The sequence below is a fragment of the Carcharhinus amblyrhynchos genome, chromosome 14 (assembly GCF_965287045.1).
Source record: "Carcharhinus amblyrhynchos chromosome 14, sCarAmb.v2.hapA, whole genome shotgun sequence".
NCBI lineage: Eukaryota > Metazoa > Chordata > Chondrichthyes > Carcharhiniformes > Carcharhinidae > Carcharhinus > Carcharhinus amblyrhynchos.
In genome coordinates, this window is record NC_137337.1 from 29,428,054 (window position 1) to 29,554,825 (window position 126,772).

At 42.7% G+C, this 126,772-nt stretch overlaps 2 protein-coding genes and 1 non-coding gene across 3 annotated transcripts; 2 read left to right on the forward strand and 1 right to left on the reverse strand.

Annotated features, from left to right (window-relative positions):
* Positions 1-23,004: 23,004 nt before the first annotated feature.
* yy1a (YY1 transcription factor a) lies at positions 23,005-47,675 on the reverse strand. The gene is made up of 5 exons (XM_080202518.1): positions 46,988-47,675; positions 35,932-36,097; positions 31,211-31,271; positions 26,190-26,348; positions 23,005-25,384 (listed from the first exon to the last, which is right to left on the reverse strand). The coding sequence occupies exons 1-5, from the start codon at positions 47,487-47,489 to the stop codon at positions 25,202-25,204; spliced, it is 1,071 nt and encodes a 356-aa protein (XP_080058644.1). The 5' UTR covers positions 47,490-47,675; the 3' UTR covers positions 23,005-25,201.
* Positions 47,676-50,302: 2,627 nt separating this feature from the next.
* degs2 (delta(4)-desaturase, sphingolipid 2) lies at positions 50,303-107,965 on the forward strand. Its single transcript, XM_080202519.1, has 3 exons — positions 50,303-50,479; positions 69,077-69,819; positions 105,772-107,965. Exons 1-3 carry the CDS (start codon positions 50,398-50,400, stop codon positions 105,913-105,915), a joined length of 969 nt encoding a protein of 322 aa, XP_080058645.1. The 5' UTR covers positions 50,303-50,397; the 3' UTR covers positions 105,916-107,965.
* LOC145352824 (U2 spliceosomal RNA) lies at positions 71,764-71,962 on the forward strand. The gene has a single exon (XR_013888596.1). It is a non-coding gene; the product is annotated as a U2 spliceosomal RNA (small nuclear RNA).
* Positions 107,966-126,772: the final 18,807 nt, after the last annotated feature.

A 126,772-nucleotide genomic window follows, 5' to 3' on the forward strand; every position in this document is an offset into this window, starting at 1 on the left:
TACATTCTTCAGTTCCTACCTGATATTGTTGTAATTAGCCTTCCCCCAAGTTAGCACCTTAAATTGAGATCAACACTTATCTTTATCCATCAGTATCTTAAAGCTTACTGAATTGTGGTCATTGTTCCCGAACTGCTCCCCTACTGAAATGTCAACCACCTGGTCAGGCTCATTCCCTGATACCAACTCCAGTACATCTCCTTCCCTAGTTGGAATATCTACATACTGTTTTAAAAAGCCCTCCTGGATGTTCCTTACAAACTTTGCCCCATCTACACCCCGGCACTAAGTGAGTCCCAGTCAATATAGGGAAGTTAAAATCTCCCCCACAACAACACTGTTACTTTTACATCTTGCCAAAATCTGCCTCCATATCTGTTCCTCTATCTCCCGCTGGCTGTTGGGTGGCTTATTGTAAACCCCCAACATTGTGGCTACACCCTTCCTATTTCTGAGCTCTACCAATATTGCCTCATTGTATAAGCCCTCTGAGGTGTCCTCCTGCAGTGCAGCTGTGATATTCTCCTTAACTGTGAGGGAGTGATTATCAGGCAGTTGTGGCCCATCAGCTTTAATTATCAAGTGTCCACATGGTGAAGCCTTACATTGTTTGCTGGAGCAGACGAGGAAGGAGCATCAGAGAGAAAGCTAAGACTTTACCTGTTAAAAACCTGTTTAAAATAAGTTTAAACCACTTTGTTCTTTGTAGAACTGTTTAAAGCATTTACTTATTGTATTTACTGCTTTAAGAATTGTGAGGGAGTGATTATCAGGCAGTTGTGGCCCATCAGCTTTAAATCAGCGCCAAGTTTAAAAGGAGGCCTGGTGTAGATAGCGGGCAGCGTCGGAGTGGGCAGCGGAGTGAGAGGGAAGCAGAGTGAGCTATCAGGGCTTAATATCAAAAAGGGCTTGAAGGTAAAAAGGCCAGGTTGAAAGAACAAGGAAAAAAAAAATTTTTTTTTTCAAAACTACTACAGCAAGAAACAAGGAAAAAATTTTTTCCCACAACAAATTATATTGAATAATGGAGGGGCATGTGATGTGCGGTTCCTGTATGATGTGGGAACTGGTGGACCCCAGGGTCCTTCCCAGAGACCATGTCTGCAGTAAGTGCAGGTTGCTGGAGGAGCTCCAGCTCAAGGTGGATGAGCTGGCCTCTGAGCTACAGACACTGAGGCTCATCAGGGGGAGAGAGGGTGCCATTGTCAATGGGGTGCAAGTGACATCCACCCCCTCTAGACTGTCTAAATCTAAGGGTCAGGAACAAAAGGGGGCTGCTGGGAGGAGGAAGGGGGGTGAGGAGCGGAGGCCTCAGCCTCTTAATCTGCATAACAGGTTTGAGGTTCTTGCTTCCACTCTGGAAGAGGACGAGGCAGGTGAGGTTGGTGAGCAAACTGCACACGGTACAGTGATGCAGCAGGACATAGGCAAAGAGAAGGGGAAAAGGAACGTAGTAGTGATTGGGGATAGTGGGGTGAAGGGTATTGACACTGTCCTTTGTCACAATGACAAAGTGCACAGAAAGGTGTGTTGTCTGCCTGGTGCTCGGGTACAGGATGTCGCAGCTGGGCTGCAGAGGAATCTGGAGTGGGAGGGTGAGAACCCGGTTGTGGTCGTACATGTGGGTGCCGGCGACGTAGGCAAAGTGCGGACTGAGGATCTGGGGAGGGAGTATGAGAAGCTGGGAATGGAATTAAAAAGTAGAACCGACAAGGTGGTCTTCTCTGGGCTACTGCCTGAACCGAGTGCAGACGGGCGTAGGGTTGACAGGATAAAGGAAGTGAATGGGTGGCTCAGAGATTGGTGTGGGAGGAATGGGATCGAATTTATGGGGCATTGGCACCAGTATTGGGGTAGGTGGGACTTGTTCGGGCGGGATGGGGTTGGTCTGAATCGTGCTGGGACCAGAGTGCTGGCGAATCGAGTAAAGAGGACTGTAGACAGGGCTTTAAACTAATTAGGGGGGGGGAGGGTGCGAGGGTAGGTGATGTTAGGAGGTCTACAGTTAAGGATAGGGTACAGGTAAGGGAAGAGGCTGAGGATGTCCCAAGTGGTGGCGTTACGGCAAATAGGGTCCAGAAGAAGGCTGGGATGAAAGCGCTTTATCTGAATGCACGAAGCATTCGGAATAAAGTGAATGAGCTGGTGGCGCAGATCGGCACAAATGGATACGATCTGGTGGCCATTACAGAGACGTGGCTGCAAGGTGACAGGGACTGGGAGATGAATGTACAGGGCTATCAAGTGTTTAGGAAGGATAGGCAGGAGGAAAGAGGGGGTGGTGTAGCTCTGCTGATTAAGGACAGCATCAAGGTGGTAGCAAGGGATGATATCGGAGCCAAAGAGCAGAAAGTGGAATCGTTGTGGGTGGAGATTAGGAACAGCAAAGGGAGGAAGACGCTGGTGGGTGTCGTCTATAGGCCCCCGAATAATGATCTGGAGGTGGGGCGGGCTGTTAACGCGCAAATAAGTGCGGCGTGCAGGAATGGGACGGCAGTAGTTATGGGGGATTTCAATCTGCATATTGATTGGTCGACCCATGTTGGACGAGGTGGGCTCGAGGAGGAGTTCTTGGAATGCTGCCGGGATAGTTTCCTGGAACAGTGTGTGTTGGAGCCGACGAGGGAGCGAGCGAGCTATCTTGGATCTGGTGCTATGTAATGAGGCGGGTAGAATTAGGGACCTTGCGGTGAAGGATCCTCTTGGAGACAGTGATCATTGTATGGTGGAGTTTCTGTTGCAGATGGAGGAGGAGAAAGTGGGTTCCCGGACACGCGTCCTTTGTTTGAACAGAGGGGAGTACGGTAGGATGAGAGAAGAATTGGCGAATGTGGACTGGGGGAGCGCGTTGGAAGGTAGGTCTGCTGAGGAGCAGTGGAGGATCTTTAAGGAGATCTTTCTTGGTGCTCAGCAGAAATTTATTCCGATGGTTAAAAAGGACAGTAGGAGGAGAGGTAATAAGCCGTGGATAACGAAGGAGGTGAAGGAAAGTGTTAAATTAAAAGCGGAGGAATTTAGAGTAGCTAAGAGCAGTGGGCGAGAAGAGGATTGGGAAAGGTTTAAATGTCAACAAAGATTGACAAAAAAGTTGATAAAGGAGGGTAGAAGAAGCTATGAAGCTTGGCTAGCGCTTAATATAAAAAAGGATAGCAAGAGTTTTTATAAATATATAAAAAGGAAGAGGCTGGCTAGGGTGAATGTTGGTCCCTTAGAGGATGAGAAAGGGGACCTAGTGGTAGGGGATGGGGATATGGCTAAGGTCTTGAATAACTTTTTTGTTTCTGTCTTCACGGAGGAGGACGTGAATAATTTGCCGGGTGTTAGCGATGGAAAGGTGGCAGGACTGGAGGGTCTTAATGACATTACTGTTACTAGAGAGGTGGTGCGCGACAGACTGGAGGGGCTGATTGTGGACAAGTCCCCAGGACCGGATGGAATGCATCCGAGGGTTCTGAAAGAAATGGCGGAGGTTATAGTGGATGCCTTGGTGGTTATTTTCCAGACGTCGCTGGATTCCGGGGAAGTGCCGGAAGATTGGAAAACGGCTAATGTTACGCCGTTGTTTAAGAAGGGTGCCAGGCAAAAGGCGGGGAATTATAGGCCGGTTAGTTTAACGTCTGTGGTAGGTAAAATGTTAGAATCCGTCATCAAGGAGGAAATAGTGAGGCATCTTGAAGGGAATTGCTTGATAGGGCAGACGCAACATGGTTTCATTAAAGGGAAGTCGTGTCTGACAAATTTAATGGAGTTCTATAAGGATGTGTCTAGGGCGGTGGATAGAGGAGAGCCGGTGGATGTGGTCTTTCTTGATTTTCAGAAGGCGTTTGATAAGGTACCTCACAAGAGGTTACTGCAGAAGGTCAGAGGACATGGAGTTGGGGGTAGGGTGTTAGCGTGGATAGAGGATTGGTTGTCAAATAGGAGGCAGAGAGTGGGGGTCAATGGGTGCTATTCGGATTGGCGGTTGGTGACTAGTGGGGTGCCCCAGGGGTCGGTGCTGGGGCCTCAGCTATTTACCATTTATATAGATGATCTGGAGGAGGGAACCGAGTGTAGGGTGTCGAAATTTGCTGATGACACCAAGATTGGGGGAAAGGCAAATTGTGCGGAGGGTGTGGAGAGTCTGCAGAAGGATCTAGATAGGCTGGGCGAATGGGCCAGGAAATGGCAAATGGAATTTAATGTTGGCAAGTGTGAGGTGGTCCACTTTGGTAGGAAGAATGATAGGAAGGACTATTACTTACGTGGCGAAAAACTGCAGCAGGCGACGGTGCAGAGGGACCTCGGGGTCCTTGTGCATGAGTCACAAAAACCCAGCCTGCAGGTGCAGCAGGTGGTCAGGAAGGCGAATGGGATGCTGGCCTTCATAGCAAGGGGGATTGAATATAAAAGTGGGGAGGTCTTGCTGCAGCTGTACAGGGCATTGGTGAGGCCGCAGCTGGAGTACTGTGTGCAGTTTTGGGCGCCGCACCTGCGCAAGGATATTTTGGCCTTGGAGGGAGTGCAGAGGAGGTTTACTAGGCTGATACCGGAGTTGAGGGGGTTGAGCTATGAGGAGAGGCTGAATAAACTAGGCTTGTACTCGTTAGAGTTTAGAAGAATGAGGGGAGATCTCATTGAGACGTATAAGATGATGAATGGGATGGATAGGATAGAGGTGGAGAGACTCTTCCCGCTCAAAAAAGACAGTAGGACTAGGGGGCACAGCCTCAAGATAAAGGGGGGGGCGGTTTAGAACGGAGTTGAGGAGGAACTTCTTCACTCAAAGGGTGGTGAATCTCTGGAATTCTCTGCCCGTTGAAGTGGTGGAGGCTGCCTCGCTAAATATTTTTAAGAAGCGGGTTGATGGGTTTTTGATAAGAGAGGGGATTAAGGGTTATGGGGAGAGGGCGGGAAAGTGGAACTGAGCCACGACAGATCAGCCATGATCTTATTGAATGGCGGGGCAGGCTCGAAGGGCCAGATGGCCTACTCCTGCTCCTATTTCTTATGTTCTTATGTTAACTGATATTGCAACTCCCCCACCACTTTTACATCCCCATCTATCCTGCCTGAAACATCTGTATCCTGGAACGTTAAGCTGCCAATCCTGTCCTTCCCTTAACCAAGTCTCTCTAATAGAAATAATATCATAGTTCCAAGTACTAATCCAAGCCCTACATTTAACTGTTTTACCTGTAACACTTCTCGCATTGAAACAAATGCACTTCAATCCACCAGACCCTCTTTGATTAGCAACCACACCCTACCTGTTCTTTCTCTGAGTTTTACTGGCCCTAATCTCTGGTTCCCCTTCAAATAATTCACTAGCCCCCTGTCAAACTAGTTTAAATTCTCCCAGCCAGAATATTTATGCCCTTCCAGTTTAGATGCAATCCGTCCTTCTTGTACAGGTCCCACCTGCGCTGGAAGAGTTCCTTGACACCAGATCTTCTGCTTCCCATTTCTTAGTAGATGTTGCTGGGCCGACTTCTCCCAGAATACACCAGTGAAGTCCCTCAGCCACCTCCACTGTATGCTCTAACTCCTGTCTATCACCAGAGGGGTTCTTCCACTTCTTGCTGGGCAACTGTTTATTCACTTCGGACAACGCAACATCTCAACTTCAGAAATATCAGGCCTGCACTGAACATGGGCTAAACTGATCCATTTTATCTAAATATCATTGTACAGGTTCTTGGTGAGACCATATCTGGAATATTGTATGCAGTTCTCATTTCCATTTTTAAGGAACAATATACTTGCAGTGGAGCTAGTACATCAAATTTTCACCAAATTGGTCTCTGGGTTGTGAGGGTTGTCCTATGATGTGTGGTGATTGTCCGTTTAAGGGCAACACAGCAGAGTAAGAGTCACCTGGTCAGAGTGACCAATCGGGATTCAGAATGTGGAGTCATCCCATGAGACAGGCTCCTAGGCAAAGAGACATTTTGGGAGTTAGCTACACAGCACTTATCCAGGCATCTCTGGGATGAAGATGCTTACTAGGACTTGTGTGTGGTGACCTGATATTGACGCTGATATTGAGAAGCTGGTCAAGCATTGTCAACAAAAGTAGCCTGCTACGGCTCCACTGGATTTTGGGGATTGGCCAGGCCAGCCATGGATATGAATCCATATCAATTATATTAGTCCATTCCTGGGCACAATGATTGAAGATCCTGCCAGCATAGGGTACAGTCAGTGGGAAATCCCATTGACAGCTGTGGGACCAGAAGATCCTACCATCAGCAATAGTGCGCCACCTCCCACAATGAGAAACACAGTGTGAAGGCTGGAGAATTGACTCCTTGGTCCCCTTCACTTCCCAGCACCAGATCCAGCAATGCCTTAAACCCAGTTGGACCAAAAATGTACAGACTAAGGATGCTCTCCTGAATACATTTCAGAAATTCCTCCCACTCCTTCTCCTCTAACTTCACCCAGTTGATGTTTGGGTAATGAAAGTACCCCAAAATCCCACTTGGTAAATGTTAAATGCTTCTAATTTCCCTTTAAGTTGGCTCCTCTACATTGCTCTCACTACTTGGAGGGTTACAGAATACCCCCAATACTTCGATTTGATTTAATTAAAATTGACACATGTATTTGTTTACAGTGAAAAGTATTGCTTTTTGTGCACTCTGCAGACAAAGTATACCATACATAGATAAGGAAACGAGAAAGTGCAGAATGTAGTGTTACAGTCATAGCTAGGGTGTAGAGAAAAATCAACTTAGTGCGAGATACGTCCATTCAAAAGTCTGACAGCAGTAGGGAGGAACATAAGAAATAGGAGCAGGAGTAGGCCATCTAGCCCTTCGAGCCTGCCCCGCCATTCAATAAGATCATGGCTGATCTGTCGTGGCTCAGTTCCACATTCCTGCCCTCTCCCCATAACCCTTAATCCCCTCTCTTATCAAAAACCCATCAACCCGTGTCTTAAAATTATTTAGCGAGGTAGCCTCCACCACTTCAATGGGCAGAGAATTCCAGAGATTCACCACCCTTTGAGTGAAGAAGTTCTTCCTCAACTCCATTCTAAACCGCCCCCTCTTTATCTTGAGGCTGTGCCCCCTAGTCCTACTGTCCTTTCTGAGTGGGAAGAGTCTCTCCACCTCTATCCTATCCATGCCATTCATCATCTTATATGTCCCAATGAGATCTCCCCTCATTCTTCTAAACTCTAACGAGTACAAGCCTAGTTTATTCAGCCTCTCCTCATAGCTCAACCCCCTCAACTCCGGCATCAGCCTAGTGAACCTTCTCTGCACTCCCTCCAAGGCCAAAATATCCTTGCGTAAGTACGGCGCCCAAAACTGCACACAGTACTCCAGCTGCGGCCTCACCAATGCCCTATATAGCCGCAGCAAGACCTCCCTACTTTTATATTCAATCCCCCTCGCTATGAAGGCCAGCATCCCATTCGCCTTCCTGACCACATGCTGCACCTACAAGCTGGGTTTTTGCGACTCATGCACAAGGACCCCGAGGTCCCTCTGCACCGTCGCCTGCTGCAGTTTTTCTCCACGTAAGTAATAATCCTTCCTACCATTATTCCTACCAAAGTGGACCACCTCACACTTGCCAACATTAAATTCCATTTGCCAGTTCCTGGCCCATTCGCCCAGCCTATCTAGATCCTTCTGCAGACTCTCCACACCCTCCGCACAATTTGCCGTTCCACCAATCTTAGTGTCATCAGCAAATTTCGACACCATACACTCGGTTCCCTCCTCCAGATCATCTATATAAATGGTAAATAGCTGAGGCCCCAGCACCGACCCCTGCGGCACTCCACTCGCCACCAACCGCCAATCTGAATAGCACCCATTGACCCCCACTCTCTGCCTCCTATTTGACAACCAATCCTCTATCCACGCTAACACCCTACCCCCAACTCCATGCCCCCTTACCTTCTGCAATAACCTCTTGTGAGGTACCTTATCAAACGCCTTCTGAAAATCAAGAAAGACCACATCCACCGGCTCTCCTCTATCCACCGCCCTAGACACATCCTCATAGAACTCCAGTAAATTTGTCAGACACAACTTCCCCTTAACGAAACCGTGCTGCGTCTGCTCTATCAAGCAATTCCCCTCAAGATGCCTCGCTATTTCCTCCTTGATGACGGATTCTAACATTTTACCTACAACAGACGTCAAACTAACCTCTGTTCTTGAGTCTGTTCTTGAGTTGGTCAGTATGTGATCTCAAACTTCTGTATCTTTTTCCTGACGGAAGAAGGTGGACGAAAGTATATCCAAGGTGTATCTTGCTTATGCTGGCTGCTTTTCTGAGGCAGCAGGAAATGCAGACAGAGTCAATGGATGGGAGGCTGGTTTGAGTGATGGATTGGGCTACATTCATGACCTTTTGTAGTTTCCTGTGAAAGTGTGATCATCCCCTTTTTGCTTCTCAACATTAACCAAACGGAATCTGTCTTTGCCCCTTCCAGGACATCCTTTCTTTCCAATGCTACAGGAGAGCTCGTGTGAGCAGAGGTTTGGAAAATTGAAGAGAAAAGATAGGGCAATAATCAGGGTAATGGCATGGATAGTGGTGATCAGAGTGTAACAGGAAGGAAGAGAGTACATAAATGTGCGAGTGCAGTGGAAAATATGGTCAGAGTGAGAATCAAAGGCTTTAAACTAATAAAAGAGGAGAGTTCAGGTGAAGAGAGAATTAGAAACCAAAAGTTAAAAGTTGAGGCAGTAGGAAAGTAAATTGATGTGGACTAAAAGAAGCTGCGTTGTACAGGGAGGAACAGAGAATTTAATAATAATATTGCAACAGAGAGTAAGATCCATGCATAGAATCATATAGAAGTCAGCATGCAAGTACAGCAAGTAATTAGGAAGGCAAATGGAATGCTGGCCTTCATTGCAAAAGGAATGGAGCATTAAACTGAGAAGCTATAGAGCATAGAGGTTTACAGCATGGAAACAGGCCCTTCGGCCTAACTTGTCCATGCCATCCTTTTTTTTAAACCACTAAGCTAGTCTCAACTGCCGTGTTTGGCCTATATCCATCTCATCTTACCCATGTAACTGTCTAAATGCTTTTTAAATACAAAATTGTACCCACCTCTACTACTACCTCAGACACTTACCACCCTCTGTGTGAAGAGATTGCCCCTCTGGGCTCTTTTGTATCTCTCCCCTTAAACCTATGCCCTCCAGTTTTAGACTGCCCTACCTTTGGGAAAAGATGTTGACTACCTAGCTGATCTATGCTCCTCATTATTTTATAGACCTCTATAAGATCACCCTAAGCCTCCTACGCTCCAGAGAAAAATGTCCCAGTCTATCCAACCTCTCCTTATAACTCAAACCATCAAGTCCTGGTAGCAGCCAAGTAAATCTTTTCTGCACTAGTTTAGTAATATCCTCTCTATAATAGGGTGACAGTACTGTAGACAGTATTGCAAGTGTGGCCTTACTAACGTCTTGTACAACTACAACAACACATCCCAACTCCTGTATTCAATGTTCTGACCAATGAAACAAAGCATGCTGAATGCCTTCTTCACCACTCTGTTCACCTGTAACTCCACTTTCAAGAAGCAATGAACCTTTACCCCTACCTAGACCTCTCTGTTCTGTAACTCTCCCCAACCCCTCACAATTATTGGGCAGCCCGGTAGCATAGTGGTTAGCACTGCTGCTTCACAGCTCCAGGGTCCTGGGTCAATTCCCGGCTTGGGTCACTGACTGTGTGGAGTTTGCACATTCTCCTCGTGTTTGCGTGGGTTTCCTCCGGGTACTCCGGTTTCCTCCCACAGTCCAAAGATGTGCGGGTTAGGTTGATTGGCCATACTAAGAAATTGCCCCTTACTATCCAGGTATACGTAGGTTAGAGGGATTAGTGAGTATAATATGTAAGGATATGGAGGTAGAGCCTGGGTGGAATTGTGTTTGGTGCAGACTCGATGGGCCGAAGGGCCTCTTTCTGCACTGTAGGGTTCTATGATTAACTGAGTAGGTCCTGCCCTGATTTGTTCTACCAAAATGCATCACCTTGCATTTATCTAAATTAACCTCCATCTGCCATTTGTCAGCCCACTGGCCCAATTGATCAACATCCCGTTCTGATCTGAAATAGCCTTCCTCACTGTCCACTGTGCCACCAATCATGGTGTCATCTGCAAACTTACTAACCATGCCTCCTATATTCTCATCCAAATCATTAATATAAAATGACAAATAACAATGGACCCAGCACCGATCCATGAGGCACATCACTGGTCACAAGCCTCCAGTTTGAAAAACAACCCTCTACAACCACTCTTTGTCTTCTGTCATCAAACCAATTTTGTATCCATTTGGCTACCTCACCCTGGATCACATGAGATTTAACTTTATGCAACAACCTACCATGTGGTACCTTGTCAAAGGCTTTGCTAAAAGGCAATGTAGACAACATTGACTCCACTGCCCTCATCTACCTCCATGGTTACCCCTTCAAAAATCTCAATCAAATTTGTGAGATATGATTTTCCACTCAAAGCCCAAGCTGACTGTCCCTAATTAATCCTTGCCTCTCCAAATGCCAGTAGATCCTTTCTCTCAAAATATCTTCCAACAACTTAACCACCACAGAGGTGAGGCTACTACAGAGGTGAGGCTCACCGGCCTGTAGTTCCCATGCTTTCCTATGCAGTCCTTTTTAAACAGAGGCACAACATTTGCCACCCTCCAATCTTCAGGCACCTCACTTGTGGCTGTCAATGATTCAAATATCCCCACAATTTCCTCCCTGGCCTCTCACAACATCCTGGGGTACACTTCCATCAGGTCCCAAGGATTTATCTACCTTGATGTGCTTTAAGACTTCCAGTACCACCTTCTCTGTTATACGTATACTCCTCAAGACATCCCTAAGTTCCCTAACATCCATGCTTTTTTCAACAGTAAATACTGATGAGAAATATTCATTTAGGATCTCACTCATCTCTTGTGGATCTGCACATTGATGACCTTGTTGATCCTCAAGAGGGCCCTACTCTCTTCCTAGTTACTCTTTTGCCCTTTACGTATTTGTAGAACCTCTTTGGATTCTCCTTTGCCTTATCTCCAAATCAATCTCATGTCCTCTTTTTACCCTTCTGATTTCTCTCAACTCTACTCCTACATCTTCTACACACTTCAAGGGATCCATTTGATCCCAGCTGCCTATGGATATCATGTGCCTCCTTCTTCTTCTTGACCAGGGCCTCAATATCCTGAGTCATTCAGGGTTCCCTACTTCTACCAACCTTGTCCTTCACTCTCAGAGGCTTGTGCTTACCCTGGACCCTGGTTAATACGCTTTGACAGCAGTGGGACCAGAAGATCATACCACCGTAATAGTGCGCCACCTCCCACCATGAGAAATACAGTGAGGAGGCTGGAGAATTGTCTCCTTGGTCCCCTTCACTTCCCAGCACCAGATCCAGCAATGCCTTAAACCCAGTTGGGCCAAAAATGTACAGACCAAGGATATTCTCCTGAATACATCTCAGAAATTCCTCCCACTCTTTCCCCTTTACTCTAACTTCACCCAGCTGATGTTTGGGTAATGAAAGTACCCCAAAATCCCACTTGGTAAATTTTAAGTTTACTTTTGAAAGCCTCTTACTTACCAGATGTCCCTTTGCCTGCCACCAGACTCCCCCAATTAACTTTGAAAGTTCCTGTCTGATACCATCAAAATTGGCTTGCCATAATTTAGAAAGCCATGCTACAACTGGACAGGGCATTGGAGAGATCATATTTAAAGCACCGTGTACAGTTTTTATCTTATTACCTAAAAAATAATGTGGCAGCACAGTGACACAGTGGCTAGTACTGCTGCCTCACAGCACCAGGGACCTGGGTTCGATTCCCAGCTTGGGTTATGATCTGTGTGGAGTCTGCACATTTTCCCCATGTCTGTGTGGGTTTCTCTCTGGTGCTCTGGTTTCCTCCCTGGAAACGTGCTGGTTAGGTGCATTGGCCATGCTAAATTCTTCCTCAGGTGCCAGAGTGTGGCAACTAGGAGATTTTCACAGTAACTTCATTGCAGTGTTAATATAAGCCCACTTGTAACACTAAATACTAATACACTAAAATATAATTATATTAGAAGCAGTTCAGGGAAGGCTTCCTGGGATTAAGGGGTTATCTTATAAGGAAGGATTGAGCAGGTTGGGCCTATACCTGCTGGATCAAGACATGACCCACAGCAGTCAGAAGCAAGGACAGCTCAGATCGGCACTCAGAGGACTGCTGGAAACCAACCACCCACTCGGTCCCTGTCAGATGGTGAGACTCTGGGAGTGGCTGTCAGCTCATTGGAGGAGATGCAAAGACAGGCAGTGGAAAATCAGGCAGAGAGTCTCTCATTAGACTAGAGCAAACGATGGAGGAGTCCATTCACGTTCTAATGCCGTGGCTCTGAAGTGAGTGCCTCGAGGTCACCATGGGAAGGTTGGTACCGCTATGGAGACCCTCGCCCAGCAGATCTGGCCAGATCTGTGCTCGGCCTTGCACTCCATGGCTCAGACTCTGGATGGGCACCAACAGGGTGTAGGCAACATGGGGACGAGACAACGTGGTCCAGTCCAAGTGGCCCGCCTCCTACAGGAATCAGGCCAGGTCCCTCTGGCACCCATAGGAAGGATGAGCATCCACCAGACCCCCACGCAGGACACACCAAGGGTGTATAACTCCTTAGAGACCTCTCTGCCTCTGCCCACATCCACTCCAGCAGCAAGGGCCGCCAAGAAGAGTTCCGCCCCTGAGCAGGTGACCCTTTTTGGGCCAGGAATTCTCAGACCTCGAGCCATCGAAGGATGTCTGCCAAGGTCATCATAGACATCTGGATGAAGCAGGCTGCCTCCACCTCTGTTGCAGATGCTCTGGAGTTCTGATGAAGGGTCAACCAGTCTTAAAACATTGGCTCTATTCTCTCTCCACAGGTCCTGCTGGACTAACTGAGATTTTGCAGCATTTTCTGCTTTAGAGACAGAGAAGCCATGCAGGCTGAAGTGGAGGCTGGAGGGCAAAGTACCTGGCAGGTTCAAAATGGAAGGTTGCATGATTGGGTGACAGGGAGGACAAGAGAGATGAGGCAAACACCAGCAAGAGACTGAAAAGAGAAACGTATACTTCTCAAGCAGCTGTAATACAGTTAGGCACCTCAAGGTGGCAGTGTTACACTTATAACAAATGGATTGACTCCACAGTTGACATGTTGGAGACAAATTGGGTCTTGTGGCATTCTGAGGAAACTTTAAATAGGGCACCAGGAGAAATTTTAACTCTTATCACTGTGCATAAAGCAGGAACAAGCATATCAGAAACCCATTTACCCCTCATCTGATTTTCTTTTCCACTGATCATAAATTCCATCCCTGAAACACCTAGTCAGAGGAAGAGAAGATAAAAAGCTTTTTGAAATGTGTTGAGTGAATGCACTGTCAAGAATAGCAATCCTCCAGAGTAGCTTGCCTTTGTTAGGTGTATTAGGCTATTACCAATCAAGGTTTGCTTATTTCATGTTCTTTCACAGGATATGTGTGTCCCTAGTAAGGAGTCTCACAACACCAGGTTAAAGTCCAATAGGTTTATTTGGTAGCAAATGCCGCTAGCTTTCGGGGCTTTCAGGGCAAAGCTAGTGCCTTTCAGGGCAAAGCCCCGAAAGCTAGTGGCATTTGCTACCAAATAAACCTATTGGACTTTAACCTGGTGTTGTGAGACTTCTTATTGTGTTTACCCCGTCCAACACCTGCATCTTCACATTGTGTCCCTAGCAAGGCCAGCATTTGTTGCCTATCTCTAACTGCCCTCAAGAAGATGGCAGCCTTCTTGAACAGCTGCAGTCCTTGTGGTGTAGGTACAGCCACAGTGCTGGTAGGAAAGGATTTCAAAGGTTCTGACCTAACAACAGTGAAGGAACAGCGATACAGCTCCAAGTCAGGATGGTGTGTTGCTTAGAGGGGAATTTGGTGCTGTTCTCGTGGCATCAATGTCTACTGAGTTAGGAAGAAATAAATCACTAAATGGTGCTACTTTGATCACAGTCTAGTATCTTGCACTCGAAAATGGGTGCATGGAAAATCATGACAGCTGACAGAAATTTTCTACACGTATTTGCAAAGATTGGCCACTTTAGTGATGTCCCAGTGGCTACCAACATCCATGGCACTGTTAGTAACCACAGTCTAGATGAAACATTTTAAAATTAGGAACATGAAAATTGGTCTCGTTGATACCAAGTTATTTTCTCTGATGTGAGACATCATTTATTATGCATTTTGGTTTTGTTGCAAATGAAATACCAAGAAATAGAAACCACCACCAAATGAATTTGCAGATGGTTAATTCAGGTCCCATCAAAATGGCCACTGTAGTATTTCCAAAATAACTACCAAGTTGTGGGATCTGTCAGTAACATACTGAGGGAAAGCAGCAGTGCTTAAGGTTTGCTGAAATCCAATAATGGAGGAATTTGTGAAGCTTCATAACTGTGGCAAAGCTTTCATCGATGTATTTCATATCCCAATCAGAGATCAAGCACAATTTAATCAAATGCCCATTCCTGGGTGTTCTGCAGCCTATGACCTAAACCGTGACTTTGTTAATTTCAGACCTTACCCCAGCGTATTTACCACAAGGTGGTGTGGAGCAGGTCTGTTCAAATGTTGGACAATGTGAAGCACTTTTGCTTTTCAGGAGCAGACCTGTGTTGGAACACAGTTCTGGCTCTGATGTGCTGGCTCGTGTCTTTCCAGCATTATCAATTTTCAGTTCAACCTCTTACACCTGCAATTTTTTTACTTTCTATTCTTCCCCATTCTCCTGCTGTGCCCCTTTCCCATGCCATTTCACTCTTCGCTTTTGTTTTAATTCAGCACCTCAGTCAAATCTTCTTAGGCATCCAGATCACCAACAACCTGTCCTGGTCAGATCAGCCATGATCTTATTGAATGGCAGGGCAGGCTCGAAGGGCTGGGTAGCCTACTCCTGCTCCTATTTCTTATGTTCTTATGTCCCCGCATACAGTTGTTAAAGTTAAGAAAGCCCACCAACGCCTCTACTTTCTCAGAAGACTAAGGAGATTTGGCATGTCTCCTACGACTCTCACAACTTTTACAGATGAAATGCAGAAAGCATTCTTTCTGGTTGTATCACAGCTTGGTATGGCTCCTGCTCTGCCCAAGACCACAAGAAACTACACAAGTTGATCTTTCTCTACACTCTAGCTATGACTGTATCACTACATTCTGCATTCTTTCCTTTCCTTCTCTATGTACGGTATGCTTTTGATAAGCGAGGGGATTAAGGGTTATGGGGAGAGGGCGGGAATGTGGAACTGAGCCACGACAGATCAGCCATGATCTTATTGAATGGCGGGGCAGGCTCGAAGGGCTAGATGGCCTACTCCTGCTCCTATTTCTTATGTTCTTATGTTCTTTGTATAGTGTGCAAAAAACAATACTTTTCACTGCATACTAATATATGTGTCAATAATAAATCAAATCAAATCATATCATCCAAATCTCTGGCTATCCAACTGCTTATAGGTCATTAAATGCATTGACTTATCTGTGATTGGACTATATTCTTTATCAGAAACCCTTTGGGTTAATTGCGTTTTGGTATTCAGATATTTTTGGATGTGATATAGTTACCATATATATCCAGTAGATACTTTCTTATCTATTTACATTACAACAGTTCAAGCTATCATCTACAAATACTAGATTAATTTTTCATTTGCCAACTCGTTCAGGCCATATTTACCTGTTATTACATCTATAACATATGACATTGAATATAATGTATCACAGTCTTCCCAGCAAAAGGTCAGACCAGTCAGCACAGTTTGTGTTGGCTAGATCACAGACTTTCCACTGCAAAAGGTCAGTGAAGTTTGTGTTGGCTGACCTTAGGCTTGGTTCAGAAAAATGCTCGCATCTTGAATATGTTCAAATGAACTGGTGATAGATATTCGACTGCAATACAAATTTGGGTCTGCTGCACTTTATCAGCGGCATCTGACACTCTCTTTAACAGTCTGAAAATCTTATTTTATGGGAAATGTCTCACCGCTCTATAGCGACCTGAACAATAGCACAACTTCAATGGATGCAATGATAGCATCTCCTTGTGATCTGGACTGTACATGTACTTCTTTCACATTTAAGGCTCTTTAATTCTCACATATGTGAACTGAGTTAACATTAGATAATGCGGACTTTGGTTTGAGCTTTAAGTTACTTTGTCCCACAGAAAGTATAGAATAATGGGAATGATCAGTCGCTTAAGGTCAATTGACGCAGCTTATAATTGTGTAAAGGTACAAAAATATAGTGCACATCCTTACAGTGTACTATCCTTACAGAATAATCCCTCTGGATCCTATCCTACAGCACAGTATAGAACCACTCTCCCTGCCTGCAGTTCCATCTTTCACGGTTGCTTGGTGCCCACCAACCTGTGCAAATGCTTCAAAATGCAGAGAAAGCATCCCTTGATCTGTGTGCTAGTCTTAAGCGTCTCTCATTCAGCAGCAAAGAACAAAGAAAATTACAGCACAGGAACAGGCCCTTTGGCTCTCAAAGCCTGCACCGACCATGCTGTCCATCTGAACTAAAACCCCTACCCTTCTGGGGACCATATCACTCTATTTCCATCCTATTCATGTCATTGTCCAGGTGCCCCTTAAAAGCTGTATCTGCTTCCACTATCTTCCCCTGCAGTGAGTTCCAGGCACCCACCAACCTCAGTGTAAAAAAACTTCTCGTACGTCTCCTTTAAACCTTGCCTCAAACCTATGTCCCCTAGTAATGGACTTTTCCACCCTGGGAAAAAGCTTTTGACTATCCACTTTGTCCATGCCCTTCAGTCTTGTAGACTTCTATCAGGTCGCCTTTCAACCGCCACCATTGCAGTGAGAACAAACCAAGTTTCTCCAACCTCTTCTCAAAGCTAATGCCCTCTATACCAGGTGACATCCTGGTAAATCTTTTCTGTACCCTCTCCAAAGCCTCCACACCCTTCTGATAATGTGGCAGCCAGAATTGAACACTATATTCCAACTGCAGCCTAACTAAAGTTCTATAAAGCTGCAAGATGACTTGTCAATTTTTAATCTCAATGCCCCAGTCGATGAAGGCAAATATGCTGTATGCCTTCTTGAGTACCTTCCCCATCTGCATTGCTACTTTCAGTGACCTCTGCACCTGTACACCCAGATCCCTCTGCCTATCAATACTCTTAAAAGGTTCTGCCATTAGCAATGTAAATACACGGGGTTACGGGGATAGGGTCTGGCTGGAATAGTTGTTGGCGCAGGCTTGATAGACCAATTGGCCTCCTTCTGCACTGTAGGGATTCTACAATTCTACATACTTTCGAAATTTAAGATAAATAAAACTCGTTTATTTATACATATTAAATACTCATGTTCAATAATTAAAATTAAAAATTACAGTTCGAGTGATCCAATAACAGTAGTATTAACTACTTAAAAGTGGTAACAAAAAAAATAAATACATACCTTTTATAAGATTAGGGAATCCTTCAGTTTTCAATGCAAAACTGTCTTTTAGAACCTGGACCTCGATGAATGCTCCCAGTCTTGCTGCATCATAAGAAGGCATGGTTAGGATTCGCTGGCATCGCGCTGGGGCCTGGTGAGATGGCTGCACTGAGAGTTGGAGGCTGCTGCACCCATCGGGGGTTTCAGCAGAACTTCTCAGCAAATGTAACTGCGCATTTCTATTTTTGGCAGAACATACATTTCTGGTGATTAGAAGTTACAGGCCAATGAGATATGTCTTTCCTGATACTCAAACACATCATTAACTCGTTAGAGACTAGGAAAAATAAATTTTAATTAGTATATTAACTGCTTTTCATCTATTTTACTAAAAGTAAACCTCCAAAGTTAAAGTTAACCAATTTACAAATCTTTTCTGGGATATGGTCAAAATGATACTAATGCCTTACCTTTCCATTCACAAGATTTCCAGAAACTGGTAGGTAGTGAGGTAAATGTTCCAAGGTAAAAAGATCACAAAAGGAAAGACCTGGGTCTCTTTTGCTGTAATGATTTGGCTCAGAAATCTGGAAGGCCAACCAAAGATCAAAATATTTCTGTGTAAATCCAGTAAACGTCTTTTTTTCTAATTGGGGCAGCACCACGGTTAGCACCGCTGTCTCACATATCCAGGGACCCAGGTGAAATTCCTGGCTTGGGTCACTGTCTGTATGGAGTCTGCACATTCTCCCCATGTCTGCATGGGTTTTCTCTGGGTGTTCCGATTTCCTCCCACAGTCTGAAAGACGTCTGATTAGGTGCATTGGGTACACTGAGGGAGAATTTGGCATAGCCAAACAGGTGCCACAGTGTGGTGACCAGGGCTTTTCACAGTAACTTCATTGCGGTGTTAATTTAAGCGAAGCGTACTTGTGACTAATAAACAAACTTTCAAATGTTTTAATTTGATGCTATCTACTACAATGCCATTTGCATTGTCCTACATGATTCATTGTAGCATCTTCCATACCACCAAGAAGCAGATGCATGGGAAAACAACCACCTACAAGTTCCCGTCCAAGTTGCACATCGTCCTGACTTGGAAACATATCGCTGCCATTCCTTCACTGTCACTGGGTCAAAATCCTGTAAGTCTCTTGTTAACAGCACTGTGGTATACATACACAACCCTCTCAAGGTCAATTAGAGATGGGCAATAAATGCTGGCCCAGCCAGCAATGCCCACATCCCGCAAAAGAAATAAAAATGTTAAAAAAGGTAATTTTCTTGTTAATTTCCTGCATCAGTGCTTAAATCAACATTCTAGTTGTGTTGCTGATTGTTGCTACATCCCTTATCTTAAGTTCTCAATATATTGTAGCTTCTAACAATGGTACTAATAGAATGATTTGACTCAGTAATGATAAAGGCAATGCACGTGGAACCCACTTAATCATGCAGCAAGGGCAAATTGATGATTCACTCGTCGTAACTGATTACTGTGGTCATCGAAGACCTGGAAAACCTGTCACTTCAATTCCAGTCAGAAATTGGGAAGCTTGTCCACATTTATAATTTTGTCCATTTTCTACCATTATCAATTCAGTTCCTAATGTTTAACCTCCAAAACTACCATTCTGGTGAAATAGTATTCAAGGCTCAGATTTTGTTTTCATTAGTCATGAGTTCCAACTTTTCCACAATATTTCTCTTAAATTAAAACATTTGGTCTTTCTGTTCCACTGGTTCTTGTCCACTATAAAGTTCTATCTTCATCACCTGTGCATCCACCTGCCTGCTTCTTTCCTGCTCACTGCTTTGTCTGAGCTTTCCTGTAGCAAAAGTGAATTCTTGATTCTCTTATCACAATGACCTCCATTTCAAGGATGGGTTTGTGGTTTCTTCATCAAAGGCTGATCTTCACCACTCAGTGACAGCCCTCTTACCTCAGGGGTTAGAGATCATAGGTTCAGTCCCACTCCAGAGACTTGAGCACTTAATCCAGGTTACCACTTCATTGAGTGCAACACTGTTGGAGGTATGGACTGGTTAAAGTGCCAATGTAATTCAACTCAGAGAAGCATACAGTCAAATGAGACATAAGATTGCACAATAAATGGGAGGATACTGAAAGGTTCAGAGGGGTTAAGGGGCCGTGGAGTGAATGTCTACAGATCCAAAGTAGCAGGACTGGTTGATGATGTGGTTAAGAAAGCACGTGGAGTTCTTTCATTTATTCTCTGAAATATAGAATTCAAGGTCAGGGAGGCTTTGCTTGAGCTAGTTCGGTTACAACTTCAGTAGTGTGCCGAGCTGGGTCACCTCATTACAAAAAGATGTAATTACATCAGAAGGTACGTAGATTTACCAGGATGCTGTCAGGATTGGAAAATCTAGCTGGGGTTTTTCTTGTTCTTTGTTAATTCACAAAACAAAAGTGGGGGAAAATAGAGGGAGGAAAACAGCTGCTGGAAGAACAACAAATCACTGTAGTTTGTTTTAAAATGGGAGACAAGTTTAAAAGCTAAGAAATGCAAGCTATCAGCTCTGCAGCAATGCAAGTTAAAAAACACACCCAATGACATCCCAAAGCAGAACATTTGAAAGAGAGTCTGCAGAGGTAAAAAGGATCACCCAGTAGAGCACTGCAATCTTACGTGCCTGCCAAAACCTGAAGAGGAGACAAGGGAGCCTAGACAGCCAACGAGAGAGCGTAGAGAGGAGGTGACAAGAGAGCAGAGAGGAGGCGACGAGAGAGAGAACAAGCACAGAGAAGGTGACGATAGAGCCCAGAGCCAACGAGAGTGAGCACACAGACGACAAGAAAGGGCAGAGTGGAGGTGACGAGAGCACAGTTGAAACAGTTGTCCTCCAAGATCAAATGCAAAAGGAATGTGGGACAATTCCACAAAGAGAAAGACAATGAGCTTATCATCACTGTATAAACTCAACCCAGTTGGCAAAGGCTCAGCGATGTTTAGTATTCCATGAGGAAGCCAAAAGCTACAATAAATATAACTGGCCAACAGCGAAGCCAAAAGATTAACAGAAAGACATTTCTCCATTCAGAAGAATATAGACACATTTCTGCTGATACACTGAAAAATGAAACATTCTGACTTAAACCTCTCCAACATTCCTACTAAAGGGATGGCAACTACATATTTGCTTTGATCTGCTAAAAGTAAAACATAAGTTGTGCAAGATCAACAACACAACCAAGAGCAGCACAAAAAAAAAATCAAAGCCAAGAATTTTCTGTTCTGGACAAGGAGTTATAGTTTGTAATCATGCTACTGGAGCTAAATGAGTTCCTACTGCCATGATTTCTCAAGACAGGACAAGTTTCATACATAGTGCAGCGTATGATCTCACCATGCATGTTGACCAACTGCTGCCAAGTCAAGCACATCTAAGTATACACCTCTCACCACTTGCTGTGAGCCATCTCCAAGTCAAGGAATGTGAATTCCAGTCTCATGTCCTGAGTCTAGCTAAGTGAAGTCGAATCACCTTCACCTACATTAGACACAATTTTAGATTCTGCTTACAAGTCCTAAAGCATCAGACTCCAATGAACATTTTTGTAAAAGCACCAGAACTCATCCATAACGCACATCAGGAGAAAGGACCTCCTGAACATTTGAAGTATATTGGGGGGAGGCATGGATTCATCCCCAGCGTTTAGCAGTCAACCTCCTTTCCCTAATTCAGAAAATGTTTTGTTAAACCTAAATTCCCAAGGAAGGGATATGCTATATGTCTTGTTTAGCTTGTGTACTTTGCAAGCCAGGCCATTATGGGATCAGTGAATCCACACACAAAGTTAGTTTGGTTGCTGAGATAAAATAAACAAAGTTGTGATATCACATCTGTGCCTACGTATGTATTGATTAATCTTTTAAAAGTTAAACAGTACCAGTTATGTAACAATCACAACTCATTTAAAAAGTGTCTGGATATGCACCTCAAGTGCTATTTTTTAACCTGTGCAGCTACAATGGGTCCAGTGGTCTCTTTCTGTGCCATGAACCTTCTATGATTAAACAGGGTTTGAGTTTAAGGTGGACCTGGTATTGTTGTTTAAGACGTATTCCTGAAAATTAACTTCATTTTTTTGTCATGTTACTTTGAATCCATGTTTTTCATTTTGGAAATTTGCTCACCATACTCTGAGTGATTTTTGCTGAAGTGATATAATATTTTGTTACCCCTCAAAATTACCAGCTTGAAAGTGTTGGTATAATACTTAATTGCCAACCTCTCCATTATCCATTACACACTCCTGGAAATTTGAACTTAACTTTAGAAATTCTCAACACAATAACACATAATCTACCAAAGCTGTTCACAGCATCTGGTAATACATTAGCTTTCATAAATTGGCACATGTCCAGTTATCTAGTTTCCTCTCTTCTGCTTTTGTCCTTCAGTGACCTTCCACTCATTTAACCATAAATGCTGAATACATTCTACATTCCTCAACTTCCTGAGTATCACATTAATACAGCCATGAAAATATTTTAAAATTGTGTCCCACCCATGTCTAATAAACTGCTAACAACATTCTTGGCCTATTTTCTCTTGCATCCTCCTAAAGCTCTGGATTCCTTTCCCAACTCAGGTTTTATAAAGTTCTAATCTGTCTGGGACTTCATCACTGCTGCCATGCACCATCCATTGCTGGAGAGTACTTAAAAAAAAAAAGTCCTCTGTTGGGCACTTTATTTTCTGAGTCTACATGGTAGAAGCACTGGCAGTGTTTCTACTTCTACACCAACAGCTCCAGATCAAGTCCCACTGCAGCACTTGAAAGGTGTGTTCACAATGTGGCCCAACAGCTTAGTACTCCATAAATCTTTTCAAAATGCTGGATGGCAGATGGTAAGAGAGGGAGCATTTTTTGGTCAGCCATACTGGAGAAGGTTATTGCAAACCACTGCAGTACTTTGTCAGTCGTCAGCGTCGACTAATCCAATGGAAGTTTATGGTTACCAACACCCTCTTAGAGCATGGTATCAGAAAGGTACTTCGGAGGAGGAGATTGCAAATCCTAATTTTCCTAAATATCAAGGGGTTACAATTGCATGATTACTGTTAACTGTATCTTTCCTGTGGAGCAAAAACAGACTATATGAGCAAATCATCTTGAACACAGCAAATATACTAATCAGAAGACAAAGAGGAATAAAGCAGTTTTTAAAAAAAATTTATTTAAGGCAGATCAAATTGAAATATTTCTGAAGTAATTCTAAGAAGTGCTCACTACTAAAACTGTTTGTAACAGTGAACATAATCTAAATTAATGGGTGATTAACCTTACCACTACATTGAAATAGTTTGTTTAAAATGTCTGTGCCAAAGAAACCCAAGGCTGGAGTTCATGGAAATTCAGATTGTAGGACATGTGTATTTCTTCATGTACAACTCTTTCTTTTAACAATTGCTAGCTGGCCAGTTTGAAAAGCCACTGTACTCTTTACCAATATAAAATTCTTACAATCAAAACTTCTGTACTAGAGCAGAAATGGCAATTTATTTATTTTGTATTAAACAAAGTCATGGTGGAACATCTACATTTTTCTATATTAAGTGAAAGTAAAAAACACATACTATATACAAGCTGTTCTCTTACAGATACAGTTGGCAAAGAAAATCACAGAGACACAGTCAAGCATGAAAGAGGAGCAGCTCTTTATTTTTCTTTAAATGGCAGTTTTTGTAACATTTGGAATACATTACAAATATTTATGTTAACAATTGTTGCTCATATTAACAATTAAAGGAAGCAGTCCTATATTCAAACATGGACAGAGATTCTAAATGAAAATTCTGCAATAAATATATAATTAGACCTTTTTGACAACTGTTGCAAATGACTTAGTAAAGGAGGAAAGAAGAAATAATTTCTATTTCCTAACATGCTATTTATTTCTTGGCCTCTTCTGGACAGTAAAGAGCTGCTCCCCCAATGCAGAGATTTATTTAAAGCTAATTACTTACCCCCGTGCACAAGGAAAATGCTTATTTTCCAGTAATCAAAATACACCGTGCATCACCCCGAGATCTCAAACTTCTTTCCAAGGTTCTTTCAGAATATGTGCACTCCATCTCGTTTGAGACAAGTACAGCTGACCCACAATTAGCAATGCTACTGGAAATCTGCTAGTTACTTTTTAAAACAATTAACATTTTACTTCAAGATCTAGCAGCCAAAGAAATGTAAATATTGCATATGGATGCAATTTTTAAAAAAAAATGCAACAAAACCTCAAGACTGCTTATGAAGTTAAAAAATACTTAAGGTTAATCTTGAGCACACTGCCTGTTTTTCTAGATTACACCAAGCAGAATAAAAAAACTTAACATGACTAATAAAAAGATGTAAAGGCAATCAATATCTAATACGAAACTCTTGAGCAGTTAAAAACAGAAACAATTTATTTCGAAAGTTCAACCTACAGCACTTACAATTTAAACTGAACAAAGGTTATATAACCTGTTTCATCTGGGGTCATGTGTCCTTTTCCACCCTGAATATAGTTACCTGTGTTTGAGAATTCCAAAAAGATTCCACTTATTATTTGCAGCAAGGTGGAAAAGCTGAGCAAGATCACGATTGAGCTGCACAGGAAACCATAATCTCAGTTAGTGTTCTATGTATAAAATCTTACTGTAGGTATTTCCTGCTTATAACTTTCCTACGCATTGTTTAGTGAAAAACAACAGCTTCTCAGACTAGATTTAAAGCAGGTAGATGAATCACAATGCTCTGCAAATCACTTTCTAACAAGTGCTTGCTTCAGGACCACAACTTTATTGTTGGCCTTTATCTAGTACATGGGATGTACATATTAACAGGTGTTAATAATAGGTCAGTGCCTGCACAATACATCTAATAATGGAACCGAGCATTGCTTTTTTTTTGCATAACACAACTGAAACAGGCTCTAATAGAAATTACATTAGACTTTAGCAACCGGCAGTACATTTCAAAAAATAAACATTGTGACTAAAACGGGTTTAAGTTGATTAACACCATTGAATCACGGTACTATAATTTTTATACTACATGATTTCATTACAGTATACAATACAATTATACAAAATGTGTTAACATCAAAGAATACAACCAAATTAAGATAGCAAACAAAAAAATTCAAAACTTTATACAGGAAATAACTCTGAAATTTGCATGTAGTACAGTTACTGCCAATTCTATGATTTTGAAGAAACTATTACAAGCAAAAAATTCAAATTCCAAAAAAATCACATAGCATCTGCATTACTAGCATATCCAAATGAGTGTACAATATGCACACCTGGAAAATACAAAATTAAAAATGTGAACTGCTCTAAGCACTGGGAGAGTGTCATATTTATACGAATGCTGAAATAAGTCCAATTTTTTTTTATAGTACTGTTGGGTAGACTCTTATAAACGCAAGTTCGTCAGGGCTTTATATCCCCCAGGGTAATGTGTTGGTTAGAAAACACCAAGGTGTTATTGAAACAGGAACACAGGACAAAACAGGAAGAGCATCCTAGCATCATCTCCAACTTTTGACTACTTTATCAAAACAAGTCTTTTTTTGTTATGTAAGAGTTATTTAAAATTCTTCGCTAGAAATATACAAAGGGAAGGTCAACATTATGCCCAAATGTGGTCATATAATGCCCTGTTAAGGACTAGTTTCTTCCCTCCTGGAGAAATCTACTGGTTGTTTTTGGCCTTGGCATGTGTTAAGATGTGAGACTTCAGATTAGTCGATTGGGCAAACTTCTTATTACATCCATCGAAAGGACAAACATAGGGCCTGTCTCCAGTATGGATTCGCACATGAGTGCGCAAATTGAAGTCCAGTGAGAAGCGTTTTCCACATCCTTCAAATGTACACTGGTTCAAAACAAAACAAAAATATTTTATTGGCAAAAAATGCTTCACGTTAAAATAGTAGAAAACAAACACAACAAAACTTAAAAATAATTTCTACCTCCTGGACTTTATTCTTTTGAAGGAAATGGGAAAGGTTTGGGTCATCATTTCAGGAGCTGAATGCCCTCTATCCTCTGTTCCAAATGCCTTAACTTTATTTCATCAATATGGACACTTCCCACCCTCTTGAGACTTTTGGTTGTGAAGTAAGGGTACTGCACAAGTGAAGCCCCGTTTTGTGTTAAGCTTCCACATGTATTGTACTTACAAACTAATTAAAAGTGCCCAAACCAACTTCATTTAGGACTTGAGAGCTCAATCTTTCACAGGTCCAAGTTCAGGTAAAAGGACAATCCTCTTCAACCATTATGCAGCATGTCCTCAACTAAATTCCTAATATGTCGACTTTGCCATGAATTTAAAAATGGGTCAATGCAGGAAACAAGACAAAATATTGTCCACCTAACCTGTAGAAGCTACAAAAGAGAACTTATTTAGCAAAATCACCAATTAAACCACTCGAATTAAACTGGATTCACAAAATAATACCCTGTTACAGCAGTAAAAAAAAAATTGAGTATAACTGAACAAAATACTCATTGTTTAAACACGGAGTGTTGAATTACTTCGTTTTGTAATTATCAGAATAATACTTCTGCAAATCACTGAATTTCTAAACACCACACCTATCTGTATATAAAGTGAATATTAACAATTAAACCAGCAATACAAAAAAAGAGAGCAGGCATAAGTTAACAGTCTTTACCTGGAACGGTTTTTCTCCAGTATGAACAAGCTGATGTCGCTTCAGTTTTGAACTCTCCACAAAAGCTTTTCCACACTCAGCACAGACATGCACTCGTGGGCCGTGGGTATGCAAATGCTTTCTCATGGCAGAGTTATCTCTAAACATTTTAGTGCAACCCTGAAAAGTTAACACCTTTGTTAAGAAATCTTTGTAATATACAAACTAGATTCTGCACCAACACACAAACTTATGGAGATTAGCTTTCCAATAAATAGATTACTTGAATCTGTGATTGCTCACTGTAAAATTAATTTTCCCCTTTTAGCTTTTCCACATACAAATTTATACACAAGTCAAAGAGCTGGAATTATACCCTAAATCGTTTTAATCAGTCTGGGTAGAATTTTACCATACATGTCTGAAATAAAAATATTTAGAAACCAAAAAAACTGGTCAATATCTGATGTATGAAAACATAAACAAAACAGGAAGGTTTGTTCACTGGTAATAATCTCATTGACCAGCAACAAAACTTGACAATGCCCAAATGGTTACCCTCAAGATGCTGTGCAGTAAATAATTACTACATTTAATTAAATTCGTTGACCAAAGAGAGTAAATTAATGACTGTAAAAGTGCTACTGTGACTCAGTCCTACTTGCCATTGTTGGCAATTTCAGTGACCTTCTAAACTGTAATATAACATTTTCAATAGCAGAATACTGAAGCTCCAGCCAACAAAAAAAGCACCAACTGGTGGAAACTAAGGTGCATCCACATTTGACAATAATCCAGCCTTTTTTAAACTAATATAAAATGGAGACTTACACACACCTTTTCTGTCTCCAGAACATATCAAAACAATGTTGTTGTTTGCAGGCAGAAGGTCCAGAGCAGAACTAAGCTTGCTATAACAGAACTGCTGAAATTTATAACAGACTCTAAGAACTCTATGACCATGCAAACATGTTGTCCTTATTATTTATGTCCCAGGAAATAACCAGTTATCCTAATAAAGTGTTTGTACGTGCATCGAAGTTACAAGCAAGAAATTTTGTTTCTGACAAAGTTTTCAGCATAATCTTCACTGCATGCATCAACTAAATGGACATATTTGTAATTTATTAGGCGTTCCGCAATGCAGAACTACTGTTGCTGGACATATTACAAAGGAATCTTTGGCCATGTAGTTTACTTTTTAAATATATAGACAAAAATATCATAACTTGGTTTTGTGAAGCAATAATTTAAATTATTAACTAGAGATAAATTAATTCCCAAATATGACTGTCAAAGCTCACTGAATTTGGTTATTGAAGATAGCCAAGATAATTGTAGAGTAGTAAAATTGGAGTCAGGATTAATTCTTCAGTACTACATTGCAAAGCTATTAATCTGCTTTGGCTGCATTTAGTAAACAGATACTTCCTTGAACCAGCAGAAATATGCACCTATGAAATTGTACTCTGTTCATAAACTCTTGACATGGGGTTTTTACACCTATTGTGCTAAAAGGCAACAAAAACTAACTCAGTTTCATCTTTAGTGTAGCATTCTTGCCACTGAATCAGCTGGTTTTCTTTCCAATCTCACTCCAGGAACCCATGCCAATAAACCAAGCACACATTTTAATGCTATTGCAATTTAATGACTACTATTGGAGGCATCATTAAACAGATGCCTTGCCTGCCTTCTCAGGTGCAAATTAAATGGCCTATGGCACTATGAGAAAGCCCAGGGAAGTTCCTTTGTCATGACAGACGCTGTATTAATTTGGGTTTCTTCTTTATAGTTGTTGGTGTTCCTATCACTTTTAATAGGTGATAGTACATTACCTCCTACCATTGGTGGCGCTGGGGAACAAGCAATTAAGGGGTTCATCCACCAGTTGAAAGGCTCAAATTCATTATTACATAAACAATTTAAAATATATCAAATTATTTATTACTTTAGACGGCATTTTGTTGCAAACATAAATCAAAATCTTAAAAAGAAATATGAAACTGTCATTCAACTTCTCAAATCTCTCTTCATTGCTAATTTTTCATTCCTGGTAACCACCTAGTGAAGCTGCAGTAAGCCTTTTCTTGTTTTTACACCCTTCCTATCAATGGACTGCAACTGCAATCAGATTCAACATTAGTCAACCACTTTTGTATTTCATGACTCCAGACACAAAACAAAAGGGGCCAGTTTTCATTTGTATGGGCTTTTTAAAAAATATTGGCTGTGCATCAGCATACTAAGATTCATTTCAAAATGTTCTCATTTAAAGTTTTCTTTAGGGTTAAACCTCACTTTAGAGACTGGAGCAAAAAATCTAGGAGACACAGTGTTACACTGAGGCCCTGTCCACCTTCTCACGTGAATAAAGATCTTAAAAAGGAACAGCAAGATTACCTGGTCCCGCAGCTAATATTTACTGCTCAACTGACAATGAAAACAGATGACCCAGATGATCGTATTGTAATTTGCAGGATGTATTTTAAATTGTTTATGTAATAATGAATTTTATTAAAATATAAACCCCTTCAGTTGGTTAAATTGATGGACAGTCCCTTAATGGCTTGTGCCACAGCATCTGTGGGATCTCACCACATGCAAATTGGCCTCTGGGTCACATGATAGTACAATTCAACAAATAGTCAAATGACTAGAATGTGCATTGGGTCACCCTAAGGTCATGAAAGGCAATAATATTCTCTATCAGATTTTCTCAATTAACTGTAGTGGATGTTATTGCTGTTATTTAATAAACTATTGTCTGCTGCTTTGAACTGTTCAAACTGCATTCATTTTTGAATTCAGCACTTTCCAATATAACATATGGTTTTGTTACAAAATTGTGATTCATGATGCTCCCTGAATACTTCTGTTAAACAGCCTTGCAGCTCCCTTTTAAGCATGTCCTAAATTATTTTGCCAATATAGATATAGCTGTTAAGATGCAACAAATCAAGTTTAATAAGATTATTTCATTGTATGTATCAAAGCAAAGCCAAACTTCCCTTTAATTGTTCTGCGTATGATAATCAGAGGGGTGTAGGGAAGGAATTCCAAAGCATGGGACTGAGACAATTATAGGCACACTGCCAATGATGGAGCAATTATAATTAGGAATGCTGAAAGGCCAGAATTAGAACAGCACAAATATCTTAAGAGGATTGTGGTGCTAGAGCTTAGAGATTGGGAGGGGTGCATGGAGGGATTTGAAAAAAAATAAGGATGTTAAAATCCAAGTCATTGCTTGACCAGGAGCCAATATATGTCATTGAGCATGAGGGTGATAGGGGAACAGGACTTGTTGCAAGTTAAGACACAGGTAGCCAAGTTTTGGATGAGCTCAATTTTACAAGGGTAGAATTTAGGAGACCAGCAGGATGCAACAGAATAGTCAATTCTAAAAGGTAATAAAGGTTTGAACAGAACTTTGAGATAGAGTTAGACAGTTCCAGGGATGGCACAAATAAGATCGGAATGTCATCTTGGAGTCAATTGTAACAAAAATGCAAGTGGACTGGTACTTGAACTGTTGCCAGGATACCCAGGGAATGGAGTTTTGAGTGGGAACCAAAAAAAATGCCATTAGAGGAAATTTCTGCTCATCTAGCACTGGGTGTAGGATTACAATTTAGCAACAGTGTAATGGAGAGAGGTGGTGATGAGCTAGAGCTGGGAGCTGTTTGCATATATTTGAAAACTAATGCTGTACTTTTGGATGGCAGGCAACATGTAGATGAGAAATAGGAGGGTGCCGAAGATAGATCCTTGGAGGGTACAGGTTTCAATATGGGTGCCGGAGAAGCCACCAAAAGTGATTCATTTTTTGGCCACCATTAGGTAGATAAGAATGGAATCACGCAAGAGCAATCCCTGCACGATTCTGTTCATTGACGCTAAGGCGCATTTGAGCATGGCCAATCAACCTAACCTGCACATCTTTGCAAGAAACTGCAGCACCCGGAGGAAACCCACACAGACTAGGCGAAACTCCAGTTACCTGAGACCAGAACTGAACTCGCATTCCTGGCACTGTGAGGCAGCAGTGCTAATTACTGCGCCACCATGCCACACATTTGAATACATGATGCCAAGGGAGGACAGTGTGATCAACTATGCCAAACTCTGCAGACAGGTCAAGAAAGATGAGGAAGGAAAATTTAATTTTATCACAGCCACACAGGATGTCATTTAGGACTCTGATATGAGCCATTTCTGAATTGTAGCAGAGGCAGAATCTGATCAGAAGGATTCAACCAGGGGCTGTCAGGAAAGATGGGAATGGAACTGGGAAATGATAACTTGTCCAAGGACTTGGAATAGGAAGAGGAGGTTGAGATGGAACAGGAGTTTACAAGGGAAGGGGTCAAGAGTTGTTTTTTGGGAACGTAGATAAGATCAGAGAACCATGCACAATATTGGCTAAACTAATAAAGGTACACCTGAATTGGTTGGCACTCAACCTTTCGATACTTTGTAATCGAGTGCAACGATGACAAATATCACAGTAGAAAGGATTCCAAACAAGAAAAAAAATTAATGCCTGTCACATTAAAAAGCTGAACCTGCTAAAAATTCAAATTCATTGCCTCATTGAGAAAACCTGTGCAGAATTAATGGCCTGAGCAACCGATGTTGTAACAACCTACAATGAAGAATTAGATATAGTACATTCAATCAGCCTAGCTTTTGTAGTGATTTGCACACTAGCAATTACATTCTTGCTATACTTTGATGGTTTCTTCCAGCAGATGTCTTGACACATGAAGCAAAAGAGAACCCAAAGTGGTTGACGAATAATACAAGTAAAAACTCCATTCAGATAAAAGAGAATCCCATTATTTGGTTGCCACAACATACGGGCTGCAAGAGCTGTTAGCACTAAAATGGTCAGTACTAACTTCAAATGACAAATTACTAATGCAGAAAGCCCTCTTGTAAACCATCTGCCACTTCATCCATAACTTAATTAAGTAATGAGCCAAAAGTATTTTTGAAATTTAAAACTTATGATGCCACTATCTGCTTAATATACTCACTTTGTGAGGACATGCTATGGTTCTAGGTGCATCATCTTCTTTTTGCTTCCTTGGCTTCATCCTATATAGGATATGATAAAAATATCAGGACACATAAGAAATGGACACTTTTCACAATGATTCACGTAACCCATTTTACACTTGTTCACTCTTAGAGAATGACCAATTCATAAATACATTAACGATAGTTCACTTTGCCTTTCAATGTCCAGCAAGGACTGCTGAGAGGGTAGACATTTAATTACCTAGCATCACATACCCTGAAAAGTGTACCTTCTTCCTGATGTACAGACTGTCTGTCAAAGCTCCTGCCACTGAACCTCAATTTAACTAAAGTTCTACACAAATTAAAGTTCAATCAAAATAATTGAGGGAGTTAGAAAGAATATTTTATACAGCTGAATGTAAATTCTCAGTCAGCAATAAGTTGAAGACTTTTTGATTTAAGAATACTTGAAAAAATAACATGGATATGCAAGGAAGGGGTGCTGACTAAGCAGCTCACATGGAGATAAACTCAAAGTTTAGAGAGACAAATGACTTGTGCAGAAACAAACATTCTATAAACAGGTGATTATCCTGTTTGGACATAAAGGTGTGGTAGAGGAAGGGAGAGAAGAGAGATCAATGGTCTATCTGGGGTAAAGGGGATTTCAAGATAATTCAATATATTGACGAAGGAAGGGTGGTAGATGTGATTTATATGGACTTCAGCAAGGCGTTTGGTAAGATCCCTCATGCAAGACTTCTTGACAAAGCAAGAGGGCATGGGATCTAAGGGGCTGTTGCCTTGTGGATCCAGAACTGGTTTGCCCGCAGAAGGCAGAGAGTGGTTGTAGATGGGTCTTTTTCTGCATGGAGGTCGGTCACCAGTGGAGTGCCCCAGGGATCTGTTCTGGGACCCTTGCTGTTTGTAACTTTCATAAATGACCTGGATGAGGAAGTGGAGGGATGGGTTGGTAAATTTGCTGATGACATGAAGGTTGGTGGTGTAGATAGTTTGGAGGGATTTCAGAGGCTGCAGCGTGACAAAGATAGGATGCAAGGCTGGGCGGAGAAGTGGCAGATGGACTTCAACCCAGATAAATGTGTAGTGGTCCATTTTGGCAGGTCAAATGGGATGAAGGAGTATAATATCAAGGGTAAGACTCTTAGTAGTGTAGAGGATCAGAAGGATCTTGGGGTCCAGGTCCATAGGGCTCTTAAGTCAGCCTCGCAGGTAGAGGATGTGGTTAAGAAGGCCTATGGTGTACTGACCTTCATCAATTGAGGGACTGAGTTTAGGAATTGGGAGATAATGTTGCAGCTTTATAAGACCCCAGTAAGACCTCTCTTGGAATACTGTGCTCAGTTCTGGTCACCTCATTACAAGAAGGATGTGGAAGCTATTGAAACAGTGCAGAGGAGATTTACAAGGATGTTTCCTGGATTGGGTGGCATGCCTTATGAGGATAAGGTTGAGGGAGCTCGGTCTTTTCTCCTTAGAGAGATGAAGGATGAGAGGTGACCTGATAGAAGTGTATAAGATGTTAAGAGGTATAGATGGGGTGGATTCTCAGAGGTTTTTTCCCAAGGGCTGGAATGGGTGCTACAAGAGGACACAGGTTTAAGGTGCCGGGGAATAGGTACAGAGGAAATATCAGGGGTAAGTTTTTCACTCAGAGGATGGTGGGCGAGTGGAATATGCTGCCATCTGTGGTGCTGGACACAAATTCAATAGGGTCTTTCAAGAGACTTCTGGATGAGTACATGGAACTTAATAGAATTGAGGATTATAGCTAAGCCTAGTGGGTATGGATATGATCAGTGCAACTTGTGGGCTGAAGGGCCTGTTTGTGCTGTAGTTTTACTATGTTCTATAATACACCTAGATTAGTTTCTGAAAACCCACTTCCAAGATTCAGTAATTTGATATTTGAGTCAGGCCACTTAGCCGTGATTTGTCTACTTAGTGTGGCGCACCTGTACTTGCAGGCTTCAGGTAGTCAGTTCAGCTAGATTCCGAGGAGATAACTAATTATGCCTAGTGAAAAAGTAGGCAACTTAAAAAAATTAATTTGTGATGTGGGCATCACTGGCTAGGCCAACGTTTATTGCCCAGCCCTAGTTGTTGTTGGTGGTGGTGAGCCATCTTCTTGAACTGCTTGCAGTCCAAGGTGCAGGAACACCCACAACGCTCTTAGAGAGGGAGTTCCAGCAACAGTGAAGGACTGGCAATATATTTCCAAGTCAGGATGGTGAGTACCTTGGAAGGAAAACTCCAGATGATGGTGCTCCCAGGTATCTGTTGCCCATGACCTTCTAGATGATAGTGATCATGGGTTTCAAAGGTGCTGCCCAAGGAACCTTGGATGACCTCGAAGTGCAAAGTGTAGATGGTACAGGCTGCCACTATTTTTCAGTGGTGGAGACATTGAATGTTCTGGAGGGATAAGCAATCAAATGGGCAGCTTTGTCCTGGAACTATTGAACTTTGTTAGTGTTGTTGGAGTGCAGTCATTTCAGCAAACGGACAGTCTGGCATCACACTTGACTTGTGCTTTGTGGATGGGTGGACAGGCTTTGGGGAGTCAGAAGGGGAGTTACTTGCCACAGGATTTCTAGCCTTTGATTTGTTCTTGTAGCCACATGTAAACGGCTAGTCCAGTTCAGTTTCTATTCGACACTAACCTGCAGGATATTGATAATGAGGGATTCAGCAGGAGTAACGTCATTGTAAGTCACAGGATGATGGTTAAATCCTCTCTTGTCGGAGATGGGTCATTGTCTGGCACTTTTGTGACACGAATATTACCTGCCATTTGTCAGCCCAGCCTGGAGAGTGTTCCAGGCCTTGCAACATTTGGACATGGAGTGCTTCAGTACCTGAGGATTTGTGAATGGCACTGAACATTTGTGCAGTCAACAACAAACGTGCTCACTTCTGAACTTCTAATGGAAGGGAGGTTTTTGATGACGCAGCTGAAACTGGTTGGGTCTAGGACACTCACAAGAAACTTCCACAGTGATGGACAGGAGCAGAGATGATTGATCTCCACAACCATCTTCCTTTGTGCTAAGTATGACTCTAACCAGTGGAGGGCTTTCCTCCCGATTCCCAATGACTCCAGTTTTGCAAGGGCTTCTTGGTGCCACAAATGCTGCCTTGATGTCAAGGGCAGTCACACAACTCTAGAATTCAGCTCTTTTGTCCATATTTGAACCAAACCATATCTGAAATCCTCCTGTTTCTTATGTATTGGACGTGATCTGGGCAATTTTCCACATTGCCAGTTAAACGCCAATGTTGCAGCTACACTGGAATAGCTTGGTTAGGGGTGTGGAAAAATCTAGAACATGAGTCTTTGGAATTTTTGACAGAGCATTCGCAAGATACACAGCCTTCGCAGTACGCAGTGCCTTTGGCAATTTTTTGATATCATGTGGGGTGAACCAAATTGATTGAAGATTGCCATTTGAAGCTGTGGACCTCCCGATGAGGCAGTGATGGATCATTGACTTCTTCTGGCTGAAGGTTGTTGTGAATGCTTCAATCTTATCTTCTGCACTATGTGCTGGGCTCCTCCATCACTGAGATGGTGGGTATTTCAGGAGCCTCCTCCTCCAGTGAGTTGCTTAATTGTCTGCCACCATTCACAGCTAGCTGTGGTAGGACTGCTTGTCTTGTGTTATAGTTTCACCAGGTTGACACCATTTTTAAGTATGCCAGGTATTGCTCTCGGCATACCCTCTTGCATTCTTCACTAAGCCAAGGGCGATCCCTGGTGATAATGGTAGAATGGGGGATATGCCAGGCCATGAAGTTACAGATTGTGGTCAAGTACAATTCTGTTGCTGATGGCCCAGAGCACCTCATGGATGCCCAGTCCAGTTGCTAGATCATTTCAAAGTCTACCCCATTTAGCATAGTGGTAGTGCCAACAACACAATGGACGGTTTCCCCAAAATGAAGATGGGACTTTATGTCCACAAAGATGGTCACTCTTACCAATACTGTCATGGGCAGTTACATCGGCAACAGGCAGGTTAGGTGCCAGAGGGGGGTCCAGAGTCAATGTTGAGGACTTCCAGTACAATCCCTCCCATCCGTATACTATTGTGCCACCACCTCTGCTGAGTCTGCCCTGTCAGTAGGGCAGGACATATCTAGGAGTGGTGATGGTGGTACACGTAACAGGATGGTAAGTGTGATTTTTGTTGGTTCTTATTTGATTTTCTCACATCTGAGTCTGCAAACCACAGCCTTTTCAGCTTGTAGTGGATTTAGCCAAGTGGGGTTTATCCATCTGGGAAATGGAGCGTGTGCACTCCAGATCAAGCAGTGGTAAGCTCATTTGATTTGTTTTTCCTCATTAACTTGATTTCCAGGTTTCAACAAAATGATGCATTTCCATGTCAAACACCAGATCCACCTAAAAAGATTTTTCCCAAATCTCCCCATTAATGCAAAGTCCTAAAGTTGGAGACGTTGGGCTCACTAACTTTAATTAGTTAAACATTCAATGATTAGTACTTTGTTCTTCCTAAGTAGCTGAACATAGAAACAAATAGACAGTTCTTTTAAAAAAAAATCAATTGTCAAGAAAACTCAATCCACTTTGCATTTTTGTTGTTCTGGAGTACCGGCAGTCAGATTTTTTTAAAACATGATTTATAGCAATCGTTGTGCTTTTGGTGTTCTAGATATATGCGAGGGGACGGACAGATTAAACAATCCTTACCTTGCAAACTCTGCCAGCTGTTTTGGGTCAGAGAGATCAATACCAGGTATCCCACCAGGGGGAAGTTTCTTTCCAGTCATGTATTCAGAGTAGTCAGGTGGAGAGTTTTCTCCAATGATCTGTTCCTCCACCACCGTTTCATGGTCAATGTCAGTCTTTTTGTCATCTGAAAAATAGAATATTTGTGATCTAAAAACCTCAAAATTACTTCACATTCTAATTGGTCATGACAGATCATGGAACAGAGTTTTTTTTAACTGCCCGAGAGAGTGTGTGGTGCAATATTAGGTTTCAGTTTTGCAGACTTTTGAAATCATTTTTTAAAATGTAACAATCAAAAATGGCCACCTTGGCCAAGTTCCTCCTTGGAGAATAGTAAGCAAATTCGGGGCTCATGACATTGATTAATTTTCCATCTGAATGGAGAATTGACGAAATAGCGGTAATTGATATAAAAAATGTTCTGTCTGGGAAAATGTAAACAACTGCATTTTTAAAGACTTGGAAGAAAGGAGGACAAGAATGGCATTCCAAGATTTAGATGTTTCAGGCGAGATTGGGTGACAAAAGAGGTGGAGTGTTGTTTTACTGATTAGGGAGAATGTCACAGCTACACAGAGGGAAACCATCTTGGTGAGATCATGCAGTGAGGCCATTCAGATAGAACTCAGGAACAGTGCAATCACACTGCTGAGGTTGGTACTACCAATCACCCAAGAGCCAGCATGAAGCAATGGAACTGATATGTCAGCAAATAATGGGGAGATGTAAAAACAGGGTTGTTTGTGACGGGCAATTTTAACTTCCAACACAGGCTGGGATTCCTTTAGCGTTAGGAGCTTGGACAGAGTTTGTTCAGTGTGCCTAAGAGTGCTTCTTGAGGCAATATGTAAATGGCCCAACTCAAGAAGCGGCCATCTTAGACCTGGTTCCAGGAATCGAGCCTGGACAGATGATTGATGCCTCAGTGGGGGACTATTTTGGAAACAGTGATCACAATTCTATAAGTTTCAAGATACTTGTAGAAAAAGGACAGAAGTAATCCCAGGGTGAAAGTCTAAACTGGGGTGTGTGTGTGTGTGTGCGCGCGTGCGCGCTAACTACGTCAGCATTAGGAGCTAGGGAATGCTGTTTGAGGGCAAATCCACATCCAATACGTGGGAGTCTTTTAAAAAAGTCAGTTGTTAACAATTCAGGACAAACATGTCCCTGTAAAAATGAAGGATAAAAATGACAAAGTTTAACAAGAGAGCTTGTGAGCTTAGTGGAAAAGGAGGCATACATAAATTTAGGAAATTGAAAACAGATAAGGCTACAGGAGTACAAAGACAGCAGGAAAAAGAGCTGAAAGGAACTTAGGAGGGCAAAAAGAGACCATGTAATGTCCTTGACAGACAGGATTAAGGAGAATCCCATGGCCTTTTATGTGTCTATAAGAAGAATGTAGGTCCATTCAAGAACAGTGGAGGGAAATTGTGTGTGGAGTCAGATGAGATGTACGAGGTCCTTACCAGTACTTTGCATCAGTATTCACAAAGCAGAAGGATGCACTGGATGGTGAGTGCAGAAAGGAGGATGTTGACAGTTCAGGACATGTTGAGATTAAAACAAACGGAGATGATATTGGATGTTTTGAAAAACATTTTTTTGCATTTGTGTGACATAGGCATCACTGGCAAGACAGCACTTATTGCCCACCCCTAGTTGCCCTTGAAGTGGTAGTGATGAGCTGACTTCTTGAATTGCTGCAGTCCATTTCTGTGGGTTGACCCACAATGCCGTCAGGAAGGGAATTCCAGGACTTTGACCCAGCGACTTCAAATGAAGGGTGATATATTTGCACATCAGGATGGTGAACAGCTTGGAGGGAAACTTAGCAGTTGGTGTTCCCATTAATCTGCTGCCCTTGTCCTTCTAGATGGAAATGATCGTGGGTTTCGAAGGTGCTAAGGATCTTTGGTGAATTATGGTGGACAAGTTCCCAGGGACAGATAGGGTCTATCCAGAATGCTGAGAGAGGGAAGAAATTGCTGAGGTTTTGGCCAAAATCTTTGTATCTTCTTCAACCATGGGCAAGGTACCAGAGGATTGGCGAGTAACCAACATTGTTCCTCTGTTTAAGAGAGGCAGAAGAGATAATCTGGGAAATTACAGGCTTGTGAGCCTTACTTCAGTGGGAGGGGATTATTGGAAACGATTCTTAGGGACAAGATATACTCACATCTGAAACAGAATAGGCTCAGTAGTGATAGGCAGCATAGTTTTGTGAGGGGGGGGGTGGGGAGGAGGTCATGTTTCACAAACTTAATTGAGTTCTTTGAAGAAGTGACTAGAAAAATTGACCAGGGCAAGGCAGTGGATGTTGTATACATGGATTTTAGTAAAGCCTTCGATAAGGTTCTCATGGCAGGCTGATACAGAAAGTGAAGTCATGTGGGATCTGAGCTGAGCTGGTAAGATGGATACAAAACTGGCTCGGCATAAAAAGCAGAGAGTAGCTGTGGAAGGGTACTTTTCTAACTGGAGGTCTGTGACAAGTGGTGTTCCACAAGGATCAGTGCTGGGGCCTCTACTGTTTGTAATATATATAAATAAACGATTTGGAGGAAAATATAGGTCGTCTGATTAATAACTTTGCAGATGATACAAAAATGGGGGCAGCAGCAGATAGTGAGGAGGACTGTCAAAGGATATAAATTGTCTGGAGACCTGAGCCAAAAAATGGCAGATGGAATTTAACCCAGATAAATGGGTGATTTGGAAGCTCTACTGCAGAAGGAAAGTATACAATAAATGGTAGAGTCCTTAGAAATATTACCATGAGGGATCTAGGCATGCAGATCCACAGTTCCCTGAAGGTGGCAACTCAGGTGGACAAGGTGGTCAAGAAAGCATATGACATAGTACCTCAACTGATGAAGGCCAGTGAGTATAGGAATTGGAAAATCATGTTACAGCTGCATAAGACTTTAGTTAGGCCACATTTGGAGCATTATGTAGAATTCTAGTTGCCACACTACCAGGAAGGTGTGATTCATTGGAAAGGGTACAGAAGATATTTATCAGGACGTTGCCTGATTTGGAGGGTATGGACTATGAAGGGTGAACAAACCTTGGATTATTTTCATTTGCGCATTGGAGGGATTTGGTAGAGATTTACAAGATTATGACAGGCTTGGATGGAATGGGTAGAATCTTTTTCCCAGGGTCGAAGGGTCAATTACTCAGAGGCAGAGGTTGCATGCGAGAGGGGAAAATTCAAACAGATGCAAGGCGCAAGTTTTTCAGAGGATGGTGAATGCCTGGAACACATTGTGGGTGGTGGTAGAAGATTCTATAAGAACATGCAAGGTGCATCTGGATAGATACATGAATAGGTAGGGCATAGAGGGATATGGACCATATAGAGGCAAGAAAATATTTGAGGCATCTGTGTTGGTGGGCGGAAGGGGCTGTTCCTATGCTGTACTATTCTTTGTTCTAAAAGATACTTGCATGGTGGCCTGAAGTGATAAAATATTTTGGACAGAATAGACACCGCCCCCCTGCCATAGACAAACTCCAAGCACAGGGCTGAGAAGCCTAACCATTACGTAAATTGGCTGCAATGTCCCCATTGGATATTGCAGATAATGTGCAGCAAAATATTGAGGAAAAATACTGATTGCCTTTCTCAAGGGAAATAAGGGTTGGACAATAAGTGTTGGCATTGCCAGTGAAACTCATCCCATAAAAATTAATAACATGCACAATATATTCCCTAACTGCAGCCAATTACAACCTCTTTTGCAAGCATGAAAGGTTTGTATTTCAAAGCAGAGGTGAATGTAATTCCAAAGCAGCAACTGACAAAAATATAAATTAACCGCATTTACATGAAACATTTTCAATGGAAAAAGGTTATGGTGTTTGCCCCACGACATCACTACAGGAATCTCAAAGGAAGTGATCCAGATCCAACCACCTTTAGGTGCTTAATTAAATGATCATTCCACCACCATTAGCTAGGAATGGGCCTGTTTGCCAGCCATTTGACAGTGGTCAGCTCCTCCAATTAGAAATGGCTCATATCTGTTACAGCAAAGTCTGCACAATATCCAGGTTTGGGCCAACCAATAGCAGGCTAACATTTACATCCCAAGTACCACCCAATGTACATCTGACACTATCACCAATTCTCCATCAACAACATCTTGCTGAACTGGATTATCTACATTGATAACATGGCTACAAGGGCAAAACAGAAATTGGTTATTCTGGGAAGAGAAACTAACTTCCTGACTCACCATTAACAAACTTCAAGTTGGCAGTGAGATTGAAAATTCAGCTGGATGGGTGCAACTGCAACACCCAGGAAGCCCCACTCTATTTATAGAAGATTGCTGTGCACTATTATCTTACTGCGGCTTCAATAGGTACCAATTAGCACAGCAATTCTTCTGAGCTTTTCTTAATAGTATTTCTAAGTTCCAAAGTGTTATCATCGCATATGAACTGACTCAAGAACAGCTTCTTCCCTGCTGCCATCAGACTATCGAATGGACCTTTCTTAAATTAAGTTGATCTTCTCTACATCCTAGCTATAGCTGTAATACTAAATTCTGTATCCTCGTCTTCCTTCTCCCCATGTACTCTATGAACGGTACAGTTTGTCTGTATAGCACACAAGAAACAATACTTTTCACTGTACACAAATAAATATAATAAATCAAAAGGATATGGTAACAATATATTAGGCCTACCATCATCTACAAGATCTTGCCATGCGTCATTCTGATTTGAACATATACCATTGTTCTCTCATTACTGGGTAAACATCCTACAATTCCTAACAAAAGCCGTTGTGGGCACTTTCAACACAGAAACCACTATAGCTCAAGAAGACCTTTATCAAATTCTCAGGACTACTTAGGATCAAAAATGAATGATTCCTTCGCCCACTCCTCCCTCAATCCAATTTAAAACTGCAGACCTATGGATTGAGGCATTTCAGCTCATTGAAAAATTAATTTGTGGCCAATTGCCCCATAGCGCATGTTCTTTAGTAACTGCGCTTTGGGGCAATTGGCTGCAAATTAATTTTTTCACTTGTCCTTAAAAGCAGACTTGCAATTTCACCCAACAGCAAGCACCAATTGCTGACGCAATGGATCCTGCAACCACATGACTGCACAAAGAAACCGAATAATGTCAAGTATGACATCAAGGTTGCAAACACATCGTTTCTGCCTTAGATAGTTATTGGGAAGAGGGATCAAGTTGGTGACAAGAGAATGGACTGAACAAAAAAAAAGTTGGTCTTAATATTTAATTGGAGATATTTTCTGCTCATCCAATGCTGGATATCTGACAAACAATTCTGAGTTAATGGGGTGGTGAAGAGGATTGGTAGTGTGTAGCAGCTAAGTACCAGCAATATACATGGAGGTTTATGCTGTGTTTTTGAAGAGTGTCACCAAAAGTCAGTGTGTAGAAATAAGAGGGGATTGGGAACAGAGTGGTTTGCAATCCAACGGCGAATGAAGGATCATTATAGTTCTGGGGATAAATTGACACAAGTGAAAGATGTTTTAATGGGTCAGCATTTGAGAAAGTGATCAGCATATCATTATGGTTACTATATGGGAAATGGCAATCACCGGAAAAATACTCACCTGACAGATGGTGCATTTAGTGTGTTAAAAAGGGATCTGACCAGGGGATCAGGAAGAAAGATTAAAGATAAAATCATAAATGAGAAAGGAGGAAAGAGGAGTCTGTGTAAGCAGCATCTGAACTAGGAGTGGCAAAAGTGCATTCTAAACTAGAGCTCCCTGGGTAACTGAAGAATTGAAATTAAAATTGAACAGGAAAGGGAATCATGATAGATGTCCGGTATATAATTCAACAGAATCAGGCAGAATGCAGAAAGTGTAACAGAATTAAAGAAATTAACAGGTAACAAAGGGAAAAGTATTTTATAAACATACAAAGAGTAAAAAGGATAGCTAAAGCAATGGCACAGCTAATTAGAGAACAAAAAGTAGAGTACACGGCAAGGTAGTAAATAAGTACTTTGTTTCTCTTTTCATAAAAGAGAATGCTGCCATCATCATGGTGCAGTGTATAGGAATTGTACAGGATAAAAATTTAAAAACTTCAAAAGTAGAACAATCACCCAATCTGAAAGGGATGAATTCCAAGTTGATGATATACCACAAGGTTACATTTCAACTCTCCTTGAGCACAATAGTTAGTGATGCTAAGCGACTGCAGGATTATAAATGTGACACCCATTCAAAACAGAGATAAATCCAGTAACAACAGATGAGTTAGCACTACAGAAAAACTTCAACAGTCCATAATTCTAAACAAAGTTGTTACTTAGAAAAGGACAGGTTAATCACAACCAACACAAAATTTCTTAAAAGGCAAATCACACCTGCCAAACTTGACTGAAATAACAAGATTGATGTAGGTCATGCAGTTGTTGTTGTGTATCTGGAGTTTGATGAAGTGTCAAATGATGGACTTGCTAACAAAATTGATGCCCATGGGAGTAAAAGAGCAAAGCCATCATGGTAGTAAGTTGGCTTGAAAAGAAATCAGAAAGCAGTGACAAATAGTTGTTCAACAAACCACAGGGGATTTTATGGTGGTGTTCCACAAGGGCTGGTATTAGGATTACGACATTATGACCTAAACTTGGTTTGAGGACACATAATTTCAAAGTTTGTAGCTAAAACAAAACAAAATGGAATAAACATGGATGGAGAAGAGTAGCAAATTATAAGGCAAGACTATAGAAAAGGATGGACACATATTTAATACAGAGTATGAAGTACTGTATTTTGAAACAATGCTACAACTTTAAAGAGGGTACAGAACAGACACAACTTAGGGTTCACATTCATAAAATGTTTGAAGATGAAAGGACGACTTGATAAAGCTATTAAAAACAAAGTAGCTATAGATTTATAATTAAAGGTATATAGCACAAATGCAAAAATGTTATACTAAATCTATATAAAGTATTCGATAGGACTCAACTGCAGTACACTATCCAATACTATGTACCACACCTTAGGAAGGATATCAATCAAGGTCTTGGAGAGAACTCTAGCATTCACTGGAATGGAACAAAGATGAGGGACTTTTTTTTTTACAGTTTTGTGTATAAGCCAGAGAAGCTGAAATAAATGCCTTTACAGCAAAGATGGTTAAGGACAGATTTAGTAAAATATAGTCAAAATTATGAAGGGGTTTGACAGAGTAATCCAACTAGCAAGAGAAAACAGAGGCAAGAAGATACAGGTAAGGGATATAGTAAACTTGTAGCAACAACACAATTTAGTTCAACAGTAAAATTGAAATGGTGAAAGGAAAAATGCAAATTTCAAAAATTGGGCTTTGCCTAGATAAACTGAAAATTCAGCACAAATCCAATCAGACAACAATGGTATCTATGGTCCAGAACTAGAGATTTATCTACAGCAGTGTAAATGCCTCAAATTATACCCTTCATAAAACTATAATTGTTTGGATTTATGTTTTCAGACACATCAAAATTTTCCAGTGTGTATCATCTAGAGGGAATGGGGTATGTTATTCCTGACAATTAGGATGAAAAGTTATTTGCTGAGTGAAAATGATTAATGCAAGGAAAAAGGAACAGGAGAAAACCATACGGCCCATCAAGCCTGATTCATCATTTGATGATCTTGAGTGTCTACCTTCCCCATATCTATCAATTTCCTGAGAGATTAAATATATGTTTCAGCCTTAAATACTGTGTGTTCAATGATGCCACATCCACAATCCTCTGTGGTAGAGAATTCCAAAAATTCACAACCCTTTGAGCAAAGAAATTTCTCATCTCAGTCCTAAATGATCAGCTCCTTGTTCCACATCATGACTAGTTTCTCCAGCCAGCAGGGAAAAATTGCTGTCAACTCTATCAAGTCCCTTTAGAATTGTGTGTGTTTCAATGAGAACTTCTCATTCTTGAAAACACCAGAGAATTCAGATTCAATTTACTCAGCCTCTCACCAGAGACAACCCTCACCACATGGATTAATCTAATGAACCTTCACCGTACTGCCTCTCTTCTTTAAATTTGCAAACCTGCTTTTAGCAAACAGTATAAAAACAGTTTGGGCAAATCAGTTCGCATTTGGATCCAACTCTCAGACAATAGATTAGATGGAACGCAATCTTGGGTATACCATCAGCCATTCTTGTCCAGGTGGTTTTCACTCTGACAGATTTTGTGGTTACAGCAGAAAAATCTGCGCAGTGTAAATTTAATTCATGTACACAAGCCCATTACATAAACTATTTATGATTTCAAACAGAATTGGCAGATATGAGCAGGACAGAGCCATCAGTATAGGAAATATCAATCCAGCAGTTTGGAGCAGAGCATTTGTGCCAAAATTGGAGCAGAAAACCACACTGACGATTTTTGGCACCTCCATCTAACTAGCTACAGGACAGAGAAGCAATAAGCAGATTAGATATCTGCATTCTGCCTTATTTGTGATGCACAGCAATTAAAAGTATCCAGATAGAAAAATGAATCTTTTGTCCACACAATAAATACTTTAAAAAGTTCACATTTTCAAACTGAGCTGATGGGGTTGACATAAGCACAAACGTATAAGGGAGCTTTGCCAATTTACTATCTAAGTGGAAAACTGGCCAAATAATCTAAATAGTGCAAATATTTTCACCTTCCAACTTAACCCACTACCAAAAGAAATATGATAATTACTCCAAAGACTAAAGAAAAATGTATTTTTACATCAGAAGTAGAAAATAAAACTTTGCAGTATTTACTAATCAACTTACTGCTAGTTGTTCAAGCAGACAAAACAGCTGTAACAAATTTTTAAGCTGTAACTACATACTGGTAATAAAATTATATAGAATCATACAACACAGGAGAATGTTCACCCACAGTGCTTTAAAAGGTCTAGCCAATTAGCCCCACTCCCCTATTTCCCTGTTTTTCTTCTGGAACATCCAGAATTCAACTATACAGCAGCGAGGCCCGACCAGTCATTTCTGGTTCCCACAGCTCCTTAGAAATTTAATTATTTACATTCTCTCTCATGTTACTTTTACAGTTCCATGAGTTCCTCAGTCACATTTTAAAAAATATACTGTTTTGTAATTCATTTCATTTTAATTTAGTCATAACAGACTTGTCTGGGAAAGGGGAAAAGGGAAAAGGCAGCCTAATAGGAATGGGGGAGTCATTCAGACTAGTTTTACTGTCAAAAACATCGAATCTCATAATCCAAAGCACTTGCAGTTAACACAATGAACAGGAGTACCAATCATCAGCTGCATCTGTGTAAACTGGAATACTGTTCTAATTTCAAACAATTAGAGTTTTGTGAATCTAAATTTAATGATATGAATGCAGTAAAAATCCAACAAGTTGATGGAAATACAAAACTTAAGTAGGTCGAATTATTCTGAACCACTGGCCCATTTCAAAATGTCAGTATTATGAATAAATTGGCAACATCAACAACTTTATTTTCAAAGAATCATGAACATCTCCTGACGTTTTGGTTATATGTATATCTGATTCATGCGTAAAACTGCAATATGTTGAATCATACCCATCTGCTGTATCCCTTACTACAATGTTTTCAGTTACCTACTTGACTGTCAACACTTCAAAGATAAACAACCAGCAAAATCTAGAATTTGTACAATCTCCCACAATATATTCCTGGAGATCGGAGTTGAATTTTGACCAATGGTGCTGTCCGCAAATGCAGATTGCCCAAATCAGACTTTTATAAATTATAAAGCAACGCAGTGGGCGGAAAAGGAAACATACTTGCTGACCATATTAACTACACCGTAAACCTGAAGGACTGATGCACTTTAATTCGCCAAAGACACACCTTGCCATATTTACAACTAAACGCCTTCCGTCAAAAAAAAAACGAGTAAAGGGTTAGACACTGCTATTTCTGACATTTTATCAAATCTCACTTGGAATCAGAACAAAATTATATTCGCAAAACTTCAGATACAGAAGTCTTATTCTTTTAAAGGAGGAAAATTTCCTTGTACAACTAACTGCCTGACAACTCAAACCTTTAGGTGGGGGAGAATTATTTCTATTCTGACACTGCACTAAACACAACACGATTCAAAGGCACAGGACACACTGTTTTAACTTCAAAGCTTGATTCAGGACACACTGTCTTGAAAAATCACAATGTTTTATCTTCAAAGCTTGATTAGGAAAGACACTTCTTTAAAAAACAAAACAAAATACAGTAATGCCCAGACCTCCCTCCTTCTAATTAATGTAAAACACAAGAAAGGACGAACTTGATTCGACTCTTAACTGACAGGATCGGAGAGGGGGGGAAGCAGAAGTGACCAAGAATGAGCCGCCGAAATGGAGCCTCTCCGCTCCTGCTGCAATCACCAGCAAACTCCCCTCCCCCCAAACAACCACCACCGCACCGCTCCACCAAACATGATGGCAGCCTCCCCGCTCCCCCTGATTGGCCCTTCAGAGCAGATTCACCCGTCCCATTGGCTGGGGGCCGCTGTCCATCATCGCGCCCCGCCCCCTCCCAGCCCTCACGTCCCGACGTGCCCAGCAGGTTAGGCTGCGCGACCACTGAAAGTCGAACTACGCCATGCGGCCTAGCGCGAGTGGAGGAGCCTAACGGTCAGAGCGGCGCCAAAGGCCCCAACAGCAGCAGCGCACTCGCTCCGGCTCCGCCCGCCATCTTCAGCCGCCATCTTCCCCGTCGGGAAGCCATGTTTTCGGGGCGGCCATACTGACATGGCGGCGCCCATAACCTGGGGAAACATGGCTTCCCTTCAAAACAAAAACATTTGAGCGGCCGCTCGAGCTCCAACCGGGCGGCGGAAAGGACCGAAATTATCGCCACTTTACCGTCTCTCCCCTCCCCCCTGCCGCTGCGGCGGGACACGCCCTAGAGCTGAAGAGAAGGCGCGCACTTTGCTCCTTATTCCTCAGCCTCCCTTTCCTTTCGCACACACACCGAGGGTTTTGTTCGTTTTTTTCACTCACCCGAAGCCCACATTGTCACCGAAAATTCCCCCTCCAGGGTTTTGATCTGCACTTGCTTCTGCTCCCATTTCCTGCCGGTCCGGTCCAGCCCCCCGTCGTTCAGGTAACTCTTCTTGGTGGCCTTTTTGCCGGCCCCTTTCTTGATGCGGCTCTTGCCCGACACGGCCGTCACCAGGGTCTGTTCGATGAACTCCTCCTCGGCGCCCGCCGACGGCACCGGGATCAGGATCTGGTCCTCGTAGCCGTCCTCGGCCCTCAGCTCGGCGTCGTCGCCCACCACCTCTTCCCGCGTCTGCACCAGGATCACCTCCTGGTGGACCTGGCTCGGGTCGTCGCTGAGAGGCTGCAGGGCGATCATGGGCTGGTGCTCGTCGCCCTCCACCACCGTGGTCTCGATCGTCTCCACCGGGATCGTCTCCACTTCGATCTCGTGAAGCTCCACGATTTCGGCCGGCATCTCCGAGCCGTCCGCCGCGATGTACAAAGTGTCGCCCGATGCCATCTTTTCTTTGGGGAGGGGAAAATATTCCGGGGAGGGGGGACTCCCTCTTTTTCTTTCTCTTTTCCTCCTCTCCCCCTTTGCTTTATCTCCACAACAATTAACCAGAAAATATCAGCAGCAAATCTCGCCACACAAAAAAAACGGCAGCCACCATCCGCTCGGGCGCTGCGAGCAACTACCGCGAGACTTCATTCCACTTCCTGTCCTTCATGATTTGCCCTTGTTGCCATGTGCCAATAGATTTCCCTAATCCCCCCTCCCCAAAAACATCTTATAGATTTCCCTTTCCCCCCTCCCCAAAAACATTTTATAGATCTCCCTAATCCCCCTCCCCAAAAACATTTTTATAGATTTCCCTAATCCCCCTCCCCAAAAACATTTTATAGATCTCCCTAATCCCCCTCCCCAAAAACATTTTTATAGATTTCCCTAATCCCCTTCCCCAAAAATATTTTATAGATTTCCCTAATCCCCCCTACCCTAAAACATCTTATAGATTTTCCTAAACCCCCTCCCCAAAAACATCTTATAGATTTCCTGAATCCCTCCTCCCCAAAAACACCTTATAGATTTCCCTAATCCCCCCAAAACATAGATTTCCCTAATCCCCCTCCCCAAACACAACTTAGATTTCCTGAATCCCCCTCTCCAAAAACACCTTATAGATTTCCCTAATCCCCCCCAAAAATATAGATTTCACCAGTCCCCCTCCCAAAAACACCTTATAGATTTCCCTAACCCCCTTCCCAAAACACCTTATAGATTTCACTGACTCCCTTCCCCCAAAAAATACGCCCTCCCCAAAAACATCTTATAGATTTCCCTAATGCCCCCTCCCCAAAAACACCATATAGATTTCCCTGATCCAGCCTCCCCAAAAACATCTTATAGATTTCCCTAACCCCTCCTCAAAACACCTCAGATTTCACTAATCCCTCCTCCCCAAAAACATTGTACAGATTTCCCTAATTCCCCTGTCTAAAAATACCTTATGGATTTCAATAACCCCTCCCAAAAAAAGCCTGAAGATTTCACTAACCCCCTCCCCCAAAAAAACTTATGAATTTCACTAATCCCACTCCTCAAAACACTTATAGATGTCACTAAGCTCCCTCCCCAAAAAGACTTCATAGATTTCACTAATCCCCCCCTCAAAAAGCACCATATAGATTTCACTAATCCCCTCCAAAACACCCTATAGATTTCCATAATTCCACTCCCTAAAAATACCCTATTGATTTCACTTATTCCCTTTCTCAAAAATACCCTATAGGTTTCACTAATCCCCTCCAAAAACACCCTATAGATTTCATTAACCGGTCTCCCAAAAACCTCTTATAGATTTCACTAATGCCCCTCCCCAAAAAACACCTCATAGGTTTCACTAATTTCCCCTTTCCAAAAACATTGTATAGATTTCACTAGCCCCCTTTCTAAAACACCATATAGATTTCATGAATTCCCTCCTCAAAAAGCACCATATCGATTTCACTAATTTCCCCAAAACCCCCAATAGATTCCACTAATTCCTTCCCCAAAAACACCATATAGATGTCACTAATCCCCTTCAAGTATCATAGATTCCACTAATCCCCCCCAAAAAAAACCACCCGATAGATTTCACTAATTCCTCCAAACAACAAATAGATTTCACTAATCCCCTTCCCCAAAATACCTCATAGATTTCATTAATCCCCTCCCCAAAACACCTATCGATTACAGTAACTCCCTCAAAAACACTCCATATATTTCACTAATCCCCCTCCCCAAAAACACTGATTTAACTAATTCTGCAAAACACCCTATATATTTCATTAATTTCCCCCTTCCCAAAACATCTTATAGATTTCACTAATCCCCTCCCCAAAAATCCTTACACTCCAGAGTTACAATAACACCAATTTGTACACCCAGTACTCTCACTCCTGCCAACATATCCTGCAAAACCCAATTCTTTTCCCCCTCCAAAAAAATCCTTACATTTCAAAGCAACATTAAAACCAGTCTTTACACCCACTACCCCCGCTCTTGCCAACATATCCTGCAAAACCTCAACTGAGGATCCCCCCAAAAAAACATTTCAGGCAACATTAAAATCGATCTTTTCACCCAGTACTCATTCCTGCCAACATATCCTGCAAAGCCCAATACATTTTTACCCCTCCATAAAAATACCTTACTCTCCAGAGCAACACTAACACCAGTTTTACCATCCACTGCCCTCACTCCTGCCAACATAACCTCCAAAACTCAGCTCTGACGAAGGGTCATCCAACCTCGAAACGTTGACTCTTCTCTTCCCACAGATGCTATCAAGCTTGCTGAGGTTTTCCAGCAGCTTTTTTTGTTGCAAAACTCAATTGAGTATTCCCCCCCAAAAAAAAACTTACACTCCTGAGCTACATTAACACCAATCTTTGCACCCAGTTCCCTCACTCCTGCTAACATGTCCTGCAAAGCGCAACTGATTATTTCCCCCTATTCTATGGCATGTTAAAATAAGTCCAAGTGCAAATTCAGAAAATGTCTGTTCTATGGCATGTTAAAATAAGTTCAGACCTACATTAACTCACCCAATACTCTCACTCCTGCTAACATATGCAAAACTCAATTGATTCTCCCCCTCACCACCACCGCCCCCCGCCCCCCATTTTGCAGGTGGTAGTGAAGTTGGTCTTTAAGAAAAAAAACAAATTGCATCAAGTTCTCTGTCTTACTCACCTGCTTGGACCTTTGCCAATGTGTCAGTTACACCCCCATGGGTACGTCGCAAGAGGATTTTGTTGTTGTTGCTGCATTTAAGGTGAGGTGAATGAGCTGCCAGCGCTCATAAGCAGCAGCGCTGGCAGGAAAGGTTAGACACGCACACACAAGCACCACACACGTTAATTTTAAGCATCCGACAAGCATGGGCATCAAAATGAAACGGAATGATTTTGAGTGGGTCTATACGGATCAGCCTCACACGCAAAGAAGAAAAGAAATGTTGGGTATGTTTAATTGTCTTTCTTTTAAAAAAAATCAATAAAAACAAGTATAAGTTTGTGTACAAGCGTGATTTTCTTCTGTATGTTTCTCATCACGAAAATCCGGCTAATAATTGTTCCGCCTTTTTTCAACAATTTGCTTTGCTTCGCCACAGTTCGGAATTGTCTTTATAATTTGAAGTAAACGTTAGTGAATCTGAAGTTTTTTGTGTGTCCAACTATATGGGGATTATCGGAACGCTGGTACTTACAGAGGCGCCAGGATGAGCAACATACACCTTTTTAAAAAAATATTCCCACCCCAAATAATTGGATCGACGCGTATTTTACGGATCTGATTTCGAGATTTCTCTCCCCTCTCCATCGGCGCATTAAGTACTTTCTCATACAATGCATCACTATTGAGAAGGACACCTTTCCTCCTGTCTTACATTTGCCCCCTGTTTAACCTGTACTTAAAATTGCCAAGACACATCTGACCGTACTTAACCTTGCACAGACTTTCCTTTGGACTATCCTTTGGTGGTGGTAGTAGAACGCTTTTAAAAAGATTTGCGTAATTAATTTCAGCGTAGCAAATCCACAAAAGTCGTGGAACACGGTCTTCATACAGTTTGGGTGGGGCTGGACCATAGATCGTGTAGGTGTGGCAGTAAACTTTGTCTTGTCGGGTAGCTAAATGTCAGTGATACCTTTTGCAAACGTAAATGAAGTCCTTCACAGATTTAGTGCGAGTTTTTTTTGCACATAGTTAATGATTGTAAACTGCATGGCAAGCGATCAAATGATATGCTGAAACATTGTTTCTCAGACGCCTTATTACGTTAAAGCGGGTGTTGTCGTGGAATGATACTTGGGGAAAATAGTATTAAGTTTACCTGGAGTGATCTTTCTTTAACAGTTTGCGTTCCCTTTATTTCTTACTCATAAGCTGGATTTACCTGGTTTGCTTGCCCCCGGGTTGTGGGTGGGGAATGCCAAAACTGTCATCTCTCAGAAGGTGGGCATTCTTTCTGAACGACTCCAGGCTTCCCGTCAAGGTCTCCTCAAGCATGGTGAATCCCTGTGGGCAGTAGTTAATTTCCAGAATTTTGACCCAAGCACTGTTCAAAGGAAGGCGATAGATGTGTGATTGGAGGGGGTGTCATTGCCCTATGATCTAAAAGTGAAGTTTAGAATGTATTGTCCCAATCTGTCTTATGCAACCATTTCACTTGCCCGTTGTAAACCATGAACAGCCTAGAGTTTTCTGTCCAGCTGGTCACTGTGAAATATTGACAGAGGGAAGATTATTCCTTCAACTGCTTGGGTATATTGGGGACGGGGGGGAGGGTAATCTCGCGTTGGTGATTTCCAGCATTCATGATACCCGGGGTGGAATGTAGTTCAAGGCAGAATTCATCAGACGTCGCATAATGTCTTTTCCCCCCTAAGACTGGCTACCCTGCGATGGCGCACACTTACAGCAAAATAGAGGGAGCGATATTTTCATTCCCTTTTTCTCAAGGCGGCACCTGTTGAATTCTCACCCCGGATCCTTTGGAGTGCAAATTCAAAAAGCTGAGTATTTTTCCAAGTTAACGAACATTTCGGAGCTGGACGCATTTCAGAGGGCTTCGTCCGGGCGGAAAACTGGGATCCGCCAGCTTGGCGATCAGTGAAATTCGAGTTGATTGAATGTTTAGTTCATTTCATAGCCCTGCTCCGAAATTTCTGAACCACCTCCCCAAGTGCATCAAAATCTTTGAACCCCGTTATTAGGATTTAAGAGAGCCACAAATGTCGATTGGAAGTAATATTTAGAGTGTATGGAAGCCGCGCTGGTTTTCCAAAGAAAAATCTTATTTGAACTAATAAAATCCCACTTGACCCTTAAAGCATTAGTTTACTAATAAAACCGGAATTTTAACTCAGTGCAATTTATATAAAGCTGCATTGTTTAAATGGCTTTCATCATGGCTGGCAGGAATTGACCCAATAGGTTGGCGTGGGAGAAATTCATACTTGTAACATGAAACCTTTGCAAGTTTGGCCATCAGGATTTTTGCCCCTATCACTGCTTGAACGGCGATTTCTCATTTGCCTTTGTGCACCTAATGATGGGTCATAGAGCATTCAGAAACTAATTCAAAGTAAACAATTGTGTGCTCCTTCTGTTTCCTGAGTGTAAATAAGCAGTAAGATTGTATCCGATAGGTGGCTGCCCACCACTGATTCCCGACAAAATGGGTGTAATTTGAGCAACCATTGTAAACAAATTATGGGAATGTGTGAATGCAGAAAGCTGTAAATTATTGAAGACCTTTAATAACATGCAACACACTCCTGTTGCTGAATGAAAGTCATGATGTGGAGATGCCGGCGTTGGACTGAGGTAAAACGGAAAGAAATCCCACAACACCAGGCTAAAGTTCAAACAGGTTTATTTGTAGCAAAAGCCGTAAGCTTTTGGGACAGCCTGTTTCTTCCTCAGGTGGCTGCGAACTCTGACTGAAGATGATCCACCTGACAAGGGACAGGCTGTCCCGAAAGCTTTTGCGACAAATAAAACCTGTTTGAACTTTAAGCTGGAGTTGTGGGATTTCTTACTGAATAAGGCTATTAAAATATTCATTTAAATTTTGGGAGTTAAATATATAATTTAATATAAAAGGAGAACAAATGCTGCTTTTGATATAAATATAAATCTAAGTTAAATATTTTGCAAATGATTCATTATATAGTGTATGACACTTGTAACTGTTGTAGTGTTTTAAGCATGCCATTGACAATCTTTGTCCATGCCACCATACCAAATGGCTTTCACTAAAGTCACAATTATGATCCTGTATAATGGTAGCAGAAGTAAATAACCCATCACATCTAATCCTCCCTGATGTATTTGCAGCCTTTGATATGTTTGACCATGTCATCCTCCTCTGATACCTCTCCACTCTCATCCAGCTGGCTGGGATTGTACTTACCTGGTTCCATTCTCATCTATCCAGTCATAACCAGAGAATCATCTGCAATGGCCTCTCTTTCCAGTCCCGTACCCTTGCCTCTGGTGTCCACCAAGGATTTACCCTTGGGCCCTTGCTATTCCTCATCTACATGCTGCATCCCTCAGTGATATCACCCAACAAACAGAGCATCAGTTTCCACATGTGCAGCAATTGCACCCAACACCACCTTTCTGTGTCTCTGAATTGTTCAACAAGCAAGAATTTCCTGCAACTAAATATTGGAGAGACTAAAGCCATTGTCCTAGATCCCTGCATCACATCCCTGCAATCTGCTCAACAATTCCAATTTATTCTTGACTGGCCTCCAATGGCCTCCCTCTCTAAACTAGGCATCTAAAACTGCTGCCTGTGCCCTGTCTTGTATTGAGTACATTTTACCTATCACCCTTGTGGTGTGATGACAAGTTGTGACACAGATTAGGCAAGGCCTTGATTTTAAACTTCTCTTCCTTGTCTTGTAATCCCTTCATGATTTCACCACTGCCTATCCCTGTAATTTCCTTCAGTAAAACAAGCCGCTGAGATACCTTTAATTCCACCCACTTGAATACCCTGATTTTTAATCTCTCCAGTGGTTCCAGAAGCTGCCAAAGCCCTTACATGTGAAATTGCTTCGCTTTTTGTTCCATTATGAAATTCCTGAAAATTTTCTTTGACTAAACATTTCGTCATCAGCCCCAATATTTCCTTGTGTGGCTTAGTATCAAATTTTGTTTGGTGGTGTTCATGTGAAGCACTTTGGAACATTTTGCTATATTAAAGGCACCATACAAATGCTCCAGAGATTTAATCCAGTCTTACATTCCACAGGGACAATACCTCACCTTGGGAGGAATCTTCCTTCTGTAATAAGTTAGTTGCTGTGAATTTGTAGATCCAAAGTGTATTCCTGAAAGTTGTTCATCCCAGTTTATAGTTTACAGCAATTAGTTTGGAAAATCAAAACAAATTTGTCAGTTGACTGCAAACCAGTCAACTTGGGTGATGCCACAGAACTAGTAATCCAGAGGCCTAGGTTAATGATCAGGGGACAAGAGTTCAAATCCCATCATGGCAGCTGCAGAAATTTAAATTCAATTAATAAATCTGGAATATAAAGCTTGTCTCAGTAATGGTGACCATGAAACTATCAGCAATTACTGTATAGATCCAACTGATTTGATTTGATTTGTTATTGTCACACGTAATAGTATACAGTGAAAAGTATTGTTTCTTGCATGCTACAAAGACAAAGCATACCATACCAAGGGAAAAAAAGAAGGTAAAGAATGTAGTGTTACACTCATAGCTAGGGTGTTGCGCAAGATCAACTTAATATGAAATAAGTCCATTCAAAATGGCAGCAGGGAGGAAGCTGATCTTGAGTCAGTTGGTATGTGATCTCAGACTTTTACATCTTTTTCCTGATGGAAGAAGGTGGAAGAGAGTATGTCAGGTGTGCATGGGGTCGTTGGTTATGCTGGCTGCTCTTCCGAGGCAGTGGGAAATTTAGACAGAGTCAATGGATGGAAGGCTGGCTTGAGCGACAAACTGGGCTTCATTCATGACCCTTTATAATTTCTTGCGGTCTTGGACAGAGCAGGAGCCATACCAACCTGTGATTCAATCAGAAAGAATGCTTTCTTTGATGCATCTGTAAAAGCTAGTGAGAGTCGTAGTGGACATGCCAAATTTCCTTAGCCTCCTGAGAATGTAGAGGCATTGCTGGGCTTTCTTAACTATAGCGTGGGTGTGGAAGGACCAGGACAGTTGTTGGTGATCTGGGCACCTGAAAACTTGAAGCTCTTGACCATTTCCACTTTGTCTCTGTTGATGTAGTGAAACCTATAAGGTGTTTTTTGGGGAGGGGTGATTAGTGAAATCTATAAAGTGTTTTTAGGGAGGGGTTTGGTGAAATCTATATGGTGTTTTCTGGGGGTATTAATGAATGCTATAAGGTATTTTTGGGGAGGGGGAATTAGTGAAACCTATATTGTGTTTTTGGGGGGGTTTAGTGAAATCTATAAGGTGTTTCTTTGGGAAGAAGGATTAGTGAAATCTATTGAGTGCTTTCTGGGAGGGGGGAGTAATGAAATTGATAGTGTTTTTTGGGGAGGGGGATAGTAAAATCTATATATACAGTGTTTTTGGGGAGGAGGAAATTAGTGAAATATATAAGGTGTTTTTGGAGAGGGAGATTAGTGAAATCTATAAGGTGTTTTTGGAGAGGGAGATTAGTGAAATCTATAAGGTGTTTCTGTAGGAGGAGGATTCATGAAATCTATAAGGTTTTTTTTGGATCCAGACAACGTTATTTGAAAAGCTTACAAAGAAAGGGTCAAAGGGATACCACATTGTTCACTGAGAAAGATGATGAAGACTACAGATGTGGTGAGTAGAGGCACGAGCACCTCGGAAGTGATGGGCTCGGGGAGGGATTTTGGTTGAATCAATGAACATACTTCCTCTTGAGGCTGCTGGCCTTTTCTCTCTGGGTTGCTGACATCCTGTAGTCTGGTGAAAACAGTGGGCTGGAGAGAATGATCCGAGTATGCTGGACTGGTATTTAAATATGGCACTGGAAAGCTCAAGCTCATCAGCTGAAGGCAGGTGGACGAATCAGCTACTGGCCCACCAGGAGAGTCAGAAGGGAACTTGCTTGTACATAATTAATAAGTTTCCAAGCACAGAATCTGACACTGAAACCCACTATTATGATGGTGGAACAGGCACTGCCCTCACCACACTTAATCTCTAAATGGGAGAATTCAAAATGTAAACTACTGTTCATGGAAAAGAAAATTGATACTCCATGAATGGGGTTGAAATACTTAAGGTGAAGCTGAATAAGAGGAGTGAGCAATCCCTCAACATGTTCAATTTGTTCAGAGCTGCAAGCAAAGTGAATAGAATGTTGAAATATATAGCAAAAAAAAACAGGTTAAGGTAAAGTCATGGTCAAATTATGTGAAACCCTGGTCAGACTATACAACAGTGTCAATGAAACACAGGTGAATTCCAATCAGTGGAGCCCGTTCACAGGAAAACCTTCGCAATCTCAATACACTTAAGAACAAAGAAAATTACAGCACAGGAGCAGGCCCTTTGGCCCCCCCAAGCCTGCGCCGATCATGCTTCTCGACTTAACCAAAACCCCCTACTTTTCCAGGGACCGTATCCCTCTATTCTCATCCTATTCATGTACTTGTCAAGACGTCCCCTATAAGTCACTACCATATCCGCCTCCACTACCTCCCCCAGCAATGAGTTCCAGGCACCCACTACTCTCTGTGTAAAAAAATCTGCCTCGTACATCTCCTGTAAACCTTGCTCCTTGTACCTTCAATCTGTGGCCCTGAGTAATTGACTCTTCTACTCTGGGGAAAAGCTTCTGACTATCCATTCTGTCCATGCCTCTCATAATCTTGTAGACTTCTATCAGATCTCCCCTCAACCTCTGTTGCTCCAGTGAGAACAAACCAAGTTTCTCCAATCTCTCCTAATAGCTAATGCCCTCCATTCCAGGCAATATCGTGGTAAATCTTTTCTGTACTCTCTCCAAATCCCTTGCATCCTTCTGGTAGTGCAGCAACCAGAATTCAACGCTATATTCCAAGTGTAGCCTAACTAAGGCTCTATAAAGCTGCAACATGACTTGCCAATTTTTAAACTCAAAAACCTGGCCGATGAAGGCAAGCATGCTGTATGCCTTCTTGACTACCTTCTCCACCTGCATTGCCACTTTCAGTGATCTGTTTACCTGTACACCCAGATCCCTTTGCCTATCAATACTCTTAAGGTTTCTGCCATACCCTTAAGGGTTAAGCCTTAATCTTCATTATTCTGCAGTTTCTTTGCCATGCTTCTCCTAATTTGTTTGTTCCACAAAACTCAATTTTAGCCCTTAATTTTCTTGGTGACTCCTATACAAACTGCTATTATTGACATTCCTTTTGTTCGGGCGCCAGAACTCTCGCCAAAAGAAGTCTTCAATCTGTCTTTTCTTTCCAATTATCTTCCAATTTCTAATTACTCTTTTTCCTATGAAGTTCTTTACCACTGTTCTTAGGTTTCTCAAAATGCCCTGTTGGAATCCATCCAGTTCCATTATCTGAAGACTGGGTATTTGTAGAAGACATGTGTCAGTTGTGACTCTGTGACTCTTTTCTCTATGTCAGAAGATCATAGGTTCAAGTCCCACTCCAAAGATTTGGGATGCAATTTTCCCGTCCTGCCCGCCATGGGGGTTGTAGCATGCCGGACAGGACCATGCAGACGTCTGTTGACCTCGGGCGGATTTTCTGGTCTTGGGGTGAGCACGGCCGAAAAATCCCGCCCTTGAAACTCCACTGAGAGAATCACCTTGTGAGGTGCCAGCCATCTAGTAAAGGCTAAACCCAAGGCCCTGTGTTATCAGATGCTCTATTTTAAAGACATCAGGGAAGATTTTCTTCGTGTCCTGGGCTATATTTATCCTTTACTCAGTATGCCTAGAATTGGCCATTTAGTTATTATTACATTGATATTGGTGGGGTCTTGCTGTGTCCAGACTGTAGAATCACCTATATTGTTACAGTGACTATACTTCAAAAACACACTGGGGTGTCTGAGGTCATGAAAGATGCTGTGTAATTATAAATCTTTCTTAACTGTGTGAATTCCACTGAGCAAACTATGTTAACAACTTTGAGTCACATTATGTTAATTATAGTATATACTGATATAATGCATGTGTGGGTGTGTGTATGTGTAAACTGTAATATGGGGAGTGATCCTTGGGGTTGAGTATGAGAAATATCTCGTGCAGCTAATTTCAAAAAGAACGTGCATTTCCTGCTGGTTCTATCCCCTCTCTGCCAAATTACCTTGCCTTCACAGAGATTCAAAACCATCGTCACTCCCTCCTTAAATAAAACTCTCTTAATTTCTCCAACTATCTTTCAGTCACCAATCTCCCTTCAGTTCTTCAATGTATTGTTATCTTCCAATTCTATACCCAGCTGTCCCAGAATTCCTTGTTTGAATCTTTTTTGTCTGCCCATATCTACAAGACTGGACCAGTTAAAGTGACTGCAACCACAGTGCATTTTCCCACCTTGTTTTCCTGAGAAATTGGGTTCTTTGCTCTACAGCTAAGTTTTGTGAGACTGCCCTCTCTATGATTCGACTCTGACCTGTCCCAGAGCAAGCAATCTCAAAATCATCAGCACATCACCAACAATCATCTGTTGCTATGGTGACCTCCATAGTTCCCCAGTGATCCTTCCTTGACTCCCTTCCTATCTCAATTTAATACTGTTCCTCAATGAGATAATTTCTCAGCACAGGGTCAGTATATAGTGAGAACACACAGAGATGCTTGTGAATACTTCCCTTGATTTCATGGAATCCTACAGTGCAGAAGGAGGCCATTCGGCCCATCGGGTCTGCACCGACCACAATCCCATCCAGGCCTGATCCCCATAACCCCATGATTTACCCTAGCTAGTCCTCCTGATACAAAGGGGCAATTTAGCCTGGCCAATCAACCTGACCTGCACATCTATGGTTTGTGGGAGGAAACCATTGCACCCATAGGAAACCCACGCAGACACAGGGAGACCCAAAATGAGAATTGAACCACTGTGCCATCATGCCACCCCTTTCATTTTTATCTCTGCACTGTCCCCCTGACAATTTAGCATGGCCAATCAACCTGTCCCGCACATCTTTGGACTGTGGGAGGAAACCGGAGCCCTGGAGGAAACCCACGCAGACATGAGGAGAATGTGCAAACTCCACACAGACAGTGACCTGAAGCTGGGATTGAACCTAGGTCTCTGGCACTGTAAGGCAGCAGTGCATACTACTGTGCCACCATGCCACCCTATGATGTCCACAATGATGTTTCTGCCAATATCCTTTGGAATATGGCCAGCCAGAGTTGGTAACCATGCCCATGATTGGAAATATTCTCTCAAAATTTACACTATTAATCTTTTAGGCTTCAATAAGATCATCTCTCATGTATTTGGACCTCTTTTGGCCCCAGCACCTCTTACTGCTATGTCAACCTAGCAAGAAAGTCTCAACAACTTTCTAGATCAGGTCCATGGTTAAAGTAACAGTGAAGCCCAAGTAAAGTAATTGAATCCAATCTGCATAGTTAAAAAAGGCCCAGTTGGAAACTGACAAATGTCAGGAAAGCAGGTAAAAAATGTTGCTTGTGTGGGTCAGTGAATCAGATGGGCTTTTTTGTAACTGTACACCCATTCAGCTGGGCCAGCAGGGTTAAAATTGCCCACCTGGTTTTCACACTGCAGTCACAACCCTCCTTTTTCATCACCATCTTCATTCCGCTCTCTAACTGCTTATTTGCTGCATCAGGCTGTGCCCACATAGACATCCTGTTGAAGCCAAACTCTATCTTGTAGCACCCACCTCCAAAATATCATCAACCTCCTTGCCGACTCTGCCATCTTTTGGCTATAAACTTTTCCGCATCTCATTTCTCCCAGTGATGGCAAAGCTGTCGTCTTTATGCTACTCAGATATCCTAAAAACCCCTCTGCCTTGTTATCCCTCATCCCACCTTTAAGTGCTTTTAAAAGGCCACCTATTCAACCAGACTCCAAACTCTTACTTAGAAACCCATTGTCAATTCTCTCCTTCTCTGTTTTGAAATACCATCTGTGTTCCTATAGTCATGACAATATTATAAATCATCAAAACTGAATTTCAAAAGTTACCTTTTTTAAAAAATGGACTGATTCAAAATGGACTCTGAGGGAGTTACTCTGTTTTGTGGATTTAATCACAATTCAATCTCCTGTAGAGACAAAACAAATTTAACGATGTGAAAGATATTAGGAATTTGATGAGTGTTTGATAAACGTTAGTAGATGCCATTGACTCTGATAGTTGTCCTTCACACACAAAAACCTTAACTGATAAGAACTCTAAGGTGTGAAAAATCACCACAACGTAAAGGAGGACGACTCTGTTTGTGATTAAAGTTGTCTCCATGCCTGATTTGAAAGATGGCATTTGTTATAGGGTCGCATGATACAGTGGCTATCTTTACTCCCTGTTAAAATAGAAATCTACTGTGAGCGGATACTATGAGAACTCCATGATAGAATGTCACCACACAGTTAGAGAGGGACCAACAAGCACAGTCATGTGAACTGCTGTGATCAGCCAGTCTAAAAAAGACCAAACTACACTTCCTTGAAATAAAAAATACTTTCCCCTTCCCCCCATATGGTTCCATCTTGAAGTGTAGCTGAGAAAACCAATGTCCTTCAGAATGACAATGGGAGTCATTGCATCTGCTGTGACATCTGTGTAATTTCAAAGTCTTCACTTCTGACGACTTAACAATGCAATTAAGAAACAACAAGAGGCCTGCATTATTTAAACTTTAAAGTTTATTTATTAGTGTCACAAGTAGGCTTACATTAACAATGCAACAAAGTTACTGTGAAAATCCTCTAGTCACCACACTTCAGCACCTTTTCGAGTACATTGAGTGAGAATTCAGCATGGCCAATGCACCTAACCAGCACATCTTTTGGACTGTGTGAGGAAACTGGTGCACCCAAAGGAAATCCACACAGACACGGGAGAATGTGCAGGCTCCATACAGACAGTGACCTAAGCTGGGAATTGAACCCAGATCCCTGGCGCTGTGAGGCAGCAGTGCTAACTACTCTGCCATAAGAACATAAGAACATAAGAAATAGGAGCAGGAGTAGGCCATCTAGCCCTTCGAGCCTGCCCCGCCATTCAATAAGATCATGGCTGATCTGTCGCTGCTCAGTTCCACTTTCCCGCCCTCTCCCCATAACCCTTAATCCCCTCTCTTATCAAAAACCCATCAACCCGCGTCTTAAAAATATTTAGCGAGGCAGCCTCCACCACTTCAACGGGCAGAGAATTCCAGAGATTCACCACCCTTTGAGTGAAGAAGTTCCTCCTCAACTCCGTTCTAAACCGCCCCCCTTTTATCTTGAGGCTGTGCCCCCTAGTCCTACTGTCTTTTTTGAGCGGGAAGAGTCTCTCCACCTCTACCCTATCCATCCCATTCATCATCTTATACGTCTCAATGAGATCTCCCCTCATTCTTCTAAACTCTAACGAGTACAAGCCCAGTTTATTCAGCCTCTCCTCATAGCTCAACCCCCTCAACTCCGGTATCAGCCTAGTAAACCTCCTCTGCACTCCCTCCAAGGCCAAAATATCTTTGCGCAGGTGCGGCGCCCAAAACTGCACACAGTACTCCAGCTGTGGCCTCACCAATGCCCAATACAGCTGCAGCAAGACCTCCCTACTTTTATATTCAATCCCCCTCGCTATGAAGGCCAGCATCCCATTCGCCTTCCTGACCACCTGCTGCACCTGCAAGCTGGGTTTTTGCAACTCATGCACAAGGACCCCGAGGTCCCTCTGCACCGTCGCCTGCTGCAGTTTTTTGCCCCGTAAGTAATAGTCCTTCCTACCATTATTCCTACCAAAGTGGACCACCTCACACTTGCCATCGTGCCTCCCACTGCATTGAAACAGAGAGTGTGAACCATTACATTTTACAAGTATTGTTTTTAACTTCATTTTAGTACCTAGTTTTGGTGCATGTATGAGAGTGCAGTTTGAAGAGTGAATGAGACATTATTAACCTTCAGGGCAAGGGTGTGGAGAAATAAACCAGTTTTTTTGTTTACAAATGGCATGCTGCTGGGTTATTTAGAATTGACCTACACACTCCATGGGTTAGAAACACACACATTCATGTACAAATATCAATGATCATGGGCAATAAAAGGTAACACTGTAAAATTGTCTGTGACACAGGTATATAGAAGAAAAATATTGCGAGAAATGAGTTTGAGAAGTGAAATGAAAGAGTCTGATACCACAAACTGCCAAAATGGAATTTTGAGCAACTTCTAACTGGAAGAGCAGATATGAAGTTGAGAAATCAATCTCATTTATCAGTTATTCATTGATCCATCAATGGCTCAAATCTTTGATGAGCTTGATACAGCTTCTGTGCTAACAGAAGCAGTGTGAGTTCCATGCCCCTGCTGCCGAATGCCATTCAAGAGTACCAGGGTTTTGGGGAATAGTTAGGAAAGTGGATTTGGATCAAGATCAGATCCTTGATCTTATTGTATGGGGTGTGGAGAGTGGGGTGGAGGGGGTTAGTTGGCCTATTTCTCTGCCTGTTTCTTATGTTCATAAGAGATGCTAAAGTTAAGAAAGCCCACCAACACCTCTACTTTCTCAGGAGGCAAAAAAAAATTGGCATGGCTGCTACAACTCTCACCAACTTTCACAGATGTACCACAGCTTGGTATGACTCCTGCTCTGTCCAAGAAACTGCAAAGGATCGTGAACTAGTTTTTAACTTCATTAAGTTAATGAACTTAGTCCAGTCCATCGCACAAACCAGCCTCTCATCTGTTGACACTGTCTACACTTCCCATTGCCTTGGAAAAGCAGCCAGCATAAACAAGGACTCCACACATGCCAGACGTGCTCTCTTCCATCATCTTCCATTGGGAAAAAGACATAGAAATCTGAGATCACAAAATCAACTGACTCCAGAACAGCTTCTTCTCTGCTGCCATCAGACTTATGAATGAATGCACCTCATTTTAAGTTGATCTTTCTCTACACCCTAGCTATGACTGTAATACTGTACATAACACTGCATTCTCTCCCTTCCTTCTCTATGTACGGTATGCTTCATTTGTATAGTGCGCAGGAAACAATAATTTTCTTTGTAAATTAGTACATGTGACAATAATAAAGCAAATCAAATGAAATCAAAAAAGAATTCCCCACCGCCACATTGTTATCAATTATTATCGCTCTGAATGGGATGTTAAGAGAAACAGCAATGGCTTCTCATTATTTTTATGTTTGATTTAGAAAGCAGAAGTGAACCTCATGATATAATAATTCTGATGATGATATCAGATTGGAAGGTTGAATACATGGAGAAAGTTCTAGATATAATCACTGGCTAGAATTTTGCACAAATTCAAATATAGCCATCTTCTCTTACAGGAGAAGTGTGGAGAGAAGGGGTTGGGTTTCCCCCTTGTGATTAGGAATCGGGAATTGTGACTGATCCCATGTCGCATTCCCATCTTTGTCTCTAGCCAGCTGGGAAAAACAATTTTCACTGGATTGGCGTCTTAATGACCCTCGGGACAGGTGTGCTGCCCAATTAGTGGCCACGAACATACACCAGGGGAGTTACTCAAAATGTCGTTCTTGCAATTTCTGATATCAGACCCTATAATTTAATTCCCAGCGCAAGCTCATTCCATTGAATCGTTGCATTATATAACACATATCAGGAACGTGGAAAATATTCCAAGACAGAGAAAGAGAGAAGCGGCAATGAGCCTTTGAACATGATTCTGATTGAATAGATGGCCTTTCAAAAGCCCTTAAAGGTGGGATGAGGGACAACAAGGCAAAGGATTTTAAGATAGGGGTTCTGAGCAGGACAAAGATAATCAACGTTTTGTCATCGGTGGGAGAAATGAGATGCATAGAAGGTTATAGTTAAATAGTTATAGTTAAGTATAGTTGTTTTCGTTAGAGAGAATTAGGTTAAGAGGTGACCTAATTGAGGCATACAAGATGATCAGAGGATTAGATAGGGTGACCAATGAGAGCCTTTTTCCTCAGATGGTGATGGCTAACACGAGGGGACATAGCTTTAAATTGATGGGTGGTAATTATAGGACGGATGTCAGAGGTAGGTTCTTTACTCAGAGGGTAGTAAGGGCGTGGAATGCCCTGCCTGCAGCAGCTGTGGACTCGCCAACTTTAAGGGTGTTCAAATGGTCTGTGGATAGGCATATGGATAGCATTGGAATAGTTTAGGTTAGAGGGTCATTAGATTGGTTCCACTGGTTGGCACAACATCGAGGGCCGAAGGGCCTGTACTGCGCTGTAATATTCTATATTCTATGTTCTAAAAGATGGGATAGGAGAGGAAACAGTTACCTAGTTAGGGTAGAGTAGTTTTGTGGAGTAACTTGAACTATTTGAGGTTGTGGATTTTGAATTTAATAGATTGGAAATCATGGAGTTCAATGATAAAAGGAGAGAAGGGCGAGGAGGGTTTAGAGTGGGTAACATTGCAGGCAGTGGAAGTTTGAGTAATTTATGGTCACCAGAGGGAGACTTTTGAGAAATCAAGTTGAGAGGGGGGCTAAAGCTTGCATAGACGTTGTTGTAGCTGCTATCTGTGCGTGGTCTTAAAAAAAAGAGATTTTTATCTTCAAAGTGGCCAGGTAAATGGAAAACTGGGAATGATAGGGGAAGATTGGTGATGAAAATTGCATTGCTACTTAATCATCTCTTTTTTCCCTCCAAATTTTCACTTCTTTGCATTCAATAAAACTTTTTCAATGCTGCTGACCCCCTTTCTTTCCAAGCTGCAGCTAGCTGGCTTCAGAGGGTTTCTAATGGTCTCCCAGCGCCATGTACATCTCGGGAAGTCAGAAGGCCACTCTCTTAATGGAGCTTCCTAATGACCATTACACACCCAGTTAAAGGGGCGGGTGATTTCACCTTTCCCCCGGCCCCAATCCCCCCCTGCCCTTGGGAAAGTTATGATGTGGAGATGCCGGCGTTGGACTGGGGTAAACACAGTAAGAAGTCTCAAAAGTTAACAGAGTTGGGAACAGAGGTGGCTGACCAGTGCACAGGCCATCAGTGTCATTTCTATGACGTCCTGCTCTGTTCTGCCTGATTTGGGATGGGGAAATCTCACTTAAGTTCTTAAATACACCTCTGAGAATGAGCTCTTTTTGCCTGTCAGTATGAACAAGAAGCAGGAGTAAACCATTTGGTCCCTCTCTGAGCCTGCTGTATCATTTAATAAGATTATAGTTGATCTGATAGTAACCTAAATTTACACCCTGCCCACCCGAATAACCTATCACTCTCTTGTTTACCAAGAATCTATCCACATTTACCTTAAAAAGATTCAAAGTCTCTGCTTCCACTGCCTTTTCAGGAAGAAAATTCCAAAGACTCACAACTGTCTGTATGAAAAAAATTCATCCCATCTCCATTTTAAATGGATAACTCCTTATTTTTAAACAGTGACCCCCACCCCCCCCCATTCTAGAGTTTCTGACAAGAGGAAACATCTTCTCTACATCCATCCTGTCAGGACTTCTTGTATGTTTCATTCAAGTTGCCTCTTACTCTTCCAAACTCCAGTGTCTGCAGCTCAGCCTCCACCCCCTAAACTCTGAGCCAAACCTGCTCAAACTGCAAACACTTCCTGCAGATGTGTTTGTTTTGGATCAAACTGGCATCCAGGAGCTCCCACGTGCTGCAGCTGTGACACATCACCTGCCCTGCCATCCTTAATGTTCTTAAGTTCATAAGATAGAGGAGCAAAATTAAACCATTCGGCCCATCGAGCTCACCCCACCATTCGATCATGGCTGATATGCTCCTCATCCCCATTTTCCTGCCTTCTCCCCATAACCCTGCAACCCATTATCAAGTCAAAATCTGCCTAACTCCTTCTTAAATTTACTCACCTTCCCAGCATCCACCACACTTTGGGGTAGTAAATTCCACAGATTCACAATCCTTTGGGAGTAGTAGTTTCTCCTCAACTCTGTTTTAAATTTGCTGCCCGTTATTCCAAGACTATGACCTTTTGTCTAGAGTGCCACATCAGTGGAAGCATCTGTTCCACATCTACTTTATCCATACCTTTTATCATCTTGAATCCCTCAATTTGATCTCCCCCTTATTCTTATAAATTCCAGAGAATATAGATCTAAAACTGTTCAATCTCTCTAATGTGCTCTAATTAGATGTGTCATTATTTTATTTATACATTTTCTACTTTTTTATAAATTTTATTTGTGTTTTTATATGTTTTATGATCCTTACCTTATCAGTTACTAGTCTATTTTGAACCTCAGGAAGGGAAAAAAACTTCATTCATTTACCAGATACTTGCCAAATAACTAGCTTCTTCTCCTGCAGCAGTGAAAAATTGCTTGCTTGTAGGTTGAGGAAGTTAGAAAGCAAAAAGCGTACGAGCTTCTCTTTCCCTTCCTTCCCTAACCCACTTAATCACCCAACTCCTAGCGCTCTATTCTAAGTCGTACCTCTTGCAGTAAAACTAACTTAAAGCACCTCTTTCCTCCTGCGAATTCTCACTTTGAACATAATTCCTGAATATACTTTCATGGCCTCTGTCTCATGCAGGGCAAAGTCTCCACTCACTGACCAAATGCTTTCAGTGGGAGTATTGATACTGGAAAGGCAGAAAACTCTTTCACCCAACTACCTCTTTTGGAAACAGTGACCCATGAAACAAGATTACCTTGTTTTCTTTGTCTTCAGACTGGACAGTACTTGTTTAAAAGCATTTTAGATTTCTTCCATGGGCGCATGAGCATGATCTTATTGAATGGAGCAAGCTTGAGGGGCCAAATATCCTGCTCCTGCTACTAATTTGTATGTTTCTATCTTCCAATACATGTGACATAATGACATAATTTGATTGGGATAATTGAATGTTGCATTATGAGATGTTGGTATGTTTTATACTCATGATCTGTTCACTTATTTTCTTTGTGGATCCTTAAAAGTCAATTGAAATTATCAAGGCTTGCTGTATAAAGAATACCATTCGCTAAAATCAATTAAAAATATTGAGGAAGAATCAAGTGTTTTACAATTCTCTGTAACTATTTTATACCTGAAATCACCATGCTAGGGGTGATCTTCAGGTCAGCCAGGTCTAGAAGGTGCAGTCCAGCCACCAGACCCCCATCCCGGGGGCGGGGGGGGGGGAGAAGGGCAAGGTCAACCCCTTCCCCCCATTCAAGCCCACCCAATCCCCAAGACCCCTTGGAGGACCCTTCCTCTGCAGTCTGGCAGTGGCAGAGGGCACTGGACTTACCTCCTTGATAACCCCCCCCTTGGGGCCCAAGGCCCCACACCAGGGTGTCAGTGACAGGATGCCCAGGGGCAGGGCCCCTTTGGCATTGCCAGGGCACATGGACTGAAGGTGGGCCTAAATGGGGGTCTGAGAGGAGAAGGGACTGAGGGTGGGGGCCTGATGGGGGTGGCCGGATCTTGTTGTGTCACCTTCATGCCTGCGTGTTGTGGGGCAGTAGTAACTCATTATTTGAGTGGTGGGTGGAAGGATGGCCTTCTTTGCTGTGGGATTGGTGGTGCTCCCCTAATCAATGGGGCGGGGGGCACAATTTTGGGGAGATTTTTTGTCCACCAATGGACAGATCTTTTTAAAGAGTGTCCTAATCTCTGAGCAACTGGGCTGGCTGGCATGAATCGCAGGAAATAAATATTTGCAATCATTAGGTGCTTGAATCCCAACTGACAGACGCTTAGTGTGACAGCATGAATCATTCCCATTTTCACGCCAGCAGTAGCACTTAGCATGAAAATGGGAGAATTCCACCCTATACTTGTGAAGAGACAGAAAATTAGTTTGCAAACATTTTTGTTTTTGAGTGAATCATTGAATATTGCAGAAGGAGACCATTTGGCCCAACCCTGCGCCGACCAAGATGCCACCCAGGCTGTATCCCCGCAACCCACATATTTACCCTGCTAATTCTCCTGACACTAAGGCCAATTTAGCATGGCCAATCAACCTAACCCACACATCTTTGGACTGTGGGAGGAAACCGGACCACCCGGAGGAGACCCACACAGGCACAGGCAGGATGTGCAAACTCCACACAGACAGTGACCCGAGGCCGGAATTGAACCCAGGTTCCTGGAGCTGTGAGGCATCAGTGCTAACCACTGTGCCACCACGTTGCAAATTTGTGGTGAGATTTGAATTTTAGTAACCACATTGTGTGTGTATTAGTTTTGGAGATGTATTTAAAAGCATTTGAAAAGAAACTGTACAATGTCAGAGGTCTTTAGCTGACACAACATAGTGCATTAGTCCTTTGAAGCTGCCACATTATTTTAAAACAAGTTTCTGAAACAGGTTTCTGATTTGTATGCGTGTTTGTGTGTGTGTATAACTTGTGCCACCATTACAGTGCGCACCAACCAAAGGATTGTGCTCTTAAATGTCTTTCTAGTTGGACTGGCATTCAACAAAACCCAGCTTTTAACCCAACCAACAGGACTGCTAGCACCAGATCTTTGTTTGTTGTAGGCCTAAGAATGTTGGTTGGAATATGAAATGACTTGTGATTAAATAGCAACTGAGCTGTCACAGGCAAAAAGTAAAGCCCAATTTTTCAGGATGAATGGAGATGCGTCATTTGAATTTGCATATTTTACCAAACTGTACAAGCAGTATAAAGCTGTACAGATATTAAACCAAAGCCTCTCTGCTTCTGTACATCTTCTCTATTACAATGCTCTAAAAACCTGCTTCTTTTGATCAGCCATCCTCATGTCTCAATATGTGGTTCTGTGTCAATTTTTGAATGATAATGCCCCTGTAAAACACCTTGAAACATTTTATCAGATAAATATATGATGTTGTTACATAATATATTATATAGTGGTATTTTTATGTTTAATCATTATCTGTGTTGGCATTTGACTCAATAATATTCTGTTGTATTTTGTTTTGTCCTTGCAGCCAAGTATCCAGAGATCAAGTCACTAATGGGGCCAGACCCTAATCTAAAGTGGATTGTGTCTGGAATGGTCCTTACACAGACCATTGCATGCTTCGTTGTGAAAGATTTGTCTTGGAAATGGATTATATTCTGGGCTTATGCTTTTGGAGGCGCCATCAACCATTCAATGACTCTAGCCATTCACGATATCTCTCATAATGTTGCATTTGGCAATAAGCTAGCAAAATGGAACCGAATGTTTGCAATGTTTGCTAATCTACCAATTGGGCTGCCTTATTCTGCATCATTTAAGAAGTATCACATAGATCATCATCGATACCTGGGTGGCAATGGCTTAGACGTAGATATCCCAACAGATATTGAAGGATGGTTCTTCTGCACTCCTTTTCGCAAAATCATTTGGCTTATTCTCCAGCCACTTTTTTATGCTCTTAGGCCCCTTTATGTTAACCCTAAACCCATTACAAAATTGGAGGTTTTGAATGCTGTGGTGCAGTTTGCGTACGATTTTCTCATCTATTACCTGTGGGGGTTGAAACCAGTAGTATACTTGATATCTGGCTCAGTCCTATGCATGGGTATACATCCAATCTCTGGACACTTCATTGCTGAACATTACATGTTTCTGAAGGGGCATGAAACCTACTCGTATTATGGTTCTCTCAACTGGATAACATTTAATGTTGGATACCATGTCGAACACCATGACTTTCCCAGTATTCCTGGTAGCAAGTTACCATTGGTAAGTACATGAATTAGAGAATTTGCTTTTAGGGATTTGCTAATGGATAAGTGAGTAAATGCACCATATGGTTTGGTACTAAACTGTTCAGGACGACCCCAAGCTTATGACCTAATCTATGTTGAGGTAGATGACCTCAATTAAGGTAACAATGATGACACTAAAGTCTACTATGGTATCCCAGGCTTTGAGGGTAAAAAAAACAACCCATGTTCCTGCTGTAATGGCCCAATGATCTTAGCTGCAAAGGGTGTGTGTGGATTGTCAAACAAATATAGGGCTGGGCTCAGCAAATCCCACATTAGCTAATGACATTCTCTGGCCAAGCTTACAAAAGTAGCTGAGGGACTGAAAGGCTGCTGGTGTCTGTGGAACTGCACCCTAACATGAGTCACCACTTTTAAGGGAATATTGAGGCAATATATTGTTACAGTAAACATCATAAAAAGCTAGCTTTTCACCATACAAAAGATAACTGATGTCCCACTGACATCACTAAGTGTGCATCGGTTATTAACATTAACTAAAAGGAATGGCAACATTTCGGTTGAGTCTTTTCCCCTCATGGCCATCCTGAATTGCACAAGGGGTTTCTAACAACATAATCCTCATTAATATTACATGATAGAACACTTAGGCTGAATGTTTTTTTAAAAAATTCAAGGCCTGTGTGTTAAAATTAAGATGCCTTAAGTCAAATAATTGAATTCTCAGAACCTGAGATGTAACTCGTTACTGTCATGTTTGGTAGTTGCAGCCTCTTGTCTAGCTAATTGTTAGAAACCTAAATATACCACCCTGTTTGGTTATGAATTTCAATACCTTAGAGCAAGAGGACCTTGGGGGCAAAGAATGTAATACTTTATCTGTGACAAGCTGATTTCTAAGAGCAAAATGAGCAGGACTGTGCCTTCAAACCCTCATTTATTAAAGTTATTTAAAGTTTAACTTTTTTCTATTAGTGTCACAAGTAGGCTTATATAAATACTACAATGAATTCACTGTGGAAATCCCTAGTTGCCACATTCTGGAGACTGTTCAGGTACACTGAGAGAGAATTTAGCATGGCCAATGCACCTGACCACAGATCTTTTATTGTCAATAACAAATCCTACAATACCACTAATGCATTATTATTCCTACGTATAATTCAGAGCATTTAATAAAGATTGTGTTACAATTCATATCATTAGAAATGACTTGTGTTGCTCAAACGTATATAGATTTTTTTTTTATTTCCATTCTCTACCATCTTTTTTAATCTTGCCAATGATTTGTTCCTACTGGGGGTAAATTTACAAAAAGGAGCTACCTTGGATATTCTATTTCATCAAATGATAGGTTTTGCCATTTTAAGAGGCCTTATTGTCCTCTGCGGAGTTTACAAAAAGCTTCAGTTCCTGAAAACCCCTCTTTAAATATTCAAATTTGAAAGCACATCACTGGCTATTTGGAAGGCTGATACATGATACCGGGTAAATAATACAATGTGGTTTTTACAGAACTTTAAAAAAATGTAATTTTGCTGTTTGAATTTTGCTGTTTGAAGAAAGTTCAGACTACATCAGTGCATTGCAGCTGATGTCATTGATACCTTTAGGGGGAGCAATGGCCTAGTGGTATTATCGCTAGGTAAATCAGCTAACATTCTGGGAACCTGGGTTTGAATCTCGCAGTAAGAAGTCTCACAACACCAGGTTAAAGTACAACAGGTTTATTTGGTAGTAAACGCCACTAGCTTTCGGAACACTCCTCCTTTGTCAGGTGAGTGGGGAGTTCTGATCAGTTCTCCCCACTCACCTGACGAAGGAGCAGCCTTCCAAAAGCTAGTGCCGTTTACTACCAAATAAACCTGTTGGACTTTAACCTGGTGCTGTGAGACTTCTTACTGTGTTTACCCCAGTCCAACACCGGCAGCCCCACATTTTGAATCTCGCCACAGCAATCGCTTCTCAGCTTTTTGGCTAAGATCAAGTGTAGTATCGACATGCTGTACTTGGTTGAAGTCATTAGGTTACATTTTAGCTTCATTTGAAGCAATTTTTAAAAGTGGCATCTCAGCCTTTTAGCTAAGATGCAAATAAGATCAGGCCTTGGCGAAGGAGCTATACCTACTCCAATCAGCTTGGATCATGTAGATCAAGCCCAAGATAAGGGGTAAGAGCCCTGTCTTGTCAGCTTGGATCGGGAATGGCTCAACTTGTTGAATTGGACTTGATTTGATTGAATTGGAATAAAAACAAAAAAAACAGATGGTGGAATTTGAATATAATAAGAAAAATCTGGAATTAAGAATCTACTGTGAAACTATTATCAATTGTTGGAAAAACCCACCTGGTTCACTATTGTCCTTTAGGGAAGGAAATTTGCAATCCTTACCTAATCTGGCCAACATGTGACTCCAGAGCCACAGCAATGTGGTTGACTCTCAACCAGCTTCCCCAAGGGCAACTAGGGATTGGCAATAAATGCTGGCCAACCTGTGACGCCCATGTCCCATGAATGAATAAAAAAAAATCTTGATGCTAAAAACACAATGGACAATAAGTGACAATGTTTCTTTGATAAGTCAGTGAAATAAAAAAAAATTGGTAACAAATTGACCTTATGTATATATCATGCTAACAATGCTGGAAGCAATTAAAATCCATTTTGTTTACAATACGTTAAGATTTATTCAGTGTAAGTTGTGCAAGTGTGAACTTTGATACATATATTTATATGGCCAATAATTCAATTCTCGTTTTAGCTGTTGAAATACATAATTCAAAAGTAAAAATCTATTTTCCAGCTAATCAAATAGTTTCTCACATGTTATTTCATTTTTTAAATGAAATTGATATTAGAAATAGATTTATTACAATAACTATTAGAGGACTGGGCAGCACCATAAATAGGCACAGGCTTTTCACACAGATACAGCTTTGTGTTCATGGGAGTCTCAATTTGCTATCCAGTGGACCCTGTTTATTAATTCTCAAACCAGTTACTAATGGGCCAATACCTTAGAGGTTCATAGATGTTGGATGTTATAAAATATCCCTGAAGGCTTCATTAATTTGATAATCTCACCTAGATAGGCTATAGAGATGGAAAAGGGAAAATCTACCATGGACAAAAATTAGGTTGGTTCTGAATTTGGATGTTAGGAACAGAGGAAATATTGGACTGGTTAGTCAGTTTTGTGGTCAATATTCATTTATAGATAGTCAACCACTGCCGCTTTCAGTCCTCTTGAATTTTTATTTCTTTATTTGCTGAAACTTGAGCTGTTTGGTTATTGAACTTCAGTCCATAATCAGTTATATCCCTTAATAATATGAATGTCATGTTTTGCGATGGAAGATTAAACGTGTAAACAAGACAATTGTCCAAATGTTGATGTCTTATACAATGTTAAATATGTTGTATAAAAAGGTTATTTAATACATTGACAATACAGTGGATAGATGTAAAGTGGGGATGATTAGGGTAAGTTCACATAGATGTGTGACTGACCAACAGAGGGCTCTCTTATCAGATGCAGGGCAATCGTGCTTCTTTATCAATGGGAATGAGTGTTCCTAAATAGAGGATTGAGGAGCCAAGAGATACAGGGCCATGACCTTGAAGTTCCTCAGCATCAGATTTGGGGCTACCAATGCTGATTTCCATTCTGAGGCCTACAAATTAGCAGCTGATCTGATAACTCTTGAAGTTAGGAGGAAGCAATGATCAGAACTATTATAATTTATGCCCCAGAAGTCCTCTTCCTGCATTCTGTCAATACCACAGACAAATTGTACTAACAGAAATGCAAATACTATTTTGAATGACAAACTTTGTGATTTTATGTTGTACAATTGTTAGAGTGGCACCAAGTAGCTTTTTGCCTGACATTGTAGTCGCATCTCCATTATTATATAAAATATTAAGGACAAGAAAATCACTATGTGAGGTATTAACACAAACAAATGTGTGTGTTAACTTTCTGTGAATTAACAGTATTAGAAAAATTTGAATGGGAAGAGGAAGTAAAACTCATTACAAAAATAATATTGACATTCCTTGGAGTTGCCGATGGAAGAGAAAAATAAATTAAATTTTAAGATGTTTATACAGTATCCTTAAAGTAACAAAGCCAATGCTCAGAATGGAACGGGCAGATTCAAATCCATTCCATCCTCTCTTCAAAGTCCAAATTTCAATTCCAGTTGAATCCAATTCATGGTTCCCTCAAGAGAGGCAAACAAGATCCAAGCTGACAAGATAAGGCATTGCACCCTATCTTGGACTTGATCTGACACTTGAACTTAGCCAAAAGGCTGATAAAGGTCAAAGAAGTTTTAAAAATAAAGGAATGGTTTACTAATGCATTTGTATTGATACAGCAAGTCTTCTAGCGAGACTAGCTGACAGTAATACTCCCCATGTTGATACTTTAACTGCTGGTGAACTTATTTGAGATGTTGTGACACACAATTGTGATGTGAATAGTATGTGGCATGAAAGTTGCAACACAGACAGTAATTACTGAGCTGACAGCCTGCCTGGATTTGCAGTGGCGTGGCAGGAATCACACCTCAGGCTATTTCCCAATATCATGATCCAAACTTCTGCCCAGCAGTGCTTGCCTACATTATTTCATCATGAGTTGGCAGGAATGGGCTAGGGTCAGGGCTACTGCCTTCTAAAGCAGGGCAGAGGTAGAAACAGAGGTGAGCAGAGAAGAAGGCCCACCTTGTTTCCCAGAGACCTCAGCTTAGCCCTGTAGATGTTTTAGTACCTTAACCTTTGCCCCTCACTTAATCAATTATGGGGAAATAGTGGTCTAGTGGTAATTTCACCATCCTAGCAATCCAGAGGCTGAGGTTAATGTTCTGGGGACAGGTGTTCAAATCCCACCTTGGCAGCTGGTGAAATTCAATTAATAAATTAGAATTTTAAAGCTCCTCTAGGTAATGGTGAACCATTGTTGATTGTTATAAAAACTCATCTCGTTCATTAATGTCATTAATTTGATTAGGGATAGTCAGCATGGTTTTGTGAAGGGTAGGTCGTGCCTTACAAACCTTATTGAGTTCTTTGAGAAGGTGACCAAAGAGGTGGATGAGGGTAAAGCAGTTGATGTGGTGTACATGGATTTCAGTAAAGCATTTGGTAAGGTTCCCCACAGTAAGCTATTGCAGAAGATACAGAGGCATGGGACTGATTTGGATCAGAAATTGGCCAGCTGTAAGAAGATAGAGGGTGATGGTTGATGGAAATGTTCATTTTGGTGTACCGCAAGGATCTGTTCTGGGGCCATTGCTGTTTATCATTTATAAAAATGACCTGGATGAGGGCGTAGAAGGATGGCTAGTAAATTTGCGGATGACACTAAAGTTGGTGAAGTTATAGATAGTGCGGAAGGATGTTGCAGGTTACAGAGGGACATAGATAAGCTGCAGAGCTGGGCTGAGTGGTGGCAAATGGAGTTTAATGTGGAAAAGTGTGAAGTAATTCACCTTGGAAGGAGTAATAGGAATACAGAGTACTGGGCTAATGGGAAGTTACTTGGTAGTGTGGTTGAGCAGAGAGATCTTGGTGTCCATATGCATAAATCTCTGAAAGTTGACATCCAGGTTGATTGGGTTGTTAAGAAGGCGTATGGTGTGTTAGCTTTTATTGGTAGAGGGATTGAGTTTAGGAGCCATGAGGTCATGTTGCAGCTGTACAAAACTCTGGTGCGGCTGCACTTGGAGTATTGCATACAGTTCTGGTCGCCACATTATAGGAAGGATGTGGAAGCATTGGAAAGGGTGCAGAGGAAGTTTACCAGGAAGTTGCCTGGTATGGTGAAGGTCTTATGAGGAAAGGCTAAGGGACTTGAGGCTGTTTTCATTAGAGAGAAGAATGTTAAGAGGTGACTTAATAGAGGCATATAAGATGATCAGAGGATTAGATAAGCTGGACAGTGTGAACATTTTTCTTCGGACGGAGATGGCTAGCATGAAACATTGAAAATAGGAGCAGGAATAGGCCACTCAGCCAATGAACCTGCTCTGCCATTCAAAGTGATCATTGCTGATCCTCTATCCCAATGCCTTACATTCACTTCCCCCCACCCCCACGCCCCCCATATCCCTTGTATCTTTAATGTCTAGAGATCTACCTGTTGCTTTCTTAAGTACGTTCAGTGACTTGACTTCCACAGTCTTATGTGGTAGAGAATTACACAGCTTGGCCACCCTTCTGAGTGAAGACATCATTCCTCATCTCAGTTTTAAATAGCCTAACTCATTTCCTCAGACAGTGACCCCTTGTTTTAGAACTTTCACCCCCACACAGGGGAAACAATATCCCTGCATCCAGTCTGTCCAACCCTATCAGAAGTTTATATATTTCAATGAGATCCCGCTCTAAATTTCAATGAATACAGGCCTATTTAACCCAATCTCTCCTCATATGACAACCCTGCCATCCCTGAAATCATTCTGATGCACCTTTGCTTCATTCTTTCTATGGCAAAATACATGTAATCTTCAGTAAGGAGATCAAAACTGTACACAATACTCCAGGTGTGGTATCATCATTGCCCTGTATAGCTACAGTAAGACATGCTTGCCTCTGTAGTCAAATCATCTTGCAATAAAGGTCAAAATACCATTTGCCTTCTTATTTGCTTGCTGCATCTGCATGCAAGCTTTCAGTGACTGGCATACAAGAACACCCAGGTCCCTTTGTACATCAACATTTCCCTATCTATCACTATTTAAATATACTGTTCTTCCCACTGAAGTGGGTAACTTCACACTGATCCACACTATATTGCATCGGTCATGTATTTGCCCACTCATTCAACTTGTCTAGATCACCTTGAAGCCTCTTTACTTCCTGCTCGCCACTCACAGTTCCACCTAGTTTTGTGTTGTCAGCAAAAGTGGAAATATTGCATTGGGTTCCCTCACTCAAATCATTGATGTATATTGTGAATAACTGGGGCTCCAAGCACTGATCCCTGCAGGACCCCACTGGTCACTACTTTCCATTCTGAAGAAGACCCATTTATTCCTACTGCTTCCTGTCTGCCTACCAATTCTCAAACCAGACCAGTGTGTTACCTCCAATCCCAACCCCAAAATTTTGTGCACTAACTTCTTACGTGGGATCTTATCAAAAGTTTTTTGAAAATCCACATACATCACATTCACCGGCTGTCTCCTTTATCTATTCCACTAGTCATGTCCTAAAAAATACAGTTTGTTGGATTTCCCTTTCACAGATCTATGCTGACTTTATCTAATCCTGTTAATATTTTCTAAGTGTCCTAATGTCACATCTTTTATATACATATATATATATACACACGCTAGCATTTTCCCTACTACTGATCTTAGTCTAACTGCTCTGTAATTCTCTGTTTTCTCCCTCCCTCCTTTTTTTAAATAGTGGGGCCACATTTGTCACTTTCCAAACTGCTGGGATTGTTCCAGGATCTACAGAGTTTGGAAGATGACAAACAAACCATCCATTATGTCTATGGCCCTCCCACCTGGGATGTAGATTATCAGGCAATGGCCTAGTGGTATTATCGCTGGATTATTAATCCAGAAACTCGGCTAATGTGTGGGGGCCCGGGTTCAAATCCTGTCATGGCAGTTGGTAGGATTCAATTAAAAAAAATCTGGAATTAAGAATCTACTGATGACCATGAAACCATTGTCAATTGTTGGAAAAACTCATCTGGTTTACTAATGTCCTTTAGGGAAGGAAATCAGTCATCCTTACCTGATCTGACCTACATGTGACTCCAGAGCCACAGCAATGTGAAAGACTCTCAACTGCCCCCAAGGGCAATAAATACTGGCCTGCCAGTGATGCTCATGTCCCACGACTGAATAAAAAAAGGCCTCGGGGGTTTGTCACCTTTCAGCTTCTAAATTCTTATTGCTTCAACAACAAAGAAATCTCAGTCAAAATGTAGGAACATACGACTTCATTCGCCCTCTCAAGACTATTCTGCAATTTAATTAGTAAAACCAAAATACCCCCAGGATATCCTGATACCTACCTAAATCTGCTGTGGTTGATCTTCCTGTGCTGGTGTTTGTTACCTGTGGAGTGGGTGACAGGATGTTGAGAGGCGCTAGCTTTGGTACTGCTACTTTGCGGATGCTGCATGGTGCTCATCTTTGGAGAGCAAGTGTAAAAATAGAAAAGCTATCTGATCTGAAATGAGAGGCACTCCATGAAATTGAGCTTACACAATGACACATAGAGACATACCCTAAGGGAAATGAGGTGGGAAAATAAAAATAAAGCCTTGCGTTGCTGATTATCATTTAAACACCAGGGCCAAATTATTGTTCCAAACCCATATACTTGGTTAATTTCTCCATTGATTGCCATGGTAATAGGTTAGCTGCACACAAATGTGTTGGAAAATAGTGGTAGTTTGTTGGACTAATGATGCAGAGACATGAGTTCAAATCCCGCAATGGGAGCCTGGGAATTTAAAATCAGTTAAAATCTGGAATTAACAAGCTTCTATCAATAACGATGACGACAAAACTATGAGATGGCGGAGGAAACTATGTCCTTTAGGAAAGGAAATCTGCTGTCTTCACCCGCTGAGGTATACATGTGTCTGCAGACCCAGTAGAACTTCTAGCTTCTCCCTGAAAGGGCCTAGTGAGCTGTTTAGTTGTACCAAACCACAACATAGTATAAGAAGAATAAAAATGGACAGACAACCATGCACCAGTTGAAGCATTGAGTTAAGACACAGCCAGACCAGTCAGTGGTGAAGAGTGCTACTCATTAACGTCTGGGGATTTGTGTTTCAAATTCAACAACTGATAGGAGGAGGACAGTCCAGGTACTTCTCCATCCTCATTGACGGTAAAACTGAGCACCTGAGTGCAAAGGACAAGGCTAAAGGACTTGCAACCATCCTGGAAGAACCAACCGCTGCAAACTCCTCTTCAAGTCACACGCCATTCTGTCTTAGAAACATATTGCTCCTCCTTCATTGTCGCTGAGTCAAAGTCCGAGCATACCCTATCTGACACACTGTGGGGGCAGTTAAGGAAGGACAATGCCTGCGATGCCCACGTCTCAGAATGAACAATGATGCTGTAGCTTTGGAATGGAGGCTCCTCCCTGCAGCACAAATCAACATTGTTTTAGCTAATTAATCTTCATTAATTTACAATTCCTTTGACTGCCTATTGTTCAAAATTTCTGATTGCAAATAGGATGTGGTTGTTTTGTTTTTATTGGTAAGGAAACAGTATTTCATCAGACAAAGTGCAAATCTGGAACCTACTCCCTCAAAAGACTTCACTTGCACTGCCATAATGCCCAGGACTAGACCAATGCTGGAAAATGGGATTAGCGTAGTCAGACCAGATCAGCCTGTTGACAATATCCAAGTAAGATTGAGAAATGTAGCCAGTGAATGTAAATTCAAAAAAATCAATGAAAGGCTGCTTGATCAGCTCATTTAATGATTTGCACAACCTGATGTACAAAAAAGCTCTGATAGGACAGGACAGGGCAGCACGGTGGCACAGTTAGCACTACTGTCTCACAGCGCCAGGGACCCACGTTCAATTCCGGCCTTGGGTGACTCTGATAGTGTATCTTACCCAAGCCCTATCTGATGCCCTATCTGAATGTGCATTCTCCCTGCATGGGTTTCCTCCCACAGTCCAAAAATGCGCAGGTTAGGTTGATTGGCCATGCTAAATAGCCCTTTAGTGTCCCAAGATATGTACGTTAGGAGATTAATGAGATAAATATGTGGGGTTATGGGGATAGGGCTTGGGTAAGATACACTATCAGAGTTTCGGTGCAGACTCGATGGACCAAATGTACTTAATCCAGTACATGAGGTTTTTCAAATCACATATTTTTCAAATCACAGCAAACCTATGAGAGATGATACTGAGTACCAGTTGCTAGAATCACATGAGAGAAATTTCAACAGAGTCAAATGTAAGAAGACAAATCTATCGTTCTGCAAGAGGGAGAAACCCATCACTCTGCAAGTACAGGGGACACATGCTTTGACAAGAGGATTTGAAGCAGTGAGGGGACACACAACTGTAGACATCTCAACTGTTGCTGGGGCAGAAATCTAAAATTAAAATCAAGTAATTAATTTTCTGCACCGAAACTCCCATCAACATCATCATTTGGAAGATAACCAGGCATTGGAGGCAGCCCAGAGAAGATTCACTAGGTTGATCCCTGGTATGGAGGGATTTTTTTTTGAGGAAAGGTTGAGTAGGTTGGGACTATACTCGTTGAAGTTCAGAAAAATGAAAGGAGACCTTATTGAGTCATATAGAATTTGCTGGGGCTTGACAGGATGGATGCTGAGAGGATGTTTTCTCTTGTGGGAGAGTCTAGGACAAAAGGGTATAAGCTCAGAGTTAGGGGTTGCCCATTTAAGACAGACATGAGGAGGAATTTCTTCACTCAGAGGACAGGGACTCTGTGGAATTCTTTACTGCTTTAGAGGTTGGGTTGTTAAGTATGTAGAAGGCTGAGATAGATAATTAGTGAGGGGGGATCAAGAGTTATGAGGATAAGGTGGGAATGTAAAGTTGAGGATTATAACATCAGATCAATCATGATTTTATTAAATGGCAGAGCAGACTCAATGGGCTAAATGGCCTACTTCTGCTCCTATGTTTTATGTACAATCCACTCCATGTTCTCATTCGCCAGTGTTGAGAACTCTGCTGACTCTACTGAAGTGAATAACTCACATGTTAGCTAAGAATTTATGAAATGTGTCCTTGTGATGCTGAAGTCTGGATGTCAGAGCAGAGCTATTCAATTAGAGATGGGCATTTAAGGATGAGCAAGAAATGCTAACCTTGCCAGCAAAGCCCATATCCTAGGAACAATTTTATAAAAAGACATACTGTTGAAGCCTTTACAAAAAGGTTCAAAATCATGTCTCCTTTTTCAGCAAAACTCAAGTTCTGTACTACCGAGCAACTAGTTCAAAATAAGTTATTGACATAAATGAAACGGTTGGAAAACCAGACTAACAGGCCACTGATTAAACTTTAAAAAAATTCCTGTTTTAAACAATATTCCAAAATAATTTGAACTCCTTAAGAAGTGCGGAACTTGTGTATTGCAAAACAAAAAGAGGTGTGCTGTTGAAACTTTGTGCCTTGCATTCATCAGGACAATTCACAAGATTACCATTATAATAATTCAGGCCCTGAAGTGTTTGCCAACAGGAAGGGAACAGTCTTGCCTGGTGATTGTCGAGCGAACACTTCAGTGGTCACGGGCATTCAGCCTCTGACCTTCGGGTAAGCGTTCTCCAAGGCGGCCTTCACGACACATGACAGCGCAGAGTCGCTGAGCAGAGACTGATAGCTAAGTTCCACACACATGAGGACGGTCTCAACAGGGATCTTGGGTTCATGTCGCACTATCTGTAACCCCCGTGACTTGCCTGGGTTTGCAAAACCTCACTCACTGTGCTGTCTGGAGACAATACACATCTCTTTAACCTGTGATCAGTGCTCCTTCCACACACATTGTCAGCCACTTTAGGACTTGAACAGCAGGTTAGGTGTAAAGATTCGCATTCTAATCAGTAATCTCTAAACTGTCTGTGCTTTATACGCTCTGTCCGAGGCCAGAACTCTCCATTCACCTGACGAAGAGGGAAACCTCGAAAGTCTGTGAGGTAGCCATGCTAATCACTGTGCCACCATGTCGCCCACCAGATTGGGTTAGGAATCCCACCCTTACAGTTACACGCTCACCCCCCGCCGACCTTAAAACCTGTTGGTCATGGAAGCAGGGCTAAAATGCAGGCCAATGTCGTTTTTTTTAAACAATCATTTTAAGTTTGCTTTCAATGTAATTTTATAGGGCACACATGACTACTTCAAGAATATTGAAAGAAAACTGGAAGGATTATACACAAGAAAAACATTCACATTTACTGTATTATCTGCTGCCAATGTTTCCTAGTAATTCTTGTTTTGAGTTGCTAGACAATTGAATTCTGTGTTGAGTAGAATGGCATTCAAGCAAAGAGCACCTACCAACAAACATGTGATGTTTCTTTCTAAAGAACAGGTGGATAACCTTGAAGTAGGCTAGAGGACTAAATGGGAAATTTATCAAACAGCTTGTCAGCACTGAACTGCATAGGTCCCGCTGGTCTGTAATTAAATTATGTGAGCTTTAATTACAGCTATTCTTTCAAGCGCTGTTACTGTTTGCCACATGACAAATAATATTTCAATTCTGTCTGTAAAATTTAGGAAGTAGCAAGAAAATTTGTTCAAACTTCCACGCAACCGAGCAACTCAAAACGGGGTTTACCACTTAATGTGAGTGCGCAACCGTTCTGAAGGAAACCAGAGCGAAACCTATCTGTTAACAGTCTTTAGGCTAAGACTACCTACAACAAGTTGTACAGCCAATATTAGCGTGCAGTGTCAATGAATATAAAGCATTGGATTTTGAAACTGTGCAGCAGTTACTGGAGAATTTTAGGAGCTTTTTTTTCAATTACAAACATACTAAGTTAGCACTCCAGAGTGAATGATGACAGAACTGCCTACTGACCATTACAATAATTATTGGAGCCTCACTATATTACTTGGAGCTGTTGTTCTACAATAATATGTACAGTGAGCTGAAAACATTTCTTTAGTGGTGAGTCACTGAACTGACCAATATGGCCCTGAGGGTAAGATGGCAGGGGGAAGGGTGGATGGGTGTAAGACTGGGTGCCATGACAACCATTTGGTTACCTAGTAGCTCTCAGAGGCGGGACTCCCTCTCAGATGGAAGTGTGGAAGTCCAATTACAGGCCCTAAGGTCATGAAATGGCTGCAGAATGAGCCAGCCAAACATAGCTGAGCTTATCTCTGACGTTTACACTGGGAAATGGGAATGGAGACTTGCCAGTCTCAATTGCAAACCCCCCTCCCCCACTGCCCCCAGTCCCTGCACCATCTCAGACCCCACTGGCAGGCAGACTCAAAGGCAAGCAGGGAGGGAGGGAGAACTCTACAGGAAGCCCAAAAATTGGTTTTATGCCTGTGTGAATTTATAATGGGATCTTCCACTGGTGACCGCCATGGTGGATCAAAAACCCGCTGGAGACTGGCATGAAATAGACTTACTTCCCACTAATTGGATGCAGATGAATCCTGACCACCTATATGCTTGATTCTCTGCAGCGCCTGTAAGAAAACACACTGGTGTGCTGAACCTCAAATTCTTTGTCCTCACTGTCAGTGGCAGCAGGCGTGAATGGCCGGAGAATTCCGGCCCTTTAAAATAAAATTCATGCTCCCCTGGGCTGACCAGCTAGGTCCATCAAAACAGAAGTTGGAATGCCCAGTGTGCCTCAATGGGGACTCACCATGCTAACCCTGTCTCTGGTCCTTGCTTCTGCTCCTTTCTGATATGTGGTTTACTGTGCCAGAACCTTATTAGCTGCCTCGGAGACCCCACTGAGGTACGTGTAGGAGAGTGGTAGAGAGTGCACGGTTAATGTCATGGTGTTCCCCCAGAGTGCATGACCTCCCCTCAGAACTCCTCAGCCTTATCATGCACCATGACCTGAGTGATGCGTGAAACACCCATGGGAGATTAAAGACATGCCTAAGAACTGACAAGGAAAGAAGGTTCAAAGACACTGCTGTGCAGATGATCATATTTCAGTTACTGGGAATGTCAATTCAACATGAATGATTGTTGTGTGTCATGTGTAGAATCTAATTCAGTTCCCAAGGCCTGAAATTTCCCACTGGAGGTGAATAGCAGGGCTCAGATGTATCCTGAAGTCGTGATCTCACCTCTGCCCCAGCAGTTGGGATTTTCCTATCGTTGAAAGTTGGATGGCCTCACAAATCTGTCAGATTAGACAAAACATCACTTGAATATGCAGTCAAAAAACAATTACCCTCTTCAGAAGCCCATAAAGGTGTCAAAGCCATCAGACTTAGATTCTCCAGGCCTACTGAAAAAAACAAACAAACCAAGAAGTCAAGGGCTGCTGAGCCATCAAACACACACACCCAGGACATTAGTGCAAACAAAGTTTGCCCTTCGGAATCCATTAATGCTTTTCAAGTCAGCCTAATAGGCATATATCAGTCAAAGCTTTTCAACAGCCAAACAGATGGCTGAGCTTATTTTCAAAGAATGGATGAAAACAAAGTACCTGCCTCCTTTCCCACACTTCTGTAAATGGCCACATACAGAACCAGAGATGGGACTTCTTTTTATTCATTCACGGCACGTAAGTGTCGCTGACTGGCCAGAATTTATTGCCCATCCCAAGGGCAGTTGAGAGTCAACCATCTTGCTGTGGATCTGGCGTCAAACATAGGTCAGACCACGTAAGGACGGCAGATTTCCTTCCCTAAAGGACATTGATGAACCAGATGGGTTTTTTCAACAATCGTCAATGGTTTTGTGGTCATCAGTAGATTCATAATTGCAGATATTTTTTACTGAATTCAAATTCCATCATCTGCTGTGGCGGGATTCGAACCTGGGCCCCCTCAACATTAGCTGAGTTTCTGGATTAATGGTCTAGCGATAATATCACTAGGCCATTGTCTCCCCTTAGTTTTTCATGTCACAGTGGCCATTTATTGTTAATGAACCTAACTCAATTTTGGTCTGCAAAATCCCAACCCAGAAATCATAGTGCCTCCCATCTTTCCATTTTCAACGGTGATGAACTCCAATCTCCACTGATCTCCCTTGTGAAGTTGGTGATTACTGGAGGCCACCCCTATTTCTCTGCTACTGTCTTCTCCTGCAGGGGCCAATATTTAACAGGGTGACTATGAGAGATGGCTGTGTGATAGCAATAAGGTGAAGGTGAACAGTAATGGTTGCTGTTCACTTGGGGATGTGAGACAATGCCTCAAGCGAGAGGAATGGTTGGAGCTGCAAGATGTGCTGTGTGGGAGAAGGCTCGTTAAATTAGAGTTGGGGGGTGCTGGGCTGGGAGGCTAGCACTTGAATATGGAAAGCCATTGACCTTTCATGCTTTGCTAAGGTCATTGAACCTCTTGGGGTCCTGCATCCATGAGCAAAGGAGCACACTCCTGCCACTTGTTTCTGCGTACTTTCAGAGGCTGTCCCTCTCCTCACATCTGCTGGGAGCAGTATTCTCACGCCATCTCCAGAATCATGTTGAGGGAGATTCGGGAAGTGGACGGGGAGGAGCTGTGGCTGCCTTCCCTCCTAACAGCACTGTATAAAAAAAATTCAATCGAGGGTCATGGGGTCGCTGGGTGGCCAGCATTTATTGGCCATCCTGAGTTGCCCTGGAGAAGGTGATGGTGAGCTGCCTTCTTGAAACTCTGCAGTCCATGTGTTGTAGGTTGACCCACAATGCCATGAGGGAGGGATTTTGACCCAGCAACTGTGAAGGAATGGTGATTTGTCAGGATGGTGAGTGGCTTTCAGGTGGTGATTTTCCTATGTATCTGTTGCCCTCTTCCTTGGAGATCGAAGTGGTCATGGGTTTTGAAGGTGCTGTCTAAGGATCTTTGGCAAATTCCTGCATGGATCTTGTAGCTAGTACGCACTGCTGCTCCTGATGGTGTTCCTTACTTGCATCAACTTGTCCCTTTAAACGTTGAAGTTTCAACAGTCAGTTGTGGATTGTGGTCCTGCTGGCTTCAATTAATCAGGGAATCTGGAAGTATGATGCAAATACTATAGCTGAGTTAATGAGCCATGGAAAAATCTCCACAAGTCTTTGGTTTCCTAACCTGCAGATGGCTTAGACATTAAAACCCAGCCCACTGACCTGTGAATATACTATACTCCCCTTGGATGTGTCCAAACAGTCAAAGTCAGCCCACTGATCTGATGGGTGGCTCCACACCTCTCGACCAGTGGCTTCGATTTTCTATGGTATACGTGCTTGTCTGTCTGTTTTGTGTAACGTATGTTCTAGCAAACATTAACCAAATTCCTCGACTGGGATTGATTCCAAACATTCCAACAGGGCTATATTTAGTGGAAATTTAACTAGTGTTAATTTGATGTGAGTTGTCAAGCTGAACTAATTATTTCCAACAAAGGCCCTTTAAGTAGCTGAATTTAAAAAAGTACCTGTGATATATCATTAACTAGCTATGCAAAGAATGGTTCATTCTAACGCAGTATGAAGTGCCTGGCACAAACTGAATGGTCAGTAACAAGAAATTACCTCACCTATCACGATATCGGCTTACCAAATTCTATTATATTCCCACCACGTACTCCAAAATAGATGACTTCAAATTGCAGCATTCATCATCAATAAAGAAATGAAACTTGGAGAGGAATTTTGTTTTTTATTCATACGTGGGACATGAGGGTCACTGGCTGGCCAACATTTACTGTAAGAAGTCTCACAACTGTTGGACTTTAACCTGGTATTGTGAGACTTCTTACTGTGCTTACCCAGTCCAATGCCATCATCTCCACATCACAGCATTTACTGCCCATTGCCCTAATTGCCTGACAGCAGTTGAGAGTCAACAGCATTGCTATGGCTCTGGAGTCACATGTCGACCAGACAAGGCAGGGACAGCAGATTTCCTTTCCCAAAGGACAATAGTGAACCAGATCCTTTCTCTTCCTGATCTATCTGATCTCTCCCTTCTTCCTCCCTGGCTGCAGCTTCTGATCTCTCCCCATCACAACCCTTCCAATATCTTTCAGCGACTATTCTGAACATTTCTGACATCCCCTCAGGCCTCTGATCTTCCCGATTTCTCCCACTCTCCTTTCCACTTGCTGCCTGCAGCCTGATGCTGAGAATCTCTCTAACTGACAACATGAAACAGAGACAGAAGTGCTAATAATCAGGTCCTGTGGTTAAATTTGACAGGATCTGAGAGAAACTTATTCTTCTGGGTTTCATAAACACAAAACAGCACCACTCCCAATTCTCTACCTCCGAGCCTGAGTACATGTGCATTGATATGGAATCAAATAGTTGTGAGTAAATGCCAAGGGGGTAAAAAAAAGCACTTTATAAACTTCAATCAATAGACATGGAAGCCCAGTTCACTCTTTTAAGGCATGATGGTGCAGTGGTTAACACTGCAGCCTCACAGTGCCAGGGACCCAGGTTCAATTCCAGCCTTGGGTCACTATCTGTGTGGAGCTTGCACTTTCTCTCCTTGTCTGGATGGGTTTCCCCCGGGTGCTCCGGTTTCTTCCCACTGTCCAAAGATGTGCAAGTTAGGTTGATTGGTCATGCTAAATTGCCCCTTAGTGTCAGGGGGACTAGCTAAGGTAAATATGTGGGGCTATGGGGATGGGGGCTGGGTGGGATTGTGGTCAGTGCAGACTCGATGTGCAGGTCGAATGGCCTTCTGATTCTATTCTATAATTTAACAACTTTTATTTTCACAAAGCTGCAATCAGTTTTTGTAATATAAGCAATTAAGCACTGGAAAAGCTCTTACAATCCTTTTTTAAAACTACAGGGTCTGGGAACACCATATCCACACATATGTGATACAAGCATAATAAGGCTGAAATTTTCCAACATTCACGCCAGCGGGATTTTCCCATCTCGCTGTAGTGAATGGAGATTTGGTTTGTCGCCAAATTCTCTGTCTTCGCTGCAGTGGGAGCATGGCAGTAAGATCGTGCCCAAAATATTTAAAGAGCTGCTATAACCCCAGATTTAAACAATGAATAATAGCAAGAGCAATGGCACTTAGGAGTGCTCATAAAATCTAACAAGTTACAGCACTGGGAGAACCATGGGCATCAGGATGGCAAAAGCCAGATCATTAAACTAAACACTGCGGATGATGCAAATATGAAATCTTCAAAACAGAAAATGCTGGAAAGACTCAGAAGATCTGGCAGCATCAGCGGAGAGAGAAATAAAGTTAACATTTTAAATTAACTCTCCTTGAGAGGGGGCTCAAAATGCGGTGGATGATGTAGTTGGAGAGGGGGCTGGAGAAGGTCAGCGATAGGTGGGAGCTAAGGAAAGATCTGACAATACGTCACGGACAAGGGAAGTATTAATTGTCGTGTTAAAGAATAACAAAGGAGCTAATAGTGGCATAAAGGTAAGGTAGAAAAATATGCCAATCGCAGAAATAGCAGAAAAAGGATCAGCATTCTGTGAAAGCAAAACAAGTTACAGATTGCCTAGTGGAGGAGGGAGCTGGGAAAAAAATAAAATGGAGGATAGAATTCATTGTTTGAAGTTATTGAATTACTAGTTATCGAAGTCCAAAAGGCTGCAATGTGTTTGTGTTGGCCTCTACTGGAAAATTGCAGCAGATCAAGGTAGGCATGAGAGCAAAATAGGGAGTTAAAATGGAAAGTGTCAGGAAGATCAGAGTGAGGTTTGAGGACTGGCAGCGGTCAGATGTAGTCATTTCCCTGACATGCTAATCTGGTGGATGATATGATAACCCTCCTGTGTGTGGCATCTTTTATCTCCAGGCTCCTCTGCCAGTGGCTTTGATGTTCAAAAACAGACATTTATTTGTTCAATTGGCTCAAAATTCATTTTCACCCTATCTGCTGGTGTTAACATCCCTACTTTATAAATAGGGGTGGTCTTATCAGATGAATACAAGTTTTCCCGCATATGAAACCAAATTCCATGTTGGTTTGAACAACATCAAATATAACATTTTTTGAATAATCTTTTAAGGCAAATACAGGAAAGATAGAACATAAAAACCATGCATTTTACGAATGGATTTATGGATTCATGAAATTAATACCCAGAGGAAACTGATTTAGGCTGATTGATTGGGTACTAAATTGTCCCTAAATTGGACCTCCCTGATCCTGGCACATTAGGCGTAGACTAAAATCATGAATAGGACACTGAGACAGTGGGACGGCGGCGCGGGCTCGTTGGGCCGAAGGGCCTGTTTCCCGTGCTGTGTTGTTCTTTGTTCTTTGTTCTTTGAAACTATTGGTTTGTTAAACAAAACTCTGAAATAAATTTGGTAAGAGAGATAGAACAATCAGAGACTCTCAGTGACAAATAATAAATATGCAACAAATTAGACAAATGACCAGAGAGAAACACTGCAGGAATTTCAACGACAACACATCTTGAACTAATGAAATACACTAGGAAGAATTTAACATTGTAAATTTTTTTCTTATTAAAATGTGTAACATTGTACTGTTCAGTGTTATCATGATACAAATATGATACCATCCCACATATCACGGATGCCTGTCTTCAGTCAATTTGATTCACTCCATGTGAACTGCCTTTGGCTCGGAAGGCAGCATACTGCAAAGGCTTTGGTCCCTGACTACATTCCAGCAATAGTACGGCTTTAGTTGTGCTTCAGAACTAGCCGCGCCTAGTCAGGACAGCTACAACACAGGCATCTAGCTGGCAGTGTGGGAGACTGCTCATGTATGTCCTATCCACAGGAAGCAGGACAATTTTAACCCAGTCAATCACCACCCTCTCCATCATCTGCAAAGTGAGGGAAGAGGTTGTCAGCAGTGTTTTGAAGGGGCACATACTCAGCAATAACCTGGTCACTGACGTTCAGTTTGGGTTCCGCTAGGGCCACTCAACTCCAACCTCATTACTGCCTTTGTCCAAGCATGGACAAAGGAAATTAACTCAAGAGGTCAAGTAGAAATAACTGCCCTTGACATCAAGGAGGCATTTGATTGAGTGTGGCATCAAGGAGCCCCACAAAAATTGGAGTCAATGTTAATCAGAGGGAAAGTTCTTCAGTGGTTGGAGTCATGCCTAGCACAAAGTATTGTGGTATTTGGAGGTCAATCATCTCAGTTGCAGGAAATCAATGCAGGAATTCCTCAGCATAGTGTCCTTGACTCAATCACTTTCAGGTGCTTTCAATCAGTTTCCCTCTATCATAAGGTCAGAAGTGGGCATGTTCGCTGATGATTGCATAATATTCAGTACTATCTTCAGATAGGAAAGCAGTCTGTGTTCATACGCAGCAAGGCATGGACAACATTCAGGCTTGGGATGATGAGTGGCAAGTAATGTTCGCACCACACAATGACCATTGTCAACAAGAGGGAATCTAACCATCTTCCATTGGCATTTAATGGCATTTCCAGCACAGAATTGGCCACTATCTACATCCTGAGGATTACCATTGAACAGACATTGAACTGGACCAGCCATGTAAACACTATGGCTACAAGAGCAGGTCAGAAGCTGGAAATTCTGTAATGAGTAACTAATCTCTAGACTCCCCAAAGCCTGTCACTATCTATAGGGGGAAAGACAGGAATTTCCACTTTCTTGGATGAGTGAAGCCAGCACTCAAGAACCTCGACACCATCCAGGCCAAAGCAGCCTGCTTGATTGGCACCTCGACCACCAAAATACCTTCCAAAGTTGTGACCTCTGCCAACTAGATGGACAAGAACAGCTGATGCATGGATGCAGCAGCACCTGGTATGTCCTATCCAACCCACACACCATCCTGACTTGGAAATATACTGCCATCCCTTCACTGTCACTGGGGTCAAAATTCTGGAACTCCCTCCTTAACAGCTTTACTGTTGTATCACATGGGCTGCAGTGGTTCAAGAAGGCAGCTCACTACCACTTTCCCAAGGACAATTAGGGATGGGCATTAAATGCTGGTCCAGCCAGTGACATCCACATCCTATAAACAAGTAAATAATAAACAATCCTGACCTGATAGAGGTTTATACAATGTTGAGAGGAATGGATAGGGTGGATTCTCGGAGGCTATTTCCCGGGGCTGAAATGGTCACTATGAGAGGACACAGGTTTAAGGTGCTGGGAAGCAAGTACAGAGGAGATGTTAGGGGAAAGTTTTTCACTCAGAGGGTGGTGAGTGAATGGAATCGGCTGCTGTCGGTGGTGGCAGAGGCGAACTCACTGGGGTCTTTTAAAAGACTTCTGGATGAGTATATGGGATCTAATGGCATTGGAAGTTACAGATAGTTCTATGGCTTGGTAGATATAGATGTGATCGGCGCAGCTTGTGGGCCGAAGGAGGAACTTGTGGGAGGAAACCGGAGCACCTGGAGGAAACCCAGGCAAACACGGGGAGAAGGTGCAAACTCCACACAGACAGTGACCCAAGGTCAGAATTGCATCTGGCGCTGTGAGGCAGCAGTGCTAACCAATAGGTGACTTTTTAACAAAATATTGTCTTTAATTGAAGTCACAATAATCAGTATTTTGTTTCCAATCTCTCCTAATATTCTGTTCTTACTCTTTCTCAGTGATAGAGTTCAAAGAATCAATGATATGATCAGATCTACATCTGCCTTGTCTGACCTTTGAATTGTCTGACCCTCCGTCATATTCCATGATGGTCATCAGTGCTGCCTGACTTCCTTCTGCTTTTGTCTCTGTGGTGCTCCCTTTTGTTAAAAAGAGAAACTGGAACTTGACCAGTTGTCAGGCCAGCAAGGTTCTGCCTAATATGGCTGGTGCACTACTGAAAATTTGAAAGTAGATTCCTTCCAAGGATCAGTCTGTAAAATAGACAACAGTAACTTTTTCCTCACAAACAAATCTTATTTGCTGGCCCATTGTTAGTTCACTGACCTGATAAATCCAGCATGTGGAATTCTGCAGATATAAATCACATCTTTGGGGCGGCACAGTAGCACAGTGGTTAGCACTGCTGCTTCACAGCTCCAGGGACCTGGGTTCGATTCCTGGCTTGGGTTTGCATTTCTCCTTTTGTCTGTGAGGATTTCCTCCGGGTGCTCCGGTTTCCTTCCACAGTCCAAAGATGTGCGGGTTAGGTTGATTGGCCATGGTAAAATTGTCCTTAGTGTCCTGAGATGCATAGGTTAGAGGCATTAGTGGGTAAATATATGGGGGTTGGGCCTGGATGGGATTGTGGTCAGCGCAGACTCAATGGGCTGAATGGCCTCTTTCTGTGCTGTAGTGATTCTATGATCCTCTTATTGTGAACCTTAGATGAGACTGTGGCCTGGCTTTAGTGATTATGGATCATTTACAACGAGTAAGGTCATGGAACAAATAGGTGCTGTTTTACTTTAGGGCCTAGGTCACTGGGATCTGCTGACCGATAATACAGGTGCATATATGTGGGCAAAACTTTTTGCCCTGGACATGGCGATCTGCTATGAAGGCTGCACCTGGAAGGGGTGCAGAGGAGATTCACTAGGTTGATTCTGGAGTTGAGAGGGTTGGCTTACGTGAAGAGACTGAATAGACTGGGGCTATTCTCATTGGAATTCAGAAGAATGAGGGGAGATCTGATAGAAATATATAAGGCTATAAAGGGAATAGATAATGTAAAAGCAGAGAGGTTGTTTCCACTGGCAGGTGAAACTAAAATTCAGGGGCATGGTCTAAAATGTGGGAGGGCACATTTAGGGCTGAGTTGAGGAGAAACTTCTTCACCCAAAGGGTTGTGAATCTGTGGAATTCCCTGCCCTGTGAAGCAATTGAGGCTACCTTACTGAATGTTTTTAAGGCAAGGATACATTTTTGAACAGTAAAGGAATTAAGGGTTACGGTGAGTGGGTGGGTAAGTGGAGCTGAGTCCACAAAGAGATGAGCCATGATCCTATTGAATGGTGGAACAGGCTTGAGCAGCCAGATGGGTTATTCCTGCTCCTAGTTCTTATGTTCTTATAACATGACTAAAACTGACTGGGAAGTGGAGAACTTTCTGCTCGGGTTCCCTCTTCAGTGCAACAAGTCTGTGCTTCTTATTGCTCTTTCTGTCCTTCTGCTAAGACATAAGCAAATGCTGCAGCTTATTACTTTTCATAGGTTAGTCATTAAACGCTCTTGGTGTTGACCTAACCCTGACCCAGTCTCAACAACACTGGCTGGTGACATTGAAAGCGATTCTATCATCGCTGAGTTAAATAATGCGCCAGGCAAGTAACTCAAAAATGTAAAAGCCATCATTAAAAAAAATTGTAGCTGTGAAATGAATTGTCTTCTGAAGGCAGTACTTCACAACTTTTATCTTGACATATTCATTTCCAGTCACTTTCCGTCCCCGCTTCTCACTCACACCAACAAAAACTGAGCAATAGTTTAAAAAAAAATTAGAGCCTGCAAAATGCCAACGACTGAAACAGCCCTAAATCTTGGCCCATCACAGATGAAAACAAACAAATGATATTGAGTCCAAAGGGCCACAGGCTCGTAGAATTGGTGAATCGCTTCCACTGCACATAATAAAAACATGAAAGCACAGTTTGCATCAGCGACAGAATCAGGTATCTTTGAGGGCGAAGGGATGAGATTTATATTTTGTTTGGATGATGTTCGAGAGAGCCTTTCCTCTCACCCCTGGAAAATGTGACTTTTAGGTAGTTGGCTTGGTGGAGTTCTCAGCTTTCCCAGTTCAGTGTATTCCCTTTTGCAGCCGAAGGTGATCAATTTCAGACACCTTACTGCTTTTTCAATATGAAAACAAACAATGACTAAAGAAATACGCTTCACCCCACCCCCCACATGGCCATTGACAGCACTAATTTAACAGAGCTAATAGTAAAAAAGATCACCGCACTATATGCAACACAATTTCTAAATATCTTAACCAAATGTTTCTCCTCAATTCTGTCAAGGCTTTCTAAGCATGCAGGGAAATGGCTAATGTGGGTCGCTTGTTACAAGAGACCTTCAGGCAATAAAAGCAGAGAATTTATCAGCAGCAGAGCAATCATGTGGTGTTTCCATCTTTCAAAACTGCAGGTAAAGGGTGAAGGAGTGGTATCTTGGCAACAATGGCAAGAAACCTTAAACGGTCAAAATTATTTCCTGCTCAAGCATTGTAAGCAACCAAACTGCATAAAGCTTTAAAAAGAATATGTTTTAGCGTATATTTTGAAGTTTATTTATTAGCGTCACAAGTAGATTTATATTAACACTGCACTGAGGTCACTGTGAAAATCCCCTAATCGCCACAGTCTGGTGCCTGTTTGGATACACCGAGGGAGAATTTAGCATGGCCAATGCACCTAACCAGCACATCTTTTGGACTGTGGGAGGAAACTGGAGCACCTGGGGGAAACCCCTGCAGATACAGGGAGAAGATGCAGATTCCGCACAGACAGTGACCCAAGCTGGGAATCGAACCCGGGTCCCTGGTGCTGTGAGGCAGCAGTGTTAACCATTGAAAATGAATAGTCTCGGAAATACATTCTTCACAATGTAACCCGTGCAGTTCATGTGTGTAGCCTGCAATGCTGCTGTGTAACATGAAACCAGCATGCCCCAATTGAACCACACTGTGTTGATGATAACCTTCTTTATTCAGGGACAGGCTAATATCACAGGCAACACCAACTGAAGTCCCATTCTACAAAACTGCCTTCCACCCAGCAGGTTCCTGGTACAGACTGAATTCCTGCAGGTTACTGAGGGTCACAAAGCAGTGTGCATGCGGGAGTTGTTTCTGATATAAACTTTATGGTGTGTAAAGTACAAACAATTAAAAAACCGCCTGAGTGGATGAAGTACAATGTGGTGAGGCCAGACTTTCAAACTCACCCTCATTTCTGTAATCATTCCCTGCATTTTTAAATAGCTAACTGCTTCATTCGTTGTTTAGTTTACTGGAATGTTTTGCATCAAATAGAACTTTATTAGGAAAATGCAAAATGAAAACTGGAAATACTGGAAACCTGGAGCACAGCTAGAAAATGCTGGAAGTATTGAGCGGACCTGGAAGCATTGACAGAGAGATAACATGGAATGTAAGCTTTTAAGGTGTAGAAGACCCTTCAAAAGGGAGGATCTTGAACATACCTATCAAGCACAAAGCAGCCACGCGGGTTATTAACATTGCTAAGGAGCCTACTGCATTTTTTAAATTCTTCTTTTCACAGGACAAGGGTGTCGCTGGCTGGGCCAGCATTTATTGCCCTTGAGAAGGTGGTGGTGGAGCCGCATTCTTGAACCACTGTAGCCCATGTTGCATCCAGAGTGCTGGCTTGCCAATTTTTGAAGGAATAGCTATATATTTCCAAGTCAACATAGTGTCTGTGGTGTTGAAGAAGATCTTGCAGTTGTGAATGTTCCCATTCATCTTCTGTCCTTATCTGTCTAGGTGGTAGAGGTCATGGATCTGGAAGATGCTGTTGAGGAAGACTTGGGGAGCCACTGTGGGTGCATCTTGTATATGCTACACTCTGCAACCACTTTATGTCAATGGTGGAGGAAGCGGGTACTGAAGGTGGTGGATGGGGTGCCTATCAACCAGGCTACTTTGTCCTGGATGGTGTTGAGCTTTGAGGGCAAAGCTGCCAGCTTGATTGGCAACCCATCCACCACCATCAACATCCACTCCCTCCATCACTGACATACAGTGGCAACAATGTACCATGCTGAGGTCCCATCCACTGCTTCCAATTTTAACTCGCTCTCCTGAGCAATGTTGGGGGAAAAGACTCCTGCTGAAAACTAACAGGGTTCTTTAAATATGCAGATCATTGTCATCCACATTATTCATGGCACTATCAGGGCCCGACTGCTATTATAACCAGAGTTCTGTGTGGGGCAGCCACAGTGACTTTCAGCAAGAGAAGTTGGGCTAGAAGAAACCCCAAAAAAAATCATTTTCCTTTATTTTGCACTTTCTCTGTGGATTCTGGAGGACTAGGGCTGTTCCTTTTGGGCCTCACGTGGGAGGTTTAGACCTTCCTAATTCCAGGACTTTGAATTCCATCCTCCACTCACTCCCTCCCAAACTCATCAATCATGAGGCCCTTTCAGGCCATCCTCCCCATAACTCACTGTGCCTCCATATCCCACAGTCTGATGCGGCACTCCTGCTACTTCCTGCTATATTCAGGGGGGTACACTGACTTAATCTACCTCTGTAATATCAACTGACCCCAGCCCTGCCTCAGCTCAAGAGCAGCTGAGACTCTCATTCAACCCCTTGTTACCTCGAGACTTCACTGTTCCAACGCACTCCTGGGCAGGCTCATACATTCTACCCTCCCTGAGGTCATCATCACTGGGACTGCAGGCCTACATTGGGTCCTGATTAAGCAACACCTCAATTATAAAATTCTCATCGTCATTTTCAATTCCTCAGCTTTCACTCCTCCCTATCCCTGTAACCTCCTCCAACTTTCCAACATATCTGCTTTCCTCAACTATTGGCCTATTGAGCGCCCCAAATTTTAAAAGCTTTATCATTGGTGGCCTGATTTTCTCTACCTCAATTTCCTTTTATAAAATACTCCTCTGTGACCAAGCTTTTGATCATTTACCCTAATATCTCCTTCTGTGCCTTGGTGTCAGCTTTTGCAAGGTAACACTCCTGTGCAGCACCTTGGGATTAAAAGCTTTGTAAATATTATTTGCCATTGTTGCTTTCACTGCAAGTCCCAGATAAAATTTCAGATCAGGGGCTCATTCCTAGGAGTTTATTAATTTTAGCTCAATGGTGTTAAAAAATACTTGAGGGCATAATTCTCCGATTCAGTGTACTCATCCTGACGTAATCTAGTTCACACAAAGCAAGGACGTGAACCAGATTAGCGTATTTAAACATGCTAATTAAATATTAGCATATTTAAAAATGCCTACAGTTCTCCGAGCCTCAGGGGCCCGTACTAATCTCTACAAAGGCCATTGGAGCCCCTGTGTAGTCGGAGAAATGGTTGGGTAGTGCCCTGGCGCTGCCCAGGTTGGTGCAGTCGGATTGTCAGCACCAGAGTGGCACTGCGAGGATGCCAGGTTGGTAATGCCATCCTGAATAGGGACCTGCGGTGACTCTATGATGGAGTGTCGCTCAGTTGCAGGAGGGGGAGGGGCAGGGAGATGTGGATTGATGCACCCTTTAAAAAGAGTTTGTGACTTTGCTGTGGTCTGCTGCTCTCAGCACAGCATGGTCACCTGGGGAGGAGTGGAACTGGAGGAGGGCCATGGGGAAGAGCATCAGAGGGCAGCATGGTGGCACAGTGGTTAGCATTGCTGCCTCACAGTGCTAAGGACCCGGGTTCAATTCCAGTCTTGGGACACTGTCTGTGCGGAGCCTGCACATTCGCCCCGTGCCTGCGTGGGTTTTCTCTGGGTGCTTCAGTTGCCTTCCACAGCTAAAAGATGTGTGGGTTAAGTGGATTGGCCATGCTAAATTGCCCCTTAATGTCAGGGTGACTAGTTAGGGTAAATGCAAGGGGTTACAGGATAGGGCTTGGCTGCGATTGTGGGCCAAATGGCCTCCTTCTGCACTGTAGGATTCTATGATAGGGTCACTCCAAGGGTACCCAGAACTCAGCTTTCTGAAACTGCATATTGACTAGGATTCCAGGAAAGCTCAGAATGCCAAAATCCAGGAATGCTTTTCTTAAACATAACAGGCCCTCAAATGGAGGAACCTAATCCAGATTTATGCACAGCAGCTGCATATCTGGAGTCCAAAGTCACATCCACTTCTCATGGAGTTTAGTACTCATGATGCAGTGAGTCAGTAGTATGAACATGGCTGTATGACCCTCTCTGCTCTCACATCTAGGGATCATACTGCTATCTCACACAACAAACATCATCAATCTCACTTTTTAAACTTGGTCATTTTACTAAAATTGAAGTGTATGGATTTAAAGAAACTTGCACACTGGGATCACCTTTCTTGGCAATGAATGCCAATTCTCTGCCCTCTCTTGAAAGCTCCTCCACTGGGATCCCTTGTGGTTTCGAAGATGTGAAGGCAAATGGCCTGAAATGGTGTCCCAGTGCCTGAGATGCCCATTGCACCCATCCATGGGGGTCACAGTGTGTGTGATGTTACTGCCACAGGCTATGTTTATGCAGGGCAGACTCGGGCCAGGGGCTGTGAACTTTATCATGTGTCTCTGTCAGAGGGATGAAGGGGGCAGCTTCGGATGGGTGGTAGCACTGTCGAGATTATCCCTCCCTCCCAGCAGCTCTTCTGTGGCTCATTTGAACTGACCAGGTATGAAAGATTGTACATCCAGGCATCCAGGTGCCAAGACTGGAATGGGTGAGATGGGGTAGTCGGTTACTTGAGGGTAGGGAATAGTTGATGGATACTTAGGGGGTAGTCGGAGGAGGGGAGCATTAGAAGGTGGAGGTGGGGGTCGAGGTGTGCAATGGGGTCAGGATGTTGTTGGAAGGGGGTATCAACAGTATAGTTACCCAGGAGTTAGAGGTTGTTTTAATTCTTCTAACTTTCCCTGAGTACCTATTTGACTAAGTCAGAACAACCCGAAGTCTCCAACTTAAATCAGAGTATTGGATGGTTTACAGTGCAGAGTCATTTCCCAATGGAAGTTTGAACTTTCTAGGCAACTACTGTGCAGTCCTTGCGTGGGGTCTTCTGGGTAGTGCATCTTTGGGGTATCTCCCAGGTATGATGCTTCAGAGATTGGGGTATATATTCTATAGATATAAAAACAGACTAATCCTGAAGAATCGTATGTGGAATTAACTTTAATTGCTTATCCTTGGTCAAGTGGACAGAACTATTAGGACAATAACAAGACAAATGATAAGGAAAATAACCAATGAAGTAGATGCCTAGAAAATTGTAAGGAACAGAGAGATGGAAATCCTGGAATTTGAGCCCGGAATAAAAATATTTTTGAAAATGGAGATGTAGGTAAAGTGCAAGCTAGTCTTTGTGGTTACTTCAGAGCCTCAAGAAGTGCATAAAAGGTTTAAATCCTTGCTCCCATTAGCTCCAGGTATGATTCTAACAGATTCAGTGTTTTGATTCAGGCTTTATTCAGTGAAGGCAACAATGTCAACAGCCCTTTGTAATGTACAACATCCCAACTGGGCAAGCCAGCAAGTAAATTACAGAAATCAGAGGCAGTTGTCTGGGTTTTGCATTACTAGGGATTAGGAACTGAACGTGGGTCGTGGACTGGAGTTTTGGGCATCTTGCCGTAGGACTTTTCCATTGGATTCTTGGATATGGTCATTGTGAGGTTTTAAGTGGTATTCCAACATTTTCTGGAATGTGTATCATTATACATATGGGGAGAATTAGGAACCAGAAACACTGCCATAGATGTGCTGAGTCAAACAGCCTGTTGCTGTGGTGTCAAATTTGATGAGGTTTTTATAAGCATATCAATATAAAATGGATATTTGGCTCTTTGCTTCTCTTAAATATTATGAAAAATACCTGAAATAGCATTTAATCTGACCCCAACCCAACCCCCCAGCCCTGGTTCCCCCCGCCCTGCCCCATAGCATGTCTTTTGGTGGGGGAGGTGGTGAACCGTTGACTGCTGTTGGGATCTTCTGGTCCTACCGATGTCTATGGCATTCTATATGGCTGACCTGCTGCTGGGGAGAGTGGAGGTGTGGGTGGGGTGGGAGGGAGTGCAGAGTTCGCCTTCAGTGGGACTATAAGATCCTGTCGATAGGAGGAGCTGGAATATCCCGCCCTAAATTTCAAGTGTTGGCTGGAGGACATAGCAAAACTTAACTACAAATAACAAGAAAAGCGGAAACTTGCCTTTCTCACTCCCATTATTTACTTGGCCTGCATTCAGTGAGGCACAGCCAAAGTTTAGGCCAGCAGAAGGCAAATAATCAGTATTCAGTTACACAAAATCAAACATTTGTTCTATGCTTCAGATTCTCCACATACCTTGGGGATCTGGCTGCTTTCCAACGGGATGGGGAATATGTGTTCAATGTGCAAAAACTACCACTGAGTCATCCGTACTGATGATTTGTACACATGATCAGCTGAACCTGCTCCTTACAGATACAAGCCCTGCACCTTGGGTCAGTATAGTTTGCCCCAACTCCTCCAATGGACCCATCATCCCCAATACTATTCACTTCTTGGATATGGCGGCAAATGTAGACTTCCGCCCTTAGGTGGATCACTCAATTTTGACAGAATTTCGAGAAAACCTATGCTTTTCGTTACATACTTTTGAGCAAGGAGTTCAGATTTTTTACTAGGTGCAAGAACTGGCTAAATGGCTATGACAGACTTCAAGCAGTATAGAATTAATAAAAGCCCATTAACCTTGTTATACAAACGAAAGGTTAGAGTTGCACTTCTGGCCCTGGTGTGGGCCAGAATGCCAGTTCCTCAGCTCCAACCCATTCCCACACTATTCTCATGGAAGATGGGAGTAGAGTCCTACCTGGCTGCATGGGGTCGGTATCGATCAGCTTTGCTAAGAGCCTGATAGTGGCCAGGTAAAGGAAGCCAACTGTACTTTCCAATTGGCCTGTAGACTCCTGTAGACAGCAGGAGTGAATTTCAATGTATGACAGGTGGGCGCCCAATGGCAGGCCAGAAGACCAGCCTTCCAGGCAGTCCAGTGATACCAGGATGAGAAGAAGCTGTGGCTATCCTGTCGAGGGATTTGTTCCCTGTGCCATCTGTGCTGCCCCCACTGCATCCCCAGCGCATGCGTACACACACACACACACACACACACACACACACACACACACACACACACACACACACACACACACACACACACACACACACACACACACACACTGCTGAATAATCAGGGATTTGGAGAGGTTGGGGAGAGCACACCCATGTTGCCTTTTATTATAGACAGCTGCTCCTTTCAAACTAGAATCAAGCCTCTGATTGTCCCTCCAACCCCAACCCTGCCCAATGTCTTTAGTTAAATGATGGACCTTACTTCTGACCATTCATTGACTGACTTGGGAAATCCTAGCGGTGGGTTCAGGACAATACTCCCTCAGCACTGACATCACAATACTCCCTCAGTACTGACAGCACAATACTCCCTCAGTACTGACAGCACAATACTCCCTCAGCACTGACAGCACAATACTCCCTCAGCACTGACATCACAATACTCCCTCAGTACTGACATCACAATACTCCCTCAGTACTGACAGCACAATACTCCCTCAGTACTGACAGCACAATACTCCCTCAGCACTGACAGCACAATACTCCCTCAGCACTGACATCACAATACTCCCTCAGTACTGACATCACAATACTCCCTCAGTACTGACATCACAATACTCCCTCAGTACTGACAGCACAATACTCCCTCAGTACTGACATCACAATACTCCCTCAGTACTGACAGCACAATATTCCCTCAGTACTGACATCACAATACTCCCTCAGTACTGACAGCACAATACTCCCTCAGTACTGACAGCACAATACTCCCTCAGTACTGACAGCACAATACTCCCTCAGTACTGACAGCACAATACTCCCTCAGTACTGACAGCACAATACTCCCTCAGTACTAACAGCACAATACTCCCTCAGTACTGACAGCACAATACTCCCTCAGTACTGACAGCACAATGCCCCCTCTGTGCTGACAGAACAATACTCCCTCTGTACTGACAGCGCAATACTCCCTCAATACTGACAGCACAATACTCCCTCAGTACTGACAGCGCAATACTCCCTCAATACTGACAGCACAATACTCCCTCAGTACTGACAGCACAATACTCCCTCAGTACTGACAGCATAATACTCCCTCAGTACTAACAGCACAATACTCCCTCAGTACTGACATCACAATACTCCCTCAGTACTGACATCACAATATTCCCTCAGTACTGACATCACAATACTCCCTCAGTACTGACAGCACAATACTCCCTCAGTACTGACATCACAATACTCCCTCAGTACTGACAGCACAATATTCCCTCAGTACTGACATCACAATACTCCCTCAGTACTGACAGCACAATACTCCCTCAGTACTGACAGCACAATACTCCCTCAGTACTGACAGCACAATACTCCCTCAGTACTGACAGCACAATACTCCCTCAGTACTAACAGCACAATACTCCCTCAGTACTGACAGCACAATACTCCCTCAGTACTGACAGCACAATACTCCCTCAGCACTGACATCACAATACTCCCTCAGTACTGACATCACAATACTCCCTCAGTACTGACATCACAATACTCCCTCAGTACTGACAGCACAATACTCCCTCAGTACTGACAGCACAATGCCCCCTCTGTGCTGACAGAACAATACTCCCTCTGTACTGACAGCGCAATACTCCCTCAATACTGACAGCACAATACTCCCTCAGTACTGACAGCGCAATACTCCCTCAATACTGACAGCACAATACTCCCTCAGTACTGACAGCACAATACTCCCTCAGTACTGACAGCACAATACTCCCTCAGTACTAACAGCACAATACTCCCTCAGTACTGACAGCACAATACTCCCTCAGTACTGACAGCACAATACCCCCTCAGTACTGACAGCACAATGCCCCCTCTGTGCTGACAGAACAATACTCCCTCTGTACTGACAGTGCAATACTCCCTCAGTACTGACAGCACAATACTCCCTCAATACTGACAGCACAATACTCCCTCAGTACTGACAGCACAATACTCCCTCTGTACTGACAGTGCAATACTCCCCCAATACTGACAGCACAATACTCCCTCAGTACTGACAGCACAATACTCCCTCAGTACTGACAGCACAATACATCCTCAGTACTGACAGCACAATACTCCCTCAGTACTGACAGCACAATACATCCTCAGTACTGACAGCACAATACTCCCTCAGTACTAACAGCACAATACTCCCTCAGTGCTGACAGCACAATACTCCCTCAGTACTGACAGCACAATGCCCCCTTTGTGCTGACAGCACAATACTCCCTCAGTACTGACAGCACAATGCCCCCTCTGTGCTGACAGCACAATACTCCCTCTGTACTGACAGCACAATACTCCCTCAATACTGACAGCACAATGCTCCCTCAATAATGACAGCACAATGCTCCCTCCGTACTGACAACACAATACTCCCTCAATAATGACAGCACAATACTCCCTCAATAATGACAGCACAATACTCCCTCAGTTTACAGGAGTGAGGGGTGACTTGATTGAAGTATATAAGATTCTGAATGGTATTGAAAAGGACGTTTCCTCTTGTGGAAGAGTCCAGAACTAGACAGCACTGTTTTAAAATTAGGGTTGCTCTCGTGGAAAGATATGAGGAGAGTCATGTTCCCTCAGTGAGTTGTATGCCTTTGGATCTGACTGCCTCAGAAGGAGGTGGGGGGGTGTCATTGAATATTTCAGATGTGGACAGCCAGATAGATTCTTGTGAGGGAGGGAATCAAAGGTTATCAGGGATTGATAGGAATGTGGAATTAGAAACACGAACAGATCAGCCACGATCTCATTGAAAGGAGGAATCAGGCTTGAGGGGCTGAATGAGTACTTCTGCTCCTAATTTGTATGTAAAAGAAAATGAACAATTGGGCTTAGACATCACCTCAGCTTTGTGCATTATTCTTCAATGTTCTTCCCACTGTGTTTGGCAAGGTTGTATCTTTGCTATTTGAATACTTGATATCAATATTTGGAGTCAAATAGTTAAACTTCCACACCTCAGTACACTCCTCTCACTCAGCCAGGAAACAAGCAGCGATAGCAGACAGCTAATTTGCATTTGCTATTAGAGTTTTGAATGAATTTAAATTAAGTTTTATTACTTTGAATTAATTGACTGAAGAACAATTTGTAGGCTGCAAAATAATGAACAAAAGAATCATGTCAGTAAACAAAGGATTGGCAAAAAATTACTTTACAGGCATGCTCCTCGTTGCCTTACCATCGATAACCTAGTCAACTGATCAACTATACAGGACTGTCGCAGACCAATAGCAGACACAGCATGCGATAGACAGCTTCAAGCAATCCCACAATCAAGTGATCAGGACAAAGCTCGCCAGTCCCCCAGATTCAGTAGTAAATGGTGGTGAACAATTAAACAGCCAACAGGAAGAGACTCATCAAATATCCCCATCGTCAATGATGGGGAGCCTTTCACATCAGAGCAAAGGACAAGGCTGAAATATTTTCCATCATCTTTCAGACCAGACGTGTAACATGGATGATCTATCTCAACTTCCTCCAGCTCTGACAAAGTGTCATCCAGACTCAAAATTGTGGCTCTACTCTCTCCGCACAGATGCTGTCAGACCTGCTGAGATTTTCCAGCATTTTCTGTTTTTGTTCTTCCTAAGGTCCCCAGAATCAGAGGTGCCAGTCTTCAACCAAATCAATTCACTCACACATGATTTCAAGAAATGGCTGAAAGTTCAAGGTATTTCAAAGGCTATGGGCCCTGATAGCAATATTACATTTTTTCCCAAAGATATTGGTGCCCCCGGTCAAGCTACAACCCTGGCACCTACTTGGCAATGTGAAAAATTACCTGTTTAACTCAGCTATTATAAAATAAAGGCATTCAGCACCGTTATGTAAGGTTCCAATCCTTCACAATTGTTCTGGTCCACAAAAAGCAATCCAATCTGACAATTATCACCCCATCAGTCTGCTCTCGACCATCATCAAAGTGATGGAGAGTATTGTCAACGCTGCTATCACTTATACAGCAATAACATAATGCTCAGTTTGCATTCTGCCAGGGCCACTCAGCTCTTGATCGCATTACTGCTTTGGCCCAAACATGGAGAGAAGAGCTGAACTGAAGAGTAGAGATGACAGTGATTGCCCTAGACAACAAGGCAGCATTAACCAAATGTGGTATTAAGGAGTCCAGGCAAAATGGAAGCCAATGGGAGTCAGGGAGAAACTCTCCACCGTTTGGAGTTGCACTTGACACAAGTTTTATTTGTTGAAGGCCAATCACCTCAGCCCTAAGAGTTCCTCAAGGCAGCATCGTTGTTCCAACCATCTTCATCAGTGACCATCCCGCCATCATAAGATCAGATGGTGACATTTGCTGATGATTGCGTAATGTTCAAAATCATCTACAATTCCTCAAATACTGAAAGTCTGTACCCATATACAGGGCAACATTCAGGTTTGGGCTGATAAATGGCATGTAGCATTCATGGCCCAGAAGTGCTTGGTAATCACCATTTCCTTTGACATTTAATGGTATTACTATCACTGAATCTCTCGCTGTCAACATCCTAGGGGTACCATTGACCAGAAACGAAACTGGACTAGCCTACAAAGGCCACAAAAGCAAGTCAGAAACTGGGAACTCTGAGGCAAGTAACTCAATTCCTATCTCCCCGAAGCATATCCACCATCTACAAGGTACAAGTCAGGAGTATGATGGAATATTCTTCACTTGCCTGGCTTAGTACAGCTTCAACGACGCTCAAGAAGCTAGACACCATCCAGGACAAAGCAATCTGCTTTATCAGCATCCCATCCACCAAAGTAAACATTCTCTAGTCCCTCCACCATTCTCTAGTCCCATATGCAGCAGCGTGTACCAGTGTGTATAAGAGGCACTGCAGCAACTCACGGAGGCATCTGGGATAGCACATTTCAGTCCCGAAACCTCTAGCATCTAGAAGGACAAGGGCATCAAGTACATGGGAACACTACCACCAACTGCAAGTTCCCCTTCAAGCCACACCTCATCTTGACTTGGACAGATATCACTGTTTCTTGGCTGTCACTTGGTCAAAATCCTGGGACTCCCTTGCTACACTATAGGTGTACCCACAGTTGCTCACATAGACCATCTTCTTAGGGCAATTAGCGCTAAGCAATAAATGCTGGTCTTGCCAGCAAAGCCCACATCACATGAAAGAATAAAAAGAGCGTTTGCAAAAGAAACTTCTAAGTTCTGCATTTTTCTCATACTGATTCTCATTTTTCTCAGTGAGCTGTTTGTGTTCAAAGTGCCCATTTTGACAATTAGCAGTGTGTCACGTATCGAGTGGCCACTGATTACTAACCGCTAAAGGCGAAAATTTCCTTTCTTCACCATGTTTAGCATAGTCATTAAGCTCTTTTATAATGATTGTTTTATAAATTTATTACAGAGATACATTTCCCGATCTAAATTGTGACATGTGGCAATAAATAATTTAGATCATTTATCTATTGAAAATAACTCAAAGTAAATGCCAATAACGTACACCAACTATTCATGTTGAATGACTGCTTGTACTTTGTAAATCTTTTTAATGATTCTATTTCTCTCCCTTAGGTGAAGCAGATCGCTCCTGAATACTACGACAACTTGCCCCAGCACACTTCCTGGCTGCGGGTGCTCTGGGATTTTGTTTTCGATGACAGCATCAGTCCTTACTCCAGGGTTAAGAGGGAGTGCAAGGTGGTGAAAGGCGATTGAGAGAGAGAAATCCCGTGATTCCCGGAAACCGAAAATTCTGGGAAGAAAAAACACACCAGGTTCATCGCCCTTTGTAAAGAAAAAAGACAAGTCAACAATTTGATTTAAAATGCTTATCAGAACTTTCAAACCCAGTGCAGTTCCTGCACTGTTTATGTAGACAACTGTGCCTTCAATGTCAAGTAAAATAAGTCCAATTTAATTGAGATCAACAATGAATTTAGTTATATAATTTTTTTTTACCATTGTTCTAAATTAATCCTGATTCTATTGTTGATGCTTTTGTTAACCAGTAAGAATATATTTAGATTTTAACAGGAAGGTCCATTTTTATATTGGGTCGAATTTACCGATTTCACCCTCGCATCGGATTTATGTATAAATTGAGTATTAGGGGGCACAGACATTCAAATGAATCAGAGTGAGACTCCCCGTTTTTGGGGGTTTCACTATGATGAAAGTCAGGCGCTTCAACGCAAGTCAGGCAGCATTCACACTGCAGCATTTGGGTTGAAGCAAAACTACTTGGTAGCAACAGTAGGACTGTCTTGTGCACATGAGCTTGGGTCCAGGAAGGTGAAAATTGTTTATGGGAAACCAGTTTCTGAAGTTTTCAGTTCATGCAAAGACACAAACAGATGCTATCTATAGCTATACATATTGCTGGGAGAAAGCTACCAAATTGTCAAAAGATGTTTTATTGTTGTGACGTTTAAAGGTTGTTTTTTTCCCCTTGACTTGAACATTCTTAAATCTGGACAAACGTATATTACGCTCTGATTTATCACTCAAAAGATGCATGAAGATGGTAATGAGTACAATCCCCGGGGATGTTTCCAGCCACATCTAGCACAGGAAAACCCGACGCAGTATTCTCAGGATTAACCTCAGCGTTTGCAGTCAGAAGTCAGCTGCAATTTCCCATATCAACAGCTGTGTGTGTCCTGCTGCAAAATCTATTTGACTGTCAAGGCTTGCATGTGTATTGTACTGGAAAAAAATATGGCTACAACATAATGGTTAGTTACCCTGTCAGGCACAATGTCCTGAGAGTGACTCTGTCTGCCAGAGATGGTGTGATTAATTTGTCATGCTTCTCCTGCCATATGTTGTTTTTTATATTAAATAAAATCTGCCCTATTAATGAGGATCCCAATTTTATAACTGCTCTGTGCGCTGTGACTGGGTCATTAGCTTCCAATTGTTGCACACATCAGCATCTACTAACTGAAACTCATTTATCCCCTGTCTGCTCTCATGCGAAAGAGATGCGTCTGCTCCATGCCAGATTTTCTGATGAGCCCGTGTGTGAGTATGTGGAGGCTGTGATCCAGCTGTCTTCACAGGCCCCATACAAGTTAACAGAAAGGAGAAACCCCTTAGATGACTGAAACATCATCAGCGCATAAAGAGGAATCAAAATATACCTGATCTGAATCATCCAAAGCCTCATGCCTTTTTCCTCTCATTAGTCAATCCTGATGACCCTCTCAGTGTTCCATACTGCATTCGTAGAAACTGGTTTGACCAAATCAATTTTCAATGAAACAATTTAGCTTCTTTCACCAGCTAATAAATGTATGGATGCAGATTGTAGAATGACATTTGCTTCACATAAGCGTTTGAATGTGCTTGCATACACATATACATGAAGTTTGCAGATCAAATAATTAAACTGAGTCAGTTGTGTCTTTGGCATTAAGTTACATTTTATTCACAATTGTATTAGCAGCTGAAGCATGGACAGATAGAGTCTGAATGACAGTGTTTCAACCTCTAGCATGTTTTTGGTCCACTTCTGTTTCTTTCTATGACTAACTGAATAACACCATTGATTGCGGTTCAGAAATGCTTTGTTAGCTGTAGAACACTTTGTGAGATTGTAAAAGACTTCATATTATTGTAAGTATTTATTTTGTTTTACTTTCATGCCTTGATTCATTATAGTATCTCTGAGTGACGCCTACTGTCTTAAATAATGTGTAAGAAATGTAATTCACCAGCGTGGTCCCTTTTGCTCCAACTGTCAGATAAACTATGTCAAACCTAAGGCCTAAATTACCTTTAGCTCATAATTTTATTTCATACATATTTATTTAGCAGTCACTGCACTGAAGGGACTGAAGGAAAATTGGAAAAATCTGCTCCATAAGTAATGAGACTACAAGGCATTAAAGCTACAAGGATTATTCACACATTATTGCCCCAGGGCCAAACAAAAGGAGTCAGCTAGAATTTTTCACCATTGACTTGTTAATATTTTATCTGACTATTAGACCTGCCTACTTCCTGCTTGAAGACTGGTTAGGTCAGTCTGACCATAACCAGGTTGGTCTTGGATTTAAATCCCAGGCTTGACCCGTGTCTTAATGACGTTGTTGCCAGTATTCAGGCTGTAAAAAAAAGATAGAAATATAAAAATAGGAGCAGAAGTAGGCCATTCAGCCCTTCAAGCCTGCTCTGCCACTCATTATGATCATGGCTGATCATCCAACTCAATAACCTGATTCCCCCCCTCTCCTTTGATTCACTTTGTCCTAAGAGTTATATCTAACTCCCTTTTGAAAACACACAGGGGCAAATTGTCCCATTCCGCCCGCTGCAGGAATTGGAGCCGGTGGAAGGACAGACCATGGAAAGATTCATTTACCTCGGGCGGGATTTTCCAGTTTCAGCGGAGCATGGCTGGAAAATCTTGCCCACAATGTTTCGTCCTCAACTGCTTTCTGTGATAGCAAATTCCACAGGATTACCACTCTCTGGGTGAAGAAATTCCTCCTCATCTGTGTCCTAAAATATTTACCCCATATCCTCAGAATGTGACCCCATTCCTGGACACCCCAGCCAAGGCGAACATTCTTCCTGTATCCACCCCCTCTAATCCTGTTAGAATTTTATAGGTTCCTGTGATATCCCCCCTCGTCTGCTGAATTCCAGTTCTCAAAAGATGTCATGGAGAAACATTAATGACAGCCATAAAATCTGTAACCTAAACCATTCTGAAAAAATGGAAGTGAGGAAGCATCAATGGTGGACCATAAACAGCCTCTCCGACTGCAAGAAGAACTGCTCGTTACTTTTTAATATTAATCAATTGCATCCATTCCTTCTCAATTATATTGTAATGCAACCATTGAATCAATTAAATGAAACAGGTTAACTACTGCTAAAATAGTGAGGACAGGGAATGAATACAATGCAATAACTAGTCTATTCATAACAGTGCATTGAGTAAATTAAACCCCGAGGGTTGAATTCTGACTAATTATGTAATAGTTTATAATGCCCCTCAGATATACAGTCATTTGAATATTGTTTGTTTTAAGCATTTCAAATTCCTACGAGGAATCCACTTATTACAATATTATGCTTGATAAGATGCCAGTGTTTTTGAGGTAGGAGCCAGGCAGGTAGACAAAGGGGTGTGATGTATTGGATTTAAAAAAAACATTTGATGTAGTGCCGCATAAAAGGTTATTCCACAAAATTAGCACACGTGGGATTGGCATGGATTTGAGGATTGGTTAATAGACAAAAAGAGCGTCAAATAAATGGGAATTTTGGATAAAAGCAAATTATTGCGGATGCTGGAATCTGAAACCAAAAGAGAAAAAAAGCTGGAAAGTCTCAACAGGTCTGGCAGCATCTGCAAGGAGAAGAGAGCTGATGTTTCGAGTCCAGATGACAAAGAACAAAGAACAACACAGCACGGGAAACAGGCCCTTCGGCCCGCACCGCCATTTATAAGAACATAAGAAATAGGAGCAGGAGTAGGCCATCTAGCCCTTCGAGCCTGCCCCGCCATTCAGTAAGGTCATGGCTGATCTGAAGTGGATCAGTTCCACTTTCCCGCTTTCTCCCCATAACCCTTAATTCCCCTGTCTATCAGAAACCTATCTACCCGTGACTTAAATATATTCAGCGAGGTAGCCTCCACCGCCTCAACGGGCAGCGAATTCTAGAGATTCACCACCCTTTGAGTGAAGAAGTTCCTCCTCAACTCTGATCTAAACTGCACCCCCCCCCCCCCCCCCATCTTGACGCAGTGTCCTCTAGTCCTGCTATCCTTTCTAAGCGGGAAGAATCTCTCTACCACTATCCTATCCATCCCCTTCATTATCTTATACGTTTCTATAAGATCCCCCCTCAGCCTTCTAAACTCCAATGAGTACAGACCCAGTCTGTTTAGTCTATTTCAACATTGTGAGACCCCTCTTCCACCCATGACCCTTGTCTGTGCTTATGGCACTCCACATTGGAAACCAGATTGAGGGGAGACGAATTTGGGGACAATTTGTTACACCAATCAGCCTAAGACCACATCTTTGGGGTGTGGGAGGAAACCGGAGAACCCGGAGAAAACCCACGCAAGCACGGGGAGAATGCACACAAACTCCCACAGACACTGGCCCAAAACCATGCATCTGCACAGCAACCAGTGATAGTCACTGAGCTGTCGTGATGCCCATCAGCTGGTCCAGTTTAAGTGTACACTAACGACGTGAAGCACTAGGCTACTCTCGAAACATCCAAAAGCAGCCCTCGCACGACCCACCGCATGTATGCCCCTTGTTGGTCAACAAGGCGGACCAAAGCACCTGTGGATTAAAAGAGAAAAACATCAATACATGCACATCTTATGCAAACATTCAAGGGAATCCCCAGAAGCTCAAAAGTAAAACAAGTGAGCCAGAAAATATGTTGTTCTTGATCCTTATTTAAAACAGTGTCCTATATCCCTCCATCTCTGTTCCGCTCATGTGCCTATTTAAGTATCCCTTAAACAACTCTAGCGTGCCTGCCTCCACCACCTTACTTGGCAGTGCATTCCATAGCCCCACAACCCTCTGTGTGAAAAACCTCCCTCTACCATCCGAATTATACTTCGCCCCCCTCACCCTAAGCCCGTGGCCCCTCGTAATATTTGTTTCCAATCTAGGAAAAAGCTTACCGCTGTTTATTTTATCTATACCCTTCATAATCTTATACACTTCTATTAGATCTCCCCTCATTCTCCGTCTTTCTAAGGAAAACAGCCCCAATTTGCCCAATCTTTCCTCATAACCCAGTCCTTCCATACCAGGCAGCATCCTGGTAAATCTCCTCTGCACTGTCTCCAGGGCCTCCACGTCCTTCTGGTAGTAAGGTGACCAGAACTGAACGCAGTACTCCAAATGCGGTCTAACCAACGTTCTATACAACTGCAACATTAGACGCCAGCTTTTGTACTCTATACCTCTTCCTATAAAGGCTAGCATACCATAAGCTTTCTTCGCAACCTTCTCCACCTGTACTGCCACTTTCATAGACTTGTGCACTTGCACCCACGGGTCCCTCTGCATTCCTATATTCTTAATAGGTCTACCCTTTATCATATATCTCCCCCCTACATTATTTCTTCCAAAATGCATCACCTCACATTTATCAGGATTAAATTCCATCTGCCATTTATCTGCCCAATATACCAGCCTATCTATACCCTGCTGTTTTGCCTGACACTGCTCCTCACTGCCCGCCAATCCAGCCATCTTAGTGTCATCTGCAAACTTGCTGATCACACCACGTACTCCTTGTTCCAAGTCATTTATGTATATTACAAATAGAAGAGGTCCCACTACTGAGCCCTGCAGCACACCGCTAGTGACAGACCTCCAGCGAGAAAAATACCCTTCCATTACTACTCTCTGTCTCCTATTACCAAGCCCGTTATCAATCCATCTAGATGCCTGTCCTTTTATTCCATGAGCCTTAACCTTTTCAACCAACCTACCATGAGGGGCTTTGTCAAACGCCTTACTGAAATCCATATAGACGACATCAACGGCTTGTCCTTCGTCGACCGTTTTTGTCACCTCCTCAAAAAATTCTACCAGATCCGCAAGGCACGACCTCCCCTTAACAAAGCCATGCTGCGTATCCCTTATCGATCGCAACGCTCTAAATGCGTACACATCCTATCTCTAAGAATCCTCTCCAACAACTTCCCTACCACTGACGTCAAACTCACCGGCCTATAATTACAAGGGTTATCCCTACTACCCCTTTTAAACAATGGTACCACGATCGCTATTCTTCAGTCCTCTGGGACCTCACCTGTGTCCAAAGAATAGACAAAGATTTGCGTCAGAGGCCCAGCAATTTCATCTCTAGCTTCCCTAAGCAGCCTAGGATAAATGTCATCAGGTCCCGGAGATTTATCAGTTTTAATGCTACCTAAAAGCCCTAACACTTCCTGCCTCGTAATGAATATTTCCTTCAACTGGTCTACAGCTCCCTCCAAGACTGCATCGGACATCAAGCCCCTCTCCTTCGTGAATACTGACGCAAAGCATTCATTCAGGATCTCCCCCATTCCCTCAGACTCTGAGCACAGTTCCCCTACTCTGTCCCTAAGAGGACCGATTTTTCCTCTAATCACCCTTTTGTTCCTAACATAGGAGTAAAATGCCTTTGGATTTTCCTTAATCCTGTCTGCCAAAGCCATTTCATGCCCCCTTTTTGCCCTTCTAACTCCCCGTTTGAGCTCCCTCCTGCTCTCTCTGTATTCCTCCAATGCTTTCTCCGTTCCCAGTTGCTTAGACTTAACATATGCCTCTCATTTCTTCCTGACCAAGTCCTCAATATCCCTAGTAATCCATGGCTCTCTAATCCTACCTTTCCCATCCTTCCTCTTAACTGGCACATGTCTTTCCTGCAACCTTTTCAGCTTTCCCTTGAAAGACTCCCACATGCTGAGAGTTGACCTACCCTCAAATAGCCTATCCCAATCAGTATCCATAAGTTCCTGCCTAATCCGGTTGTAGCTAGCCTTCCCCCAATTTAGCACCCTCCCCTTAGGACAGCACTCATCTTTTTCCACTAATATCCTAAAGTAGAACGAGTTGTGGTCACTGTTAGCCACATGTTCACCTACTGCAACCTCAACCACCTGACCCATCTCATTACCCAGAACTAAATCCAGTATCGCCCCCTCTCTAGTCGGGCTATCTACATACCGCTCCAAGGACCCTTCCAGTACACATTTTACGAATTCCTCCCTGTCCGAACCCCCAGCTCTAGGCACCTTCCAATCCACCCCAGGGAGATTAAAATCTTCCACTACAACAACCCTATTCTTTCTGCACCTATCCAAAATGTCTTTACATTTACCTTCTTCCACTGCCTGCGGGCATTGTCAAAGCTCTGGCAATCTTTCACTGTCAGTTGTAAAGCTCTTGGTCAAGTGCATTAGGCCTGTTTCAATCCGGTTCATAGCCAAAACTGCCAATAAATTGTCACAATTTGATGCTGAGCTGACAATTTCTGTCAGAAAGTCCCCAGTCCTCGGATAGGAAAACTTGGTAACTGATGCAATAGAAAGTGCTCTCCTGAGGTTAACGGTTAAAGTGGATTATTGGAGGACAGCAAAGATAGCTTCTGTAATGACTTCAATCGGGCCATTGAGGTTGGCCTATTGAATATGAGCTCCCTGATTAAGGATCGAATTGATGAGTCCATCAGGGAGTCTTTGCCTTGTATTTAGTTGGGAGTGTCCGTTCCTCTGATACTCCCGGATCTAGACTGCTGCGCCTGTTGAGCGCCCTGTGTACTGCTGTTAGCATTTGTAAATAAAGGGATTTTTGTGACGGGACTTCTGCCTCCTCAGGCTTATTACAGCTTCACTCTACATCTGGACCTGGGAATCTTCATATAAGTACTGGCTCCAAAGATGGAAAACCATACTCCATTACAAAGCACCGGTGTCTGACAATTGGGATAAGTACACAAATTCAGCAAATTAGAAACCTTTCATACATTAACAGGCCACACAGTCCTTTATAAAACTCAGTAATTTGAAAATAGTGTCAGCACCAACATTAGCAGTATTAATGGATAATTAAGAATACTCGCATTCAAGATAATCTCATCTGAGGCGTCAGTTCAAAGCGGACTAGCTGAGCTTTGATTTTAATGATGTTCACATTTCCTGAACTTCTCCATTAGATTATAAGAACATAAAAACATAAGAAATAGGAACAGGAGTAGGCCATCTAGCCCTTCGAGCCTGCCCCGCCATTCAATAAGGTCATGGCTGATCTGTCGTGGCTCAGTTCCACATTCCTGCCCTCTCCCCATAACCCTTAATCCCCTCGCTTATCAAAAACCCAAAAACCCGCGTCTTGAAAATATTTAGCGAGGCAGCCTCCACCACTTCAACGGGCAGAGAATTCCAGAGATTCACCACCCTTTGAGTGAAGAAGTTCCTCCTCAACTCCGTTCTAAACCGTCCCCCCTTTATCTTGAGGCTGTGCCCCCTAGTCCTACTGTCCTTTCTGAGCGGGAAGAGTCTCTCCACCTCTATCCTATCCATCCCATTCATCATCTTATACGTCTCAATGAGATCTCCCCTCATTCTTCTAAACTCTAATGAGTACAAGCCTAGTTTATTCAGTCTCTCCTCATAGCTCAACCCCCTCAACTCCGGTATCAGCCTAGTAAACCTCCTCTGCACTCCCTCCAAGGCCAAAATATCCTTGCGTAAGTGCGGTGACCAAAACTGCACACAGTACTCCAGCTGCAACCTCACCAACGCCCTATACAGCTGCAGCAAGACCTCCCTACTTTTATATTCAATCCCCCTCGCGATGAAGGCCAGCATCCCATTAGCCTTCCTGACCACCTGCTGCACCTGCAAGCTGGGTTTTTGCGACTCATGCACAAGGACCCCGAGGTCCCTCTGCACCGTCGCCTGCTGCAGTTTTTTGCCACGTAAGTAATAGTCCTTCCTACCATTATTCCTACCAAAGTGGACCACCTCGCGCTTGCCAACATTAAATTCCATTTGCCAGTTCCTGGCCCATTCGCCCAGCCTATCTAGATCCTTCTGCAGACTCTCCACACCCTCCGCGCAATTTGCCGTTCCACCAATCTTGGTGTCATCAGCAAATTTCGACACCATACACTCGGTTCCCTCTTCCAGATCATCTATATAAATGGTAAATAGCTGATTATCTTCTTGCAGTCTGTCCCACCGAACTACTTATAGCCAAAAATCAAGAATAATTATATGAAGCCAAAAACAGAACTCAGGATTTTTTAAAGAGTTTATTTATTAGTGTTACAAGTTGGCTTACATTAACACTGCACTGAGATTACTGTGAAAATCCCCTAACTGCCTCACTCCGGCACCTGTTTGGGTACACTGAAGGAGAATTTAGCATGGCCAATGCACCTAACCAGCACATCTTCCATACTGCGGGAGGAAATGGGAGCACCTAGGGGAAACACATGCAGACGCGGAGAGAACGTGCAAACTTTGCACAGTGACCCTAGCCTGAAGTCAAACCTGGGTCACTGGTGCTGTGAGGCAGCAGTGCTAATACTATGCCACTATCCACTCCCAATAGACCAATAGCAAAGCAACAATGGGTTATGGTGTTGCTTGGATGTGACAATCGATGGTAAATTTACTCTCTAAGTGACTTTTTACAGGGATTATGCTGGAATTATGTTGAAATCAAAATGTCCTATTTTTAACTTATCTATTGGGAACAATTACCTAACAGCTTTGTTTGAATAGATGTGGGAAAGGTTGAAGCTATTCCTTGACAGTTCTGCTGAATTTGGATATCAGCTGGATTGTTAAGGGGATCATTTTGTATGAATGAAATCAAATATGCCCAATTGACCAGTCTTGGAGCTGTGAGGTTGTAAATGGAGTGTTCTGCCCTTCTAGCTGAAGCAGTCTGAGAGGAAAGTCTTTCTTGGGGAGGAGTTTTCAAAAATTTTCATTGACCAAATTAATATTTTCAGATCCACTTACCAATATAAATGATTCTGTTAAGATTTTTTTTCAGTTAATGTAGTCTCTTGACATCTTTGTAATGGAAGTTACATAGTTTACTGCTTGTTGTGCTTTTGTGGTTTCTTTTGAGAACTTAAAATGAAAATTGCATTTGAAATAAAATTGCTTGAGCACAATTTACTTGTGAAATGATTTGGCTTATTTATTAACCATAGAGTAAATATAAATGGAGAAATAATTGCCCTGGGGTAAGCACTTTGAGCTCAATGTTCCACAAATAATAAAAATTTATTCCCGTAAGGAATGGGTACTTCTTTTGCAATTGACATACTTTGTTGAATGTTCAAATGGTGGTCGTTGTTTCACTTTAATTTTGCCCTTTACAGAGTCTTTGGGGATGGAACTTTCCACACTTTGAAATAAAGTGATTCCCTGCTGCATTAAACTGGAAGAATAAGACACAGGTTCAAACCTGTGGGTACCTTTGGGACAGGTAATAGAAAGTTCTTGACATACTGTGATCAGCAAATGCTCTGACTCTCTGTGTCCCGTTAGAATAGGAATTGGCTGATTGTTTGTCAGCAACTTAAGAAAACTTGCAATTGCACAGTGCTTTTGGATCAGCTCAGGCATAAATCATTCCCCCAAGTGGAGAGGGCAAGAATGTGATCTGCTTCTGCGCCTTTGGTCAGTGTTGCTCTGAGCTAACCACCAGGTGTGCAAAACCTATCGAGAAAACTGCCTAACTCCTATTTCTGTTCATCAGAAGGTCATTTGCATCTTTCTGGTCTTCTAGCCTGAAGTTAATGGACAGAAGTTTACTGCTCTGCCCTTACAGGAATTGGAGGGGCAGACCATGGAAAGCTCCGTTGTCTTCAGGTAGGATTTTACGGTTGTGGTACGAGTGAAGCCGTAAAATCCCACCCAATATGTCCCAATGTGGGTAGCAGTGGGTACAGATCTGCAGCGCACCAGCCAATGTGTTTCTGCCCTAAAGACTTAATGCTTTTTGTTTTAGTTAATTCTGGACCAGCCATTCCCAAACTAAATAAACGTGGCTGGGTATTTTGATTTATTTGATGACTTTCCTTCAAGAACAATTGATTGGGTCACAATTTTAGGAATGAATGTTGGATTTACTAAGATCCCACTCTTTCAGGTAAGGCCAAGTTGTTCCAGATTTTGGTCGATCTCAAAGTTCACCCGAAGTTCTGATCTTTCACACCTCTGATGCCACCTGATGCTCCCTTCCATATCTTGCCTTGGACATTTGTACCAGAGTAACCAAAATTACATTTCCATAAACAGCCTTGGAGGAGAACATGTACAAAATAGATTATGGCTGGAATTTTACTGTCCCACCCCCACTGGGAATTGGAGCGGGTGAGGGGGGGAACCAGGGAAAGGTCCGTTGACCTCGGTGGAATTTTATGGTTTTGGGATGAGTGAGACTGTAAAATACCACCCTCTATGCAGATTTGATTCCTAGCATCACTTTCCTTACCTCTCTTTCACCTTTGCAAATGACTTGTCGTCTGTATACCCATCATTGTGCTAAAGGAATTGGGCAGTTCACAATGGCTGTCAGCCCATTGCCAAGTGAACCCCTTCAATCTTCTGCATTGGCAATCCACCTGAAAAAGGCTGTAAGTTAGCTGCTGTAGAAAGTTGAAGAAAATATCCCACTAAAGTGATGTGGTCACTTTAAGGGCAATGCAACAGAGAAAAATCACCTGGTTTGGGTGTCTAATCGGGACTCATAACTCTCCGGGGGTGGAATCCTCTTGTGCAGGTGAGCTGCAGCTATTTATTAATAAGCGCTTTTTCTGTTCATGAATGAAGTCTGTGAAAGGACATCTTTACAAATGCATTAAAGGAAACTCTTCTGTGATTACAGTAAGAAGCTGGCAATGTCTGCATTCATGGTCTATAACCTGACTCCTTGTCTGCCAAAAATGGGTACACATTACCAGCCCAGGAACTTCTGAGTCCTACAAGATTATTAAGGCTGTTGAAAAAGTTAAGTCTGAATATGTTAAAGTGTGGGAGTAAGCTTGGGGGAGACAGATTCAAACCTGCTTTAGGGCACAGAATGGAAGATGATTCTACTCAGTGATCTGCAAATGGAATAAATCTTCTGATAAAGCAACAGAAACAAAAGTCCCTCTTAAGAAACAATTGAGTGTCGTGGTCTTGAGGTTGTCTCAAGCTGTTGTTTCTCTTTTGTTTCCTTCATTTGTTGCCAAAGACAACACTGGGACAGTATCAATGATTGCCTAGCCAAGACACAGTAAATCTGTCCACTCATCTCCTTCCAAAGCACTGATCAAGATCCCAAACACTCCTTCCAGGGGAAACAACAATGTCTGTGTACTTCTTCCAACCCAGGATTGTTTCCACTGTTCACACTTCAGTCACCTTGGAGCAGCCAGACACAGGTTGGGTGACTTTATTTTCAGATGACTAATGCTACATGGAATACAGTCGCTCTGTCAGCGAGTTTGACCCAGACATCCTGTTACTTGTTAAAAACTTTGACAAAAGGTCATCTGGACTCAAAATGTCAACTTTTTTCTCTCCTTACAGATGCTGCCAGACCTGCTGAGATTTTCCAGCATTTTCCATTTTGATTCTGTTACTTGTTGCTGCAACTCTATATCCCTTTCTTACCTGTCCTTTGATTTTCTACTCTTCTCACTGAAGCCCAGGAAACATTAAATCACAACAAGATAGTGACAGATTTATTGAATGGGGGGAACAGCAGCAATATAGGCAAGAATAAAACCATCCACTTTGAACTTGGAAAGGATAAATCAGAGGACATTCAAAATGGTGAAAAGCTAGAAACAGTGAAGATCTAAAGAGACTTGGGCCAGGGTTTTTTTGGATTTTAGGAGTTTCCCTTCTTGCCATCCAAGGAATTGGCAACAAGTACATCACTGCCCATACAGGCTGCCCTAGTCTGAGGAATGTTAATTGGCTGGAGATGGGACTTCTGCAGTTAGGAGGAAGTCTTGCCTTAGAGAGCAACCAGTGAATCTGGCCAGATAAGTATGGAGGTCTAAAGGTGGGGAGGTGAGGCATGGGTGTGTAGGAAAAGGGATGGTGGGGTGGGGTGCAGAGGTATGTGGAGGTTGGTGGAGAGACCAGGGAGGGAGGAAGCACTCACAAGGGCCAGAACCTTTGTGGAGGGAGAGTGGGGATGTAGTCTGATGGTAGACACATCCTCCTATACTACCCTAAGGACTGAATAGAGTCACTCTTTGGGCTTCTCCCCCATCCCTTTCCGATCCTGAACTCCTCCCATAGCCTGAAAATTGAGGTTGGATGAGAAACAAGCCTGCGATCACTAATTGGCCGCTTAAGGGTCTCAACTGGGACAAAGGTGGGGTCTGGCCTTGGTCTTACCCATCCCACTGTAAAATTGCGCAGAGTTTGGACAGATGAGTTGGAAGGTCAAAATTTTATTGGCAGCCCCCCACCCCGCCTCCTCTCCGCCAATAAACCTGACCTTAGGGGAATGTAAAACTCTGCTCTTGATGTCCATATACATAAATAGTCAAAATATCAAGATCCAGAAAATTAATAATGGAGTGCTAGATTTTGGCTGGCATTTTCCAGTCCCTTTTTCCAGTAGGATCCTTCAGCCCTGGTGAAGTGAATAGGAGTTTGGATAGCAGTGGTGGGACTGGAAAATGCTGGCTTTTATGTCTGAAGCTATATATACCCTTTATGTGTACAGCTGGGACTGAAGTCCCTGGGCTCGCTAGCATTTCTCCCCATGCCAGCAGTGTTTTACAATAGCTCCCCACTAATAGGGAGCTAGCTGGCAGCCCGGTGCTGCTGTAGTAAAGGGAGAACATGAAGACCATGCAGGAGGTCAGAAGTAAGGGGGGTAGTGCCCCCTGGTCAGCTTGTCAGGGGGTCAGTGGTGGCTTGTTAAGGGTGTGGGGGAGAGGGGATTGGGACTGCAGAGAATGTGGGTGTTGGGTTGGGAGATCAGGATTGTAGACAGGTGAAGGAGAGATTGAGGTGGGCTCGGGGGTGTGTCGGGGGGAGATTGGGGCTGGCTGGGGAGGGGTACACATCAGGCTGGCCCGGACACAGCTGGGGGGAGGGCAGCAATTGGGCTATGGGGGGATTGAAGGAGCAGTAATAGGGGATTAGCTGGCGATTGAGCTGGCCAGCGGTTGGGAGGCTGACAGTGCAGGACACTGCGCATGTGCCAATCTCCATTCTGACAGATTGGTGCATGCACAATGACTCACTCAGCGCTATGCTGCCAGCCTCTCCCACAGCTTTTTAATGAGTGCATAGTGAATGGGAAATTATTTCTTTCTGTTATGATTTTTAAGGTCAATTTAATAAGATGCCTCATTAAGCTTATAGTTCTAAAGTAATTGCACTCAGGTTTCTTGGGTAGCCTATTTTTATACCTTTTCACAGGATGTGGGTGTCACTGAGTAGGCCTGCACATTTATACCCCATCCCTAGTTGCCTTTGAGAAAGTTATGGGTTGTTACCTTCCAGAACCGCTGCAGTCTATGTGGTGTAGCTCTAAATGGTCATATATAGTTTTATTTTTGATATTTTTAGTTTCAAGTTAACTTTTGCCATAAGAAGACAATGATCAGAATTTAGATCTGTGCTGGGAGATATATCAATGTTCTTTTCACTGTTTCGAAAATGACATTCCTCCATCACATATGGTAGGATTCTCCCAATAAATTCTAAATGTCGAATTCGCATAAGAACTGGAGGAAATCCTACTGTTTCTTTTCAGTGGGACTTTCAAAATGAAGTAAATGTTAGCAACAAGAAAACCCAAGTTTGGAATGAGGAAGAAACACAAAAGATGCTACAAGGCATGTAACCCACTTTACATGCCTTGCAAATCTCGACAATTTAAACAAAGGCCTATGGAAGGGAATAGAGCCCTTTGAAATGTGCACAAATAAACTGACCATAAGACATGAAAAAGACACTGGAAATTGCAAGATCAACGTGAATTCTAGAAAGTGACATCCAGAAAAGAAAATGTCGGTATTTTGGCCATTTGATCAAAGCTATAAAGCTTCAGAGCTTTCTCCTGGAGGGCAAGTTGGAAGGAAGAAGAAAGAGGGGTTGACCTAGGTGTGTAGTTGGATGATGGCTGTCACAGAGTGATTGCAGAGCTGCCATATCGAATCTTTGAGGATTACACAAGACAGATGAACATGACATATTGTGACAGCAGATCTCCTTGTAGAGTAGCTACAAGAAGAAGAGGACAGGACTTTAACTGTGGATGTGCCCTCATCAAACAAGACTGCAACAATTCATGAAGGTAGCTCACCACCACCTTCTCAGGGCGGCACGGTGGCACAGTGGTTAGCATTGCTGCTTCACAGTGCCAGGGACTCAGGTTCGATTCGCAGCTTGGGTCACTGCCTGTGCGGAGTCTGCACATTCTCCCTGTGTCTGCGTGGGTTTGCTTCTGTGCTCCGGTTTCCTCCCACAGTCCGGGAGACGTGCTGGTTAGGTGCAATGGCCATACTAAATTCTCCCTCAGTATACCCGAACAGATGCCGGAGTGTGGCAACTAGGGGATTTTCACAGTAACTTCATTGCAATGTTAATGCAAGCCTACTTGTGACACGAATGAATTAAATAAGACTCTCAATTAGCGATGGGCAAAATATGCTGGCCATGTCAGCAATGGCAACATCCCATGAATGAAAGCAATTTTTGATTATTAAAGAGACCTGGAAGGGAGAAAATATTTCTGCTGGTTGGAGAATTCAGATATAGGAGACTTCACCTAAAGGGTAGGAAACATTTCTAGACACAACAAGTAGTAGAAATGTGGAACTCCCTTCCAGCAATGGAAGCTGATGCTAAGTCATTTACTATTTTCAACTCTGAGGTTGATAGATTTTTGCTAACCAGGTGGATTAAGAGATATATATAAATATATATATATATAGCAAAAGAAGGCATTTGGAGTTAGAGAACAGGTTAACCATAATCTCACTGAATGGACAAACAGGTTCAAGACTAAAAGACCCCATCCAGTTCCTACCACACATATCAGGCACTTTGCCATCCTTTGTCATTTTTATTGAGTTCAATAACTTCAAACGTTAAGAGGGGAGGCAATGGCCTAATGGTATCATCGCTATCCTGGAAACTCAGCAAACATTCTGCAGACCTGAGTTCGAATCCCGCTGTGGCAGATGGTGGAATTTGAATTCCCTTACAAAAAAAATCTGGAATTAAGAATCTACTGATGATTGTGAAATCATTGTCGATTGTCGGAAAACACATCTGTTTCACCAATGTTCTTTAGGAAAGGAAACCTGCCGTCCTTACCTGGCCCGGCCTACATGTGACTCCAGAGCCACAGCAATGTGGTTGACTCTCAACTGCCCCTGGGCAACAAGAGATGGGCAATAAATGCTGACCAGCCGGTGACACCCATGTTCCGCAAATGAATAAAAAAAAATCAACTGTTTTCTGTGCAGCAGAAGGTGGCGGCCCTATGGGATAGCTGATGGCATTTCAGGAGCAGAGGTTTGAAGTCTCTCCTGCTTGTTACCTTCTCCAGCAGCCTGTGAGAAGATCTATTACCCTTGCTGGAAGAGGATAGCACGGGAGCAAGGCACTGAAAGAGGCTGAAATCGGGGAAGGCGAGGAGAAAATCAAAATCCGAAAATTCCCCGCAAACAGCAGCGAGATACAATTGTTTAATCGTTTACTTAATCCAATTTTAACAGTTAGCAATTTCATTACTATCGTTGTTGCACCGGCTTGGCTTCATTCTAGGATTGTTACCCTAATCAATGATTTCATTCATCAAACATTAAGCATTGTTTGGATTTAGAAAGTGATGTGACTTGGAGTGACAAGCATTCCTTGAACTTTGAACATGCTGCATGGGAGTCTGGAGTTTCTCCAGTGACAAGCCCTCCCTGATCCCATTCTTTTCAAACTCTTTGAAATATTCTAATTTTATTCTCATATCAACTCTTTAAATTGGGGCTCTTTGCCTGAAAGAGTGTGGAGTTAACTATTTTCCACTCAATCCCCATACTCAGTATACAAGTTGCATGTAATGATATTTTTCAGAAAGTAAAGCATCATGTCGAGATATCAGTGAGGTGGGTGTCGCCGCCACTCACGGCAAAGTCTCTCTATTTCCAAGATAGAGCGTGTTGCAAAAGCTCAGATATGTCAACTGGCCAGATAGGCAATGGCCAGCATTTAAATAATTCATACATGGTTTACAACAAATCATGCCCTGAGGTACAAAAGCCCAGCAGGAAAGATGATTCAACCATGGCTAAGAAGAGAAGTTAAAGATTGTATTAGATCAGAAGAAAAGGTTTACAAAGTTGTCAAAAAAGGTATTAAGCTGAAGGTTTAGAAGTATTTAGAATTTTGCAAAGGAGAATCAAAAAACTGATCAAGGAAGAGAAAGTAGAATATAAAAGTAAACTAGTGAGGAACATAAAAATAGACTGTGAACATTTCTATAGGTTTGTAAAAAGAAACGGACAAATAAACATGGGTCCACTGCAGGTAGTGACATGGGAATTTATAATGGGGAACAAGGAAATGGCCAAGAAACTAAACAAATATTGGGCGGGGATTTCTGCCCATGCTTGTCCCGAAACTGGAAAACACCACCCAAGGACCACAGACCTTTTCATGGGCTTTCCCTCGCCTGCTACAATTTCCATGGCGGGCAGAATGGGAAAATGGGCTCCAATGAGTATTCACAGAAGAAGATGCAAAAAAACTTTCCAGGAATATTGGAGAACCAAGGGACTAGTGAGAAAGAGGAACTGAAAGAAATTAGTATGAGTAAAAAAGTAGCATTGGATAAATGAGTGAGCCCTGGGACCTGATGATCTCTATCTCAGAGTGTTGAAAGAGGTGAGTGCAACAGATGCATTGGCAACTATTTTCCAAATTTCTCTAGATTTTGGAATGGTTTCTGCAGATTGAAAGGAAGCAAATGTATTTCCACTATTTAAGAAATGAGGGAGAGAGAAAACATGGAAAATGAATCTGTTAGCCTTACATCAGTATTGGGGAAGAAACTAGAATCTATTCGAAAAATGTGATAACCGAACACTTAGAAAATCTGAAATAAAAGCAGAAAATACTGAAAAGACTCATCAGATCTGGCAGAATCTGAGGAGAGAGAAGCTGCCAGACCTGCTGAGTTTATCCAGCATTTTCTGCTTTTATTTCAGGTTCCCAGCTTTTATTGCTTTTACGTAGAAAATGATGGTAGCATTGGGCAGAGTCAACATGGATTTATGAAAGGGATATCATGCTTGACAAAGCTGTTTGAATTTAGTGAAGATGTAACATGCAGAGTAGGTAAGGGAGAAACCAGTGGATCTCCTCAATGATGGGAAGGTCCACCTGTAGATGTTCTCTTGGTATTCCCGTGTCCAGGGTTGCCATCAGCCTGCATCCTGAACGCCAGAGGCAGCCCCAGGCATTGCTCAGGCCAGCCGGAACATCTGCCGTCACGTTGTTCCAGATGTGTTTTGCGCTGGTGTGCTTTCCCGCTGGCGCCACAGAGAATCGGGAGTGGGTGGAAGGTTGCGGTTTGGTCTTCATTAGCAGAATGCAAGTCTGTATCATGATGGCCTTCAGTGGGTTTCCCATTCAACATGGCAGTCACCAATGGAGGACCCCTTGGGAAATTCACACTGGTGTGAAACTGATTTTTGCACTCCTGCCAAATTCTCACCCCACCTGCCATTGAACTGGCTGGTGGAGCCATGGGAGAATCCCACCCAGATTTAACGGGCCCTATTTTACCATTTTGATTCTAAGTACTGGGCAGACTTGAAACTGGGAGTGTTTCAGATCCGACTTTTAGATCCGTTCTCAGGCACCCTCATGTACACTCTGTTTGAAAAAATATCAGTGATTCCGAATCATGCTGCAGAAATCTGTGGGTGGCACTTATTGCACCCGAAACCTTGCAGTTCTGATTGGCGCCTCCAACTGCACGTGCGCAGAAAAAAAATAGAATAACGCTCCCCTGCCACATCCCTCCCAGACTGGATAATACCTCCCCTGGCCCCCTTCAGACATTGCCCCACCCCCACAACATTACTGACCCCCTTATCCCCCCACACCCCCACCATCCAGGCTGATAGCGGGCTCCTGTCCTCTCCCCCCCTCACTGATCTCAGGCAGAGTGGCAGCAAAAACCCTCTCCCCTCCCCCCTCACTGATCTCAAGCAGAGAGCTGTTGGACGCCCGGCATTGCCTCCTTACTAAATGGAACGCCCGAATTGGGCTTTTGTAGAGCATGTTTGTTTTGCATTGAATCTGGATAGGTGAACACGGTGGTAAAGGGGGAAGTGCTGATAAGGCGTGCAGCCCACGAAATCAATTTAAATGTATGCAAATGCATTTAAATGGCCATCGCGCTGACTTTGGGCATGGTCCTGATCGTGGCCGTTTTCGGGTGTTGGTAAAGGAGGAACTGGCATGGACACAGGCGCGGATTGCCTCATGCCCAACTTTACCAGGTTTTTGTACCTGATAATGGGCACAACTGGATGGTAAAATCGAGCCAACATTTCACATTCGTATGACTCCGTACAGACTCAAAATGTTAACTCTGTTTCTGTCTCCACAGATGCTGCCACACCTGTTACATTTTTCCAGCATTTTCTGTTTTTATTTGACATTCTTATTGGTTTGCTGCAGCCTAAGCAATGAGAATGCAATCTAGGTTTCCCAATCAGCCATTTGTAAATATCAAAATCTGTTTCTCAAGGCAATTCATACAAAGTACTTTTAATCACTTTGGGCAGCACGGTGGCACAGTGGTTGGCACTGCAGCCTCCCAGCACCAGGGACTTGTGGTTCGATGTCCGGTTTGGGTCACTGGCTGTGTGGAGTTTGCACATTCTCCCCGTGTCTGCGTGGGTTTCCTCTGGGTGCTCCGGTTTCCTCCTACAATCCAAAGATGTGCAGGTTAGGTGGATTGGCCATGGGAAATTGCCCCTTAGTGTCAGGGGATTTGCTGGGTAAATGCATGAGGTTAGGGGACTACAGCCTGGTGGGATTGTGCAAGCTTGATGGGCCAATGGGCCTCCTTCTACGCTGTTGAATTCTATGATTCTATGGCTGTTATGTACTGCACTGAGTGAGACTAAAACATGCTTAGCTGGAGGCAGTCATTATTGAACTAACTGTATTTATACTTCCACAACAGAGTGGGCAGTATGACAAAATGCTTGGCTATAACCGTGTTGCACCTGCCCGGGGTTGGGAGCAGGGGCAGGAGGTGGTGCCGTAAGTGCAAGAGCAGAAGACATGGGTGTCATTTGAAGTAATTTAAGGGAGAGGCAAGATACTTCAGAGCACAGCATCATCCTGAGACCACTGGCCCACTGTCTCGATGGGTGTGTTTTTTATGAATTGATTTTTCAAGGGAAAAGCTAATATCAAGTTACATTTGCAACACCGAGGGTGGAAGTTTTTACTTTTGAGACTAAGTGCAGTGGTGGGCGGGTGTCGTGGGGCCTATCCCGCTGCACAGAATGGCGGGGGCTTGTGCCCGATTCCACTCTCATTAGTTACACATGGGTGATTATCGAGCCAAATCACCTAGTGGGTCAGGAGCTGATTTGCCCACTCACTGCCATCAGCTGGCAGGTTGGAAGATCCAGACGCCATATTTAAATTCCACCAAAACACACATATATCTCACTCTTTCTCTGGTCCACCTGTTTACAGGAGACCATTTGAAATACCTGCACCTCGCTTCACCCACCAGCCCCATGAGACCTTAACCAGACGAGTGCAGGTCCACAGGGATGTCCTGTATCCCAGGAACAGCTCCAGGAAGTGTACCATCTCTCCAGGAAGTGTACCATCTCTCCTGCCTGGAAGGCCATCACACAGGAGATCAGCTCATTAATAGCCACACTCGAATCAACATAGAGAAGAAGATGAACGTCAGGGCAAGTCATCCTTCAGCTCCCTCCAATGTCAATCTCTTATCGTGGCACCGTGTACTCAAAGGCTTCTTTCTTCAGGGATCTCACACAA

Bases quoted from the DNA above. Each gene is read 5' to 3' on its own strand.
- yy1a (XM_080202518.1), bottom strand. From the start codon at position 47,489: ATGGCATCGGGCGACACTTTGTACATCGCGGCGGACGGCTCGGAGATG. The intron at 31,272-35,931 runs GTAAGGATTGTT...TATCCTATATAG, and splicing joins CAGCTGGCAGAGTTTGCAAG to GATGAAGCCAAGGAAGCAAA. The intron at 26,349-31,210 runs GTGAGTATATTA...TTAACTTTTCAG, and splicing joins CCATAGCATGTCCTCACAAA to GGTTGCACTAAAATGTTTAG.
- degs2 (XM_080202519.1), top strand. From the start codon at position 50,398: ATGGGCATCAAAATGAAACGGAATGATTTTGAGTGGGTCTATACGGAT. The intron at 50,480-69,076 runs GTATGTTTAATT...TTGTCCTTGCAG, and splicing joins AAGAAGAAAAGAAATGTTGG to CCAAGTATCCAGAGATCAAG. The intron at 69,820-105,771 runs GTAAGTACATGA...TCTCTCCCTTAG, and splicing joins CTGGTAGCAAGTTACCATTG to GTGAAGCAGATCGCTCCTGA.